The sequence below is a fragment of the Danio aesculapii genome, chromosome 2 (assembly GCF_903798145.1).
Source record: "Danio aesculapii chromosome 2, fDanAes4.1, whole genome shotgun sequence".
In the NCBI taxonomy this organism is placed as follows: Eukaryota; Metazoa; Chordata; class Actinopteri; order Cypriniformes; family Danionidae; genus Danio; species Danio aesculapii.
In genome coordinates this window covers 37932882-38075655 of record NC_079436.1, presented here as the reverse complement: position 1 = coordinate 38075655, position 142774 = coordinate 37932882, and the positions used below count along the sequence as shown (strand labels likewise).

General features: G+C 36.8%; 11 protein-coding genes and 1 long non-coding RNA gene across 14 annotated transcripts; 8 read left to right on the top strand and 4 right to left on the bottom strand.

Annotated features, from left to right (window-relative positions):
• The first annotated feature begins 610 nt into the window (after window positions 1-610).
• slc7a8b (solute carrier family 7 member 8b) lies at window positions 611-19347 on the top strand. The gene is made up of 11 exons (XM_056479085.1): window positions 611-825; window positions 6983-7187; window positions 7255-7406; window positions 10240-10365; window positions 13433-13586; window positions 15888-16011; window positions 16187-16290; window positions 16378-16474; window positions 18514-18663; window positions 18839-19016; window positions 19144-19347. Exons 1-11 carry the CDS (start codon window positions 705-707, stop codon window positions 19236-19238), a joined length of 1506 nt encoding a protein of 501 aa, XP_056335060.1. The 5' UTR covers window positions 611-704; the 3' UTR covers window positions 19239-19347.
• A 4430-nt stretch (window positions 19348-23777) lies between these two features.
• Window positions 23778-45851, top strand: ap1g2 (adaptor related protein complex 1 subunit gamma 2). The gene is made up of 22 exons (XM_056479068.1): window positions 23778-23998; window positions 27162-27370; window positions 27527-27651; window positions 29835-29976; window positions 30101-30197; window positions 32218-32294; window positions 32379-32474; window positions 32574-32654; window positions 32740-32838; window positions 32918-32973; window positions 34178-34291; window positions 34392-34532; window positions 35778-35832; window positions 36829-36951; window positions 37091-37180; window positions 39768-39895; window positions 40004-40108; window positions 41705-41849; window positions 41923-42055; window positions 43258-43409; window positions 43725-43823; window positions 45189-45851. The coding sequence occupies exons 2-22, from the start codon at window positions 27170-27172 to the stop codon at window positions 45312-45314; spliced, it is 2385 nt and encodes a 794-aa protein (XP_056335043.1). The 5' UTR covers window positions 23778-23998; window positions 27162-27169; the 3' UTR covers window positions 45315-45851.
• nedd8l (NEDD8 ubiquitin like modifier, like) lies at window positions 45770-47164 on the bottom strand. Its single transcript, XM_056479075.1, has 4 exons — window positions 46991-47164; window positions 46630-46677; window positions 46462-46544; window positions 45770-46388 (listed from the first exon to the last, which is right to left on the bottom strand). Exons 1-4 carry the CDS (start codon window positions 47006-47008, stop codon window positions 46295-46297), a joined length of 243 nt encoding a protein of 80 aa, XP_056335050.1. The 5' UTR covers window positions 47009-47164; the 3' UTR covers window positions 45770-46294.
• A 249-nt stretch (window positions 47165-47413) lies between these two features.
• Window positions 47414-50148, top strand: zp3f.2 (zona pellucida glycoprotein 3f, tandem duplicate 2). 2 transcript variants are annotated; one of them, XM_056467550.1, is made up of 11 exons: window positions 47414-47532; window positions 47888-48072; window positions 48158-48261; window positions 48331-48422; window positions 48496-48676; window positions 48768-48873; window positions 49149-49237; window positions 49336-49427; window positions 49515-49621; window positions 49713-49751; window positions 49836-50148. In XM_056467550.1, the coding sequence occupies exons 1-9, from the start codon at window positions 47466-47468 to the stop codon at window positions 49577-49579; spliced, it is 981 nt and encodes a 326-aa protein (XP_056323525.1). In that variant the 5' UTR covers window positions 47414-47465; the 3' UTR covers window positions 49580-49621; window positions 49713-49751; window positions 49836-50148. The 2 variants fall into 2 exon arrangements, with proteins under 2 accessions (XP_056323525.1, XP_056323518.1); XM_056467543.1 differs by having other exon boundaries at window positions 49515-49751.
• Window positions 50149-50944: 796 nt separating this feature from the next.
• Window positions 50945-53032, top strand: zp3f.1 (zona pellucida glycoprotein 3f, tandem duplicate 1). The gene is made up of 10 exons (XM_056467531.1): window positions 50945-51029; window positions 51137-51315; window positions 51569-51654; window positions 51744-51835; window positions 51914-52094; window positions 52195-52300; window positions 52367-52455; window positions 52565-52656; window positions 52742-52823; window positions 52927-53032. Exons 1-9 carry the CDS (start codon window positions 50966-50968, stop codon window positions 52786-52788), a joined length of 936 nt encoding a protein of 311 aa, XP_056323506.1. The 5' UTR covers window positions 50945-50965; the 3' UTR covers window positions 52789-52823; window positions 52927-53032.
• Window positions 53033-53623: 591 nt separating this feature from the next.
• Window positions 53624-58658, top strand: LOC130238319 (RING finger protein 212B-like). The gene is made up of 12 exons (XM_056469297.1): window positions 53624-53723; window positions 53808-53860; window positions 54574-54648; window positions 54803-54909; window positions 54997-55057; window positions 55145-55173; window positions 55262-55305; window positions 57899-57923; window positions 58018-58066; window positions 58174-58234; window positions 58375-58405; window positions 58487-58658. The coding sequence occupies exons 1-12, from the start codon at window positions 53624-53626 to the stop codon at window positions 58560-58562; spliced, it is 711 nt and encodes a 236-aa protein (XP_056325272.1). The 3' UTR covers window positions 58563-58658.
• A 765-nt stretch (window positions 58659-59423) lies between these two features.
• homeza (homeobox and leucine zipper encoding a) lies at window positions 59424-64610 on the bottom strand. The gene is made up of 2 exons (XM_056479065.1): window positions 64418-64610; window positions 59424-62247 (listed from the first exon to the last, which is right to left on the bottom strand). Exon 2 carries the CDS (start codon window positions 62216-62218, stop codon window positions 60254-60256), a length of 1965 nt encoding a protein of 654 aa, XP_056335040.1. The 5' UTR covers window positions 62219-62247; window positions 64418-64610; the 3' UTR covers window positions 59424-60253.
• Window positions 64611-66182: 1572 nt separating this feature from the next.
• dhrs1 (dehydrogenase/reductase (SDR family) member 1) lies at window positions 66183-72481 on the bottom strand. Its single transcript, XM_056479047.1, has 9 exons — window positions 72359-72481; window positions 69591-69734; window positions 69355-69498; window positions 69038-69117; window positions 68101-68233; window positions 67806-67949; window positions 66927-66996; window positions 66718-66798; window positions 66183-66624 (listed from the first exon to the last, which is right to left on the bottom strand). The coding sequence occupies exons 2-9, from the start codon at window positions 69732-69734 to the stop codon at window positions 66488-66490; spliced, it is 933 nt and encodes a 310-aa protein (XP_056335022.1). The 5' UTR covers window positions 72359-72481; the 3' UTR covers window positions 66183-66487.
• A 5358-nt stretch (window positions 72482-77839) lies between these two features.
• On the top strand, window positions 77840-80343 carry LOC130246161 (uncharacterized). The gene is made up of 3 exons (XR_008839394.1): window positions 77840-77930; window positions 78130-78182; window positions 80304-80343. It is a non-coding gene; the product is annotated as an uncharacterized LOC130246161 (long non-coding RNA).
• Window positions 80344-80450: 107 nt separating this feature from the next.
• Window positions 80451-109023, top strand: LOC130246141 (paramyosin-like). The gene is made up of 43 exons (XM_056479036.1): window positions 80451-80456; window positions 80545-80619; window positions 80720-80791; window positions 82073-82156; window positions 82241-82327; window positions 82448-82504; window positions 82586-82651; window positions 84530-84616; window positions 84694-84783; window positions 84904-84990; window positions 85083-85160; window positions 85271-85360; window positions 85470-85532; window positions 85828-85890; window positions 85999-86058; window positions 86144-86218; window positions 86370-86456; window positions 86544-86621; window positions 86699-86761; window positions 96542-96631; window positions 96747-96836; window positions 96916-97005; window positions 97521-97610; window positions 97786-97875; window positions 98477-98539; window positions 98623-98682; window positions 98767-98826; window positions 98994-99062; window positions 101699-101785; window positions 101860-101940; window positions 102027-102092; window positions 102289-102378; window positions 102488-102559; window positions 102674-102763; window positions 102841-102930; window positions 103056-103145; window positions 104480-104626; window positions 104711-104800; window positions 105319-105408; window positions 106030-106176; window positions 106259-106330; window positions 106419-106442; window positions 108223-109023. Exons 2-43 carry the CDS (start codon window positions 80568-80570, stop codon window positions 108777-108779), a joined length of 3834 nt encoding a protein of 1277 aa, XP_056335011.1. The 5' UTR covers window positions 80451-80456; window positions 80545-80567; the 3' UTR covers window positions 108780-109023.
• Window positions 109024-110302: 1279 nt separating this feature from the next.
• Window positions 110303-112758, bottom strand: c2h14orf119 (chromosome 2 C14orf119 homolog). Of its 2 annotated transcripts, none has more exons than XM_056467521.1 (3): window positions 112475-112758; window positions 111473-111879; window positions 110303-110635 (listed from the first exon to the last, which is right to left on the bottom strand). In XM_056467521.1, the coding sequence occupies exons 2-3, from the start codon at window positions 111875-111877 to the stop codon at window positions 110462-110464; spliced, it is 579 nt and encodes a 192-aa protein (XP_056323496.1). In that variant the 5' UTR covers window positions 111878-111879; window positions 112475-112758; the 3' UTR covers window positions 110303-110461. The 2 variants fall into 2 exon arrangements, with proteins under 2 accessions (XP_056323496.1, XP_056323488.1); XM_056467513.1 differs by lacking the exon at window positions 112475-112758 and adding an exon at window positions 112160-112344.
• Window positions 112759-113581: 823 nt separating this feature from the next.
• acin1a (apoptotic chromatin condensation inducer 1a) lies at window positions 113582-138238 on the top strand. The gene is given in 31 exon segments (XM_056479022.1): window positions 113582-113753; window positions 114919-114984; window positions 115091-115202; window positions 115528-115586; window positions 120454-121279; window positions 121282-121317; window positions 121320-121457; window positions 121460-121521; window positions 121523-121786; window positions 121788-121853; window positions 121856-121948; window positions 121951-122085; window positions 122087-122225; window positions 122228-122511; window positions 122513-122616; window positions 122618-123797; window positions 125948-126013; window positions 126015-126035; window positions 126037-126099; window positions 126350-126432; window positions 130467-130527; window positions 132331-132376; window positions 132960-133108; window positions 133230-133370; window positions 133449-133632; window positions 135105-135250; window positions 135408-135515; window positions 135612-135719; window positions 135807-136122; window positions 136499-136599; window positions 137274-138238. Coding segments are annotated over 31 exon segments (5604 nt in total). The 5' UTR covers window positions 113582-113615; the 3' UTR covers window positions 137583-138238.
• Window positions 138239-142774: the final 4536 nt, after the last annotated feature.

Below are 142774 nucleotides of genomic sequence, written 5' to 3'. Positions count from 1 at the left end.
CTTCCCCGACCCTAAACCTAACCATCACAGTAATGTAAAAACAGATCTGGATCTGGAGTCTTATCTATTAGTATAGTTGATTAACCATGTGGATGGATGATAACAGCCTTCTGAGCCTACCAGTAGAAGGCCCCTACTGGCCCATATCTGTCAGCTGATAACCACTAATATTGCCCATTCAATTGAGTGATAACATTTGAAGCTGGTGCAATATTCGGGGCCACAAAATGAGATTTTTAAAAATCCATTCTTGTATAATCATTTACCATAGTAAATAATAAAGTCATAATTATGACAACACTTCAAAGCTTGCCAAAATATAGTTGACATAGTTAAAAGTATGATAGTTTTTAATGACATTGACATAACTTTTTCATCACCAATATTGCAATACTGATGAGTTAAGAGGACAAAAAAATAATTTCTTTACCTGATTTATGACTAAGACCATTCATTCATTTGGTCCAAAAATTGCTATTTCACATTGCAAGACTGTTGTGGTTCCAACAGGCTGCTGAATTATAAAAAATCTCTTAGCAGTTGCATAATATTGCCTTTGTTATTCTCTTCTACTAAACTAGACCAAACCAGCACAGTGTAGGCGGGTTGATCAGATTAGCACATTAAGTTTGGGGCAGGAGGATAAAGTTACAGCGACTCTAAACGTCAACACTTAACACAGAGTCACTGCTGTCTGTGAGAAAATGAGCAGCGGTGGCGCCCGACGGAGGACTGCATCAGTGCCGGACTCAGACCCCGACAGTGAACCAGTGGTTACCCTGAAGAAAGAGATCGGACTCCTCAGTGCATGTGGGATCGTTGTGGGTAAGTGTGCTTTACTTTTCCTCTTTTGATTCTTCTTGCACTTTAAGAGTGAACCTACGCAATAAACAAAAAAGTAGGCCTGAAATTTTGTGAGATTTAAAATGAGATAAAAAAAACATCAATTATATAAATTCTTTTCCTGTTTTTGATATTAGATTTATTTATGATATTTAATGTTGTATTTGTAAACTCCTTCCAGAGCGAATACAAAAGGGATTTCAAAGCACAGTCCAATAAGGATTATGAAATAAATAGTAAAGAGATTTATCAGTAGGAGCACAGTGTTAAGTAGTGAGTTAAACCTAAACTAGGTCACAACACGGCGTGTAATTTAGATTTGAATAAAAGAAGCTCGCTGACATGTCTGTGCCAGTTACCGCTCTGCTGGGTCGATGTGTGTTACCTGAGATTTAAGCTGCTAGGTGGAGTTTGGGTTACTGAAGGTCAGGTCACTTTCTACCTGTGCTGCTGCCCATTAACAGCTGCTGTTTGTGGCACGGGCAATGGCATGTGTGTGTCATCGTTTGTGTGAACATTTTAAGTCCTTAGGTTTTTCCGCAGGACCCATGTTGGCAACAGAACTTAAAATTCAGGTTTTGGATGAGCCATAAATTGGATAAATGTTAATGTCAACATTTAAGGGCAACTATTTCACCCCTTTTTCAAGATTTAAGAGAAGACCTTTGTGTCTCCAGAATGTGTTTGTAAAGTTTCAGCTCAAAACACCCATCAGATTATTTATTATACCTTTCAGAATATTGTAATTTTCAGATCGAAGCACATTGTCATTTTTCTTGCCTGTGCCTTTAATGCTAGTTCTCCCCGCCCTCCATTCCCAATTGCCCGTCAGAGCCACAGTGATCTCTTCCTATGGCTCTAATGTGTGTCTCCATCTCCTGCTGCGTCAGATAAACAACAGTGTGACAGACATGAAGGAAACAGATCTTATGTAACGTTTGTGAGAAATACTGCAGCAAGAACCTTCCCAATGATTATTTGATGTATTTGTTGTGGCGTTAATTCAAGCCTTTCTGCAATGATAATAAGAATCAGAATCAGAATCAGAAAGAGCTTTATTGCCAGGTATGTTCACACATACTAGGAATTTGTTTTCGTGACAGAGCTTCTACAGTGCAACAGGATAACAGAGACAGGACAAAAACAGATAATAAATATATTTAAAAAAATAGAAGTAAGTAGTGAGTGCAAATATACAAATTGACAAGTGTATGTACATGTTTATTACTATATACAACGTTATATGTGCAGCTGTTATGTGCAAATTGGCATGTAAAGTGTGTTGTTAAATAAGTGTATATGTGTATAAAAGTGTATGGCAAGTAGTGATGTTGGTTCCACAATTATTATCATCAAGTGTTCATGAGATGGATTGCCTGAGGGAAGAAACTGTTTCTGTGTCGGGCTGTTCTGGTGCACAGTGCTCTGTAGCGTCGACCAGAAGGTAAAAGTTCAAAGAGGCAGTGTGCTGGGTGTGAGGGGTCCAGAGTGATTTTGGCAGCCCTTCTGCTCGCTCTGGATAAGTACAATTCTTGGGGAGTAGGAAGGGTTGTACCAGTGATTCGCTCAGCAGTCCGAACTATTCGACGTAGTCTTTGGAGGTCGTATTTAGTAGCTGAGCTAAACCAGACAGTTATTGATGTGCAGATGACTGATTCAATGATGGAGGTGTAGAACTGTCTCAGCAGCTCCTTTGGGAGGTTAAACTTCCTCAGCTGACGAAGAAAGTACAGCCTCTGTTGAGCTTTTTTGACAATGGAGTCAATGTGAGTGTCTCACTTCAGGTCCTGAGAGATGGTGGTGCCCAGGAACCTGAATGACTCCACTGCTGCCACAATGCTGTCCATGATGCTCAGTGGGGGGAGAGCAGGGGGGTTTCTCCTGAAGTCCACTATCATCTCCACTGTTTTGAGCGTGTTGAGCTCCAGGTTGTTGTGGCTACACCAGACAGCCAACTCCTTAACCTCCTGTCTGTAAGCAGACTCGTCACCGTCCTGAATGAGGCCAATAAGTGTGGTGTCTTCTGCAAACTTCAAGAGCTTCACACTTCAAACTTTAAGTCACACACAAAGTCATTACAATGTTTACGCACACACACACAAACACACAGACAGCGCTCGCGTTTAACTTTGCACAGTATTTCCACAGCAAATGTGACAGGATACACGTTAATGTACACTGCTGTATCTATATCCATTATGTTAATGTGCAAAATAAACCTAATTTAATGTCGACAAATCGGGATTGAAGCGTCTTCTTTTATAATTGTACTGACACACTGCTGTGGTGATTAATTACAGCGATTTTACTGCCTTTACTTTATTACAAACATGCACTGTTTTAAAAATGTTTTAAACTTGTAAAACTAATTCTTGTGGTGCAGATGATCACAGAGAGCTGAACAGATCTTTTAATTCCAGTTGCTTTGCGTGTGTCCTGTCTTGTTGATATGATTTTACACGTCAATGTTCATAAACAATTTTATTAATAGCATTAGAGGTCATGATCTGGCTGTTTTGTTTTATTCTATTGTCTGAGGTCCACTTGTGATTTTTACTTTCAAAAATATCCAAATTAATAAGTAATAACCTATTTTTCTACCCAGCACTGTACTATAAAATATCTATAAATTATTTTGTGATTCATGTTTTAATATTTATTATTTCATTTATGCTTTTGAATTGCATTACATGACCTTGATCTTTCTTTCAACAACTTTATCCTTAAAAAAATGACTTTTATAAACATTTTTAATTGTTTAATTTGATATATTGGCTGTGTACGAAATTGCCTATTACTCAGTAGGCACTGCATTTGAATTTAAATGTACTACTTGGCCTTTAGAAAACTACAAGCAACTCCAAAATGCTTGTTTGTTTACTGACATTTACAACAGATGATCTAGATCAGTGGTTCCCAAAGTGGGGGTTGGGACCCCCCAGAGGATTGCGGGACAACTAAGGGGGGTGGCATGATGATTTCCAAAAATCGAATAAATTTTTTAAACCATTAGAATTACCATATTTTTATCCAAAACCTACTGAATATAAAAAGACTGGTTTATGGTTTAAAGCCTGTCAATTTTTTTTTTTTTTTTGTATTAGATTGCGACCTTTGGGGTGATTACATTACATTAAGACACAGCAACAGCGTCAGATGCAGCAGATTGATTTTACGGCACCGGATTAAACTTTGTGCCACCTTTACAGCACTCACGTCCATTTTTTAAAAAATTATACAAAGAATAGACTTGGGCCTATTGGTTTGTGTGCATATTTGCATGCAAGTTTTCTATACTTATAACTGCCTTACAAGCTATTGGAGATCGTGAGTCACTGGCATTGTTATTTTGAAGGTTGCGGGCTAAAAAGTTTGGGAACCCCTGATCTAGATGACCTAGGTTTTACAATTCCAAAATAATTTTAATAGCTGTTTTTAGTTTTATTATAATCATAAATGCACTATTTTACATTTTTCAAAGTTTTTTGTGTCTGCGTGGTTTGTTTGTCAGTTGTGAGGTAAAAAGTCAGCATTGGGACCATTAAAATGCACGATTTTTAGTTAACTTTCTCCTCATTTTGACTTATCTCACAACTACGATTTATTATTTCATAATTCTGACAATATATCCTTTTTTGTTATTTTTGTGACTTTTGCATCAGAAATTGTGATTATTTTCAATGATCATAAAATGTTGAATTTTTATCTGATCATTTAGAATTTTCAGGTCAAAGTATTTATTTTTTAAGTGGCAGAAATTCTTACAAAAACAGATTGTCTGCAGGATCTTAAAAAGTCTTAAAATTACTTCAATTTCCAAAACAAAATATTAGACCTTAAAAAGCATAACACTTACTCAAACTTTTTTCTTGTAGGTGTTCAATTATTTTAAGCAGATCTAATTTTCCTATGTCTATGTGAAGCTACACAGTTGAGCCAATCATCAAGTCCATCTTAATATTATTTACCAATATACTTTAATTATCTTTCTTACAGTAACATTTGTTAAATGTTCCATATATTGGAAAACCATATGTGGTAGTACACTGACTTGGGCTAACTGTCTTTCATACAATTTATTTCATTACAGTTTTTAAAGCTTGTCAATTTAATTTTTTAACAAATGTTATGATGAAAAGAATGTGTATGTATGCAGCTAGGGTTTGCTTGTTTTGACACATTATGCAAAATATGTGGCTAAGAAATAACTAATTTGATTTGATTAGATTTTTTTTGATGGGGCAAGTACTTTTTTTTTCTGCTGGCCCATTAGAAGAAAAAAACTGTTTGTTTAGCCCTGAATGAGTCTGACTTTTTATTCATAATTGTCTTTGAAATGTTTTTAAAAAATATTTTCCAGAAATCTTTGGCTTTTTTGGATTAAATAATCCCCCATGTTATTAAAAGTAAACAAAAAGAAACTAAGTAAAAGGACTCAGGAAGGCACTTCAGTAAAACAGAAACAGTCTGCTTTTGAGAGCTTCTGTTGTTCAAGTGGCAAAACAGCTTAATTCATTCTTCCCTCATCTTTTTACTCCAAATCTCCAGGGATTTCAATCTTTTTTTGTTTCCAAACAAAGAAACTTTTCAAGGCTCAACAGGTGCTAATAATGAGCATTCTTTATATTTTACCAGACTGGTTGAAACCAGCCCTCATGGCCACAAAGCACTGAAGAAAACCTTATACAAGAGAAGTACACTGACTGAGGCATGAGCAAAGTTTATTCAAACGTTTGGGTTTAGTGAGATTTTTCTTTTTGCGGTTCAATGAAATTTCTTATGAAATTTTCAAAAACTTACTGACCCTGAAATTTTGAATGGTGGCATTAATTGTATGCTACAGTACATGATTAAAAGGTATGTGGACATCTAAAAATCCACATGCTTGTTCAATGTTCATAAACAGTTTTATTAATAGCATTAGAGGTCATGATCTGGCTGTTTTGTTTTATTCTATTGTCTGAGGTCCACTTGTGATTTTTACTTTCAAAAATGTCCAAATTAATAAGTAATAACCTATTTTTCTACCCAGCACTGTACTATAAAATATCTATAAATTATTTTGTGATTCATGTTTTAATATTTATTATTTCATTTATGCTTTTGAATTGCATTACATGACCTTGATCTTTCTTTCAACATCTTTATCCTAAAAAAAAAAGACTTTTGTAAACATTTTTAATTGTTTAATGTGATATATTGGCTGCGTATGAAATTGCCTATTACTCAGTAGGCACTGCATTTCAATTTAAATGTACTACTTGGCCTTTAGAAAACTACATTCTATGCAGTATGAATGTGAGAAGTGTGAGTAGCGAGTAGTGTGAATGGAACTCGGACGTACTACATCCGCCGTTTTTGTCATCATCATGTGACCATGTCGCTCCACACCCATTTATGAATTCTCTTGCGGTGCTTCATGGGATAGCATAGCGTCCACCGGATGTGCATTTTAGAATTTCACTGGAAGTAGTAGGTCATCCGGGTACTTCTCACATACTGTTTTTCGAATTCTATGAGTTCGGACAGAATGGGAGTGTATGGGTGTTTCCCAGTGATGGGTTGCAGATGGAAGGGCATTCGTTGCATAAAACATATGCTGGATAAGTTGGCGGTTCATTCCACTGTGGCGACCTCTGATTAATAAAGGGAGTAAACTGAAAAGAAAACGAATGAATGAATGAGTGAATGAACTCGGACATACTACTAGGCTCGCATACTGTTTTTAGCGTACTATTTAGAATAGAAGTATGCAATTTCGGACACAGCCAGAGTGTTTCATTTATTCAGTCAGGAAGGCTCTTAAAGCTTGTATCTGTGAATAAAATGCGACTTCCGGTGGACAGTAACAGACTCCAAAATGAGACGCAGTTTCGGAGTTCTACATGATGTGTTTAGTAATTAGCAAAAATTATAAATATTACGAAAGTAAACATTAGGTGAGCATGTTACATTGTAACCCTGTGTCCTAACAACAGGCTATGGGACAAGATTTGCAGTGATAAGCAATTTGGCTGTTTGCACCTGACGAAACATGACAAAAATTTACATACAGCCATTCAGAAGCACAGAATAGTGTACTCACTGCACTCCAATAAAATGGTAAGGTTTATAATCTAAATTTGTTGTATATTCTCAGGTAACATCATTGGGTCTGGGATATTTGTCAGTCCAAAGGGTGTTTTGGAAAACTCTGGTTCTGTGGGTCTGGCTCTCATAGTGTGGATCCTCACAGGCGTCATCACTGCCATCGGTGCTCTGTGCTATGCTGAACTAGGAGTCACAATCCCAAAGTCAGGTGGAGATTATTCCTACGTTAATGACATCTTTGGAGGGCTTGCTGGGTAAGACTGACTCATTTCTTTAGATGTAATGTGATGTAAGGTCTTACAGGATTTGTCTTCTGAACAGGTTTCTGAGGCTGTGGATTGCAGTGTTGGTCATCTATCCAACTAACCAGGCTGTGATTGCCCTCACGTTTGCCAATTACGCATTGCAGCCCCTCTTCCCGTCCTGCTTTCCTCCGGAGAGAGCTCTGGGTTTACTGGCCGCTGTCTGTCTGTGTGAGTACAAGCCAACAGACAGTTTTGTTGCTCAATTATGCACTCCGTTCTTCTTTCCCCTCATTTGCAACACCCCTGATGGTACATGAAACAACTTTTATCTGAGAGCATCTGTCCATATATCTGTCTTTCTGTCTATCAATCATCTATCTATCTATATGAAAAAGAAGTTTATTTAAGCATAAATAAAAAAAATACTTAAACATATTATTACATATTCTAAGTATTCTTGGCTTGTAGTTGATTTTACTCCTGATTGAGTGGCATATTTTTTTCACATAATATTATATACTCCCCCAGTTTCAGAGATGAGGTTTAAGAGTCTTACAATAAACTGCATGTTTGAGTGGTCTTAACAAAAAAAAAGTTTGTCACCTATCTAAAAATATATCAGTGTCATTGTTGTGTTTCAAGATGTACATCAGTATTTCTTCTATCATGTGTTTCTCAAATATGTATAAAAGCTGTTTAGCCTAAATTAAACACATTATGAATTACAGATGATAAGTATTCTTGCAGCAGTCACATTATTTGTCAGTGTTTTCAGTTACAAATTTGCTACATATATATATATATATATATATATATATATATATATATATATATATATATATATATATATATATATATATATATATATATATAGCCACTTTATTAATTACACCTGTAAAACTGCTTGTTAACACAAATTTCTAATCAGCCAATCACATGGCAGAAACTCAATGCTTTTGGAATGTAGATATGGTTCATGAGTATTTCAGTAACTGCTGATCTACCGGGAATTTCATGCACAACCAAAATCCAGTGAGCGGCAGTTCTGTGGGTGTAAATGCCTTGTTGATGCCAGATGTCAGAGGAGAATGGCCAGACTGGTTCAAGCTGATAGAAAGGCAACATTAACTCAAATAACCACTCGTTACAACCAAGGTATGCAGAAGAGCATCTCTGAACACACAACACGTCAAACCTTGAGGCAGATGGGCTACAGCAGCAGAACAATGAAAGGCATCAACAACATGAAAGCATTGATTCATCCTGCCTTGTATCAATGGTTTAAGCTGGTGGTGGTGGTGTAATGTTGTGGGGGATGTTTTCTTGGCACACTTTGGGCCTATTAGTACCAATTGAGAATCGGGTCATTGCCACAGCCTGCCTGAGTATTGTTGCTGACCATGTCCATCCCTTTCTGACCACAGTGTACCCGTCTTTAATCATCTCAGACTGGTTTCTTGAACATGACAATGAGTTCACTGTACTCAATTGGCCTCCATAGTCCCCAGATCTGAATCCAATAGAGCACCATTGGGATGTGGTGGAATGGGAGATTGGCATCTTGGATGTGCAGCTGACAAATCTGCAGCAACTGCATGAGGCTATCATGTCAATATGAACCAAAATCTCTGAGGAATATTTCCAGTACCTTGTTGAATCTATGCCACAAATGATTAGGCAGTCCAACCCGGTACTGGTAAGGTGTACCTTATAAAGTGGCCGGTGAATATACATCATAAGTCAGAATTATTAGCCCCCCTGAATTATTAGCGCCCCTGTTTATTTTTCCCCCAATTTTAAGGGTGAGAAGATTTTTTCAACATATTTCTAAACATAATAGTTTTAATAACTCATTTATTTTATCTTTGCCATGATGACAGTCAATAATATTTAACTAGATATTTCTTAAGACACTTTCATACAACTTAAAATTTCCTTGCTCTGTTAAACATCATTTGGGAAATATTTAAAAAATCAAAGAGGAGCTTATAATTCTGACTTCAATTGTATATATATATATATTTGAGTCCCAGTACTGCCAGGAATTTTTGGTTGTGTGTGTGTTTGTGTGTTCACAACTGTGTGGGCACTTGTATTGGTTAAATGCAAAGCCCAAATCCTAAGCAAGGGACACAGATCTTGGCCAAATGTCTTAACATTCTTCTTTCCCAAATGGATTATTATTAAAAGTACTACCAGAACTACTAATGTACACATAAGTTTACTTGCAGTACAAATGAAAAACCTAATTGTGGATCACTTGTGCACTTAAGGTGTACTACTGTTCCACTTATAGTACTCTTATATATACTTAAAAGTTGGCCGGTTTAGTCCCAAGCAGTATTCAAGTAGTGCATTTACAAGTACACTACTAGTACATGGAATACTTGTTATATGAAGTATATATAATATGTACTTCAACATTACTTAAGTATACTTCTTAAAATTAACTTCATTTTCATAAGGTAAATTTAATCTACATTGAATTAGAGACATTATGAGACAGATTAACATATTTTAAATAGATTTTAGGATTCTATTTTTAACTCAGTGTTTCTTAATATTCAAGAAATAATTATAGTTACATTAATTATAAAGCGTTTACAATTTTATCGCAAATCTTGGCTTTCCCAGAAGAACACTTTGAAACACAAAGGTGGTTTTCCTAACCTGTTCTTGTGCAGGAACTGCTTACCTCTAGATACATCAATACATAATTGCGTTCAATGAGCTGAAGCATGTCAGCTTTGTGACTCATGATGGGAGGGTTTTCAAAGAGCTTGTTCACACCAGTCTAAATCACATGGGGTTTTTCTTCTGCAAGAGGTCAAGCTGCATATTGTGCCGACTTAAAGAGCTCTGTATTCAAAGCCATGGAGTAATGTAGTCTGGCCATTTTAATCATTGCCGAGGCTTAAACCTGTTGCCTGTTATTGCTTTGCTTTAATCTAAAGCTGTTGTTTTCATGTTTGTGAAAGTTGCAACAACATATTAGTAGCAACGTTTGATTAATGTTATAAATATGAGTTTGTATGTTTATAACTGGTTGTTTTCTTTATAGTGCTGTTAACTTGGATTAACTGCTCCAGTGTACGCTGGGCAACGCGTGTTCAGGATGTTTTCACCACAGGCAAGCTCCTCGCCCTCGGTCTCATCATCATTATGGGCATTGTGCAAATCTGCAAAGGTAAATTATAAGAGTTCATGTCATAATGCATCCAAAAATGTATTAACATAAACATATTTGGCTCATATATTTCACTAATATAATTATCTATAAATTAACAAGTTCGTGATGTTGCCTCTTTAAATTTTGCATGTTTTATTCTGGTTGCAAATAGTGTAATATCTCATTTCAGCATAGGGTTTTTTTTCAGTTGTTGTTTTCCAATTTTTATTATATATGTTTTAGAAGCTGCCATAAAGAATAAAGCAGTTTTCTTTTTCTTTCAGATTAGCCTCACTATAAATCAGCAAACAGTCTAGTAGAGTTTTTCTTTAAAATTGATGATTATAACACACATTTATTATTCCAATGGTTTCGGTTTTGACATTTCCAGGACATTTACCTCAATTATTTCTGCGTTATCAGCAAACATATTGCGGGAATTTTAATATGTTCATGTACTGCATATACTGACATTTTACAGAGAGAGATATGTGCAATTTTTAAAATGTAAAATTGTGCAAAAAAGACACTTATGAGAAACCATTAATATTTCCCCAATGTGTGTGTGTGTGTGTGTGTGTGTGTGTGTGTGTGTGTGTGTGTGTGTGTGTGTGTGTGTGTGCGTGCGTGCGTGCGTGCGTGCGTGCGTGCGTGCGTGTGTGTTGACACCAAGAATTTGTATAAAACAATCAGTACAAACAGTCATTGTGAAATGTTATTTCAACATATTTATTTTCTGTTATATGTATACATTATATAATGTCATGGATTTCTGTGATGGCGAAGCAGTCACAAACTATTCAGTATGACAAGAGCTTGCAGAAATTATTTTAATATGAGGATTTAGTGCTTTTATTTGTATGTAAAGAAAATATTACAAAAGATCTGCAAAAATTTTAATGCTTTTAATTCTCATCTTAAAGGCATTTAATTTTCATCTATTTAAAAAAGCTGAGCCCTAACACATAGATGGATCAAAGATGTATTTTATTTAGCTTGAAAAAAATCTAATTTCCTCTCAAAGGTTCAAAAAGTAAATTTTTTGAAACATGGTCTCCCTTTCTTACATAATGTATGTTGATAATTTACAATTCTTAGACCAGAGAGATATTTAATGCCATAGGGAGAATCTCAGAGGATTCCTTTTTTCTTTCCTCTCACTGTAACCTTGTAATGGCTTTTTACATTAACCACAATTGACTTGCTTGTAATAAAGGTATACAGACCCTTCCTGCTATTATACATTGAATGGTTTGCTTTTCATGTACACTTACCAGCCACTTTATTAGGTACACCTTACTAGGACTGGGTTGGACCCTCTTTTGCCTTCAAAACTGCCTTGATCCTTCTAAGTAGATTGAGCATAGTACTTTAAATATTCCTCAGAGATTTTGGTCCATATTGACATGATAGCATCATGCAGTTGCTGCAGATTTGTCAGCTGCACATCCATGATGCCAATCTCCCATTCCACCACATCCCAAAGGTGCTCTATTGGATTCAGATCTGGTGACTATGGAGGCCAATTGAGTACAGTGAACTCATTGTCATGTTCACGAAACCAGTCTAAGTTGATTTGCGCTTTATGACATGGCATGTTATCCTGCTGGAAGTAGCCATCAAATGGTCAGCAACAATACTCAGGTAGGCTGTGGCGTTGACACTGTGCTCAATTGGTACTAATGGGCCCAAAGTGTGCCAAGAAAATATACCCCACACCATTACACCACCACCACCAGTCTGAACTGTTGATACAAGACAAATTCTGACCCTACCGTCTGAATGTTGCAATAGAAATTGAGACTCATCAGACCAGGCAACGTTTTTCCAATCTTCTGTTGTCCAATTTTGTGAGCCTGTGTGAATTGTAACCTCAGTTTCCTATTCTTAGCTGAGTAAGCTAGCAGGTGGGGCACCCGGTGTGGTCTTCTGCTGCTGTAGCCCATCTGCCTCAAATTCAACATGTTTTGTATGCAGAGATGCTATTCTGCATACCTCAGTTGTAACGAGTGGTTAGTTGATTTACTGTTGCCTTTCTATCGGTTTGAACTGCAGCAGATCGTCTCATTCATGATTGACTTGCTGCAATGAGATTGGCTGATTAGAAATTTGCATTAACAAGCAGTTGGACAGGTGTGCCTAATAAAGTGGCCGGTGAGTGTATATCGTATCTTTTTGTATTTCCTTTTTATATTTTAATTTATTTACTTGTTTTATTTTTTTACTACTATAATAGTGTTGTGTATGCACCCTATACATACACTTGCTGTGCATTTGTATGACACTTGAGGACTTTAACCCTGATGTTTGTAGACTGCCATGTGCCTCTTCTGTCAAAGCCACAAAGGGGAAATAAGTGTTGAGGATGTTTGTTTTGTTTCTGTTGTTGTTGACTGTTAGTTGTTCTGTTTTGTGCAAAATTATTTTTAAAAAAATCTTATAAATAAAGTCTAAAAAAACTATGTATATGTATCAAAAATTATGTTTCACTTTAACATTCAGTGCCCTAAAAAACTATTTTACTTTTTACCCACTGTCATAAACGTAGTATCAAAATGACTAAATTATGTTCTAAATTATGATTTAAAACAAGAAAACAATGAAATCAGTGTGTGGCTTGTTTAACCCGCTCAAGTATTCAATGTGAACATAAAGAGCTTGTATATAAAACAGCAGGCACTGAGCTAAGAGTATTACATAGGCATACTTTTCATATTTGACCCATTTTAGCACTATAAACAAAAGAGCACAAATCCATTAAGCTCAGACAAGCTCACATATGAATTCGACTGTCAAACTGGGCTGTTTATAATCAGTTTTTTTTTCTCCAAGCGTTTCATATCCAAAGAACAAAAAGTAACACTGAATATCTACTCAAATAAAAGCCTCAAAGAAAGAATTATTGATTTTGATCATGGAAACTGTACTTTGGGTAAATAAGCATGCTGTACGCATAATGTGCTTAGCTGCAGTAACTGTAAAACACACAAAAAGAAAAGGATTGTGCTGTAGTTCATATGGCTTTATTCTCTACATATTCATTCAGGCATAGTACATAAAAAGCATCTCTTTTCTGTGTCTTCAGGTCATTTTTATTGGTTGGAGCCGGAGCATGCATTTCACCCTCTCCAACCGTATGACATGGGCCGCATTGCACTTGCTGTCCTGCAGGGCTCCTTTGCTTATGCAGGCTGGAACTTCCTTAATTATGTAACAGAGGAGCTGATCGACCCCTACAGGTACACTGTCATTTGTCAGGGTTAATGTGCAGTCATCTGGTCCCTATTATTGCCAAATAATAAATCCTAACAGCGAGAGGGGGCTTTGTCTTAATTAATATAGAAACTGCAGATTTTTTTTCTGAGAGATGTTATCTTATAGAATAAGTAATAAAAATGTATTTAGTTTTTTAGTAGCTGTTTTTATGTGAGGTGAATGTAACTGTTTTAACATATTAAACAGACAATATTTCATTCATTAGTTTTCCTTCGGCTTATTCCCTTTTTTATCAGGGGTCGTCACAGTAGAATGAACCGCCAACTATTCCAGCATATGTTTTATGCAGTGGATGCCCTTCCAGCCACAACTCAGTATTTAGAAACACCCATACACACTCACATTTACACATGCACTCACACACTACGGGCAATATAATTTATTCAATTCCCTTATAGCACATGTCTTTGGACTGTGGGGGAAACCGGAGCACCTGGAGGAAACCCAAATGAACACAGGGAGAACATGCAACTCCACACAGAAATGCCGGGACTCGAACCAGCGACCCTCTTGCTGTGAGGCGATAGTGCTAACCACTGAGCCACAGTGCCACCCAGACAATATTTATAGAAAATAATTCATTATTTTTTATAACCATAAAATGTATGTAAATATAACGTACACATAAACTATAAACACACACATTAACTGGCTGCTTGTTTCTATTGGCTAAATGTAAGTAAATTTGATTCCAGTGTAAGAACAGAAGAAGGAAAATCCCATATTATATTTGAAATGGGAAAGAACTGAAAATGAATGGAAAGTGGCTTTTGAATATTTCAGCAAACCTTTCTACTGCTCAAATGAAGTAAACTAATGTCCGTCTAGAGAATCTTTTCTACAAAAAATCTTTTTAGAGCTAAAAAAACAACTGTTGTTATCCGGGAATAACATACCTTAGAATGTTATGATCGACCAGTCAGAATGAAGTATTCCAGATAGCCATTTAATAACATTAAAGACAAAATGTGGTGCTCCGGTTTCCCCCACAAGTTCAAAGATATGCGGTATAGGTGAATTGATTAAACTAAGTTGGCCGTATGTGTGTTTATGAGTGTGTATATTTGTTTCCAAGTGATGGGTTGCAGCAGGAAGGGCATTGTCTGTGTAAAGTATATGCTGGATAAATTGGCGGTTCATTCCGCTGTGGCGACCCCTAATTAATAATGGGACTAAGCCGAAAAGAAAATGAATGAATGAATGAATGAATAAAGACAAAATGTGTACCAGGTGAGCTAACGAGCAAGTTTACTATACCTGAAAATCCATAGACAATGAGATGGATATGAGATGGAAACATTAACTTGTTTTAGTCTGATGTGATAACACAGTGTTGATTATGTCTTAATCTGCCCTGTAATCAAAATGTAATTAATTAAGACTATTTAAGATTCATCCAAAATAAAAGTTTGTTTAGACATAATATATGTGTGTGTGTTATATATATTTATTATGTATATGTGATACACACACATACATAAAAACAAAACTATTCCAAACTTTTTTATTACATACATATTTAAAATGATGTGATTTCATATACATATACATATATATATATATATATATATATACATACATATTTTATATCTAGATATAGATAAACATTTTGTCAAATATATGCAGGCATGTGTGTATTATATATACAAATTAAATATATACAGTACACACATATTTTATGTCACAACAAACTTTTATTTTGGATGCGATTATTTGCCAGGGGCGGACTTAACCTATAAACAAGGTAAGGGCCTCCCGCTTAGGGCCCTAGGAAATCTGAGGGCCCCCATATAAATACCTAGAACTTATAAATGATAAATAATATTGTTTTCTATGGTATTTTGTATGGTGAGGATCTAAAAATTTTATTTGAATGCAATTGCTACATCTGCGCAAATGTGTCCCCCACCCTTAATCATGGACCAGTCCAGCAATCAAATTAGTAAAGATTTAGTTTTAAAAACGAAATAGTTAATTTATTATTTTTAGGTGTGAATTAATTTTAAGAAAAAAATTATTTCAAAAGTTTTACAAGATGTCCCAAGATGCTTTACATGTTGTTATTATTTTGCATTAAGTAGAAAAATAGTAAGAGTAAGTGGTGTAAGAAAAAAACAGCAAAATAAACAAAAATAAATTGACAAAAGTACAAAAGGTGCCTTTTAGAACTTTTGGGTCCTAGGTTGGAATTGCTTAGGGCCCCCAAATCAATAAATCCGCCCCTGCTAATCACTATCAAACTGATGTTTTAATTTTCTTTACAGGAACCTTCCTCGTGCGATCTTCATCTCAATCCCTCTGGTCACGTTCGTCTATGTATCTGCAAATATTGCATACGTTACAGCAATGACCCCTCAGGAGTTACTGGCCTCCAATGCTGTAGCTGTGGTGAGTTTCTCTGCTCACATTAAGAAACTTAATGAGTTCTTCCTTCAGGAAATTAAACAGACAGGTCATCAGTAGATCTGACATTATCCCTTATGCTCAGCGGTATAAACGTACCCGGTTTTCACCTTTCCCTTTGACCCCAGTCTTTTCTTTATTCTCTTTTCATCTCCATCAGACATTTGGTGAAAAGCTGCTTGGCGTAATGTCATGGCTCATGCCCATCTCTGTGGCTCTGTCCACCTTCGGAGGGGTGAATGGATCCCTTTTCACATCATCTAGGTCAGTCTTAATGATGGCGTGTTAGTTGCTCTTCCAGTTTAGCATTTTCAGCATCATTATCAGGTTGATTAACGGTCTGTTTCTCAGGTTATTTTTTGCAGGTGCGAGGGAGGGTCATCTTCCCCGTCTGCTGGCAATGATTCATGTGAACCGCTGTACACCCATCCCAGCTTTGCTCATCACCGTGAGCTCTTTGGTTCTTAAAGGTTTTATGAAGCAGAAGTTAAAATAGTCTTGTTTTCCCTATTGTAACATATAGGCCTGTGGGTATAGTTAATTTTTCACTTTCCGTTCCATCTCATGCACAGTCGTGTCCTCACAGATTTTACAACATACTCCACCACGGATGGATGAGTTAACACATGTGCTCTTCTGTATAAACATTCATCTTTTACATTCGCTGTTCTATGCACGCCATCTGTGTAGACTCAAAAAAATGTTTTTTGGTTCCCAGAGCTTCCTGATGCTGATGATTATGTAGCGCTTACCATGTGTGAAAATTGTTGCGAGATATAGGATGTATACTTTTATGGAAGGCAACTGGGGCCAAAATTATTTAAACCAAATGTATCAAGTTTGATTGTGACAACATACATGTTTTGACCAGCCTGATCTCACGAGGGAACGTAAATATTTAACATTTTGTTTAGTGGGTAATTCGTACAGTTCAGTACGATTTTAAAAAGGAGGCGTGGCACCAAACCCCACCCCTGAACCCAACCATCATTGGGGGATGAGCAATTCGTACTAAATTGTATGAATGAGATTGTACGAATTCATATGAAATAGCCACTAAATCAAAAGTTACGAATTGCCGTGAGATTGTGTTGGTTTTGACCCTGTTAATGCATCCACAAATACAACAGCCAGTGAAAATGCTGTGCTGAAAATAGGGCTGGATTAGTCAAAGTAGATTTTTGTTCTAATTTTTTTAGTAAAGCTGATGCTAGTAAACCTCCAGCATGTGCAGTCAGATGGTGAAGTATTTACTACACAGAGTCGTAGTGATACTGATAAGCTACACAAAATTGGTTATAAAATTTAATTTGATTTAAACAGTTGATAGTCGCTCTCGTTGTCCTTTCTGACTTGAGATGCCACTGATGCCATGTACGCCATAACTTCAAATATGATTAAGCAGTGCTCTCAAAATTTGAAAAGTGTGTGTGTTTCTCTAATTGGATCAAATATACAAATACAGAAATTTCGCTGGCTGTTGTGCTTGTTTACATATTGATTTTTGTACTGACACAATTGAATTCAGGTTCAAGCCAACTGGCCCGGCCGAGGCATTTCTGTGTGGAGTGCATTTTCTCCCCGTGTTCGCGTGGGTTTCCTCCGGGTGCTCTGGTTTCCCCCACAAGTCCAAAGACATGCGCTATAGGTGAATTGGGTAAGCTAAATTGTCCATAGTGTATAAGTGTGAATGAGTGTGTATGGATGTTTTCCAGTGATTGGTTGCAGCTGGAAGAGCATTTGCTGCGTAAAACATATGCTGAATAAGTTGGCGGTTCATTCCGCTGTGGCGACCCCAGATTAATAAAGGGACTAAGCCAAAAATGAATGAATGAATCGAATTCACACATTTCAATTAAAGACTTTTGGCCCAGATGACCTTCCATACTTACTAGAACTTCTGTGAAGCTTCTTTGACACAATATACATTGTAAAAGTCCTATAGAAATAAAAATTAATTGAATTGAATAAATATGAAACATGTCATATACAAACAACAGACAGCATATTTATTAACATATTTGCATCTACATACAGTATGCAAAGATATCAAATGGCAAAAAGTTGCTGCCCTAGCATAGACAAACTACTAGTCTATTAGAGTATTATTAAAAATGGCCATCTTTTCATGGTTTAAGCCATGATATCAAACTAAAATGACTCCTTCAACTAGAAAAAAAGTAGGACAGGCTTAATTTTGTCCATCAGGAATTGCTTGTGTCACTGTTGTTTCTGTTGTATCATGTGAGTGACATATTGTCTCGCTTTGATGCCAGTAAACACGATCACAAAACTCATAGTATGAGAGTAGTTGTTCTGATTAAAAGCTACAAAAACACATAAATAATAAGAATATTAATTATGTCCTTGGATAAATAGTGTTATTAAACCCTGCTGTATGAAATGCCAAAAGCTTTGTTTTTATAGATGAACTGTAAAATTCTGGTACGTGCTTGTGTTCTAATCAGATACTTGTTTATTTTGTAGTGTATATCTGCTCTGCTGATGTTGTGTGTCAGTGACATATACACCCTCATCAACTATGTTGGCTTCATCAACTACCTGTTTTATGGGGTCACTGTTGCCGGGCAGATTGTGCTTCGCATCAGAGAACCAGACATATATCGGCCAATCAAAGTAAGACTCAATCCTATTGACTATTTGGTAGCTATGACTTGGCATCAAACCCTGAGAACTGTCAGATCCCAGCAGTTGCTATGAACAGCAATTATGCATAATTATAGATTTTTGGGTTTGGTGTTGCACATTTTGTAGTTCTCTACCGAAAAAATCAACAAGTTTCACTCCACAGGTGAGCTTGGCATGGCCGGCGGTTTTCCTGATTTTCTGGGCCTTCCTGCTGATCTTCTCTCTGTACTCGGAGCCTGTGGTGTGTTGTATTGGTCTGGCCATCATGCTATCTGGGGTTCCTGTGTATCTGTTTGGTGTCTATTGGGAAAATAAGCCCAAGAGCTTCAGTTCTTTTGTTGGTATGAAGAAATATCATTTGATAATGTTGAAAATGATTTACAAATGTCAGTCACATTCGCTTAAGATAATCAGACTGTAAATGAGGGCCACTAAAAACACTCCATCTGCCGTTGTATGTACACACAGCCAGACTGACACACTTGGGGCAGAAGTTGTGCCTGGTGGTTTACCCTGGCGAGGACAGAGAAGATGGAAATGAAGACAAAGAGGAAGATGGATAGGATTACAGCAGGAAGTAAATTTTATGGTTATATTGATGGGTATTCATACACCAACTTAAGTAATATAATTCTTCATAGGTTTTGAAACTGCAAACATGCTTACAGTGCAGAGACTAATTTATTCATTTTATTTATTTATATTAAATATATATATATATATATATATATATATATATATATATATATATATATATATATAGTTAATTATTTATATTTATATTATTAAATAATATATATAAAAGTTTCTTTCATTTGTATGACTGGCCTTAATAAATATCTTTAGTGCAATACTGCCACCTATTGGCAAGATTATTCAATGCTTTATAACTATTGTTACTGTCTGTGAAAGTGAACTTTGTATTTTTTTATACTGAGCATGTATTCTTGATCAGTCTCTGGTTTTTATTTCTTAAATTTAATTCTCTAATTTAAACTGGATGAATAATTGTGAATATAAACCTTTTTTTGCATCGTTTGTAAATGTTCTTTATTCACATTTTAATATAGTTCACTAAAAATGCCCCCCCTTTCTCCTGTTGAGCACGAAATAAGATATTTAGAAGAATGTTGGTGGCCAATGTAAATTTACTGAAATATTGTGTTGTTGGTCTTAAATCTTTTTTAAACAGGTCTTAATTTTCCTTTGTTCATGTATAGCTACCAAATTCAGCCAAAACCCATACAATCACCAACAATCCATCTCAATAAAACTTTTTTTTATTTAAAAAGGTAATTTTTAACTCTATTTATCGTAATGGTTTAAATATTTTACTTACAATAACATTTGTTTAAAAGTTGTATGTATTTACTGCTGAGGACACTGACCTGGACAGATTGTTGTGCATAGATTTAGTTTACTATAGTTTTTAAAACGTTTGTGCATTTTTTTAAAAATATTTTAAAGAAAGTTTATGTAGGAAAAAAGTGTATGGATACATTTAGAGCTTGCTTGTTTTTACACAATATTTAAAATATTTAGCTAAGAAATAAAATCTAAAATATTTTTATTTTTTATTATAAATGTTATTGTATCATTAAATGTATTAAATTATAATACTTTTTTGATAGGGCAAAATAAAAATCTTTTTCATATGGACCATTTGAAAAATTCCTTAGCCTTTAGCCCTTTATGGGTCTAAAATTTCATTCATTAGAGTCTTAAAAATGTCTTTAAAAGTCTTAAATTTAACTCTGTGAAACCTGCAAAAACCCTGTTTTCTGGGTAAAAAAATCCCTATTGAACACAGTATATTTAATTTTAGGAAACATTTATAATAATTTGGAACAGTAAAGATGTCAGGCTAAATAATTAAAATAATCATTGACCTCTGCTTTCTTTATTAGTCTTAAAAACACAAACTTTACATACACCTTAGAAATAGTATAACAGAAAATTTAGCGGTTTACAACCATGACTTTTCCAAACTGCGGTAAATCTTGAAACCGATCATTGTCCCATCCTTGCTATATACACCAACGCTAACATCAACTCTCTGCTTAACCAGCATTCTTCAGAATATCTTCTTTTGTGCTTGACAGAAAAAAGAAACTATTACAGAGCAGGTGCATTGTGAATACATTTTTGTGTGTGAACTATTCCCTGAAGACTTTCTGAAAACATTAACAGCAAAGAAAAGAAAAAGAAGTCTCAAGTGCATGCTATTTACCAGCATGGAATCGATCCAGCATGGAAAATGTTGGTAATTTAGAAGTAAATGGGAAGAATAGCCTGCTGTGTTATATAACCCACATCCTACACCCTGCTTTCATGTTGGACAAGAACAACAAAACGCACTGAGATTTCTGGCCTTGACAGAATAGTGAAGGTAGGGTAAACCAGGGCCGTTTGTTGTTGTTTGAAGAGCTTTGATTGACACTTTTCAGCTCATAAGCTTCTATCAAGGTTAAAATATAAGAGAAGACCACTTAACATCAAATGAATCAAAGTTAAACATTAAAAAGAATTGTGGGAGTTAGACTGTGTGACATCTAGATATGTTACATAATACATTATACGCTGTGCTGCTATTATACAGAGCCCTCTGTTTAAAACGACTTTATTAGTATACAGTCATGTCCATTCTTAGGAAAACAAATGAGTTTTATCCTCCAATCGCCTAATGCTGATGTTAACACAATGCTGTCTAAGAGCTCAGAAGGCAAAGTTCAGTTACTGAACAAATATAAGTGTCAGCTCTGTCCCTATAGGAGCAGGGATGGATTACTAAACTGGCCAATGGGGCCCCTGGGCTTAAAGATTGCACCATCCATTTTTTGGAAAACCCAACAACAATGGAAACAAATGCTTAAACGTATGCTTAAATAAAATGAAAGAATTGATAAAAGTGGCACTGATTTACACTTTAACTGTTGAAATGTATAAAGTTTAATTCAGTTGATTAAATGTCTTTAATAGATCCTCCTTCAAATATAAAACTCTTTAATAGTGTAAATCAGATTTTAGATGCTATAAGTTACCTGAAATTACAAGTCAAATGAGATTGTTCTTTTTAAATCAAATGTAATTATTTGCATTATTTTATTTATATACATTTTTGAGGATTGTAAAGAATAGCAGTGCACTAGTCCTTTTAGAGGGGTTCTATGGTGGCAATTTATTTTATTTATGTGATGTATTAAATATGTGTATATTTGTTGATGTATTAAATACAGTATGTGTATCTGCTTCAGTGTTGATTTTTGTAGTGTTGCTGATATTTGACTTGCAGAGGAGCAAAAACAATTCATCAAAAAATGCTAGTCTTAAACCCTATGTAAACCCACTATTATTATTTTTATGGGGGGGGCTTAGTGCAGACATCTGATGCTGAATGAGAATATAAATATTTGTTTTCCTCTTATTTCTTACTTTCGATACTGTGAATGCTCAGCTAAGGGAAGAATGTGACAGAAAAAATGGGAGGGGGTCTTTGAAGAAACTGGCCCCGGGGCTTTTTGAAGTCATAATTTGGCCCTGGCCTAAGACATAGAAAGAATTACTGTATTATTATTTTATAAATACTGATTTTATTTGAATAGTTTTAGTCATATTTTTGCAATAGCATTTTACATAATTCAGATGGTTTAGACATCAGTTACTCACTTGCAGTTTAGCACCTATCTATGAGAGGTACATTTAATGTATTGAAGTTATTAATGCTTACTGATAATTACACAACCAATCAAAGGTCAAATCTTAAAAAATAAGATTGTTAATGCTCATGAACTGTTATGCTCAATAAGATAACCGTGTTCAAACTTCATTTTTCAAGTATATGCGATTTCATTAACTTGACTTCTTAAAGTATGCTTTTATTCAGGATAAAAATAAGAAAGTAGAGTATGAAGAGTAATAAAGAGTATTTCTACTCTTAAATAAATGCTTTCTTTTGAAATAATAAAAAACAAAAACATTGCTTTAAACTTGTTATTAAAATTATTAAATGTCATTAAAATGTTACATGAGTATCTGATTTCTGAAGAATCATGTGACACTAAATACTGGAGTAATGGATGATGAAAATTCAGCTTTGCCGTCAGAAATAAGGGGTAAACTTCTTTAAATTATAATATAGCCATATATGAACATGTAAATAAAATAATAGCTAATATATTTGTAGATATATTATGTACATATGTTGTAATTCTAAAAATTTATATGTAAAGAGCCATTTTTGCTATATTTTGAAACACGTTGCGTTTATGTACATATAAGACATATTATGTACATATATTTTTAATATGCGAAACATTTAAAATTTCTTGATTATTTGATTACTACACTTTTAATCCATATTGGATTGTTAGGAACTTATTTTGGACAACTTTAAAAGTGATGATTTTTCCAAATATTTTTTTAACATATATTTCTTTTGTATCTCGGCTTGAATTTGCCCAATCCTAACAACCATACATCATTGGAGAGCTTATTTATTCAGCTTTCATGTGATGTATAAATCTCATTTAAAAGAAATTACAGTTATGACACACATATCAGATTTCAATGTCATTATACCCCTGATATATTTAAGCTATTTTGAACTTGGTACACAATATTGCAGTATTTTAGTAGTTTTGGTGAACAGTAAACTGACAACATACTTTTGCATGGTAGTGATGAAACTTATTCGATCCTCTTTTCTGGCTGCATGCTTTCATAACATGTCTGTGACAACAAACATGGAAGCGATTGCATGAACTGCTTTTGTAAGTTGTTTTGGAAAAAAAAATAGCCTGCAGATTCATAAATATACATTAAATGTAAACTACGAAGTAAACCTCACGAATACGTATACTCTAATATAGTTTACTGAAACACTATTGAATTATTTACTAGCCTACTGATAAAAGCAGTAATAACATAAAAATTGATAGCTAGGCTAGTTGTTTTATGTAATGAACGGTTAAACTGAATCGCATTCTTTGCCACATTCATCGAATATTTTCACTTTTGACAACAAACGAAGCATCAGTAAATAGTGCGAGGGTCCTTTAAATACACACACACACACTGCACACAAGTATTTTTCCAGCTCCAGAGCTGCTGGACAGGAATGAATGGCACACCCGGATAGCGGAAGTTGCGCTGTACTATGAGGCTTATGCACACATTGGTAGATGCTCTTACAGCCTAAAGTTACTCGTACAGTGAAGCACATCGTCTAAAACATCGTAAGGTCAAAACAGAAGAGGAGGAGCGGATGAATTAGGCTCTGAGCAGCCGACGGGCTTCGGCGAGAGGAATTACTGCGCGGCCAAAGGTAAGACGATGAGCCCGGGATCCGATGCTCCAAACATCCACGGACACAAACACGGGTTGACAACACTCAAGATGAGCACAAACTTGACTTTTGCTATCGAAAAGTAGCATAAGTAACACTTAATTTAGTCCCAGCTAGATTCATTTCACCACAAAGCGGAATATTTGTTTATCTCATGCAAACAACAGGAGCGACATGTTACGGTAGCGATATTAACTGGTCGCAGTTTTTGGATGATTCGACTCTTATACTTCACTGTTGACGTTTTTTGTTAGCATTTTAGTGCACCTGTTTTTGATACACACGCAGCGATCGTGTTTAAAGATGGTCGACTATAACCGAACACATGGACTGCGCCGTAAATAATATATGAAGATGGTTGTGTTAGATGTCAAAACGATAATGAGATGTGGGAGTGCGTTTTATAGGAGCGTGAAGGCCGCGGTGCGCATGCGGGAATGAATGTAGCGAGTGTGGGAAGATCTGAAGTGAAAGCAGGTGTATGTTTGAATCCCACCGACAAAAAAAAAAGAGGCAAAGGTGACAATAATTTAACAACTATTTGGGCCCTTAGGACTGTTTTAATGGAATGGTGCAGTCAAATTAGACATTTCTTGGAAATAAAAGGAGATTTACAGTTTTCTTGCATCTTTCAACTGTAAGTTTAGCTGTAGATAAATGAAGGGAGCGTTTCAAACATATTTTAAAGGTAATTTGTGTGTATTTATTGAAAAATGATCAATTCGAGCATTTACTTGGAAAATATTTCAGGTTTTCAGACATTAAATATTTAATATTCGATATTTAAGGTCTATAAGCGTCTAATATTTAAATCTAACCTATTCGTTTTTTGCAAATAAATGCTGCAATTGAAATTTTGAAGACATGTTATCAGTGTTTATAACAGAACTCAAATGAACAATTTACTGAAAACAAGTATCTATTGACAAATTTAGAGAACTGATAGTAAGTTTTTTCTCATTGTATATGAGTATCCATTAAAACTAATCAAAACGTTAACAATATTCAAAATGACACCTATAGAATTATAAATTGAAATTTCTGACATTTATTATGTTGTAAAAATCTGATTTTTAACATTTATATAAAAAAATCATAAAAATGCACAGTATCCACAAAAATAAAAACCAGCAACTTAATATCTCAACAGCACTAGTGCTTTATACACACACACGGCACACACACACACACACACATATATATATATATATATATATATATATATATATATATATATATATATATATATATATATATATATATATATATATATATATATATAAACTAGTTATTTTTACGTTTTAAAAGTCTTTTTATTTTTTTTAAATGTTACTTTTTTTATACTTTCATCAAATACATGCACCCTTGGTCACAGACTTTTTTCAACTGCAAAAAAGTCTTACGGTTTTAAAAATCTACAAGCTAGTAGTTTTGCCCAAAAGAATTTTATATAATTTCCTACTGAACCACCAACCTCCCTAGTCCATAAATTCTTTTATGAAAGGTGGAATTTTATTCATTCATTCATTCATTCATTCGCCAAAGGGTTGCCAAAGCAGAATTAATTGCTAACTTATCCAGCATATGTTTATACCACATCTTTGGACTTGAGGGGGAAACTGGAGCACCTGGAGGAAACCCACATGAACACGGGGAGAACATGCAAACTCCACACACAAATGGCAACTGACCCAGCCGAAACTCGAACCAGGGACCTTCTTGTTGTGGGGCGATTGTGCTACCCACTGCGCCACCGTGCCACTCGGTGGAATTTCAATATATATATAATACATTTTCTCAGTTAGAATGTGATGTCTCATTAGAGCATCTCAAACTGGCATGGGAAGAAGATCTTGGAGCAGAAATTGAAAACTGGTCGGTGCCAATAGCCTAGTGGTTAAGTGCGCTGACATATAGCACCATGGTGCTCACCGCGACTCAAGTTCGATTCCCGGCTCGAGGTCCCCTGCCGCCCCTTTCCCGCTCTTTGCTCCCATGTCCTGTCAATTCTCTGCAATATTCTATCCATTAAAGGTTAAAAACCCCTATAAAATAATTATTTTAAAAAAAGAAATTGAAAACTGGCAATAGGAGGAAGCACAAGAACAAGTTCTTTCTAGGCATGATTTAATACAATTTAAGATCTTGCACCGACTCGTCTACATTAAAGCTCTTCAAGATGTTCCCCTCTGTAGGCCCACTGTGTGATAGATGTAGCAAACTCCGGCATCGCATGTTTTGGAGTTGTCCTAAAGTTGTCAATTGTTGTATTTTGGTTTTTCAGTTATTATCAGAAATGGTGGGAAAACAAATACACCCCGGGCCTATTTTAGCTGTATTAGGTGTCAGTCATGATGCAGAACTGTCTAAAAATCAAAGTACAGTAATTAGATTTATAACCCTTTTGTCGTGCAGATTGGTTTTACTGAATTGGAAACGAAAAGATCCGCTGCTCCACATTGATAAAAAATGTCATATCCTGCCTGCAACTTGAGAAGCTCAGACTTTCCTATACTTAGGAATTTCTATGTAATATGCAATCCGTTTATTAAGTATTTTAACAAGTATGGATTGAACCCAAGTAGAAACACCTCAAACCCCCCTCTCTTTTCTCTGGATTTTTGGTTTTCTTTTACATATAACATTAACATGACATTACAACTTCCTGTTTTAAAGAAAAAAATGTATACATGTGTAAAAGTTATCATTTGTACTGATGTAAAGAGAAGAGGATGTAAAGAGAATGTTAAAAAAAGTTTTACGGTATGTCGTTGTCTGATTATAAAATTGTTATTAACCCAAAATCTTGCTGAGTACATGTATACATTTTGCTCTATTGTTTAGTAGGTGGAAGATCTAGGGTGACTTCCATCAAAACTCTGAGCCATGTTTTGTTTCATTTAATAAGGAATAAAAGAGTTTAATTTATTTTCCTAAAATTACCCAAATTTTCTGTTTGAAATGAAAGCATGTTAGACACAGAGAGTTGCAGTTAATAATAAAAATACAACTTTATATTTATAGTTGAATCAAGTAATAATAATCTTCCAGAGTTTATTGTCCTTGTTTTGTGCTGTGAATGCTCTGGGTCTTCTTTCAGTTTCTATGAAAAGCCTCTCTCTCTCGAAATCTCTGATTACAGATCCAGTCATGACTCCGTCAGTGCGTTTACAGGAAATGATCCGGGTCATCCGAAGTGCCCGGACGCAAGGTGAAGAAAGGGGCATCATCCAAAAAGAGTGTGCAGAAATCCGGGCACAGTTTCGCCAGACTGACAATGGGGAGCGTTCGCACAGTCTGGCAAAACTGCTGTATGTGCACATGCTGGGCTACCCTGCACACTTCGGCCAGGTAACTCCATGTTTTTGTGCCATTGCTGGATTGATGAAAAATTTGGTCTTGTGTCTACTTAAGGATCTTTCCACAATATCTGCCTCTTATTACATTATATTATGTTTTCACCTACAATATGTTTCTTGTTAAAAAATGTAGTACTTTCCTCTGCAGATGGAGTGTGTACGTCTGATTGCGAGCCCCAGGTACAGCGAGAAGAGGATTGGTTACCTGGGAGCCATGATGCTCCTGGATGAGAAGCAAGACGCCAGCTTACTGATTACCAACTCAATCAAGAAGTAAAAAAAAAAACTTGTATATGTTGCTTTTTTTGTGTTTGACACAATCAAAATGTTAGCAACTCCATAACAACACCCCAGAAACCATCCAGGCCATTTCTGGAAAACTCATTGCAACCCAATAACAGCACCCTAACCTTAACCCTATTGCACTGAGAACACTTGTTATAATAAGCACACTCAGAGCACCACAGCAACCACATGACAAAATATAAGCAACCACAAGATTACCCTACTAACCCCATAATAATCAGCCTGAACACCGTAGCAACCTCATGTTAACAATCCATAACGCTTTGTTAACCACATACCAACATCCTAAGGAACCCTTAGCGATGACCCTGAATAGCTTAGCATAGCAATCTCAGAAAATATCTTAGGAACCACTTAGCAACATCCTAGCATCCACCCATAACACCCTAGCAACCTCCTATCAACTACCCAGAATACCGTAGAAACCACTTTCAATACTCTACCACATCAATTACTCTAGCAACTACATTTTGAATACCTTATCAAGTGTTTTGGAGCATCCTACATGATTCCAAGCAAACACAGATTACTCTAATAACTCTAAATTGCTTAGTAATCTTCTGGCATACCATAGAAACAGCCTACAGGATTCGCACCGGTCATGGAATTCTTGGAATTTTAAAAGGTTTATTGAAAGTCTGGGAATATTATGCTTTTTTTATATCCAGGTTACAGAATGTGTGGGGTAGGGCTGCACGATTTTGACTAAATTGATTCTGTAGATGTAATATAAAGGTTAATATGAGGAGGCTATTAGTATTGTTATATGATAAAACAAAAATAATAAAATCCGGCCTATGTGTAGGTTTACTGTTGGTTAATATGCTAAAAATTTTGTGCTTAGACTTGAAATGGTGGATTTGAACTTTAAAAATGTCCTGGTTGTTAATTCAAAGTAAATTGATCACATCAGAATATAATTATTCATATTTCTGAAGTTGAATTATTATGTTTGAGATGTATGCTTGTCATTTGTCACTGACAACATTATTAGACCATTTTATTTCATTGGTAAAATGAAACATTTGTCATCAGATTGCCTCTTGTATTATATTCAACATTATATAGGGTAGAGTAGTTCAACTGATCCAGTAAACATTTATTTTCATGCACAACACTGTGTTCACTATGAAAGAAATAACATATCAAATGCTTGTCATAATCCTACAACAACAAGTCTAAATTGCGATATGATCATTTAAATGATGTGGGTGCTTTCACTTTTCATGGCTCCCTTCACTTTGAGTTCAGTTTGCAACAAAGTGAACATTAATTGCAACTTTATTACCTGTTATTCACAGCCTATGCAGGTTCTGCTTGCTAAAGTAGACATCATTGGTGGGCACAAGCGTGTCCTCTCGTAATTTCATGGCCGCGAATATGTCATTACATAAAGATAGAAATGACTTTTTTGGGTGAACTATACCTTATAAATACAGTATGTGACCCTTTTAACACCATTTGGTGAGTAACGTATATAAAACAATGTAAAGACTTGTGCGTCCGCCTTTATGCTTCTCTACTGACCGTGAAAATATAATTGGCTGAATTATAGAAAAGCTGAATTAAGATTGTGTGTTGAATCTTGATCTCAATCTTTGTATGATTAATCGTGCAGCCCTAGTCAGGGGGTTTTGTTGTGTAGTGTAGCCCATATTAGGTAGCATAAATGGTCACTGACCAAATTGGAAATATAGCTAATTAGGTTGTAAGCTAAATACTGTTAAGTTTTGTTTATTTATTTATTTATTTATTTATTTATTTATTTCCCTCTGCAACCAGTACTTAGTCACTTAAATCTTGGATTGATGTAAAAGAATCATTATTTAATGTATTAATCAATGTTATATTAATGTTATAATAGAATGTAAAATATGACCAACCCTCTTGAATTAAATAAGTAAATTCAGTCTATCTTCCAGTCCACCGTTTGGCTTTGGGTTTAGCTCAGTTTCCTAAACAGCTGTGACATGATAACACATAATTAAAGATATGTTTTCTTTTTTGTCTGCTCAGAGCTCATAGATAATGGAAATTCAATATAATATTCACTATATTTGACTTAATATAAGCAGTTTTAATATGTATTTATTTATAGTTTTATTGTTATTGACAATATAATAACATCCATCACTCTGCCGGTGTTGCAGTGACCTTTCCCACAGCAGTCAGTATGTCCAGTCTCTGGCTCTCTGCACTCTGGCCTGCATGGGTTCATCAGAGATGTGTCGAGACCTGGCGCCAGAGATCGAGCGGCTCCTCAGGGCCTCTACTTCTTACATCAAGAAAAAGGTCAGTTCATGACATTTGGTGTTAGTCAACATGTTTAAGTGCAGCTGAAGTCATGTCAGCATCCACACTAACACAATCTTGCTAAATGATGTTTTGTTTCTTTGCTGTGTTGGAAATTATTTAGGCTACGCTGTGTGCCGTCCACATAATAAGAAAGGTCCCAGAGCTTGCAGAGCTGTTTACTCCTTCAGCAAGGTCTCTGCTGTCTGAGAAGAACCATGGTGAGTTTGATAAACTGTTCAAGATTATATTATGTACAAATCTTTTTTTGAATGTTACAAGCTAAAAAATTACAGTAACACTTTATTTTGATGGTCCGTTTGAGTATTAGTCGACTGTCTGCTTAATATCTGTTGATACTGCTCCTTCAACAGACATTTAACTGACTATAAGAAACTTTGTAAGTACGTCAACTTACATTAACCCTAACTCCAACTCTAACCCCAACCTAACAGTCTACTTATAATCTAATGAGAATTAATTAGCATGTAGATGCAATATCACTTAAATTCAACAAACAGACCATCAAAATAAAGTGTGACCAAAATTATGACTCGGTATGAATGTGTAACAAGCAAATACAGCTTGTGCAAAAGTCAAACTGAAACTTTTTTAAGGACTGTTAATTCTAAATCCCAAGATCAATCTTTTAATCCATTTGAGTGAATAAAACTTTGGTATAGACATAGTGAGCTTGAAAAACTCTTCAAGTTATGTACAAATTATGTACAAAGCCCTTTTTGTCTATTTCAAACTAAAAAGTATGTCTCAGTATGAACAAACAAATACGGCTTGAGCAAAAGTTAGATTTTTTTTTAAGATTTAATTCTTCATTTTATTTTAAGGACAACTGGTTTAGTCCAAAAAAGCTAACTACTTTTTGCATTTGGGTTGGTTCACGTTCTCACCACAAAATAACTACTCCAGGGTTTGTTTGAATGGTCCTTCTTTGGTCCGAAAGGCAATAGAAAAGGAAACAAACTCTGATACATTTTAACCAAACTAAATGAGGAAAGCATCCTAAATCGCAAGATCAATCTTTCAGTCTTTTTATGTGTGAATAAAACTTTTGTAGAGACCATATTTAGCATACTTTCCATCCAAAATCACAAGAAGCTTTTGTTGGTATCTCTCAAATTCTGACCAATTTATCGATTTAATTTGGAAATTCAAACAATAAGGGCTGTTTTGATGCACTATAGTTTAGTTTACTTATAGTATAATTTAGTTCCATCCCTGCTTCAACACACTTACCTGTAGGTTTCAAACAAGCCTGAAGGACCCGATTAGTTTGATCAGGTGTGTTTAATTAGGGTTAGAGTTAAATTGTGCAGAGCTGTGGCTCTCCAGGAACTGGATTAGACACTTGTGCACTATGGTGTAAAGTATGCTGTATAGCAAAAGCAGTGCAGCTGTACAAGTGAACTTGATCATTTCTTCCTTTTTACTACTAATTATAGCACCAAATGAACATGAATGAAAATCTTGCTTTTCTTAAACCATCAGATGGTGTCCACTGCTTAATACTTTGCTAAAGAAATATACTCTGGAGAAGAGAATTATTTACACTATATTAGCTTTTGTGTTCATTGAGTTTTTAACTGTTTAAAAACGATTGTCCTGTAAATGTTTTATTTTCAACAGTAAATTTGAGTTGAAACTACATTGTGTTATATACATATTTATAATAATTATTTTATTTGATAATTTATTTAATTCTTTAAATTATTTAATATAAAAATGATTTAATATAAATAATAAAAATGTGGCTCTCAAAGTCACTTAGATCACCTTTCTTCCCCATTCTGACACTCGATTTGAACTGCAGCAGATTGTCTTGACCATGTCTACATGCCTAAATGCATTGAGTTGCTGCTGAGATTCACTGATTAGAAATTTGCGTTAACAAGCAGTTGGGCAGGTGTACCTAATAAAGTGGCCGGTGAGTGTATTTTACAGCTTTAACTGAGATAGATTTTGTTATTTTGAAGAAAATTGTTATTTATACCTGAATTTTTTTCAAAAGGCAGTAGCAAAGTTTGTTAGTAAGTGATTAATAAAAAAGAAGGAATTTTATCTTTCAGTTTTCCTTCTGCTGTACCCAAAAAATACCAAACAGACAAAAAAAAATAAAAATATTCATCACACCCTTTCTCCTCAAGTGTGATTTTTTTTAATTTTGAAGGATCTTAATATTAATGTTTAAGTATTTTATAACTGCCTAATTGATTGTGTGCGCAGGGGTTCTGCACGGGGCTGTAGTTCTCATCACCGAATTGTGCGAGCGAAATGCTGACACTCTCGATAAGTTCCGCAAGGTAAGTTAATTTAATCGAAAACATTTACTTTAGCTGTTCACACTCATACAGACGACTTATGGCTTTTCCTTCTCTTTCTGCAAGGCTGTTCCTGAGCTGGTTCAGATTATGAAAGGTCTTGTGACGTCCAGTTACTCTCCAGAACACAATGTTGCTGGTATCAGTGACCCCTTTCTGCAGGTCTGTCATCTACAGTCAAGCTCAATATCACTCTTTATTATGTTTAAACATACTGTATGTATATTAAGACATTAAGACTGGTCTCTTTCTGTCCCTCAGGTGCGCATTCTTAGATTGCTAAGGATTCTGGGTCACAACAATGACTCTGCTAGTGATGCCATGAATGACTTGTTGGCACAGGTGCAATTGAACAAACATTTGCTGTATGACGCCGTTATGCATATTGAAGGCACAGTTTATAATGTTTGATGTTGGTGATTGACAGGTGGCTACAAATACAGACAGCAGTAAGACTGCAGGCAGTGCTGTGCTGTATGAAACAGTTCTGACTATCATGGACATCAATTCAGAGAGTGGGCTTAGGGTGTGTCACAATTTTATATATAACATAATATACAGTTTTATTTCAAGGCATTAAATGGATGTAATTCATGTGTTTTAAGGTACTAGCAGTAAATATTCTGGGCAGGTTTCTACTAAATAATGACAGGAATATTCGGTAAGTTTATTTTTTTCATTGTGCTTGCAAATCTTATTCATTTATTCCATTGTATTGTTTTTTTAATCACATATGCATTTGTTTGCTGTGATCTGATTTTAATCAGAATGTGCTATGCAGAGGATGTCAGGGTTAGCCAGTTTTTCCTGTTTGAGTAGCCTACACCACTCTAAATATGATCAGTACAATTATTTTTAAAGATCTTAATCAATCTGTCGAGGTTTTTGTAGGGACATTTTTATTCTTTTAATTTTTGAGCTATAAAGACTGATTTTGATATGGCTTTTCTCAAATCTTGCGACATTATTTGATTCAATCCTTGTGTTTTGATGTAAAAATTACAAAATTCTTGTAAAATGTATTTTTTAATCTTAACAAATAACTGGACTCCCAAAATCTTTGAGAGCTGGATTAGTGCTTAATTACTAATTACTAAAAAATATAAATTTTTAAGCAAACATTAAATTCACTAAAAGTATATGGTGAATCAAATGCTGCATCTTAATGTTGCATCAAAAAGTCCTGTCAAAAATGATGAGCAGCATCACTTCTCAACATAAATGATAATCAGAAAAGTTTCTTGAGCAAAAATCGGTGTATCAGCATGATTTCTGAAGTCTCAGATAGCGCTGAACACTGCAACAATGATGCTGAAAATCCAGCTATGCCTTCACTGGGCTAAACTGCATTTGAAATATATTTTAGAAATGAAAGCAATTATTATGAAATAGATGTCATGAACTGGATAAATGGTGGTTAAATAATGGACTTCAAAATGTTTTGACACCCTCAAGGATAGTCTGTAGCATTTTCTTTTGTTATTTATTGATCATCTGTTTTATTTGGTGGTTGAAGCTTGAAAACTATGACAGAAGATCCTGTTTAAATACTGTCTGAGGAAAAGAAGCTTTGTTTGTCAAGCCAACATAATAATATTTCACAGTATTGCTGTATTTGAGCAAATAATTTCAGTTTTTATTTACCACAAGAGATTTCTTTAAAAAAACTTTTAACTCTTACAGAGGCCAAATATCAGGGTAAATAAATATTATCTCAAATTAGATTTAGTCTGTGGCCTTTTGGAATAACTGAATAACTGCAGATAATTCTTTTTAAACACAGAATTATTTTGATTTTTTTCTGTAATTTTAGTATGAAACTTGCAGCGATACACTCAATCTCTGTCTCCTCTTTTCCATTACAGCTACATATCAATGACGTCACTCCAGAAGATAGTGCAGACAGACCACAATGCAGTGCAGCGCCACAGAGGCACCATTGTTGACTGCCTGAAAGATCAGGACACCTCAGTCAAACGGTACTGGATGGGATAGTAAAATGAAAATGCACTGAAAATACAGACGTATACAAATAGAGGTATAATTGAAGCAATACGTTCTGCTCTTTTTCATATATAGTCGTGCACTGGAACTGTCACTTGCCCTCGTGTCACCTGTGAACATTCGCTCAATGATGAAGGAGCTCCTCATTTTTCTTTCATCCTGTCCTGTAGAGCTTCGATCACAAACTGCTTCCGGCATCTTCAACGCTGCTGAAAGGTATCATTGGTTCTTTGCATTTCATATTTGATTTAATTGCATTATATGTGCGTGGGGCTCAGCCTTGTTAGGTTGTGTTTGGGCTGGGGGAGGCATTCCAGAAAGCAGGTTATGTGACACACCAGGATAGGTTTAGGGAAATGTAAGCCTCAAAAAAACAGAGGTAACTTTTAGAGTATGCAAGTAGCCGTATCAATTTACACTCTGAACATATTAGTATTATTTATTCATGAATTAGTATTTATGATCATATTATTAATGGTTTAGTTCCCCTCTGAGCTTTATATGTGTGTGTTTGTTAATATATTTCATAAATTCTCAATTAAATGCTGTGCAAAAGTAATGTTTATTTGTACTGCGTTTTTTTATTTAGTTAAATTATTAAAATTTTTGGTAACAGGACATCTTTCTTTAAATGTGTTGCTTGTGTAATTTCAACAACAACAAAAAATACACAAAAATGGGAAAAAATGGATTTATATAATAATAACTTTTTTTTAAAAAGTTTTTTAGTTTACCTTAATTAATATAATAAGGATTCACGATATCGGGTTTTTAAATGTATATTTTCAAGCTTCTTTTGACTGATGTTGATATCTTTCTTCTGTATGTGTGTTTTTGACAAGCTTGAGTAGCTTCTAACCATGAAATAAAATAAAAAATATTTGTTAATTTCATAACAAAATTGCACTGCATGTTACTTTTTACAGCTGTGTGAACAAACATTATTATTATTATAAACTTACTTTAGTTATACCCTTATCAAGCAGAAGGTAGGAAGTAAGTTAAACCAGCTTTCTGGGATACCCCCTGATCTCAATTTTTTTATCATAACGAAACATTGGCAAATGTTATGATAAATAATAGATTGATAGAATGATAGATTTAAATATAGATGAGAGATTTATATATATTTTACACATACTTATGACCATATACTTATATATTGACACACATATAAATTATTATTCATGTTACATTCAAATATTGGTTCATTGGTACATGTATGTATATAGTACTGTACGTGTACAAGTATGGTGGATACATATAACCTAACAACAAATATACATTCCTCTCCAAACTCTGATCTCAAAAGTAACTTAAAAGCCGTATCCAAAAAAATAACGTGGCATGTGGAGGAATCCTGATATACTGCCAATTGTTGTGTTGTTGTTGGTTTTAGTGTTAGCTTGTCTACTTGTGTCACAGGCACTGAGCAGCACTTTGTCTTTGTGTCTCCGTTAGGTATTCCCCTTCTAAGCGCTGGCACATTGATACCATCCTGCATGTGCTCACCACGGTAAATAACCACATCTGCACAACCGAACCAGTTACATAACTCCAAAAATATAACACAAATTCATTCCAATTCTGAATTAACCATATTTTACGATTATGAATGTTACAATTCTCATACATTTCAACACAGTATTGTTTTCTTCTGTGAAGCACAACAGGAGTTTATAGGCATAATATTTGATAACTTATCTACTTTTACTACTTTTCTTCTGTTTGAAAGTAAATGAGCATTGTTAAAGGGATATTTTATCCAGAAATTTAGATTCTGTCATTTACTCACCCTTCACTTGTTTTTTGATTTTGCTTCTTCTGTTGAAGACAAAATAAGATATTGGAAAAATGCTGAATATCTGCAACCTTTGATTTCCATAGCGCTTGTTATTCTTACTGTGAAAGTCAATAGTTACAGGGTTTAAGCTTTCTTCAAAATATCTGTTTTTGTGTTTAACATAAAGGTTCGGAACCAATTGAGGAAAAGTAAATACTGAGTAAAGTTTAGATTTTTGGGTGAACTATCCCTTTAAGGCCATGATGTACTGATTTGCAGAGCTCATGTAAATATTCACATTGAAATTTTCTTGAATCCAGAACTTTTTAGGACTTTTTGTTTCACATTTGCAAGGTTAAATCAATCAACAAACAGACAATTGCATTATTTAAACTGAATGTTTGCCTTCCAATACCAGCGTATGTCTCAAAAGTCTGACTTGTTTTGCAATTGCAAATTTGGTCTTCTCTTCTGAGAGTAACAAACACAACAATTCACAACATAACAGTTTCAATTGTTTTCTGATTCCACAGCAAAAATGAGCTTCCATACATGAAAGCTCTAAAATCATTTAAAAACCTTTTCAATAGCTTATTAGAAAAAATGTTGAAAAGAAAACAATACAGTGTTAGAATGACATTAGGGTGAATCAGTGATTGCTGTTTTTATTATTGGTTGAAATATCCTTTCATCCGTATCAGGTTTTAAACATAGTACTGTCTCTTTCAGGCTGGAGGTGATGTAAGAGATGAAACTGTGCCCAATTTAATCCAACTCATCACTACCGCGTCTGAACTCCACTGTTACACCGTTCACAAGCTCTACAGAGCACTTGTAAAAGATATTTCACAGGTAAACATATTCATTTCATTTACATGTTATGCATATTTTGTTGAATAAACTTTACCTGTGTGTACAGTCCTATTCTGTGTTTGGATTCATATTGAATCTTTGTAAGTGCTTGTGTGTAATAGATATTTCTTCTATATAGCAATCCTTGGTCCAAGTTGCATGCTGGTGTATAGGAGAGTATGGAGATCTGCTTCTGAAGGGCGAGTGTGAAGAGATCGAGCCAGTGCAGGTAAACCGATATAAACATCATCTGAGAAGCTGAGCCTGACAAAATGATTATACTTAAGTTGACTTGTCAGTTTGGAAAGTATGAAGTTTTGTGCTGTTTACCCTGTATTTTAAACAAAATTATTAGCCTTGCTGTGAAATTTAAAGGTTTTTTCAAATATTTCTTAAGGGCTGTTTAATGGAGAGAAGAACAGATTTTTAAATATAATGGTTTTAGCAACTCGTTTCTAATAACTAATTTCTTTTGTCTTTGTCATGATGACAGTTCATAAGGTTTTACTAGTTAATTAGCAAGTTAAATGCTAATCTGAGGTGATTATTTTAACTAGGCAAGTCCTAGCACAACTGTGGTTTGTTCTGTGGCCAATTGAAAATGTATTTATTTATTTATCTATTTTTTTTTGAGTGGGATGCTGAGCTCTTGTCTGATTTAATGATATATGCTACGCTAAGCTAAGCTAAAAGTACCAGACCCGAAGATCGACTAAAAGCATTTAAACATGGTAAAACTCAACTCTTTATCTTTAGGGGACTTTTTAGGGAACATTTTTTACCTTAAATAAACAATGTATTCCAGCTCGTACCAGCGACCTTCTTGCTGTGAGGCGATCATGCTACCCACTGCTTCGCCCCTGTATTCCAGCCCATCTAAGGGAAATAGGATTTAACCCTTTGTAATGTAACCCTTTTAAACCTTTTTTAAGGTCAACATTATTCACCCATTTAAGATTTAGTTTTCAATTGGCTACTGAACCAACCACTGTTGTCCAATTAATTTAACTTGCCAGATTAACCTTATTAACCAAGTTAAGCCTTTAAAGTACACTTTAAGGTAAATAACGCTTTGAAACAAGTGGTGAACAAATGGCAAGTTCCTCCTTCAGAGATGAGACCATTTATCAATGTTTACATTTTAAATAAGTGGCAAGAGGAGTGGGATACATTGGAAAATAATAAAATGTATGAAATACAACCTGAAATCTAAAACAAAGTTTTAAGACATTTTAAGACTAGATTTGATCAAGTGATTTTTACCAGATGTCATATTGGACACCTATTGAATTAACCCATGCCTTTTTACTTAAAGATAAAGATCCCACTCAATGTTTTTACTGCACAACTCCCCTTACTGTAAAACACACTTTACTGGACTGTCCTGCTTTTAATGATTCCTGGAGGCTTTTTTATTTAATGAACTTTTTATTTAATTTTATTTAATGAACTTTCTCAAAGGGCCATGAAACCCCCCTCTTTCGGGTCAAGTCTCCCTCAGAATTTTTTCAAAAATGCTTCATAATGGGCATGGAGTGCTGCGAGCAGAGGGAGGAGACCCATGATTTTATAGTTTATAAAGTTAAAATGCAAAGAAATAAACAGTAATTTAATGTCCTGCTACATTTGTGATTCATAATTTTATATGCACATAACCACAATTTGTTATATCATTATAAAGATGATCCTGTTTATATAAACACTATAAATGAGGAGGACTTCTCTCCTTCTGAATCTCTGGGTTTGAATGCAGACACAGTGGATAGCAGTGCAGCAGTTCTCTTGCCTTATCTATTTCAACCAATGTGTCTTAATAATAACAAACTCAACTGATAAAAGGGAAAGTGCGCCATTCTCCAGTTCTCGTACAGCTCTCTCGAAACAAAATGCTTGTTGCAAACCAACAGCTTTGCTGTATCAGCCCTGATAGGGAAAAACATGCAACAAACCCCGTGAATCATAGAAAACAAACACATACAACTCGTGCCGTGCACGGACGCGGTCTCACCCAGTCTTTGGGTCTCACAGCTTGGCGGGTCTGTCTGTCTTCAGAAAGCACGTGCTCTCAGGAATAATTAAGAAGCAGGGTCTCCTCATAGGATAAGAAAACTCCCCTATGAATAATAATGAGAAACCGACACATCATCACTCCACTAGCAGATTCGCGCTACATCCCCGATTTTGATCCCGCCCCAAAGTAATTTTAAACCCGGAAGATGAAATTAGCTGACAAAAGCTCAAAATTATTCTGTTTTTCCCCACAATTAAAGCTAACAGGTGCTAAAGTTGTCTTAACTGATGCTCAACACACAAATCTGTTAAAATCTCAAAAAAGTACTCAAGGGTTTCTTGAACCTTTAAGGCCATTTTTAACAAAGTGACACCAGGATAAATGTTAGAATTTTTATCAGGTATTAACACTAAAAATCCTATTTATGTATTCATTTTTTTTTTATTGTATATTTATTATTGAAATGTTCTTGCCATGAAAATATTCCTTGGTTGCTGACATGACATTAAATAAAAATACATTACAGTACATCAATTAACATTTAAAAATATATAATTAGAAATTAAATATAAATATGATTAGTAATACTAACTCCTTGCTTTATTAAACATCACTTATATTTATCAGATATATTTGAGAGAGAAATAATGTTTCACTGGAGAGCTAATAATTTTGTCTTCGTCTGTATATTTCAGATTAACATCAGTACTGAAATCTTATAGCGCCCCTGTACCATCATCATCATCACAGTATTTGTTATGTAACGAGTGACTAAATTGAGTTTTGGGGCCTTTTCTGTCGCTAGGTTACAGAGGATGACGTTCTGGATGCCTTGGAAACCGTTCTACAGTCTCACATGTCGGCTCCGGCAACCAGAGGCTTCGCACTCACTGCGACCATGAAGCTGAGCACTCGCATCACCGACAATGTCGAGTATGGCTCATAACTGCTATGAATTCCTCACAGAAGCATACTGTAAATTCTTGACGTTCATTTATTTATTTTTTGTTTTGTCTTACATGTTTTTTCTTCTGTTTTTAGCCGAATCAGAAGTATTGTCAGTATTTACGGCAGCTGCATTGACCTGGAGCTTCAACAGAGAGCAGTGGAATATAATGCACTTTTCAAGAAATATGACCACATGAGGTACAACCATGTGCTTTAAAGGGAGAATGTTCTGCCAAAAATGAAAGTTCTGTTATCAGTATACACCTTCCACTTGTTTCAAACCTTTCTTTCTTCAGTTGAATGTGTTTTGAAAAATAGACATCAACATACAGAATGCACTACCTGACAGGTCTTGTCATCGATCCCAGTTGTAAGAGCAACAAATACCAACTTTTCTATTCTTCAAATGAATCATCTGTTGATCTGCATCCTAATCATCACAAATATTGCAGAAGACCTATTGAAACTCGGGTGGACCCAAGATCAGTCAAGAAATCAGTCAAGTTTGGTGAATGAAAAATCATAGTTTGAGGTTACATTCAGTATAGTGGCATGCGAGAGATCTTCAGAGTGGAGGGCAACATCAACAGCCTGAGGTATCAAGACATTTGTGCTGCCCATTACATTACAAACCAAAGGAGAGGGCAAATTCTTCAGCAGGAGAGCACTCCTTCTTATTCTTCAGCCTCCACATCAAAGGTCCTGAAAGCAAAGAAGGCCAAGGTGCTACAGGATTGGCCAGCCCAGTCACCAGACATGAGTATTATTGAGCATGTCTAAGATAAGATGGAGGGAGGAGGCATTGAAGGTGAATTCAAAGAATCTTGATGAACTCTGGGAGTCCTGCAATAATGCTTTCTTTGCCATTCCAGATGACTTAATAAGTTATTTGAGTCATTGCAGAGATGTATGGATGCAGTTCTCATACAAAAAAATTATTATTTTTCCATTGCACCATGACTTTATATTCTATACTGTACATTATTTCCGTTAAGTGACAAGACTTTTGTCTAAGTAAAGGAAAGACTAATTAAATAATTAAAAATCAAGGCATGATCATATTTTATTTTGGTAAAATAAGTGTAATCTAGAGGCATTTGCCTTTCATATAAGTCTTTTTCTTATACCAAATGATCAACTAGAAGTCAAGTTATTATTATCAAGACTTTTGTCAGTTCAAAATAACTTATTTTGTGTTCAACATAAAAATAGACTAATTTAAATATTTAATATCAAATTCAGATTTTCTATTTCCATAGACCTATTTAAATAAACCATTGTTAAATAATGATCTGGTGTATGCCTTTAATTAAACAGCTTAAAGTGCAATTTAAAGGCTTAATTTGGTTAACTAGGGAAGTTACGATAATTAAGCAAGTCATTGTATAACAGTGGATTATTCTTTAGACATTTTTTATAAAAATTGCTAAATGGGACTTATAATATTGACCTTAAAATGTTTTTTAAAAATTCAAAAACTGCTTTTGTTCTAGCCGAAATAAAAGAAATAAGACTTTCTCTAGAAGAAAACATATAGGAAATACTGTGAAAAAGTCCTCCATTGAACATAATTTGGGAATTATTTGAAAAAGAAGAAAATTCACAGGAGTGCTTATCATTTTGACTTCAACTGTAAAGAAAAAAAGGCTCAAACAAGTTTAAAACAAGTGGACGGCAAGAAAATGAACACATTAATAGCCTATTATTTTCACTGAACACCCTGAGAACATGCTAGAATTGAGCAGATGATCATCAAGCCAATCATCAGTGAGCAATTAAAGTTATTGTTCTCAGAGCTGCGGTGTTGGAGAGAATGCCTTTGATGGAGAAAAACTCACCAGGCCACACTAATGGAGACTCATCAGGAGAGATTAAAGAGCCTGAGCCAGCCAAAACCAAACCTGTTGAGCCCGTTTTGCTCTTAGAACCAGCAAACCAGGTAATTATTATAGGATAGCTTACACTAAATCAGAAATGAATAGAAATGTACATCATTTACACTTCTGTTTAAGGTGTGTGATCTTCTGGATCTCTTGGGTGGGACGGACACACCAGTTCAGCCCAGCTCTGCCCCGACCAGCACTGCAACAACTACCTCTAGTGCCGATCTTCTGGATCTGCTGGGAGGGCTGGAGCCCACGCCAGGTGATAACACACTCCTGAACAACTAACCATTTCTACACCCATTTCACATATTTCCAAAGTAACTTCTGATTAGTTTGGGGTCTGCTTGTTTTTGTCGTTTTTTTAGAAATGAGACAATAAATGAATGGTTCTCAGCAAGGAGGCGGTGGCCCAGTAGTGGGTGTTTGGAAGATCGTTGAAATGGCCTTAATAACTCAAAATCATTTCAATTCAATTCAATTCAATTCACATTTATTTGTATAACGCTTTTACAATGTAGATTGTGTCAAAGCAGCTTCACATAAAAGGTCATAGTAAATTGGAACAGTGTAGTTCAGTTTTCAGAGTTTAAGTTCAGTTCAGTTTAGCTCAGTTCAGTGTGGTTTAATAATCACTACTGAGAGTCCAAACACTGAAGAGAAAATCCAACGATGCGGAGCTCTACAGATTCCAAACCATGCAAGCCAGTGGCGACAGCTGAGAGGGGAAAAAAAAACTTCACTAAGATTTCAAATAAGATAAAACAAGCATTAAGATAAGCTGAAAGTAATAAATATAATGCCAAAAATGTTGACAACCACTGCATTAAATAATGTTACAAAGTTTCTATTTATAGTTAGTTGTTTTAGGCATTGTTAATCAAATATTAATTCAAAGTTTTGAGTTTTGTAGGTATCACTGCAGCCCGAAGACCTCCAAGTGGGAGGGACTTACCCCACAAGTAGGCTGAGTTTAGGTGGTGTAAATGGAGTAGACATTAATAAAAAAACATCAGGTAACTGTGAGGTTGGGTTTATGGTTGGGGTAGGTGTAGACATTCATAAAGCACAAAATTGGACTCGTGTACAAGACATTAAATAAATAAAAACTTCAGATTTGTACAGCCTACTTCGAGCTCAAGTTCCACCCACTTGGAACTGACTCTGTTTATACCCTTCTCACCAAATCAGCAAATTAGGGTAATTTCTACAGGATCATATGACACTGAAGACTGGAATAATGGCTGGTGGAGATTCATCTTTACCCTCACAGGAATAAATGACTTATAAAAAAAAAAAAACAACAACAATATTTTAAATTACAATAATATTTCACAACTGTCCTGTATTTTTATTAAATAAATCCAAACCCAAACCTCTGACAAGTTCTGAAAGTTGTACAAATCTGCCAGTAGGGAAGGTATCTCAGTTTTGTTGGTGTGTGTTATGTTTTTTTGCATATAGTACCTGCTGTGACGGTGTATGAGAAGAACGGAGTGAGCCTGAAGATCCAGTGTGACAGTCAGACAGAAACAGACATCACAGTCACCCTTATTGCCTCAAACTCCACTCAGAATGACATCAGCAACTTCACTCTTCAAGCAGCAGTACCTAAGGTCTGTACCTGCTCCATTTACAAACTTATCATTGTCAGCAGCCATATGAACAAGTTATAAACAGCATGCAGCGGTATTTTTTCATATAAACCACTGAACTCCTGCACTGTAAAAATAACATAGACAACTGTTCAATCTGGTAGCTGTTTTTTTTACATAAATGTTATTTTGTTATAAATAAATGTTATTTATTGCTTTTATTTGACATTTGTTTCTTGGTGAATTTTTTTTCTCTTTATTTCCATACTATTATGAACAGAATAAATGACATTTTTCAGAATCTGTTGTTATAATCCTATTATTTTCCCTGTCTAGAGTGTTCAGCTGCAAATGAAGGCTCCGAGTGGTAATGTGATTGCAGCACAAGGCCTTGGTCAAGTCACACAGACTGTTTTTCTCAACAACCCTAACAAGGCAAGTCCTTCCAGCTGTAGTTCTGTGTTTGTTTTTTTAGTAAAGGGACACTATATGCAAAAATGAAAATTACTATTATCTACTCAGGTCATTCCAAATCCCCAAGACCTTCATTCATTTTTAGAAAACAAATGTAGATATTTTTGGATGAAATTTGAGTTTCCTCATCCTCTATAGACACCAGAAAGGTACCAAAACATTGTCAAAACAGTCCATGTGTGTTCAAAGGTCCAATATTAATATTCTGAATCTTTAAAAATACGTCTGTGTGCACATAAAAAACAACTTTATTCAACAGTTTCTTCTCTTCAGTGTCAGTATATATATATATATATATATATATATATATATATATATATATATATATATATATATATATATATATATATATATCAATCATATCTGGAACTGTTTTAACAGCAGCTCGTTGATACTGTCAGTTACAAATAAACTTGAGTGTTTTTAAAGTATATACACGTTACTCCATTTCATTAAGAGTGTTTGTGAGATGTTTTTCAATATATATTACTTTAAAATGGTGGTTATTTTCTATTGTGATTTCCACTGGTTTACATTATGCGCTCCTGCATTTGTCCACAAACATGGCTGACCGCAATTCGCCGTGATGTAAGATGCGTCCCAAATTGCATACGTATGCACTATTCCACGCCATTTTGTAGTATAAATAGTGTACGTAGTGCATTCCCACTGAAAACTCTAAAAAAGATAAGTGCACTTTAATTACCCGGATGCTGCATTTATTCAACCGGTAAAAAGAAGTGTGTTATGTTGGACATTTCACGCACTCAACAGTCACTGCTTTGCTTATGCAGCGGAAGGGGCAAAGCTATCATAAATTTGTTATTTTTGTTTTACATGCACACTAATATATTTGTGTAGTGTGGTAATATTCCGATTCAACCACTTATGGCAGAGCTGCCCAAACTCAGTCCTGGAGGACCGGTGTCCTGCATATTTTAGTTCCAACCCCAATTAAACACAGCTGAACCAGCTAATCAGGCTCTTTCTAGGTATACTAGAAAGCTTCAGACAGGTGTGTTGAAGGAACACTAAACTATGCAGGACACCAGCCCTCCAGGACTGAGTTTGGACACCCCTTACTTAGGGTATATGGTCTGTTCTGAGGATGTTTTCAGAACCACTCCTGTCTATGGAGGATGAGGAAGCTCTCAGATTTCATTTAAAGTTATTTTAATTTCTATTCTGAAGAGGAACAAAGGTTTTGGAATGACATGAGGCTGAGTAATCAATAACATCATTTCCTTTTTTACGCGAGTTATTTTAATTTCTATTCTGAACCCTTTAAACTCCTCTTCACTTCATAATACTGTTTTTCCCCAACAGGTCAGCCTTAAAATGCGGGTTCGAGTTTCTTACTCCGATCAGGGCACAATGCTTCAGGACACAGTACAAATTGACTCCTTTCCTAGTCCGTCCTGGAACAGTCAGCCATCAGTCGGAGTCTTGTGACAGATCTATGTGAATCCAGACGTTAAACGGTCACCTGTGGAAATGGGCAGCTGCCTGTCAACCTCTCTGAACAGATTTGATACAACAGATTTTATGAAGTGTTACCTTGGTTTGAATTGTCTAGAACAAAGTGTGGTTCATTTGCTGTTATTATTACCACACAAGAGTGAACAAATTAATGTACACTATCATTAGATGAGGTCTTTTATGCATCGTCACTAAATAACTATATGAGAAGCCCCATAAATGATATCGTCTGGGAATGAAAACATCCTGAGCTCCAGTTGCCTTACTGTTAGTATCAAGCCTTTCCTCAGCATCTTTGTTTTGTCAATTATGAATTCTCCTCAGTCTCAGGACATTCCTGCACCACAATTGTATACTTTTATTGACGGTGAATGTGAACTTGCCATTTCACATACTTAAAAATGTCCCGTTCATACTTCTCAACCTCATTGTGTGTGTGTGAAATGACAAATATCCATCGTTTATTCCTCTTTCATCAAAACATAATACAATAAAACAGATATGGCATAACGTGTTGTTTTGGGAAGATAATACACATCTGTGTCTCTTTTAGACATGCAAGAACTGAATAAGGAGCTGTGTTAAAATTACTGTTTAAAATAGCAAGAAATAATAAAAATCAAACTTCTATAAGCGTTTCCTAAACCATGAACAAAAGGGGTAATTCCAGTGCACAACTTTATACTGCAGAATGAAAAATCAGAATTAAACCACAACATAAACTCACATTAAGGTTGTGAACAGTGTTCAGAAAGCATCTGCATGATGTTCTCTCAATCCCGAGCAGTTGTGATGACAATAGTATGGTTTATGCAAAGCCAAGTGTCCACTGGAGGCATTGAGCACCAGAGCCTTGTGGCGATTCTGCTGTTTGTTCCGAGGGACATGATAACACACATTTCTACTATTTACAAGCTTAACAGATTAGATTTAGAGGAAAGAAACTGGCAGGACTAACGCAGGGTTTCTCCTCCTCTGAGAGCTAGAACTAAATGCAGGACAGATCCTCCCTGGATTTTGTAGTCAGCAGCTGTTTTCTCATCATTCCTGAAATAAAGCAGAGATAATTTCAGAATTACACCCAATATTTGACTTCAAAATGACACTGCTGCAACCTTACATCTGTTTTCCGCTGTAAATGAGTCTCTGCTGTTGTGGTGGGATGCCCTCCTTTTCCTCCACCCTCTCTTTGATTCTCTCCACCTTGATTGGAAAAAGATTTCTGTGGTTTTCCTCCAAATTTACTTTCAAAATTACAGAAATGTCATTATAATCATAATATCCATACCTTGTCTGTAGGCTCAATGTCAATCTCTATTTCTTTGCCTGTGAGTGTCTAAAACGTGATAGAGAAAAAATACATATTATTTATTCATCTTAATAGCTTACATATTAAGTAAACATGCAGGTAAAACTCGGTTATATTCAGCAAGAATCAAATACGCAACAATTCATGCTCGCACATGCAAATTATCCATGGTTTCTCTGTTCATTTGAAATAAACTGTGGTTATTGCGAGGGGCCGAAAATGTTTAATACGCTTATACTATAATAACACCACGGTTAAATATTGTTTCTGGAAATAACTAATCACGAAACCGACATTTTAGAGACAGATCACGTTAAATGCTAAGATAAATATCGCTTACCTTAACTTTAATCAACATGTTGAGGTATGTATTTTAACGCATACGATGTGAACAGAAACTAGATATTGTTCTAATATTTTACCAGTAGTAATTGTTTAAATCGAATGCAAATGTACCGATTAAAACCCTTCTGGTGAAAGGAGAAAAACTGCCCGCTTTCCCGTGTAGCTAGAATTAACTCCGGGTGGTTTAGAACAACTCTATCTATGGTTCCGCATTTGGTCTTCTCGTTTAAATAAATAAAAGGCAAATTAAATGTTGTCAAATCATTCCGATAATTGTATATTGCTAAATTGTATAACTTATGATAATGCAGAAATGTAAACCAAAAAAAGGTTTAGTTAGTGAGTAAACGCTGTCATTTTTAATTTCCTAGTTGCCAGGTGTTATAAATTACTGATGAGGCGAAGCAGAGCTCAGCTTCTTTTACAGAGAGCGTTTGGTTGGCACCTCGCTAGGTCTGCGCTACCCGACCATGAATTATCTGTGGCTTTTTGTTTTTGCAGTTGCCACAGCATTTGAGTCTGACGAAAGTAATGATGGTAATGTTTATTATTGCTCTAGATATATTATTAAGATAAAAGATTTATGAATCATATTGTTGGAGAAGTTGTTTGTTTTGTAACTGGCTGACTTGCCACCATATTTTATAGTCTAGTCCCCTGCTAAAAAAAACAGCATTGAAATTAGCACACTAGCTTCAAAATATACCTTACCAGCCAATGCTGTTTTCTTCAGCAGGGCTAGCTTGCTTAATTTCTAGTCCAAGGTGGTTGACTAGCTAATTACTTGCTTTGAAACTAAACGCAGACGCCAAAGTTGTTCAGTTTTCTTTAGCTTGAATTCTTACTTTACCTCTAAAAACAATTAAGTTACACCTCTATCATTTTCTTCTAGATATACAAATTAATTGCGAGGACCACTCTGTTCACATCAAGTGGAAAGTGGAGAAAATGATGACTGCAAATCCTGCTCGTCTTTTCTTGGGTAGCTGCTTTCCTTCAGTGTTCTCTAACATGACGCAAGATGGAGCATATGCAGAATTTCACTATCCACTTAGTGCATGTGGCTTTAGAAGGACCGTAAGTTTGTTTCATGGATTTTTGTTTTTGATCACTCAATCCTGAAAACATGTTAATAAACTTTTTATTTTTCTCTTTAATTTAGTCAACATGGAAATCCTTAGTGTATGAGAACAAAATAACTTACAGGCCACTGCCTAAACCTTACCCTCCAGCTTTCACCTATCCAGTTAGATGTGTTTATGACAGGTAAGGTCAAAACATTGTGGCAAAATCCTTCTCATTGGTGAAGTACAATAACCTGTATTCGATCTTTAGTCCAAAAGGTTGGACTCCTGCCTTCCAGAGTCTTTCTACTGGTGAAATACAAGGTTATGGACAGCTGGCCTTTCAAATGGCAATCCTCAATCGTAAGTATGGAGGAAAACCTTTGTCTGTTGACTGATTGATCTCCTAATGATATAGGGTTAACCTTCACTCCAGATGATTTCAGCGGTCCGGCAGAATCCACAGTCTTTCCTTTGGGATCTTTTGTACCCATATGGGCTGCTGTTAACCAGCAAGGCCATCAGCCACTGGTACTGTTTCTGGAGGAATGTGTAGCATCTGCAACACCTGAAATGAACGCCGATACTCTTATACACCCGCTCATCACCAATAAAGGGTGTGTATGTTTGTAATTAATTGAAATAGACAGTATATATTTGCAGATAAGTGAACGTAATTTCATAGTTGACAACATGAACCCATCACAGGTGTCTTGTAGATGGGAAGAAGAGTTTCTCCAGGTTTTTACCGAGGTTTCAATCCTCCTCGATTGTGCTTCACCTTCAAGCTTTCAGATTTGCTGTGGGACAAGAGGTGAGGGAGTCTCTTTATGGGAACCTGTCAAGTTATTAAACATCTGAATTTGTCAATAGTATCTGGATGCAGCCTTTATGATGCAAGCTGAGACTGCATCATTCAGCGACGCAATGTCAGACACAATGCACTCAAATGGAGCGAGTGACGTCACTGTGAGGGGGGTGGGGTTAGGTGATCCCATTAAAAAGCGTTGGATGCAGCCCAGATTGCACTGCACCAGGTCTGCATCCAGACCCATCTCCAATTTGTTGCTGCCTGTTCTTTTCCTGCAGGTCTACATCCATTGCAAGTTAATTGCATGGGATCCTGATGACCTCAATGAAACAAAGAAGGCGTGTAATTATAATAAAGCCACTGGAGAGTAAGTAAATATCTGATCATATTAAATGCCTATTAATATCTAATCAATCCTTTTAATGTTTTATTGGAAAACATCCTGTATTTTTGCTTTATTCATAGGTGGGAACTTTTAGATGATCCATTTCAGAATTCTCTTTGCCAGTGCTGTGAATCAACATGCGGTGGTCGTGAAAAGAGGGATGCAGATTTCGGTAAATCAAAGCATATTAGTTCCAAACTAAAGATGCAGTAAACGTCTCGATGTGGGTTTGTTAACATTCAGTGTGTTTGGATTGCAGCACCTCAAGGACTGGTGTTAAAATCTGTGTTAGGACCTTTGACTTTTACTGAAGGGTCCCTGTGATTTCTGCCCCAACTGTCTGTCTGTCTCTTCTCTCAGAAAAAGGTTTATGATTTTAAGAATTGTCAAATTGTTCACTGGTCTAGTTGTACGTGTGTATGTTAGTGGTGGTGGTTTTGTTTTTCTTCATCTGTAGGCTGAGGTTCTGTCTGGTGATGCTGTACATATTTGACAAGTCAGTGGTGTTTATTTTGTACATAGGATAGTTGAGATTAAGAAATGGCTAGTGAACTGCATTAACGCTTTGTCTTTTCATTAGGTGCTGGATTCTTCGTCTGGAGTCATGAGGAGCAGCCATCATCAGATTTTTTTTCTTGACTGCTCCATCTTTTATACATGGTCTATTAAAAACTGTGACATGTGACTGTTATTGGACACTTTGTCTTTCTGACTTTGTATCAAAATGATAATTTTGTCTGTAAATGTGTCATAAAATGTCTCAATTTAAAAATGGTAAATCCTAAGAAAGGTCTGATGTTGTAGCATATAGTGTGTAATAGCATATGGTGAGGAAAAGGTTTGTGAATTGTCTGAAAAGTTTGAGTTGTGCAAAATAAAGATATAAAAACACATTTTCATGTAGCTTATATTTTTGCAACCTTTTGTAATGCTGTCTTACAGCAATTACATTTTGAACCATAGACTAGTACACCATTATTAAAGAAAGGTTATTGAAATGTAAGTTAGTTGATTGTAATTAAACTTTTGTTTAGCAGGAGTATAAAACTAACCCACTAGATTGGTAGCAAATAGACCATTTAAATGTGATGTCATTAGCCAATGAACATTTCCTGATTGTTGTCAAACTACTTCATAACTGTAACCGGAGGCAATTCAATCATAACGTCAGGTTAAAACAACTTCTATAACATTATCAGTTAGTTGACCTTTTTTATTCTTGGATGCTGTGAAAATTAAAAATATAAAACATGAAAATAGGTTAGAACCATTGCTATTGTTTACGTCCCTCAAAATGGTCTATACCAGGAGTGTCCAAACTCAGTCCTGGAGGACTAATGTCCTGCAAATTTTAGCTCCAACTTCAACACACCTGCAGGGACGTTCTAGAAAGCTTAGTAAGAGCTTGATTAGCTAGCCCAGGTGTGTCTGATTGGGGTTGGAGCTAAACTTTGCAGGACACCGGCCCTCCAGGACTGAGTTTGGACACCCCTGGTCTACACAAAATCCCTCTCATTTACATACATTTGAAGATGACACTTGAGTTGTGAACAACCAACACTGTGTCATCATTAGAGATGAATCATTAGCAGCTGATGTTAATTAAGCTTACACAATCAATGGTCATCACATGTGACTCCTTAAATTAGGTTAGCTAGCATTCAAAATACATAAGTATTTCCTGGAAGTAGGTGTGAGTACATTGTCAGAATGCAGTCCTTTTTGATACTTGTAGTCTTTCTTAGTCTGGCTTTTTCCTTAGTGGCACGAGCAGGTAATTTAAACCGTGTATGAGAATGCAATGTCCATGTTGGACAATTATTTTTTTTGTATGCTACCCATACCGGTTCTAAGCTAAAATCCAATTTCACCCCCCTTCAGCAATCACTCTGAACTGCGGCGAAAACTCTGTTTCTGTGCAATGGAGTGAAGTGGTTTCTCAAATAGATCCATTTCTTCTCCGGTTGGGGAGCTGCCCTCCATCTCGAGCATCTGTGAACGCTCAAGGGTCTGAGGCAGTGTTTCATGCTGAATTTGGGGCCTGTGATATTAGGAGGCTGGTGAGTTCATTAAAAATGCCACTTATTTCATTGATTAACTATTAGTTAATGAGTAAAGTGGTACTTGCAGTTTTAAATACTTAAGTTTTAATTAATTTCTTGTCTTATTTGACATTCATTTAGAAGAAACATGTATAGCAAAACTGAAGATTATGGTTTCTTTGGAGTACTAAATGTCTGCTTGTGCATGGGTGGAACCCATAGTTGAAAAGCTCATTCTCAAGAAATATTGTTCACATTCTCTTCCACTTAGGTGACAATGGGTGGGATTGTATTTGAGACTGAGATCACTTCTGTGGCTGAAACCATTTCTTATCCAGTGGCATGTGTATTTGAAAGGTGGTTGCTTTCTACATTTTAGAATGTAGCTTAGAATCAAGATGCCCCACTGTCTTCTGATTGCTGTATATCAATTTTCTTCCCCTCAGGCCGAAGGAGTGGGCTCCTCCTTTGTATGATCCTCTGGTGTTTCAAACATATGGCCAGGGGGGTTTGGCCTTTCACTTGACCCTTATGAATGGTGGGTATAAATTTAGTGAAACATTGAATTTAATCTCTCGACCATTTTAATATCTTTCTAATGCTTTTCTCTTTGTAGGTGACTTTAGTGGTTTGGCTACTTCCACAACATTTTCTTTAGGTTCGACAATCCCAATTTCTGCCTCTGTTGAACAAATGGGCCATCAGCCTTTAATACTGTTCTTGGATGAATGTTGGGCCACTACAACACCAACATTGAGTCCAGAATCTCTCATTCACCCACTAATTACAAATAGCGGGTATGTTTTTGTCTGGAGCTTGTTTTCTTGTGGAACCAACTTAATCATGGGTGAATTTAATTATTGGCTTTTATTTTTTTTTATTTTTTTTTTTCTCAAGGTGTCTGGTAGACAGCAAAAATACTAACTCCAGATTTCTGCCAAGAAACCAGTTGTCAGAGATCAGATTAAATCTTCAAGCTTTCAAATTTGCCACCGGGCAAGATGTAAGTTGATTTTCAACTTTACTCTGTTACACTTCCCTTGTTACAAAATGTATGCATCGTCCTCAGGTCTACCTGCACTGCAGACTTGTGGCATGGGACCCTCAAGCTCTGGACAGTAGCAAGAAAGCATGTCAATATGACCGTGCCAGCTCACAGTATGAGCATTTAATTGCTTGACGCTCCTGAATTCATACAATTTGATCTTAACCTAAATGCAAATTGGTTAACTTTTGTAATACAAATGGGCTCAATCTCTTTTTGCAGATGGGTGTTGTTGGATGATCCTTCCCAGAGTTCTCTCTGCAGCTGCTGTGACACTAGTTGTCAAGGAAGAAAGAAAAGGGAAATTGCAGCAGGTGTGTTGTGTTCTAAATGGTATAAAGATGAAGAGTTGGTTACTGAGTTTTAGTACTGAATGTAATCTGGATTTGTGATCTACAGGTTCATCAGCATTAACTATGCTTGGGCCTCTGGTTATTACAAACTGATTACGGTGTCAAATACCTTTTTTAGGCATGTCCAGGTCTGCTCTTTTTTTTCGTTTCAAATATATTATTATTATTATTATTATTATTATTATTATTTATTTTTTTAATATTTGTTAATTTTAATGTTGAATATTTCAGATTGTTCTCCAAGCCACTGGAACTGCTCTGGACATCCTAAGGGTGGAGCTCTATCTGTTCCTGATGAACTGTTCTGTTTATTAAAATTAATAAATGGTTAAGTGGATTCTGGTCTTTATTCATTTATTTTTAAAACCATAAATATGCATGTAGACTTCTGTAAACCCTGACACTTGGTCAATGAGGTCGCCAGAATTTTATATGAATGTTTCTTGCATATTAATGAAATGCATGTACACTATAAATTAACCTCGAGTCAATTGAACTTTTGTTAGACTTGAAACTGCTTGTGACTTAGTTACACTACAGTATTTTTATTTGTTTGGTATGACAATCCATTCCAACAAATTCCAGTGGTTAAGTTTTGAAAACATTTTGTGTAGCCATGGTTTGTTCATTAGGCAGTTCCAGTCGACGTGTACAAAATGTATAGTGTACCTGACCACTAGATGGCGTCATGTTGTCTGTAGAACTGTTTAACGGTTTCTTTTGGCGCCATCTGTTGGATTAATTGTGACTTAGACTAACCGAGAATCCACTAGCTACTGGTGAATTGATACCGCAAACGTCAAGTTAATATTGTTAAACTTATGCGTTCTTAAACTAAAGAGAAAATTGCTAGCTTTGCGCTTTACCGCACGGTAAACATTCAAATCACGTTCATACGTTAACATTTGTGGTCTTTCACCGTGGTGAAATGAACTGGTTTCACTGTAACCACTGTTTTGTGAGGGAAGGAAAAAAGTTCGCTGTGTCCACCTGTGGCCATATATTTTGTGAGAACTGCGTGAATTCAAGTAAGTCGTGAATTAGACATGAACTGGTCGTATTTTAATTATTAGAGAAGGTAGGGTGGTTCATTAAGGTCTGTTTTCCTAAAGGTCAGTGCAGAGTTTGTCATGCCAGCTGTAACTACCTACACATATCTGAGCAGGTGAGTTGAAATCAGGCGGAGAAACAAGATCTCAGCAACATTTCACGAAGTCAGCAGGACTTGTACCACAGGGGACCTTGGTGTGTCTGGTCTGCCCTGGGAACCACACTTTTACCCACCCCCAATCTTCAAAGCCCACCCTGAGGGTCTCATGGTCCACGCTGGACGTGGGCTGAGTGGTCGTTTCAAGTGATAAATACAGTTTTGTTCAAACAGTTTGGCTTACACATTTCACGATAAACAGAATTTCAGGCTGAGTTTGATTTGTGTGTAGTGCATGGAAAAAAACAATAAAGACTTATCAGAAACATACAGGCATGTCAACATTTTCATAGTCTGTCGGTATTAACAAAAATTGAGCATGTTAATATAGCATGCAGAAAATATCAATATTGTGCAGACTGTACTTTTAAGTATGAAAGAAATGAGTCAACTAGTTAATCTGATAGACATAGGCAGGCTTACGTGCTAACAGATTTGCATTTGTTACTAAGTAGTAATGAAAGATTGCAGTAAATATCATGGCTAGCTCGTTTAATTGTCAAATGAGGGTAGATAGTCTGAAATATTACAAAGCTTAAATGTTTTTTTTTTATAATCATTATTTGTCACTCTGGTTACTTACGTTATTATTAGTTTGAGAACATGTGTATCTTAAATATATCATCCTTTTTATTATACAGTCACCCACATATTACTTTCATTTTTTGTAGATGAAGCCTCAGGAAAAGATGTTTTTCAAAGATCCAGTGAAGCTTGTTCAGACTCGACTGGAACATATTGCACAGGTCTTGCGCATTTCATCTACCCCAGTTTAAATTTTAACTAGCTGCATTTAAAAAGGCCAAAGATATCTAAACATTGTCTTGTTAACCCTGGAACTTGAACTTGAATTTATCATGTCACAATGACTTCAAGGCCTAAGAAAAACATGTGTTTCAGATTGCAATTTTCCAGAAAAGGCAGAAGGAGCGCGTCATCGCCTTCTTAAGAAGCAGGTCTGTGGAACTGGAGCGAAAGCTGAAAGAAGTCCGTGACCAGTGCTACAGGTGGTCTTTGTGTGGCTTAGAGCTCAAGTATATATTCAGTAATACTTGGTAAAATAGGACCGCTTAGTTACTTGTGTTTTATTTAAGGCAAGTGTCTGAGCTAAAACAGGAGAACGAAGAACTAAAGAAGCCGCTCTCTCAAAGGAGGGTGAGAGTTTCTTGTTGCGAGTCCACCTCACTTGCTTTATAACTTTCGTTCTCTCTCATGTGTGCTGTCATTTTTTTCCACACACAGACATCTCCTGGGAGTCTTTCCATTAACGGGTAAATTCAGATAATTATGTTTAGGTGCTATAATATAAAACATTATAAGGTAATATATGAAATGTAAATATATTATTCCCATTTATAGAGGAACTCCAAGGATGATTCTTCCTGTGGCTGTCACATCACCAGGTAGCACGTTTCATGGGGGCATTCTAAAACGCTCAACATGAAAAAAGCTTAACGTGGCTTATTGTACCTAAACATCAACCAGAGAAACCCAAATGTCTGTCAAACTGTACTTGTAATTAACCCTAACTACTGTAAAAAGATTGAGTCCCAATTTTATAAAGTGGAAAACATCACGTTAAGCGTTTTCTCCCCCATTGAAGTCTAATAGAAGGAAAAAGCTTAATGTACCTAAACAACGAGTGGGGAAAATCACATTTCTATCAAATTTTACTTGTAATTAGTGTTAACTACTAGCAAAATCGAATGAGCACTGTTTCCACAACTTAAGTGAACAATATTGTGTTAAGCATTGTTTTTCCAAAACAAGAATCGCATCCTTGTGACAGCAGGGTTAATCTATCATAAATAAAATTAGATTTTATGAAAAGCCTTTTTAACATTTGGTTTCCCCTGGTTGTTGTTAAGTTATGTTAAGCCTTTTCTTATTATGGACTTCAATGGGGGGAGAAATAGTTGTGTATATAGTAAATAATATTTAGTGTTAATCACAAGAAAAGTTTGACAGAAATTTGGGTTTCCCTGGTCTAGGTTAAAGTACGTTAGGCTGTTTCCTTATAATGGATTTCTATGGGGAGAATGCTTAAAGTGATATTGTTCAATTGATATACTAAAATAAAAGTTTTTTCTTTTAACAGCAGAAAAATTGGATTGTCTCCAGATGTTAATTTAAACCACATTAAGCTAATGTGACGTTGTTCATTTCATCTACAGAACCAGAGCTTGATCTTTTATAGTAGTTAGGGTTAATTTCATTTCATCAATTTAATTTTCTTTTCGGCTTAGTCCCTTTATTAATCTGGGGTCACCACAGCGGAATGAACCACCAACTTATCCGGCATATGTTTTACGCAGTGGATGTCCTTCCAGTTGCAACCCAGCACTGGGAAATATCTATACACACTCATACACCACGGACAATTTAGCCTACCCAATTCACCTGTAGCACATGTCTATGGACTGTGGGGGAAACCCGAGTACTCGGAGGAAACCCACGCGAACACAGGGAGACCATGCAAACTCCACACAGGAACGCAGCGCAAATCCAGCGATCTTCTTGCTGTGAGGCGAACGTGCTACCCACTGCACCACCGTGCATCCCTAGTTGGTAGAGTAAAATTTGATAAATTTTTAGTAAATTTTTTGTAAAATCACAAGTAAAATTTGATAGATTTTTTGTAAATTTTTTGTTAAATCACAAGTAAAATTTGATAGATTTTTTGGTGTGCCCCACTTGTTAAGGTACATTAAGCCATGTTAAGCGTTTTCCTTTTATAATGGACTTCAATGGGGAGAAACGCATAACAAGATCATTTTCACACACTAAAAGTAAAGCTCATTCTTTTGACATCAGAAAGTGTTTGTCACAAGTAAAATTTGATAGAAATTTGATTTGCCCCGCTTGTTTAGGTACTTTAAGCTTTTTTTCTTATAATAGTCTTCAATGGGGGAGAAAATTTTTACGTGATGTTTTCACTGTATCTTTGGAATTGGGACTCGTTCTTTTTACAGCAGTTAGGGTTAATTACAATTGGGGTTAAGTACAGTTTGACAGAAATTTGAGTTTCTCTGGTTGATGTTTAGGTGCAATAAGCCACGTTAAGCTTTTTTCATGTTAAGCGTTTTAGAATGTTTCATGGCTTGAGTCCGCAACATTGGGTGCCTCTCAGTCAGATCACTGGTTCAGTAGTCAGGGCACAGATCAGGGATTCGGCCTTTTTGTGGGCTTGTCTCAATCGCAGAATTATTCCAGTGCACTGAAACATTCAGTACCTTAAAATTTCCACAATGCATCATAAAAACCAGGAAGCATTGAAATTCACAATATTCCCTCAATGGTAGTTCTGAAGCGTGAAATATAAATCACATGAACCAGCACCACACTTTTAATATACATTAATAGACATTTTTAATATAAGCCAAATTCACACACACACATACACACACACATATATATATATATATATATATATATATATATATATATATATATATATATATATATATATATATATATATATATATATAAATAATAAAAATATAATTATTTTTAGGGGTGTTTCAGCTTTATTTGGATTATAGCCAGTAAAGTGTGGGTAGCCTCATGCCAGAAATCAAATTTGTGTTGTTGTGAGCAGCGTAGCATCGTGCTATGTGGCAACAAACTTAACCACTAGGCTTTTGGCACTGACTGCAATATTCATGTTTAACCTTAAACAAACATATATAGACAAATACAGAACAATATAAAAAATGGTTGTTTAACATTAATTGATTAATGAATGAAATGTAGCAGGTATATGAAACAATTTACCTGTAGTGAACTTTTAATTATGTTTTAAAAATATGTAGAATATGAGATCTGTTGTTTCTAAACTTTAGAGGAGAGGACAGTAGAGGACTCACTTATGCCACTGTCAGTATGAACAACATACTTATTTATGACCTCAGGACTTAGGGAGCTGATTGAGATGCACCCCTTGCCCTCTAAAAGCAAACACTGTAATGTAAATATTTTGTTCTCACATTTCCACAGTCACACCTCATTCTAGAGCTGTCAGGTAGGTTGGATTCTATCATCTCAGGCATTTTTATATGGTAGATTTGCCATCCGCTTGTAACAATGATGAAATTAATTTCTAATTGTCACGCAAGTTCGGGTGACACACTGGAGAGGTTTAGACATTCCAGACCTGGCATGACAGTGAGTTCGCTTCTCTGCTATATTTTTGTATATAGTTTGTTTAGTTAAATGTGACCAGTTATCAAGACAAATGTATATAACCCTGTTTTACATCTCATTTGTTCTAGACACCAACAGGGTCATCCATCTCCATTTCAACCGTGAGCTCAGTACAAGACCGCAGTTTCAGTAAGTGACGTAATCATACCATTACTAATCATATCTCTCAGATATCATTATGTGAGTTCGTAAAGTAAAAAGAGTGTCACTCAAGGTGGACAATATTGTTCAGACTTATTGTGTGTTTATGTTCTCTTTTTATCTTAAAGGGACACCCAGCTCAGTTAACACTCCCACAAGGTAACCACTTATGCATTTACCAAGACTAAACATTTTAATGCCCTATCAACCAATTGCAAATTTGCTTCTCATTATTTGTAGATCCCAACATACAACTCCAAACAACTTTCATTTCCAGCTTCTGGCTAGACCCTACCTCCAGTCCCCAAGACCATAACTAGTAGTTTTATGTATTATCATTATAATCTTCAAGTTATTGGAAAGCCATTTATCAGTTGTACATCACATAAAATCCATTGCAGTGGGTAAAATATTTGGCTTCATTCTATCTGAAAATATAATCTTAAGTGTTTTACTTGTTTTTGATTTAGCATATTGCAAGGATTAAAATGACACATATGGATAAAATATAACTTGCTTTTATTTTACATTGTAATTGAAATTTAACAATGAGAAAAAACAATAAATGTGTTAATCAGAAATGTCAGTTTTTGCAAGCTGGCTCAGTTAGAACAAAGAGATGAACAATAAACAAATCAGTCTAATAAATTATATTTTTAAATATAATAATTGTATAATTATAGATATTAGTTTAGTCCCTTTTTATAGTAGGATTTGGTCACAATACTGTATTATATAAACTTACAGTTTGTTATACCAGAAGAAACATAGAACATATAATCAATATGCTTGTGTCTGTGTTGTAAAAAAAAATGCTAATTTTAGAAATTGTAATCTAATTTAATTCTTAGCTTAATACCCTAAATCAGGGGTGTCCAAACTCTTTCCTGGAGTGCCGGTGTCCTGCAAAGTTTAGTTTCAACCCCATCAGACACCTGGCCTAGCTCATCAAGCCCTCACTAGGCTTTCTAAAAACATCCATGCAGGTGTGTTGAGGCAAATTGAAGCTAAAATCTGCAGGACACTGGCCCTTCTGGACCTAGTTTGAACACCCCTGCCCTAAGTGATTTAGAGTTGGAGTCATATCATACCGCATTTTCCTAATGGAATGTGGCTTATTTGGCACATTTAATTTTGTATAGTGTTAAGAGGTTAACTGGACAAATGCAATAGTGGGTCAAACATAATTTGTCATTTTATTCCAATGCACTGTTTCGATTGCCTGAAACACAAATTTACAGACAATAAGGCACAAGATTTCACAAAAACCATGGCTTTTGTTGTCTTTTCACTGGATACAAAGCAGATCTGTAGTGGATGTCTTCAAATTGAAATGCTTTTTCATTATGAAGTAGCAAAATCAGAGAAATTGATCCACATAACTCTTAAGTGCGGAATGATAAAGAAAGGTAATGGGGCAGGTTATATATATATATCGTAAATTTAGGTTAATTATTTTGAGAGGGTATCAATATACAGTGCCATATAAATCTTCTAAGATTTAAACTAAAAAAATAGACAAAAAAAAAAAAAACAATCTTGCATCGCTACTGGTCCAAACAATTACACTACAGTACCTAATAGATAACCAAGCCAAAGTTCCTGAAAAAAAGAGAAAAAATCTGAGTATCATATCAGTTCTAAGCAGCAGCAATTAAGGCTCTAAACAGTAATACCAACAACACAATCAAAAGAATTGGAGGAACAGCCAGTGTACATATGACTCCCATAGAATCACAATACTTAGTAGTTAATGTGGTTGAATAGTTTAAAATGACCAAAAGTACATTTTGAATTATCAATAATCGCCTGTTGGACAAGTTAACAAAAGTAACAAAATATTTAATGGGTATTAAAGAAAATACTTCACATGCTATTTTTTAACAAAGGACAGAGGATATTGAATGAAGATAATTTATACTGTGTCTTCAAAACAACCTTGCCTTATTACAGGACGCACAGCAGATTAACAGACATGAGCACAAATAGTTTTCTTTTTTATATTAATCAATCAACAACAGTGAGCTCTGTGTCCAGTGTTGTACTGTCTTTAGATGCAAACCAGTCTCGCACCTGTTGGTAACTCATTTTTGACTTTCGGCAGAGATTGTCAAGGTCTTTCTCTTGCAGTGGTCCTGTCTGTCGAAAATACAGCTCCAATGGACTGACGTCTACAGAATCTGTTGCAGACTTTTGTGTTTTTGGTGTGCTGTTCCCTTGTGACTTACGTTTCCTGCTGCCTTCACTTCCTGGTGTTCCACTGGCATCGGCAGCTCCACTTTGTAACAATGCTATCTCAGCAAGCACTTGCTCACGTACGTCAGCATGCACCCAACGTACATGGCCATTTTTTACTGCGTAACGAGTGTCCCCAAACCACTGGATAACATCAGCACGAGGCAAAGATGTTAGTTCCACTACCTCTGTGTATTCGGCACTTTTTGGCCATGGGCAGTGCTGGAAGTACTCCTTCAGGATGGTCAGTTGCTCCTTTGTTTTCCTTGGTCGTCCAGCCACTGTTAATACTGAAGAAGGAGATGAGTTGTCTGGGGGGTTTAAGGAGGTATTCAAAGAGTTTGCTTTGCGTGCTGATTTTGATGACCTAGCTGTTTGTTTCTTGGATGGTGTAATGGATGGAGAAGAGGAGGAGGAAGTGGGTGCTACTGGCTCTGGTGTTACCACACAACGTCCCTCACTTTCCTGTTCACTTGCAACTTCATCATTGTTCTGTGTCTCGCTTTCTTCTGAACATTTCTCCTCATCCACTCTTATTGTTCCTTCTTCAAATGACTCAAGTGTGTTAGACAGGAAAAGCTGGAAAAACTGGGAGTTCTTTGGCCGATTCCTTCGCGATGCTTTGACACAAGTCTTTTCCTTGCCTTTGTTGTCAGCGTGCTGTGTAGTTTGCTTTTTAGTGGTAAGAGAAAGTGGTTGAGCCTCCTGAGACTGTGGTGATAGGCAGCAGTTGGGATCATCTTTTTCTCCTTGAGTAGCAGGGAGGGACATTTGCAACCCCCTACCATTTCGTAGCTGGTAGCGACTGTCACTAAACCATTTTCGGATCTCATTACGAGTTAGGCTTGTCTCATCTTGTAAGCGCTGAAGCTCAGTCTCATCAGGCCAGTTCTCCTGTAGAAAACTCTTACGCAGAGCAGTTAACTGGGCTTTGGACTTTTTGTAGCGGCTATGCCGTGGCTGCTCAGATACAACTGGAGACTCTGTAGCTGTAGGGGGGGTAGCTGCTTGAGGTGTCTCAGGTATTTCTACTGGTTGTCGGTAGTAGTATGAATCTTGAGGTGGAGGGAGTGACGAACGGAAACGTGAAGGGGCAGGAGAGAGCTTTGCTGGTTCTGTACTTTCAGTTTTAGGTCTTTTGCGAGGCATTTGTGGACTTTGTGCTAGATCTTCTACATGATCTTCTACCTCTTTAAAATCCTTTCCATCATTTTTCCTCTTTGTACTGCTCTCTTTATGTTCACTCTCAGTCTTTTGCTCTGGCCTGGCCAGCTTGAGCCGTGTCTCTTCAATGTCCTCTGAAGCCCAGCTGATTCCATACTTGATGCGTTGTACCATGAACCATACTTTGATTTTATCAAGCGGAAGAGAGCAGACACGTGCAAGGGTGCTGACCTCTTGAGATGTTGGGTAGGGAAAGATGTTAAAGGCCTGAACAAGTTCAGGAATGCTATCCAGCTCACGTGTTTGATCAGACTGTGTCCACACTAGCTTCAGTCCTTCAGACACCAAAGGAAGACATACTACGGAGTTATTGTTAGTGCTAAAGCTTGCTGCAGTGCTGCCATTGCTCTCTCTTGGTTTGTGATTGGAGGCACTTGCATGTTCTTTTCTATCAGAATTGTGGTGGTATGGTGATTTTTGCTGCCTTGGACTGGTGAAGGTTCCATCTTGCCTTTTTGCTGCTACCCCTCTTGGAGAGATAATTTTCAGGTCATGGACACTGTGCGTCGCCATCAGAGATGTCACACCTCTATTGCCACAGACTGAAAAAATTACAAAGAAAACAACACAGAAGTTAAAATCAAGCAACTGAAAGATTTGTTTGAAGATGCGTGTTAAACTGTGAACGCTAATCAGTTCAGCAAATTAAACAATTGGAAAATAAAATCTTTCAAGGCCCAAGCTGTGAAAAAAAATGCATTTGTCCTCATTAGCAGCATCATGATTATGGCATGTACATCATGCCATTTAAAAGAAATTGGCGTTTGGACAGTTGTTTTTTAGTAACCGTTAAAATCCTGTTCGTTGTTTGTAAGCTGGATTTGCGAGGGGTGAAGAGGTTGGAATGCTGGGGGTTGGTGGACTGTTGCTGGCTGATGGGTGCTATGATGGTGCTGTGGGGAGGGGGTAAACGGGTGGGGTTCCGTCCAGTCTTTGAATGGTCAAATCTACAACAGAATTTGTTCTGCTCACTTTCAAGATTCTTGAAACGCAAGTGCTGAACATCTGACAATATTGATGCCTATCCAGGAACTCACAATAACTCATGCATGACTTTCAAGAAATGCTGTTCATCAAACTCCCTGAAAGTCATTAAACTGGGACTTTACGGTCAACGCTATAGTCCAGCCATTGACTTTCCTCTCTAAAGTTGAAAGAAGGACAGATGTCACCCCTTCCCCCTGCCCGTTCTCTTCCACACATTAGCCTTTTATTAAAGCCTGTCGTATACTCTACACCAATGCACACCCAACCCCCACTTTGGTGGACTTGGGCAAAAAAGAGATGGGGGCCCTGCCCTTCACAACTCCCTTGCCCCTTTCCAGAGCACGTAATGGTCCACTTCCCCCGTTTGCTTAACTCACTAGAACCATGTAGAGTTCGTTTAACCTTCCAACAGATGGCCAAGAGATAGTAAGCGTCTCAGTTAAATAAAGGCAACAAAAGTTAGTGCAATTTGTCAAGCTCATTTGTTTGCCGGTTTTGCAGTTTGTCTACCGAACACATTACAATCTTCAATGCAGACGTACATCATCTCATACTGAGCATGTGTTTATGTTTTTTTTACTTTAAAATCTAATTGTAATGAAATTTCTTGTACTTACTATAACACCTTAACTCCTTATAGTTATCAATTTGTAAATCAACGACAGTATCTTGAATTTTAGCTTGTCCAAGCAGCATCCTATGACTTCATTGAGTCTAAAACGGAGCTGAACTGTGAACCACAGAAACAAACTTTGCCAATAGTCTACGCAAGCATAGTCTTAGGCAATCCAGCTTGGAAAGGCTTTGCCAATATTAGGCAATTTACCACTACAAGCAACGAGCAGGCCAGTCATCTTCAAAACAAGTTAGAGGTGAACTTGACAGGACAAATTTCCGACCGCCTGTGGTGAGCTCATTTATCAGATGATGACTTGGAACAACTTGGAATGACTCGACTATGCGTAAAGTCCCCTAAAGATAGGGAAGCTTCTGTCACCATGTTGTTTACTAGTCCTATCATTTATATTTTAGTGGTTAATTAACAAGTTAATTATCTAGGGAAAATATTGTGTTACTTTTATTATTCATGACTTCTGTTATACAAGTCATTTTTAATTATTCATCATTAATTGTCATTTAATTTGACATAAACCTAGTTTCATTCCTATACACACTTAGAAATCTATAAATCCAGTTTACTCCCTAAAAAACTTGGTTAGACTAGTTTAAAATTACGTCAGTGCCCGATGTTTGTACGTGGCCTCTATTATAATCAGCTTATGTAGGGAACTTTTGACGCAGGTCGTAAGATGTGAGATGAGGTCATTACAGTGCGTGGTTATCCAACAAATAGTAAGCAGGTGTAAGAGCCATTATAAGCGAATGAATGAATAATAAACACGGGGATTATGCCAAAACAATTCTTGTAAACGAGCCCTTTTGTGGCGCAGGATCCGCTCACGCTTCAGTAACGCACATAAACAAACTCCCGTCGTCCCACTTCAACCGCGCGTTCCCGTTGAATCTCGTTAAATTTACACACGTTCCTCATTCAAACAAACGGTTCAAATAACGTGAACACGATGCGAAGCACGACAATATAGTCTGACCCCTCGCGTGGTTTCAGTACCAAAATAACAAGCTTCGAGAGCATTTAACCCGTTTTGGCTCCTCTTTAAAAACTTCACGAGTGTAAACTACAGCAGTTCGCGTGAAACAACTCACCGCTTGAATTTCTCTCAGGGTTGTTTGTGGAGACGCCACTTCAGCTGGTCTGTATTGTCCGTTGTCGCTTTTGTTCTGGAAATCCCAAAGTGTTTTTCGCCTGTCCGGTCAGACCGAGGCTAGACGGAGAGGATCAGGAAACTCTCGGACCAGCCCCCTCTTTCTCGTGTAATGACGGTGCCGTGGACGTGCAGGTCCAATCCGGGAAGGAGAGGGATGGGAGGAGGAGCACAGCTGAAACTTGGCCCCGTGAATGCACTTCCCATCTAGGATGTGATTACCATAAGAATTGTGCCACATGATAAGTTTTAGGAGTCTCCAGGTAAGGGTGATTGAATATCATTATTCTTTGAATAGACGTGTAAGAGATAGTTTGATGAGTAACTTTATGAACATTTGAGTTCAGGAAAGGTATTTCTTCCACAAATGTAAAACAGCAACAACAAAAACGTTAAACCCAAAATGAATATTTGACGTTAAGTTACTCTTCCTCAGGCAATACTGCGGTGACTTTTGTCATTGGTTCGGTTGAATAGTTAAAGGGATAGTTCACCAAGGAAATAAGAATTTCCTTATAGATTACTAACACTTGTGGCTCTTTTAAGAATTTCTTTCCTCTGTTGAACATTTGTTCGTTTTCTTTTCGGCTTAGTACCTTTATTAATCTGGGGTCGCTACAGTGGAATGAACCGCCAACTTATCCAGCATATGTTTTACACAGCGGATGCACTTCCAGCCGCAACTTAACAATGGGAAACACCCATACACTCTTGCATTCACACACATACACTACGGCCAATTTAGCTTTTCAATTCACCATTAGCGCATGTCTTTAGACTTTGGGGAAACCAGAGCACCCGAAGAAAACCCACGCGAACATGGGGAGAACATGCAAACACCACACAGAAATGCCAACTGACCCAGCCAGGGCTCGAACCAGCGACCTTCTTGCTGTGAGGTGATCGTACCACCCATTGTGCCACTGTGGCGCTCTGTTGAACATAAAACAGTATATTCTAAAAAATGTTGGAAACCAGCAGCCATTGGCATCCATATGAGCAAAACATTTTATAAATACTTGGTGGTACAATGGCTACAGCTTTCCATCATTCTTTAAATATCTTCCTTTGTGCTTAACAGAAGAAAGAAACTCAAAGAGTTTTGAAACAAGTGGAGTGTGACCAAATGATCATAGGATTTTCATTTTTGGGTGAACTATCCCTTTAATAAGCTTTTTAAATTAAACCGTGGGCCTTTAGTGATTCATAAAATATCAGTCAACAGCTACCGACACTGAGTGTCAAAATATAGAAGCAAAACAAACTTATAGTAATACACATACCTTCTGAATATTAGATTGAGGACTTATAAAGTGACAATGAAGAGGGAACCATACGTGTTGTTCACCTTAATGGTACGTAGTTGTGGATTTATTACAACCTATACAGAGCTAAAATCTTCTTTAGTGTTCTACTAAAGAAAAAGTAATCTTCATTCTATGAGTGATTCAATTGCTTTTCATTTTGGATGAACTATACCTATAACTGTAGATAAAAGTCCTGGTCATTCGGACTGAGTTTATTTTGGCTGTTTTATACTGCATTTTATATGACCAGGAAAAAGACACAAGTGTCCAGGACAACCTCTAAGCTGTTTTTCCCATGGTTATGATCAGCTGAATAGTCTTTATGCAATTTATTACATGTCTGTTTACAATTGCACATGAAAGATTGATTTGAATGACAAACACAAAACAAAAAACTAATTAAATATTGAGAGTTTATTGCAATAACTTGTTTAGCAAGTACACATTTAGTACTTCATTCTATTGTAAGTTAAATGGAGTAAATATTAAAATGCATGATACTTTTTTCATTTCGGAAAACAGCGAGTTGTGATAGCAGTGCGCTGAAAAAATGGGAAATAAATGGCATTTTAACCAGTACTAATCCCTTTGTAAAGTTGAACATTATATCATATTTAAAAACAACTTAATTTGAATGAAGCAAAGAGAAGATTAAACAAAAAGGAAAAAAAAAAAAAAACAGGCACTCTCTGCACTGATACATGTTAGAAATCGCCACTGCCAAGACTCAGTAAGGACCGAGGCACTCTGATAAATGAAGGAGTAAAAATGGATAGCCAGGACACATAGGGTATCTGGGAAATGGCAAACTTCAGAGAGGTGTAATCCACAATACTGCGACCTGAACAGAGAAAGAGCTCATTTAATACAGTGTACAGTTTTATTTTGGATCACTTTTATCTACATTATGTATCTTTTGTCATAAGAATCATACCATCAACATCCTTCAATCCATAGCGCCGGGCCAGTTCACAGGTCATCAACACTTGTCCAGTCATTGACATCAGACCTTTATCTGTTTGTCACAAAAAAGGTAACACATTCATAAGCAGTTCACATTTCATCTATTAGATTATTAAGGTAATTTCATGACCGTTAACTTTGTTCTCATTAAATATTACAAAAACAGCAATAATATCCAACCTTTTGCCAGCTCAACTATGCATCGTCCACTAAGCTCAGTCGTCTCACCATTAGTGAAAACATCCTTGAACTGAGAAAGACAGATTGTATAGAAATATAAAATGAGTGGCTTGTTTACACCTTATACTAAAATGCCTTAGGCATGGTGTTGTTAAAGGTCACTCCCAGTTTGCACTTATTGAATAGACTTGAACAGTCAAATACCACCCTGTTGTGGTATCAATTTATTCCAGATTAACTGAAAAAGTATACATTTAGCAGGAGTGAGTTTCCCAATTAAAGGGATGGTTCGTCCAAACATTTTAATTTAAAAATTGAGTTTTAAAAACTCAAAGGTGTCAAAAGACTTGTTCAGAGTTTGTTTCAGACTGGTTTGGAACAAGTCAAGGGTCCATAAATCACGGCAGAATCTTTAATTTTTTATGAAGTATTCCTTTAAGTATCCGCAGCACTGTAGTAAAGGTTTTGAGAAATAAAGAGAGAACACAGCAAAGAAAATCTGTGTATAACACTGTTCAGTGTAAACTACCATGCACAGGTAAAACATTTGTATTTTTTTTTACCAAATGCTGTTTACACAGTACAGAAAATATGCAGTTTTCATTGATAAATCTACTTTCACAGTAATTGTTACAGTGACATTTCAGATACAACAACTTTGTCAGCTGCATCTCGTTTCCTGTCTTTAAACCAATTTTACATATATGTGGGTGATACAAAAATGGCAAAGTAAACTCTGTAGTTTTGCAGACGGCATATTTTGTATCACCTGGTGGACATTTGCTAAATTCCTGGTCCATTTTAATTTACATTCTACCAGCACTGTAACAATTAAAAGCTGGTTGAAAGTCTGTGAAAGTGTGATTAATGACTGCTTACTTTGGAATCAAAACCTGGAGGTCCTTCATCTTGAGACATATACTGTTTAATTGTCTCAGTTTGAACTGCTCCTGGCCAGAGGCTTACAGAAGCAACGCCTCTCTTTTTCAGTTCGATTCCCATGTCTGCTGCCATTCTGTCACACTAAAGGAAAAAAGAAAATCTAAGCAAAATGTTTACAAAAAAGAAATGTAAAAGAGGAGTGGTGACAGTTGTGTTCAACTGAAATAATGTGACTTCATATTTGATAACCGTAAAGCACTGCAAACATAGATTATGTAATGCTGTGACTCACTGCAGCTTTGCCGACACCATAAGGCACATTAAAGATATAGCGCAGACCACCCATGGATGATATGACCACAATCAAACCCTTGCCCTGAGCCACCATCAGCCTAGCAGCATAAACTGAACAGAAGTAGTGACCCCTGTAAAAACACAGTGACAAGAATCTATGACGTCCCTACTGTGAAAATAAATAAATTGGCAACTAAATAAAAATTGTATGTAGTACAGTATTTAAGTTGTCTTAAGCTACAGTCCCACTGCACTTTTCGCACTATAGACTTCTATTAGTATGCATGCGGCAGACCAGAAACGCAAGCTTATGCGAAAAGTTTTGCATGTCGCTGCGTTGCGAAGTTCAAGCTTTCTAAACTGTGATCAGCGTAATCGCACAGAAATTTTAAATATGGAGCAATCGCTCCTTTTTTAAAGTCTTATTACCCCTTTTCACAGCGCTGTACGACTACATTTTGCTTGTTCAAAAACTCAAGCAACTAAAGTCACATTCAAGTTTGTTGTCAGAAAGATGTTTTTGATTACTATTAATGTTAAACTTGTATTACTACCACAGAAAATATTCATTTAAAATAGTAATAAATTGTAATATTTCACAATAATAATTCACAGTATTTCTATCAAATAAATACAGCCCTTCTGAGTTTAAGAGACATTAAAAAACTTTTTAATAATTTTACAACCAGTAGTGATTTTGAGCTTGTGAATGACTGGAAAATGCAAGAAATTATGACACAAATCTGTTGTTTTCCATCTAAGCCACTTCCAATTAAACAATTATGTGAACAGCCAAACAAAACAAAGCAACTGGATCTGCGTAATAAATCAGAATTGAATGCTAATGCTTGCAGTGTGAACGCAATCTTAAGTAATTGACAAAATCTTTTCGAACTTATTCAGAATTATTCATTCATATTCTTCCACTACTGCACCTGAGTCCAGTGTTGTTGATGGTGTCCCAAATACCTGGATCCACCTCCCAGAACTTCTTGCTAATGTTGTCCAAAATAGCCTAGCACAGATATAAAAACATCAAGCATTCAGCTACGAAAGTTCTTAAAATCCAAAACAATGCAACATTAGATCGATTGTTATCTGGAACTGATCTGCACACCCTCATTGTTGTCGTTTAGTTTGAAGAACTTTTATTTTTACTTATTTGAATATGTGAATGTGCCTTGCGATTGCTGATTGTTCCCTGTTTTGCAGTGTACAATTTGCAATGATAGTACTATAATCGTAAACTGACCTGTACACCAGCATAGGCGTTGTTCACCAAGATGTCAAGCCTGCCATTTTGCTCGCGCTCAACACGTTCGAACAGCTCCTTGATGTCCTCCTCTTTAGATGAGTCACAAACCACTGGGAGACACCGGCCACCTCGCTCTGCCACCTGTCGTCATTAAAATAAAAGAACAATGAAAGCAATATCATAAACAATGAAAAAAAAAAAACAATGGTACAAGCAGTAGCCAGTTTCCAAACCTCAGCTGCTGTCTGCTTCAGAGTTTTCTCCTGTCGACCAGTAATGTATACAGTGGCACCAGCTTCAGATAACTGAAGCGCAATACCTCTTCCAATTCCTCTGGAAGCACCAGTCACCACACAAATCCATCCTGATAGCGCCATCTGGCAAACACAGACCGATAACAGTAATGGCTATGTCCAATTTATGAAGTGGTTCTTGTAAATTACAGCTTTGAACTGGCCCACAGAACGATTTAAATTGATTAATTCGAAAATGAATCACTCACTGACCCAATAGATTGAAAACAGTTACCAGATATGGATCCTGTCCTAAAAGTCACACTTTGTGCATTTGCTGTCTGGTAAATTTTATTTACAGTCTAATATTATGCTGTTTTAAACTTCAGAGGCCATTTGCTTGACCAATTTGCAATCATCTAACATGTGAAATTAAAAATTGAGGACTAGAATGAAGTTTTACACAATAATGTTTAGCCTATCACAGCTGGGTCAAGGGTTGTATTTTGTTCAAATATCATATTCTATTGAATGATATCAATTAGGGCTGCACAATATATCTTTTTAGTATCAATATTGCAATGTGCACATCCACAATAGTCACATCGCAGGATCTGCAATGTTACGATTATAGTTAACCAGGATAAACCATTTAGGACACATGAGAATTGTGTAGTTAATGCAGTTAAACCAAAATGGAGTGAAATTTTCATTTGCATGTGTATATAAGGCCTCACAGCGTTCAAAGTGTTCAGGCACAAGACATTTTACCATTTGTACTTTTAATAAAAAAATTACTTTGAGTTATTTATACAGTGAAGACTCTTGCTGTGAGGTGACATTGCTACCAACAGCGCCACTGCGCCGCCCTCCAATTGATGTAAATGAATACATTATTTCTGAATAGCAGTTTAAGTCATCTGGTAAAATTGTTTATATATTGCAATATTTATTGCAAAAAAACAAAATATCGCAATGTCAGATTTTTCCAATATCGTGCAGCCCTACTATCAATGCAGATGCTATCGAATAATAGAATATTACAAAATTTTTAGCCAAGAGATATAAAGGCAAAAAAACACAAGTTTATCTTATAAAACATGATACAGATTCTCTATCCTTATTAATTAACTATGGTTTTATTATAATAGAAGTGTAGTAAACCCTTTTTTTTGGCAGACTGACTACTAACCAGAGTTTTCCACAAATACCATAGTTAAACTAGGATTAGTCTAGGTAAGAAAACCATAGTTCATTCTGTAGTTATTATGTTTTGTTGAATTGTTTGCTTTTTTATTTGTGTAGCAATTATTTTATTCTATTTATTTTTGTCCCTTGTAGCAATTATTTTTATTTATTTATTTATTTATTTATTTATTTATTATTTACTCTTTATTGAATAATGTCAAGAAATACAATGCAAGTCAAGTACAACAAACGTAAAGAAACTTTAAAAGGCTAGGGGGAGATATAAACAATATCACAGGAATACATTAAAAGATATACGGGCTTGGACAGTTCAGCTTCACTTCTCCCTGTAGCAATTATGCGTAAACAGATTTCGTAATGTGCTATTTCTTCTTTTTTTTTTTATTGAATGCTTTAAAAAAACATTAACAACAAATCAACCTCTATCAAACAACAACAATCCAAGGTTTTCAGTCATTTAGTCCACGACAAGTGCCAAGTCATATATCAAAATTCTTGTTTGTATTGCTTTTAAGCTTGTTAATCCTTCAATACACTGAAAATACATTTTCATTTCAATTTTACACTTACAAAACTTGCTTTTCTGAATATGAAATTTGCCCCCAAAAAAATAAGGTTTATGAAATAAGTATTACTTTTCACTTTCATGGAAACCAAAGATAACATTCTTATATGTAAATTCTAAATCTGCCTTCACATAATCTTTTATAAAATCAAGAATATCACACCAAAATGTCAATGAAGGAGGGCAATTCCAAAATAAATGTACAGAAGTTTAAGGATTCACCTAAGCAAAAAGAACAGTTGGTGTTAATATAATTTATCACTTTTAAGATTACACTTGTCTGGATAGCATCTATAAATCAAGGTAATTTCTTTAATCAGCTACTTTAACTTCTTTCATCATGGTTTAAATGTAACTTCTCTTATTTTGTTTGTTTAAAAAAAATTGTGGGATAATGACCAAACTTTCATCCATGAAATATTCATTTTTTCCCTTGACTTTATTGAAAGGTTTTGTAATATGCTCATTCAGACGTCATAAACGCGTAATGACGTAATTACGTGATGGCATAACGACGGAATCATTTTGTGGTCGGTTCTTTTAAACTAACTGTTCATATGAACCGATTCGTGGAAATGATTCAGCTAGCAAGTAACTGGCAACCAGAGAGAAATGAAAGTCCGTCACCCTGTGGTCTCATGCATTAATTACAACCGATAAACTGATGCGTCGTCACAGTTATTAACCAAAGCGTCGAACAGCTCAAATACAGTAAATACCTTGTGTTACTTGTCTGACAGCTTCGACATGTCTTGTATAATGGGATAGTTAGAAACACACTTCGCCATTACTACCGTTCATTTACTCAAACGCAATACGCACTTTAAGATGAACGCTGCATGTAGTTATACCCTCGTGGAATTGTATTTAAATAACTTTTGCCTACATCTGAAATGTCTATTACACAGTCACAGGTATGGCACCAATATCATAAACCCTATTTGGCTATAACGACCCATTTATTTACATGCATTTATGTAAACGGGATACGCACCTGATGGACACTGCAGTTAAACGTCGGTTGATGTGTATTTCAGGAACTTTCGCCTAGATCTGAAATCTCCGAAAGAGGCAAATGAGGTGAAATGCTAACTTAAATAACACGCAGATAAGACATCCCTGTTTATGGCCATCCCTTTCCCGTAATACTTCTAATAGCTTGCGTATGGAAAATCCAGGACCTTGTTAAAACATTTCAAACATTTGTTGTGCTGTAAAGCATTAAGTATGCTATACGACTTGTACAGCATCCTAAACTGTTCCCTTTAAATGTGTACACTAACCATTCAGATAAACGTGACTATAATAATAGAAACCATAGCAAGCTATAATGGTTTCAACAATAAAAACATTATAAACCCTCAAATTAAAAAACAAAACTATTAAAACAAGCCATTATTGTTTTCAGTGTGTTTTGGTAGGCAATCCTTTATGATTTGTTTATTGACCCAACATATGCATCAACCATCTTAACCATTGAAACCAGTTAAATTCTGTTTATCATTATTAATATTTAGTCATTTTGATTTTCTCGTTTGAATTATTCTTTTTCAAAAGGATTTTTCCACTTTTATTGACAGATGAAGAGAGAAGAGCTGCATCCAATATCCTGTTCTGTATCCTGAATGTAATCCTTTTTTTTTGGAAACTTTTTGTAATATAGTAGTTATCCAGGTACCTTTCACCTTCTCTTTTTCAGATACTAAGGGTCTGTTTCAGTACCACAGTTGCAATTATTGCACCTGGCCCCTTGTAAGCAGTTACATTCAGTGATGGAAGGAGTACTGAAAAATCATCCTCAAGTAAAAGTACCATTGCTCGCCCAAAAATGTAATGCGAGTAGAGTAAAAGTATCTGTTGTAAATATTACTGAAATGATGAGTAAAAATTAGCTCTTTTAAAAGTACTCAAGATTAATGATTATTGAGTATTACGCTGTTAAATGTCGATGCGTTTACATGTAATTTGTGCAGGGATGTGTAAACATAAATTCTGAAGTGCATTTAGTTATTGTTTAATGCTATAGTATACAGTAAGCATCAGTTATCTGACTGTGAAATGCAGTCTTTGGCTCAATGAATGTAAATTTTAAGGACTTTTTTGGACACTTTAAATGCTTCCAAATGGTTTGCTGCATTCATAAAGTGCCCATGTCTTGAGGTAGTTCAGTATGATGCTATTTGCCTATTAGGTGCAATTTTAATAGACGAAAAATTGAAATTAAAAAAATAAAGTAGTGACTGCAGGTTAAAAGAAAGTAGTAGAGTAAAAGTACCGATACTGCACTAAAAATGTACTCAATGTAAAGTAATAATACACATTTTAGTAACGCATACAATGTTTTGTCTGTTTTGTGTACATTTTATAAACTACTCAGTTACTGTAATTTCAGTATTTGTAATCACTGCTTACATTTAAATATTTTCTGTATTTGGCTTTTGATTAAGTTGCAGAAAAAACCGAGACACTGGCCCTACAACAAAACAACTTCCCAATTATTGCTAATTACTATACTTTTTTACTTGAATTTATTATTATGGTGCACCAGAGGTTCTTGCAGCAATGACTTTTTTGTGCACTCTACTATTCTTCTTCATTCTACTTTAATGCCACACTGCAGAGTTAGATGTTACCACTATTACAAAATTTAAAAACCAAAGTCCAAAGCATCATTTTATCACTGTTATTTTTATTCACATAGCCATTTTCCAGTCACTTTATTTTAGGTGTTTTAAGGTGCACAGTACTCACCATTTGATATGAATCTACCAAAGGTTAGTGTTGTAATAATAATAAATAAATAGTTAATACTTGTTATTAATAATAATTAATGAATAATGAACATTATTCTGTCAAACCCCTCAATGCAGATGTGAAAAGTTTATCAGATCAATTCAATTCAATTCAATTCAATTCAATTCAATTTAGATCACACTCAACAAGACTTAAAGGTGTCATTAAATAAAAATAAAAAAAAAAGCAATATAATAGCTGAATAATAAGATTTTGGACATGGAAATGACATACTATGAGACTTAAATACCATTGTTTTCTCTTTCTCCCATAAATCCCACTAAAAAACAGAATAATCAGAATAATACACAGACTCTGACGTTACTCACAGGATCATGAATATATACTATCCAGCAGTGTTTGATTGGCCACAACATTTCCTAGTGAGCTCACAACAATTATAATATTTCCCCTTATTTTCTAAGTTTAACAAAAATTATTACATTTCATATGTATGTGGGATTCTTATTTTGAAAACTGGTCAGGCATTAGCTCTGGGGTAATGCAGTGAAACAGCATCTTATCTGTTTTACAGCTTGTCTGAACGCAAAATTCTGGATAGACAGATGATACATTTATTCAGCACCATGTTGTTTAACTGTATCTTTTGTTAGGTTAATGTGTATATTTTGAATTTTTTTGTGTATGATTTTTATGAGGCAACCAACACATAATTGCAAAAAGATTAATTTTAATTTTTTTTTTATTAAATCTTAATTTTAAAGATTAATATGTAATATATTATATATTATAGTGTTTGAGTATTAAAGACATGATTTGCGGGAGCCAAAGAAATACAAAGAGAGCTCATTATTATTCACAGCTCTTAACTTAATAAAGTAAAAACTTTATTGTTTGAATTAGATTAGATTAAACTTTATTGTCATTACACATTACACAAGTACAAGGCAATGAAAAGCAGTTTAGGTCTAACCGGGAGTGCAATAGCTGCAAGTGCAGAAAAACTATGGGTGATATTTACAGATAGATGTACTATGAACATTATATACAGGTTATATTGACTATGAACAGAGATTTACAATAGATGAATATATGTACAGGTTGCTATTAATAATCAGAGGTATGCAGCTAGATATGAACATAATTAAAATAAATAAATAAATAAATATATATATATGTGTGTGTGTGTGTGTGTATATGTACCATGGATATGTGCAATTCAAGATGAATTAATGCAATGTAGTGCAATGAATATGTGTAATTTTAATCAAATATTAAATAATAAATAATGCAGTGTTTATGGGTAGTGTTAGTTATGAGGAGAGTGTGGGGGTGTATGAGGGGAGGCAAAAGAGTCAGTGGGGGGCAGAGTTCAAAAAGTGGACCGCTTTTGGGACAAAGCTGTTCCTCAGTCTGCTGAGATCCTGCTGAGGATGAGAGAAGTCTTTAAGAATACTCTGTGCTTGACTCAGACAGTGTTTCTTCTGAATGTCCTCAATGGCTATTAGTGGGGTCCCTGTGATTGTGTTAGGCAGTTTTTTACAACCCGCTGCAGTGCCTTACGCTCAACAACGGAGCAGCTTCTATACCAGACTGTGATGCAGTTGGTGAGGATGCTCACTATTTATGCAGCGGTAGACGTTCAACAAGCCGGCTGAAGACAGCTGGTTCTTCTTGAGTTCCCTTAAGAAAAAGATGCGCTGGTGAGCCTTCTTGACCAGGTTGGAGGTGTTGGTGGTCCAGGACAGGTTCTTTGAGATGTGGGTCCCCAGAAAGGATGAGACAGGCTCAACGGCCATCCCACTGATGTAAACACTTATGCAATGGTATTATTTAATTTATTTTCCACTTGTTGTTGCCAATTTGTTATAAAGCTCGCATTGCAACATTAATAATATGAATTATTTAGAATCCATTTATGATAATAAAACTGAGTAGAGTTTATACTTAAACAATATAATATGACTCTTAGTGTTATCAGCCAACATCAACGATTTCTTCCAACTCTTGATGCATTTGCATTACAAATAAAAGTGACCATGTCATTGACATTTGCCACATACAAAAACCACTATGTTATCACCAAGCTCCGGGCTGGGTGTGCCTCATAAACATATTTTCCTCTTGTGCAATGTATAATTTTTTTCTGCTGTAAAAGATCACTGTCAGTGTACTACAGTGAGGTGACAGTTGTAAATCGAAGGTACAGTGTAAAAGAGTGATTAGCAGTATATCTTCTGAAGTCCAAACTTTGTCTCATACATCATACACTGTAAAACCAAAAATGCTGGGTTCCACACAATACCTTCATGTTGTCCCCACACCAATCGATTAAGTTAACTTGATTATTTTTTTTACAAATTTAAGTGGATTGAACATAAAAAGCCAAAAAAGGAATTGGGTTGTTTCAACTTATTTTAAATAAGTAGTTTGAACAAGCAGCTAAAGTCATTTTACTTCTGTACATACAGTAAAAATTCCGTGAGATTCTTCCAAAGATATCTCAATCCAAATACAAAAAAACAACAACAACAAAAAAATAAAAGAAAAAAAAAACAGTTTTTCACAAATGGCAAAAAATAAATAAATTTAGGAAAATAATTACGTGCGCTTTAAATGCACAGAGCCAGATTACTAACCAGGTTAGATGGGAGTTGAATGTTTTGTGAGCAATCTACTCACAATGTACAAATTAAAAAACACATACATACATATACACTACTGGTCAAAAGTTTGGGGTCAGGTTTTTTTTTTTTTTCATGTTTTTTTTTTTTTTTATAAAATAAGGTTGTTCATCAAGACGGCATTTATTAAATGTAAAAAAAATTATTGTTAAATACTTTTTTATTATATATTTATTTATTATTTATTGTATGTAGTTTCAAATAAAATGATGACTCCAGTCATTATTGCTTTTATTGCTATTACCATTAATAATAATAATATTGTTATTATTAATAATAATAATAATAATAATTAAAGTGATTTCTGAAGGATCATGTTATTCTGAAGACCAGAGTAATGAAGCTGAAAATTCATCTTTAAAATCACTGGAATAAATTATTAAATTAAATTATAAGCTACTTTTAAATAGTTATTTTATAGTGCAAAAACATTTCACAATTTTACAATTTGTACTGTATTTTTGATGAAATAAATGCAGCTTTGGTGAGCAGGAGAAGCTTATATTAAAACATTAAATATCCTACTGATCCCAAACTTTTGACCAGTGTATATGTTCTCTAAGATCTCTTGCAAATACACATGCAATAAAGTCAGCCTAAAAAATCACTGTATCCACACCTTCAGTCATTTCTGACGTTATAAAAGATTTTATATAAATTCCTAACAATAATTTAAATATATATATACTGTTTATTAAGCAACAAGAGCAAGATGAAATTAAACAGCTTAACATTTCTGGCCAGCATTTTAATTCTGCTGTTTTATTTACAAATGAATATGATTTTCATAAGCTACAGTGCAAATGTCAAAGGCTAAAAACATTTCTATCAGTTGTCCCACATCTCGTCACTCTAGCTTTGGTCATTCTTCTGTCCAGTCTTTTTTATTTCGATCATATAAGGAGTTAATGAGAAGAGCTTTGCTAGTTAAGTGTGTTCTTCTGCTAACAGAGGTGAAAGTTGGGTAATAACGGGCCGATTTGCTTGTCATATATAAAGCACACAAGCATGTCATGAGCTCCAGTGTTACTGTGAGGTTTGTTTCACACACAGTAATGGGGAGGAAAGAGAAACTCCTGATTTGTTTCTTCTTAATGTCAGTTTATCTGCTGACACCTGGAAAATGTGGTAAGATTAGCTTCTTTTTAATGAGAGGAGTGATGGATTTATGTTTTATTTAGATTTATGTATAACAAATCTACAGAAACATTTTTTTTCTGTATATATCATTTTTGCATTTGTACATTATTATTTTTTTAATAAAAGTGTGTATATTTGACATGCTGAGCCAACATTGTCTCTCAAGGACAAATACACTTTTTTAAAGGTCCTGTAAATGCAGCTGCAGACTGGAGCGATGGACAAGATCCAGCATTTATGGTAGGTTTATTTTTATTTATTTTTTTACATACAGTGCTCGGCATATGAGTACAGCCCATTTTGAAACTGAATATTTTGATTCATTTCTCAGTGAATATGGGTAAAATATTGGTGCATTTGAACAAAACAGATTTATTTAACAGATATGTATATTAAAATCATATTTTAGTCACAGAACATATTTAGAAATTGAAAGATAATACAATTAAATTCAAGCAAAATATTGCAAAAAATACAAACTACAACATTTTAACAAAATTGTATATATATTTTGTTTTTACAAAAAAATTACATTTTACTATTTTTTGTATTTAATATTTTTCTATAACATAAATTTGGGTGTACTAGTTTTTGAACCATTATCATAAGTTTTTGGCAGATTTGGCTTCAGTACTGACTAATCTAATGTATATGCACAAATATAATATTGTAAAGCTTCCTATAGAAAATATTCATTTAAATGAGAGATTTGTGCGGGGTGTACTTATATATGCAGAGCACTGCATGACTACCTGCAGTATGATTTCTAATGTAGTTAGTTATTTAGTCTATACTGCAACATTACTGTTTGGTGCAATTTTTAAATGTCTTAACCTAACCTATATGTTTGTTCCAAAATTCAGTAAAAATAACAGTAATAATGTGAAATATTTTCACAATTTAATAGCATTTTTCTATTTGAATATTTTTTTTATGTTAATTATTCCTGTGATGGCCATTACTTCAGTCTTCAGTGGTGCTTGACTATTTAGAAATCATACAAATTTGGTGTTAAAATACTCAATTGTATTATTCATAAACGTTGAAAATGTTATTCTAGTATTCTTGGAAAAACAACAGCATTCGTCCATCTTTTGTAATAATACAAATCGTCACCTTGGAATTATAAGGTTCTAATGATTTTGAGATATTGAGCTTCAAAGATTTTGCATTCCATATAGCCAACAATATATGTGTAACAGTTCTCGTTCATACATTAACATGACAGAAAGCCTAAATGTACTCTAAATGTAAATGATCAAAATTCAATTAAATTTAAAAATTGAGGTAAACAAAACAGGGCAAATGCAGATACGCATCTCATTCTAAAAAGTCATTTTCTGTCTGGAATTATAAGGTTCTATCTGGCTGATCATTAATTGAAACAATACTTTTCAAGAAATTCAATCAGTCTGCTTATTCATTTAATTAAAAAAAAATAAAAAATGGTATTGTAACGATATTCTGATGTTTGAGAAACTTACATTTTTGCTTTCTATAACATTCATTTAATGTTTTTGGATGAATATATTTTTTCTTGTTCAAATTAATTAAGGCTGTGCCAAATATTTTGTTCAGTGGAGATGGTCATTTTATGTAATTAATATGGTCATATTTATTGAATTATTTGCTTTATTTGAATTATTGAATTATATTTATTGAATTATATGCACCATGAATTATTTAAGTATTTGCCCTTAATATCAAATTTAAAGACATTAAAATAAAACAGACAATGATCAAATGAGTTGTTTGACAAAGTTTAATAAACATTGAAAAATGTTTCACTGACTATATATACACAAATAAAAAAAATCACATTTAATATATTATTAGTTTTTTAATAATTGTTTGTTTTTCAACAATTTAAAATTGAACAATTCATCTCAAAAAATGTCAAAAAATGCTTCTAAATGATCACATTCACACACACATCTTTTCAGTTTCAGGTTTCTTCTCAATTTTGTGTGGTGTGGCATTATTTAGTCGACTCTGATTTTGTGTTTCTTTCTGGTCTTTCCCGCTGTCAATGGAGCAATCTGGTGAAGTGACAAAGAAAACTGATTCTGATTGGTCCTCGTGCATGCATTCGAAATGCTGATTGGCTCACAGAAAGAACTTTATAGAGCCAAGCTAGAGTTTGACTTTGTAGATAAAACCTTTTTTGTTTTTTAAATAAAAAGTCTTAAAATTTATAAAAACATCCCATAACGTAAATAAGTTGTCATTTAATAAGAATATGTGAATAACTTAATTTTGACAAAAAATGTCAGATAGAACCTTATAATTTTAAGGTGACCAAATGTCAAATATATTTTTATTTACATTTTAGGTTAAAATGAATTATTTTTTGCATTTTAGGCAAGGGATTCCACAAAAGACAAAAGAGCCACAGAGGTACATTTATGATTTTTAGGTTATCTTTTAGTGATTTTGCGTTTTAATTAATAATACTATTTAAAATTGACTGTTCATTTTTATACCATTTACATGATCTTTCTAAGGACTGTTCTGGTATGTGAATTATGTTTATTATAATATTTGTTTTAGATTTTTTTTTATTTCAACTTATATCTGCAGTAGATCATTTGTTCTTTTTTAGGCCTCCAGAAAGATCTTGATGAGATGAAGGTTAAATGTATGGATTTTTACAAAGAAGCAAAAGATAATATTATCAGTGAGTCCACAAATCTTCAATCTACACACATCTCAGAGTATAAAATCTTACCGTTACGATAGTTTTTGTCATAATTATAAAATGGTGGAAATGTTTGCAGGTCTTAAAATCCAGTTGGATGAGCTTTATGATGAAGTCAGCTCCTCAAATAGTCCAGGATCCACCAAGGATGGTATGTGATTATCGACAGCTGTATTATAAATAATTCTATAATTTCAGCAAATGAAATAATTTTTGGTGACAAATCATATTTTGACACATATTTTGTGGAAATACTTTGAAACTCTTCAAAAAACACTCTGGGCTAATTTACTATTTGCTAACGTCTGCTAAAATCAAAATAATCAGCTCTCAGAACATAGTAAGCATAGTAAGTATATTTATACACGTGCTCTATAATCTGCTGTTTTACTTCACAGAACTCCATTAAAAAGCCAGAATTTTTTAGCACAGGCCTATCTAAATGGTTGATGCTGCCAACTGATGAGCAACAGTAAAAATTTTACATTTTACCTCTTCCCAACAGGGAAAACCACCAACAATCAAGAATGCATGATTATATAGTGTCAAGGCTTTGAGATAAAAAATGTCATTATAATGGAAGTCAATGGGGAAAAAACAGCCACTAACATATCAAAAGGGTAGACACTTTGAACAGACTTGTCAACACTTGTGTATTGTTCAAATTGACTACCCTTTCGTTATGTTCGGGGCTGTTTTTGCCCCATTAACTTCCACTATAATGACATTTTTTCATTGCAAAGCCATGACACTCATGCTTTCTTGGTTGTTAGTGATTTTCCTTGTTGTGAGGAGGTAAAAGGTCATCAGTTTGCACCAATAAACCTTTAAATAGGCCTGTGCAAAAAAGGTTTTTGTTTTTTTTATGGCGTTCTATGGAGTTAAACAGCTAATTATATTGCACGTACATAAATACACTTATTATGTTCTTGGAGATGAGGTGCTTATTTTGATTTTCTCAGACATATCAAGGTAAAATGTCTCTAGCACTATAATTAAAAAATGTCATAATGAAAGTCAGTAGGGCAAAAACAGCCAACAACATAATGAAAAGTTGGCAAATTTGAACAGTAAACAAGGGTTAAATGTGCTATAGCATTCATTTTTGAATTGACATGACCCAAATTTGGTGGAATATTGCACTACAAAGAGCAATACTGGTAGGAACTTGTGTATAACTTGGTAAATGACCACAGAAAAATCCACTTCATGAGGGGGAGTTCTTTGCCTTCACGTTGTAGAGTCAATGCCACAGTGCCAATGTGTTGATTATCCCTTACTTGTTGAACACCAATCGATCAAACAGCATAAATAATTTTAACAGATCATAGGATATAATTGATTTTGTAACATGTTGTAAAGGATTATTGAAATAAAACCACACTTTTCACCTCTGTTTCACGACTTTCACCTCTGTGTTCCACCCTTTCAGTCTTAAAGATTCTTCAGAAATTCGTCGAACTGCAAGAGATTGAAGTGATAATGAAAACTGGAAAAGACGACACAAATATTGAAGGTGTGTTAAAACAATATTGTTTTATCACTCAATTGAAATTCTCAACATATTCACACTGTTAATTGTAAAAAAAAAAATTAACAGGACTGGTAAAGCGTGAAATGGAAGCAGAGAAAGACTTAGCAGAGATGACGAGAGCATTTTCAAGTGTTGAACTGTTGAATCACACAGGTAGAGTTACACCAGTTTGACTGCAGCAATATCATACTGACACTGCATTTTCAACCATTGCTCAATTCTCAAACAGAGGAACTTGAACTACATGTTTGTTCATTTCTTTGTGTTATCTAGTTTCAAAGAGAAGTGCTGACACCTTTAAGAGTGAAGCAATATCGATTGCTCTTAATGGTGTGTAGAATGAAAATGTGAGCAAGTGTTACCTTACAATAAGTTTTGAAAATGCATGTAATATTAGTTTGTTATCTACAGAATTCAAGAAATACTTAGAAGACAGACTCAGAAAACCAGGGGAACGAGGTGGCATTGCAGACCAGGGTGAGTTGAATAATATCAGTGCATTAGAAATAACTTTATGTAGATGGAATGGAATTATCTGTATAATGCGGAATGTCAGGAACTTTAGGAAATGATGGATAAGTAAAAGAATAGTAGTGCTCTACACTTAATCTACGAACATTAAACAGTAAAAGTTTAACTGTTTAACTACTCCACCAAGAAAAACTCAACTCCTAATGTCGCAAGTTAACACACTCAGTGTATTTTTTTTCAACACATCCCATAATTTCTAAAATATCAGCCTCTACCAAATGGTTGATATGTCGGTTTTTGGTAAAAGTACCGAAATTAATAAATTTACTATGAAAAATCTGAAAATATGAAGTGAAAGACCAAATAATTAAAATAATCAAAATAAAACATTTTTGAACACTAAATCACCTTTATTTTGCCTTTAAGTATGCCATAAAATATTTCATATTCTCATTTAACATGTTTCCTTGTTTATATATATATATATATATATATATATATATATATATATATATATATATATATATATATATATATATATATATATATATATATATATATATATATATATATATATATAATAAAACCAAAATCAAGTGAAGTAGTGCAACAGGATTATGTTTGTTTGATTTTATTTTTATTTTTTTTTAAACCAACAATGCTGTGTGTGTAAATCATTATTTAAAACAGTCATTCTAAAAATGAATTTAACAGTAATTATTTAAAACAGTCAGAACATGGTCAACCATTTGGTAGAGCGTTCAGTCAAAGGGTTAAGCAATGGGGCGGCATGGTGGCTCAGTGGTTAGCACTGTTGCCTCACAGCAAGAAGGTCACTGTTTCGAGTCCAGGCTGGGCCTGTTGGCATTTCTGTGTGGAGTATGCATGTTGTCCCCATGTTTGTGTGGGTTTCCTCCAGGTGCTCCGGTTCCCCCACAGTCCAAAGACATGCGCTATAACTGAATTGGGTAAACAAAATTGGCCATATTGTATAAGTGTGTGCGTTTCCCAGCACTGGGTTGCAGCTGAAGGAGTCAGATAAATAAGGGACTAAGCCGAAGGAAAATGAATAAATGAGTCTACATGCCTATCTGAATGAATGCTATGTAAATGTACATGTACAAGTAAATATAAAAAGCTTAATTATAAGAAACTGTTAGGAAACTATATTACTTTTATAGTTCTCTAAGTAAGAAATATAATAATAATACCTTTATTTTAAAGAAACAAATACATGATATAATATCTTCCATGTTTTAACTAATAATGTTAAACATGTTTCATAGGGTGGTTAAAAATATTTTTGTTTATTTTGTTAATAAACCTTTGTTAAGTGAAATAAGTCAGTTAATTGGACATACAAAAAATGAATTCAACCATTAAAATTGAATCCAGAAAAATCACAAATTGAGAAAGTGTATTTAGAAATATTATAAGTACTGAAGTATTATAAACTAATTTCGAGAGGCTGGTCTCTCATCCATAATCAGCGATAGTCCAATCAGATTGATCCAAGCTACAATAAATAGACCAATTTCACCCTACTTATTGTATTTTAGTTTTGAAGAATCCCCCTTGCACCCCATCTCCTCGTTTTCCTCCTTTACCAGAGGGAGCTCTCAAGACCTACCTGATCTCGGACCCCCTTTATGCTAAATGACCAGGCGGGAACCCTTGCCGCAATTATCTCTGAGCTCAGGGTTCTCTCCCAGGACAGCATGCCAAACCTGCAAATAGCATCAAGCAATATCTAAGTGTGAACTCTTGAAAATAAAATAAAACTGATTTCCTAGACGCATGTTTTACTAATGATTAAATGCAAAAAAAAATTAAATATTGATTATTTTCCACAATAAATGAAGATACAGTTTGTTCTGTTTTTAGTGCTGCAGATTGTAAAATTGCAGATTGAAGCAATGGACCTACAGACACGTCTTGCTAGTAAATATAAGACACAAGCGCAGATTGATGGTGAGTGTTCATTATTTAATGTTGAGTTGTAGGATGATCTGGATTGTTTTGTATTCATCTCCTTGAATGTTTTACAGTAATTACAAACAAGCTAGAATACAAAAAAGGCCTTGTATCCGATCTGAAAGAGGAGAGAGAAGAAATGACAGGAAACATACAAAATATTGGTACGTTGTTCAGTGTTTGCTTTTAGCTTCTACCATGTTTTTTGTAACTCTAGAATAAAGGTTTAGCATCTGTGATGCATGTTATGGTACCGCTAAACTTTTGTTGTCTTACCTTCACAGACACAATCATTAAATCTCTGGATAAAGAAATACTGGGCCTGAATGCTGAATTATCAGCTCTTAAGCAAACACTTGTTCAGCTTGATGGTACTGGAATCAGACTAGCGTTTATTTACGAATAATTCAGAATTTTGTATTCAGATATGCAAATTATTCTGCCAATGATTTGTATCTTGTAGGACTGACGAAAGAATTTGATAACAAAAGAACTGAAGTAATGGACAAAATTGGCACATTGAAGGGAAAGGATGAGTTAGGTAAGTTTCTTTCATTTTAATGTACTTGATTTAATTTTCTTGGATAGAATATCATAGTTTGTATCATTGTTTTTGACTCATCAGTACTGTTAAAATGATTTTGATTTTAGTTTCTAGAATTCTTACGCTCCAGTTTGGATTTATGGAGGCACTGATTAATGCACAAGGACAAATTAAAGCAGATGAATTTAAGATCAATGGTAAGAATTAATTCATTTTTATTTGCAGATGTTATCTTTTCATTTATTTTATTTATTTTTATTTTATTTCTCAATTAAGCATCTTTAATTAGTTGAATGTTTGCCTCAGATGTCCAGAAAGAGCTTGAAAAGGAACAGGAAAGGACACTTTATTTTCAATCTGACAATGAAAGTAAGATCTATAGTCTCTCTATTTTACTTCCAATACAAACAAATGCAACATGAATGTTTCTATGGGATTGAAACAGCTTATTGATGGGAAAAAAAACACTTTTCTATAAATGTTACTATAAAATTACATGTGCATTTTGGCAAATGTGTTGTATGACAGAGAAAAATTCTAAGCTGTTTGTCAAATAAGCCAACAATAAGTACTGTCTACGTTATGTAATAGCAATCAATGCTAGGTCTGTCATTTATTCCAAACCAACTTATTCATGAGTTATCTGTTATGTTTTTACACCAAGATTTACGTGGAAAGCTGAATGCCCAGACAGAACAATGCAATGACGTGATGGATATGTATCAGAGTGAGACATATCACTCTACTTATCATCAATAATATTGACACCATATAAAAGATTTTTCCTTGAAAGGAATAAGAGTAATATTCTTTTGATTATTGTTATCTTTTTCAGAAACAGAAGCTGAACTGGAAACTGCAGTAAAGGAAATAACAGATTCAACCTCAAAGAAAGGCATGTTGAGTTTAAAACTAACTAAATATATTCATTCACAGATGGATTTGTTTACCTTAAAATTGTTTAATTTAATATTCCACAGCTGTCCAGATTATTTTGCTGGGCTATGAAATAGATCAAATAACAAAAGACATAAAAACATCTCCATCTAATGACGGTATGTTTTTCTGAAAATCTTTTGTACATTAAAATAAGTCCTTAGTATGAAAATGCAAAAATGTATTGTCCTGTACTGATTTTAATAGTGATGGTATTTAGCAGGTGTACATAACTATAGTATTTGTTGTACTTTTATACACTTATAACAGACTTAAAGCGAAGACGGGATGAAAAACTCAAAGAAATGAATGCGTTAAAGAAGGAACTTGAGAAAAGTGAACCTAACTCTGGGAAAAGTATGTCTGCTTTCTCTTTCTTTTTAATACCTGCCATAAGTGTTAATGTTTATTTACTCACATTTAAGTATGACGATTTTTTATCAGTTCTTAGAGTTATAACGCAGATGGAGGAAATCTGGAAACTGCAGAGCGAAGATCCAGATAACTTACAAAAAATCAGCAGTGAGTAGTTAATGCAGTAGGTTTACAAATGGAGACAATAAAAATTAGGTTTCAGTTCAAATTCTGTTTGGTTTCAGGTCTGCAGAAGAATCTCCTGAATTTAATTGCAGAATTAGATGATAAAATGCCTTCAAAACCAAGTGAGTGGAGAATTGGGGTCCATTTTTGTTTGTTACTGTATGTTTACATTCGTATACCTGTAGTGAGGTAAATAATTACACTTTCAAATGAGCAATATATTAATTTAAAGAGGTGAATTTTTAACAGAGACTCCTTCTGACTGGATCATTTGAATCGGTGTGTTGTTAACTCTACACTCACTGTAAAAGGATCATTTAAATCTTACAGTTTAAACTGAAGATTCACTCTGACTGAATCAATTGAATCAGTAACTGGAGACTCCTTCTGACAGGTGAATTTAAATCAGTTAATTGTTAAGTGAAGATTCATTCTGAATTAAATCAGAGAATCCTTAATTTAAGACTCACTCTGAGCATATAATGTGATCCTGTGAGTTGGTTACTTAAAACTTGCTCTGACTGGGTCATTTAAATCAGTACAATTTTAAATGAAGATTCACTCTTAACAGGATCAGTTGAATCAAGCAGTAACTGGAGACTCGCTTTGACTGTATAAATTAAATCAGTAAATTAGTAACTGAAGATTCATTATGACTGGATCTATTGAATCAGTGAATCAGTAACTGGAGACTCACTGATCGTATAATTTGATTCTATGAGTTATTTACTGAAAACTTGGTCTGACTTGGTTATTTGAATCAGTAAATTATTAACTGAAGATTCACCCTGACTGGATCAGTTGAATCAGCCAATCAGTAACTGAAGATGATCACTGAACGGATCATTTAAATCAGTACATCATTAACTGAAAATTCACTCTGACTCGATCAATTTATTCAGTAAGCCATTACCTTAAGACTTACTTTGAGCATATCATTTGATTCTGTGAGTTGTCTACTGAAAACTTGCTCTGACTGGATCATTTGAATCAGTAACTGGAATCTTTTAACTGAAGGCTCACTTTGACTGGATCAATTGAACCAGTGAATCTTTACCTTAAGACTCACTCTGAGTGTATCATCTGATTGTGTGAGTTGTTTACTGAATACTTGCTCTGACTGGATCATTTGAATCAGTCACTGGAGTCTTTCTCTGGCAGATCATTTAATGTCATTAGATGGAGATTCACTTGGACTGGATAATTTGAATCACTGAATTGTTAGCTACAGACTAGTGGTGTAAATTTGACATCTGGTTCCCCTTCGGATGGGGAACTCCAATGCTATGTGGAAACTTCCACTATGGGGATTTCGTCAGAATCCAATCATCTGAAAGAGTATAAAAACGGGCCAATGAAATGCCAATGAGTTGGCAGCGTCAGCGTGCACAGCTGGCGTCAATGACAATCAGTCATGCTATAAAGACGCAGCCAGTGCCATGCTCGACATCCTTTCGCTTTCAGAGCCTTTCACGAAGCTTCTGAGAGAGTCTTTGAGGGTATCTCCAACCTGTGTCTACAGAGAGAGATCGAGAAGCAGCTTCTCCCGGTCCAGAGCGCGTATACGCAGTGGCAGATGGTCGAGCTGGGTATTTCTCCCTTGCCTGGCGTCCTTTGGGTCCGGTCCTCCAAGAGCGGTTTGTATATAGGAAAAAAGCTTTCCTAAAAGAGCAACACGGTCGTGCAGCGCGTCTTTTTCAAGACGTCACTCCGACCGTGCGTTTCTGGATGCGGTGGTTTCCTATCCCCGGATGATGGGCACGAGCACAGCGTTTCATGTCTGGGGGTCCAGCATGTTAATGCGGTGCTCGCGGGCAGTGCATGCCATCACTGATGTCATGTCTGTTGCGCAGTTAAGATCGCGGCTCGCTCTTGCAAAAGAGCCACCCACCCCAGTTGTCCCCCGCACTGCGGTTGGCACTCGGGCAGATCTGAGGGTTTCAGTGAGAGTAAATCCGCCGCCCCCGGGCCGTGGACCTCTCGCTCCTCCACGCGCTCCATCCAAGCTTCAGGTGAAGAGAAGCGCTCCGTCCTTGGATGGTCGCTCTCTCACCTGATGACACCGGGGGTCAGATGTCCATCGCTGCATCGGAGGATGGGCTGTCATTGTCTGATGAGGATGCGAGCCCGCTCGCTCCCTCCCTCCGGGGTGGAGAGCGCGGCGTTAGCATCTAAAAAGCAGACGTGATGGCCGTGCTTTCTCGGGCTGCTTCGGCCGTGGGTCTGGTGATGGTTTATCCCCCAGCCCCGCGGCCGGACCGACTAGATGGGTGTATGTGGAGGATATAAGGAGGCAAGACCTTCAAAGCCTCCCGTCCCCTTCTTCCCGGAAGTGCACAGTAAACTCACGCTGTCCTGAGGGCACTTTTTTCTGCCCGATCAGCGTGCGCTTCCATCCTCACCATCCTTGGAGGTTGGGCTGTCAAGGTCTGACGAGGATTCGAACCCGCTCGCTCCCTCCGGGACTTTGAGCGCGGCGTCGAATCCAGAAGCAGACTTTGCGGCTGTGCTTCCCCAGGCTGCTTCGGCCGTGGCTCTGGAGATGGTTTATCCCCCAGCTCCGCGGCCGGACCGATTAGAGGGGTGTGATGTGGAGGATGAGGCGAGACCTTCTAAGCCTCCCCATCCCCTTCTTCCTGGATGGGCACAGTAGGCTCACGCAGTGTGCTGCGTGCGCCTTCCCCCTCACCATGCACGCTATGGCCACCTACCAGCGCTACCAAGCGCAGGCGCTGGCCCGGCTGCGCGAGGATGGTTCTGACCCAGGACTGAGCATGCGCTCCGCACCGCAACCGACTATGCTCTTACAAAAAAAAAAAAAAAAAAGTCGGCTGTGTGTGCCCTGGGAAGGACGATGATCACATCCGTGATCCAGGAATGCCACCTCAGGCTAAACCTGGTGATGTGCGTGACGTTGACAAAGTTCGCTTTCTTAACTCACCCATATCCCAGGCTGGCCTGTTCGGCGACACTGGCGGTGAATTCGCCCAGGAATTCACGCCAGTGATAGAGCAGTCGGAGGCGATGGGCGAGGTCTCTATCGGCGGGATTGTATGACCGCTCCCCCCCGCCGAGCCATCCACATCCACTGCTTTTTCGCCGAGGACGCCCGCCCGCAGCTTTGCTTCGCCGCCCCCGCCTGCGCCTCCGGCCACGCGGCTGCGCCGAGCATCGCGCCGGCAACCAGCGTCCCCCGCCCAGGGCGCCGCTAAGTTCGGTAAAACGGACCGCGAAGCGTCCCTGAGGCGGGCCATCTGGGGAGGAGGGAATTTGCTCTTTCCCCGCTGGAGGGCGGGGCACGTTATTTAAAGGCGTAAAAAAAAAAAAAAAAAAAAAAAACGCCATCAAAATCCTCAGTGAAAGAGCACTTTTCCCCTCCTCCGGATGTGACAGCCCGAACACTGCCAGTCTGGGACGCTATGCCTTCCAGCTCGCAGGATCGGTGCATTTCGCCAATGGCTCATGGAGCACGAGAGAACGGTCTCCTTTCTCTCCACTCCCAGCCCCTCTCCTGGAGTTTGAGTGCGAGACGAGAACATCTCCTCTCCTGCTCTCCTGTGGGACCCCAGCGCTCCCCGGATGAGCCCACTCACTCCACGCTGCCCCCGCCGCTGGCACGTCAGCGATCGTGCGGGTGGGACCATTTGCGGGGGCTCTGCCTGCCTGGTTAGCGCGGGCCAGCCCATCGCAATGGCTCATCCATACGACCAGACTCGGCTATGCGATTCAGTTCGCTAAACGGCCTCCCAGGTTCACGGGCGACCAGGGTCAGTCCTGCGTCCGCCCCTGTCTTGCGAGAGGAGATTGCTGTCCTCCTGGCGAAGGATGCAATCGAGCCGGCCCTCCAGCCGAGATGGAGCGCGGGTTTTACAGCCCGCACTTCATCGTGCCCCAAAAAAAAAAAAAAAAAAAAAAAAAAAAAAGCGGTGGGCTATGGCTAATCCTATATCTGCACATTTTGAACCGCTGCCTTCACAGGCTGCGCTTCGGAATGCTTACGCAGATGCGCATCACGCGATGCGTTCGTCCTCAGGATTGGTTTGCAGCAATAGATCTGAAGGACGCGTATTTTCATATCTCCACACTTCCACGCCACCGGCAGTTTCTGCGGTTTGCGTTTGAAGGTCGAGCGTGGCAATACACGGTCCTCCCCTTCGGGCTCTCTCTGTCTCCGCGAGTTTTCACCAAGCTCGCGGGGGGTGCCCTCGCGCCCCTTCGGCTCGCCGGCATCCGCACGCTCAATTATTTCGATGACTGGCTGATTTTTAGCCCACTCTCGGGAGCAATTGATTATGCACAGAGACAAGGTGCTCCGGCACCTCCGCCCGTTGGGGTTTCAGGTCAACCGAGAAAAGAGCAAGCTCGCCCCCGTGCAGAGCATCTCCTTTCTCGGGTTGGAGCTGGACTCGATCACTATGGAGGCGCGCCTCTCACGAGAGCGCGCCGAGGTAATGCTGAACTGTCTGAGAGAGTTCGACAGGAAAAAAAGTGGTCCCCCTGAAATTATTTCAGAGGCTCCTGGGGCATATGGCATCCGTAGCCGCGGCCACGCCGCTCGGATTGCTCCATATGAGACCACTACAGCATTGGCTTCACGATCGGGTCCCCAGACGCGCATGGCACGCGGGCCCACACCGAGTGACTGTCACTGCGCTGTGTCACCGCACCCGCACCCCCTGGAAAGGACCCCTCCTTCCTACGGGCCAGTGTGCCCCTAGGTCAGGCGTCCAGGCAGGCTGTCGTTTCGGCAGATGCCTCCAGTATGGGTGGGGGGGGCCGTGTGTAGCGGGCATGCTGCTGCGGACCTGTGGAGGGGAACCCAGCTGCATTGGCATATCAACTGCCTAGAGCTGTTGGCAGTGTTTCTCGCTCTGCGCCGCTTTTTACCGGTGCTGAGGGGGCAACACGTGCTGGTCAGGACGGACAGCATGGCCGCGGTAGCGTATTCCATCCGGATGGGGGGTATACGCTCCCGCTGCATGTCTCAGCTCGCTCGCCGTCTGCTCCTCTGGAGTCATACGCGGCTGAAGTCGCTGCTTGCTATTCACACCCCGGATGGGCTCAACCGTGCGGCCAACAGGCTCTCACGGCAGCTCCTTCCCCGGGAGAATGGCGACTCCACCCCGAGTCATGCGTAAGTATGCACTCCCCCCAGTGAGCCTACTCGCGCAGTTTCTGTGCAAGGTCAGGGAGGACGAGGGGCAGGTCTTGCTAGTTGCGCCCCTGGCCCAACCGGACCTGGATATCAGAACTCTCCCTCCTCGCGACGCCCCCCCTGGCGAGTCCCTTTGAGAGAGGACCTACTCTCTCAGGGACAGGGCACCATCTGGCACCCTCGCTTAGTTCTGTGGAACCTCCACGTGGGGTCCATAAGACGCGACGAGGAAGACTTAGGTAACCTACCGGTGGCGGTGGTTAATACCATCACTCAGGCTAGTGCACCCTCTACGAGGCATGCCTACGCCCTGGAGTGGAGTCTATTCACTGAGTGGTGCGCTTCTCGCCGAGAAGACCCCCGATCTTGCCAGATCAGTGTTGTGCTTTCTTTCCTTCAGGACAGGTGGAGCGAAGGCTGTCGCGCTCCACACTGAGGGTTTACGTGGCCACCATCTCCGCTCATCAGGATGCGTGGATGGCGGCACCGTGGGGAGGCATAACCTCATCATCCAGTTCCTCAGAGGTGCGAGGCGGATGTTTCCCCCGCCCCCCTCTCATACCCTCTTGAGATCTCGCGGTAGTGCTACGAGCCTACGTGGGGATCCCTTCGAACCACTCGACTCAGTATCCTTGAGATTTCTGTCCTTGAAGACAGCTCTGCTGGTCGTGTTGGCATCGGTTAAGAGGGTTAGGTACCTGGAGGCATTTTCGGTCAGTGACTCGTGCCTAGAATTCGGGCCGGCCTACTCTCACGTTGTCCTGAGACCCCGGCCCGGCTATGTGCCCAAGGTTCCTACCACGCCGTTTAACAATCAGGTAGTGAGCCTGCAAGCGCTGCCCGCGGAGGAGGCAGACCCAGCCCTTTCATTGTTGTGTCCTGTTCGCGCTTTGCGAATATATGTGGACCACACTCAGAGCCTTAGATCCTCTGACCAGCTCTTTGTCCATTACAGTGGTCGGCAGATGGGAAGTGCCGTATCTAAACAGAGGTTGGCCCACTGGGTAGTGGATGCCATCTCCCTCGCCTTTGGGCCAGGGTGAGCCGTGTCCCCCGGGGGTGAGAGCGCACTCCATTACGGAGCATCGCATCCTCCTGGGCGTTAGCACGCGGCGCCTCTCTGACAGACATTTGTAGAGCTACGGGTTGGGTGACACCCAATACATTTGCAAGGTTACAATCTGCGAGTGGAGCCGGTTTCCTCAAGGGTATTAGGCAACCCTTGGTGATTGAGGAAACGATTCGGTTGAGGTGTCGAAACACGCTTGCTGCGCCACTCTCCCTAACCCGGAGATACGTGCGCTTTTTCAGCTTTGTCAGTTTAGTTCCCCATTTCTTTGGCGAACCCTGCAGAGTTCCTCCGAGGCCCCCAGCACCTGACTCAGCGGAGGAGTCAGGTGTTGGCCCGTTACGTTGTCGGCATGCCCGCTGGTCAGCCCGCGTTCTGGGTATAGGTGCCTGCTATGTGTGATCCCCGCTGGCGATCCCATACGTTCACACAGCCACGGTATAGTCCCCCCCTTCTAGGGCAGGCTCGTGTCTTCCCTCCCCGCTAACCATCCTTATGCTAGGACCCCCCCATCTCTGGGCTGGTCCATAGATTGTCACCAGGTCTCCCCTCTGGGTAGCAGGTGAGCTCCGCAGCGTCCTCCCTATCGGGACTGAACGCTTTCCCAACGTACTGTCGTATCAAAACCTTTTTACAGGGTTATTGCGACTCCCCGAAAAATATAACCGTTTCTGAACAGGTAAGTGAGGGCCAGGGGACACGTTGGAAGACTGTGTCTCGGGGTGTTGTAGGTGCGCTTGCTCTACTGCGTGGCACACCCTTCGCCAGGGGCGCAGTAAGGTTCTTTCGTTGTGGCGTTTTCCATAGATTTCCCCATAGTGGAAGTTTCCACATAGCATTGGAGTTCCCCATCCGAAGGGGAACGCTACGGTTACTAAAGTAACCCTTCGTTCCCCGAGGGGGGGAACGGAAATGCTATGTTCCTTCGCCACAACGATTGTCCCTTAGCTGTTGAGCGTGAAAGTCTCTTCAGCTAGAAAAGGATGTCGAGCATGGCACTGGCTGCGTCTTTATAGCATGACTGATTGTCATTGACGCCAGCTGTGCACGCTGACGCTGCCAACTCATTGGCATTTCATTGGCCCGTTTTTATACTCTTTCAGATGATTGGATTCTGACGAAATCCCCATAGTGGAAGTTTCCACATAGCATTTCCGTTCCCCCCCTCGGGGAACGAAGGGTTACTTTAGTAACCGTAGCGTTATGCGATATGATATGGATACTCTTAGCCAGTAATACAAATATTTGCTGATACTCCGCTACAGTGGAATGAACCACCTGTTTTATGTTCAACTATCTTAAATTTGCAAAAGCAATTAAGTTAACTTAATTTGTGCTGGGAATATAATAATAATAATACATTTTATTTATAACGCGCTTTTCTAAAACCCAAAGCGCTTACAAAAAAGTAAAAACAACAAAGCACAGTAAAACAATAAGTAATACAAATAACACAGTAAGAATAAAAGAGACATCACAAATTAAAAAAGTCCGAAAAAGATGAGTTTTAAGTAGCTTCCTAAAACAGTCCAATGAACCAGCATTCCTAATGTTTGTGGGAAGAGCATTCCACAGTTTGGGTGTACGGAAAGAGAATGCACTACCTCCTATGGTGCTGAGTTTGCAGCGAGGCTGAAACAACGTAGGACCTGAGGCAAAGCGTAGACAGCGAGAGGCAGAGGAAATGGACATCCAGTCACAAATGTAACCTGGAGCAGAACCATGAACCGCTTTATATGTTAAAATCAATGTCTTAAAATCAATACGAGACTTGACAGGCAGCCAGTGAAGCTGTTGGAGTACAGGAGTGATGTGAGACCGAGATGATGTATGTGTCAACAAACACGCGCTGCATAATTTTGGATGTATTGTAAAATCTTGAGAGAATTAGCTGGTAACCCTCCGAACAGAGAATTGAAAAAATCCAAGCGAGACGTGATAAAGGCATGGACAAGTCTTTCAGCGTCAGGCCTTGAGAGGAAAGGGTGTAAGCGGGCTATATTTCGAAGATGATAAAAGACCATTTTAGTTAAATGTTTAAAATGAGGCTTCAGATTAAGCTGAGAGTCAAGGAGAACACCTAGATTATGCACCTGCGGAGATGGTGATAAGACTGACCCATCAACTGTTAACTCCAGTTCACTACACCTCTTGATGTTAGAGGGAGTGCCAACCAAAAAATCTCTGTTTTTGAACTATTTAGTTTAAGATAATTATGTTGCATCCAAGCTTTAATTTCAGTTAAGCAAGCGTTAAGCCATGACATTGATGCCGATGAATTAGGAGAAGTGTTAATATAGATCTGTGTGTCATCGGCATAACAATGAGATCTAATCCCAAATTTTTGCAGGATTTGACCAAGAGGCAACATATAAATACTAAAGAGAAGTGGACCAAGTACTGACCCTTAGGGGACATCATGATGTAAAAGAACAGTACGTGATCTGTGACCCCCCACATAGATAAACTGTGAAAGTCCAGAAAGATAGGATTTAAACCAATTTAGCATGATCCCATCCACACCAACCAAATTATGAAGTCTGTCCAACAGTATGCTATGAGAAATTGTATCAAAAGCTGCGTTTAAGTCTAAAAGCACTAAAATACCACAAACCCCTGAATCAGCAATCAGGAGAAGGTGATTAACGACCTTAACTAACGCAGTTTCCGTGCTATGTCCTGATCTAAAACCCAACTGAAATGCATCAAACAGAGCGTATGCTTGCAGGTGTTCTTGCAGTTGCCCCATGACCACCCGCTCAAGAACCTTCGCCAGAAAGGTAGATTAGAAATCGGCAGATAATTAGTCAGATCAGAGGAGTCACTGCCAGGCTTTTTTAAAATCGATATAACAGCAGCAGTTTTCAAATGAGTTTCAATAAAACCAGTGCTAAGTAAAGCATTCACAATTGTGGTAATGTGGGGCACGAACACTGAGAGACAGTTCTTCGGAACAGAAGTTGGGAAAGGATCAAGAACACAGGATGAAGAGTTCAGTGACTTAACAGTTTTCGCAATAAAATCATAATCAGCTATGTTAAAAGTCGAGAAGCCAGAAGCAGGAAGAACTGAAGGTGATGGCTCAACATATGTGGAATCAGAATCACCGGCAATGGAAGAGAAAACATTGTCAATCTTTGTTGTAAAGAAATTTAAAATGAAGGAGTGAATGAATATGAAGTAGTTGTGTGGAACTCAACTGAAAGAGTTGTGTGTCTGCATTTTTTACAGTGCAATAAAAAAAATTAGAAAGAGTTTAAAGAAATCAAGTAACACTTGACAAATAAATAATAAGGGTTATAATAAATAAATAAAAAAGATTCTTAGATGTGTCTTAAACTGGCTGACGAAGGACGCATGTATACAGAAGGGTATAGTGATGAAGAATACCAGAATGCATGTTTTAGCAGAAATATATTGATAGAAAATGTGGAGAGTGTCAAAATAAAAATATGTCTTAATGTAGGAAGAAGAAATCTATCCTGCTTTAAGGAACTCAAGCACCTAAAGCAGCAGACAACAAAATGAAATCACACAAAACAGAATGTTAGAATTTATTGATGTAGACGCAAGTATATTAATCATCACAAATATCATTCTTAGTTTGAACAGACCTTTATGCTATTTAAAATTATTCAATCCATATTCGGATTTGCCTTATTTTTTTGTCTGTCACAGTGCTGCAAATCTTGGCTCTTCAGGCTGATGTGTCCTGGATAAGGGAAATGCTGCAAACGGTGAAAACACAAGCTCAGATTCAGAAAGCTGGTTGGCATTTATACCTTTCAATACTTTTAAAGAGCTTTAAATAATACACAAATTAAAAAAAATAATAAAACTGCTTAGCTTGGATAATTGCTACATGCATATTGACTTTTGACAGAGCTCCAGAGGGAACTGGACAAGAAGGAGCAATTGCTGAATGAAAAGAACAAAGAATTAGCTACTGCAACCGGAGACGTCAGCAAACTAAGTGAGTTAAACCTTCAGTTTTAGGAGCTGAAACAAAGAGAAGAGACTTTCACGTTGTTATTGAAATTCTTGATTTGCAGAAAGAGACATTGCTCAACTCAAGAATGAAGTTTCATCGTTGAAAACACAAATAAGCACAGCTGAAGGGACCGCCAAGAAGAAGATTAAAGGTTTCATACACATACAGTTGAAGGCAAAATTATTAGCCCTCCTGTGAAATTGTTATTCTTTTTCAAATATTTCACAAGTTATGATTACCAGAGCATTCACACAGCATTCTTCTGGAGAAAGTCTTATTTCTTTTAGTTTGGCTAAATTAAATAAAATATTTTAGGGTCAATATTATTAGCTCCTATTTAATGATTTTTTTCCTGATTGGCTACACAGACAAAACACTTTTCCAATGACTCACTTGTCTAATAAAACTTGCCTAGTTAACACAATTAATCTAGTTAAGCCTTTAAATTGTACATTAAGCTGCAAAAGAAATGTCAGCATAAGGGAATTTGTTGAAAAATAATAATAATTCTAAAACTAATAATTTTCCCTTATTTTCATCACAGTCTCATTAATTCAACAACAATCTATTACCTAATTTTATAGTCAATTAGTAAATTGTAATACCTTTATATTTTATTTATAATAACTTATAAAAACGATAATAATTTTTATTTCTCCGTCACAGACCTTGAAGAACAACTAAAACAGAGTAACCAGGAATTGGATGATACCAGTACATCACTGAAAGAGAAGAATGCCTTACTAGCACGACAAGGTAAGTGAACCAAATCATACAGAGTGATTCATCCAATCAGAAAACAGTGCATGATTTTATAATTGATAAGGAGTAAATGGTCAAACATTCATCTGTGCACTTTTTGTCTGCCAGTGTCTGATCTAAACTTCAGATCATTGCTGTATAATGTGTAACCTGATCATTTCCCCTTTAGTTACTAAGATCAACAATCTCATAGACGAAGTGAGGACCTTGAAAAAGCAAGCACAAGAAAAAGAATCACAACTAAATGCCAGAATAACTGGTGAGTTTCATTCAGTTCATCCATCATCAGTCACAATACACTGGTAGAAATATGTGTTAATTAACACTTGGCAGTATCTTCGTGATTCAGTTTTTATTTATGCTTTTGAATTATGTGATTTCCTATCTGTCAAATTTTGATGTTCAACATGTAACTCTGTAGTTAAGCAAAGTGACTTTCAATAACTATTTTAGTACTTTAAATAATATATTGTAAAAGAAAATAATATACATGGAAATAACATAAGAAGTTCAGACAGCTCAATACCCGGTTTTTATATTGTAATTTACATAACCCAGATAATATAATGATTCAAACTACTAAAAATGTCAATAAAAGTCACTTTGTTAAACTTTTTTCAACATTAAAGTTGTCCAAGTAAAAATCAAAGCCGCATAGTGAAATTCAAACGCTTACTTATGATTTACTATGATCTTCTATGTGAAGCTGCTTTGACACAATCTACATTGTAAAAGCGCTATACAAATAAAGGTGAATTGAAGGTGATTCAATACAGGCAACTATTAATTGTTAACTATTAAACGTTATTTTTAATTATAATAAAAGTTAACATCCAACAACTTGCTGCTGTTCTTTTTAGATCTTGAAAGGAAACTAATTAAAAAGGAGGAAGAAAATGAAGAAATTGCCAAGGAGAATGAAAGTAAGCTAACACATTACACAAACACCTTCTGGAATACTCTATACTCTATAAAACACCATCTTTCTTATTTTATCTCTCGCTAGAGCTGAAAAAAAATTGTGTGAGCACTTCTGAATGCCCTGAACTCCAGAAGAAATATGAAGGTATGTTATCTCTCAATCTGCTGCAAGAATATTTTTCTCTCATAACATTTGGATAGAACAAAACATTCACTGCTTGTGTTGCAGAAATGCAGGCGGAGTATAACGCAACCATTTCTAAACTGAACAGTGATATTCTTCAGAAGGGTGAGTGAAGCATTGGTTTTCAGTGATAAAATGCACACAAAACATTATAATTAATGCAACAAAATACACACAAAATGTAACATATCATGTTAAAACTTGTCCAAGTATACTTAACCCTTATAGTATATTGTCACTTTGATCTTACTGTGCAATGTTGGTGTTTTTAGCTTTTTATATTAAAGCCCTAATCGATGAAGTGGAGAACCTGGATAGGCAGATTGCACAAGGATTCCCAGGTAATGAAGGTGTCTGTTGAGGTGTCTATTGAGTCTAGTATCATAGATGTATACACTAGATATCGCATACTGACCCTGAGTATGCGTCAATGGCATCGCCACATTTGTACAGGGCTCCCAGGACAAATGTCATTCAACTGCACTAGTCAAGACTTAAGTCAATGTGAAGATGCTGGATATTTGTGTTGCATACGGGTGTAGTAATGAGCAAACAAAGAAAACAAAGCATAAAGGCAAAACATTTCATAAGTAAGATTTTATTTTATTGTTTCAATTTTGTATGAACTTTTGTGCTAAACAAGTGTTGATGATAATACAGTCACTTACTGCACTGACCATATGGCAAAGTGGCACCAACTGCACTAAATTCTAGGCTTAATGCTAGTGTTGTTGAATAAAATCAGCAAACAATGTAAATGAAATATGACAACAAGACGCTGTGGTGCTAGAAACTTGTATTATTGTGATGTAAATTATAATTTTCGTAATTTAAAAAGATATTTGCATACTGACCACTGGGGAAACTCCCGATCATAGATATATGTGTGTATATGTTTACATATCTATGGCTACGGATGGCCAGTCCTCAACTTCACCTTGGTGCTACATTCATTTCAAAGGAGCGCTACCTTGTACTAAAACGGCGGCTTTATTGATGCATTCCTTCCAGTAGACAACAACAGCTAATGTAAATATCTATGGTGTAGTATCACATGAACTTACTCTACATTTAGACATCCAAATTAAAATCAGATTCAAGCAGGACGTATATAAAAAGTTGAAAGGGGAACTTATTTAAAGAAAAAAAGATATGACTTGTAATGCTATTTTTATTTTCCAATTGCTGTTTAAAGGAGAGAAGATTTTTCAACACATTTTTAAAAATAATTTAATAACTTATTTTTAATAATAACTCTATTCTAATAATAAATCTTTTATTATAAAGTGCAGTTTAAAGGCTTAACTAGATTAAAAAGGTTAACTAAGCAAGTTTAGTTGATTAGGCAAATCACTGGACAACCGTGTTTTTTGTTCTGAAGCCATTAAAAAATGCAGCCAAAAAATCAGCTTTCTTTGTTTATGTTAAGTGATTTTACTTTAAAGACTAGAAAAAGGACTTTTTCTTTGCCATAAAAGTGATATTACTGAACACACACAGGAGCTTGATAAAAATACAAATTTTAGAGGAAAGTTTCGGACGGCATTTAGAGGTTTTTGCATCTAAACTCTTCAAATATTTTTATAAGATTTAAAAAAAATTTGTTAATTAATAAAAATTGTTTTTTTACTTATTTTATTCCAGCCTTATTCCAGCCTAAACAAAAAAATATATATATATATATATATTTCACCAGAAGAAAAAATTTATAGGAAATACTGTGGGGAAAAAACCTTTCTCTGTTAAACATCAAAATGTTCAATTACTATGTATTAGTTATAATTAAAATGTTCAATAATAGAAATATAATTTTTCTAATTGTTTTCTCTTCAACGTTATGTACAGTTAAAGTCAGAATTATTAGACCCCCTATGATTTTTTTTCTTTCTTTTTTTTTTATATTTCCCAAATGATGTTTAACAGAGCAAAGTAATTTTCACAGTATGTCTGATAATACTTTTTCTTCTGGAGAGCGTCTTATTTGTTTTATTTAAGCTAGAATAAAAGCAGTTTTTTATTAACCATAAATTTTTTATGAACCATTAAGGTCAAAATTATTAGCCTCTTATTATTTCCGACTGTCTACAGAACAAACCATCATTATACAATAACTTGCCTAATTAACCTAACCTGCCTAGTTAACCTAATTAACCTAGTTAAGCCTTTAAATGTCACTTTAAGCTGTATAGAAGTGTCTTGAAGAATATCTAGTCAAATATTATTTACTGTCATCATGACAAAGATAAAATAATTCGGTTATTAGAGATGAATTATTAACACTATTATGTTTAGAAATGTGTTGAAAAAAATCTTCTCTCCGTTAAACAGTAATTGGGGAAAAAAATAAACGGGGGGCTAATAATTCTGACTTCAATTGTATGTATGTATATATATATATATATATATATATATATATATATATATATATATATATATATATATATATATATATATATATATATATATATATGGGTTTTCAAATGAATTAAAATTAAATATATTTTTCCAAATTAATTGTTATGCTTATTTTTTCATATACAAAAAACTATTTTTGCATTTGTGAAGCATTTTTGACAGATTTTATAGTATACAGTATCACACAAAAATGTATTTAAAGTGGAAAAAATGTTCTTTAGCCCTTTAACAGGGATCATAACCACCTGGTTGACCTATAGGTTATCATTATTATATTAATTACTTATTACTATTTATCAGAGTTTTGTCAGCATTTAGTACAAGATGTGGGCCAAAAAAAAAATGTTTTCAAGCAGTAGACCTTAAAGGGTTAAAGCATTAAAGTCTTCCTGACATTAAGAAAAAGAAAAAATGTTCAAAAATGCTCTTCAAAGAAATGTTGAACAAAATGTTTCTTCTGTGGAATCACTGCAAAAAAAACTCCTTTTAAAACCTTTACATCTTATAGTTCAGAATAACCAAAACTCAATCTTTCACCTTAATGTGTTTTAATTTCTGTCAGGATTGAGAGAAGAACTGGAAGAAAAAGAAATGGAATTGGAGGAGGCAAAGCGGGAATTAAGAGCTCAAGGATCCACATCTGCCAAAAGTGAGTTCAGTTTAACTGCAACCTTTCTTCATCTGAAGAGAGACCGCCGCACACTAACACTTGGTTTTTTACAGCTCTGGATGTACTTCAGTTACTAAGTGAGATCTGGAAACTCCAAGAAAACCCAACTGAAGACAATTCCAAAAAGATTCAGAGTGAGTTTCAACTAATCAGTATGAGTACTCTCATTCATTTCTTCTCTTTGAACACATCGGTTATTAATGTTGCTCTCTTCATTAAGGACTGGAAGCTAAATTAAATGTTCTGCTCAGTGAGTTGCAAAACTCTGAGAATGGGCTTGGACTGGGTGAGTTTAATTTCCTTTTAAAGTAATAAACCTGTGGTCGTTCTTTTAATCTGTTTAACGATAGCATTCCTGTTGCTTTGAGTTAAATAGTAACACCAAATCACTGGTTTGATTAGCAGGAAATATATGAACTGAAATATAATATTAATACAAGTCACTCTCCCAAATGAAAAAATGAAAATGTTTTCTTCTACAGCCCTGAATATAATGTCTCTAAAGGAATCGATGTCTAGACTAAAGCAAGGACAAACACAAATGCAAGAGAAATACACACGGGAAATCAATGGTGCTTCAACTTTAATCTATCAATATTGCATCAAAAGATTGCTGATTATTCCTTTTAGTGAAAGAAGAAGCAAAGACTCATTAAAAGTTGTTTTGTTGATGTTTTTTAGGTCTGAAGAAACAAATAGACGACAAAGAAAAAGAGATTTTGATGTTGAAGGCCAACTGCGGTCAGGATCTGAGTAAGTACACAAGAAAAGGTGGATGTATTGTATTATTATTGTATTTCAGGAATGAGTAACTGTCCATATTTTATTATATTGTTATTTACATGCCGCTTCTGTATTTATTAACAGAGGACAAGATACAGAAATTAGAGAAGGAGGTTGAAGAAAGCAAACAAAAGCTGAAAAAACTACAGCAAGAATCAGACGATCAGATCGCATGTATGTTTCCAGCTGAAACTGTACTATAAATAATATATGAAAGACATTTTTTTCATATAAAATAAATATTTTTGCAGCACTGGAGAAACAAATTAACAGAAAGAATCAGCAGCTTGCCAACACTGAAGACAAACTGGAGAAGACAAATGCTGAAAACGCCGCATTGAGTAAGAAAACTATCCATTGTTGCTAGAAAAACTGCACATGCAAAAATGAAACAACCTTACATTCATGTTTGATTCCATATTGCATTGTTGTCATTCCAATAATTATTGCTTCTCTTTCGTTTTAGTCAAAAAGCTGAACAGTCTGAATGATGAAATAGATAAAATCACAGATGAGAAAAACAACGCACTAAAGAAAGCAGAAAACGAAATCGCCGGTAAGACCACACAAAACACCAAAAACATGGGATTCGTTTTATTATGAGCTTTTGACTGCAGAAATTATGAGATGTTGACAGTTTGGTGTGTCGTACAAATTATATAGCAAACAAAAATACATGCAAAGTTAAAGTGAATATTATTAGTTAATAAATATTAAAGTAAAAGTGTCTAAATTTTATAAAAATCCCAGATCAAACAAAGAGTGCTTGATGGGTAATTAATGTGTCAGTGCTCTTTGGGTAAGGGATGCATAAAGATAAACAGCAAAATTCTAAGTTCCACACACTCGGAAAAAAAGTGAAAAATTATTTTAAAAGCCTTTATTAACATGGCTATTCCATTAAAATGGGGTGACACGGTGGCGCAGTGGGTAGCGTTGTCGCCTCACAGTAAGAAGGTCGCTAGTTTGAGCCCCGGCTGGGTCAGTTGAAGTTTGCATGTTCTCCCCGTGTTCGTGTGGGTTTCCTCTGTGTGCTCCAGTATCCCCCACAAACACGTGGTGTAGGTGAATTGGGTAAGCTAAATTGTCCGTAGTGTATGTGTGTATGTCCTGGTCCTCCAGGTTGGGGGTTGAGCTAACAACCCACCTCATAAAAACTAGATGTTACGAAACACCAACATGGTGCCATTGGTGCGGCTAAATATCAACGTCAATATAAATGGCCCTGGGAGTAAGTATTCCATTAAAACTGCACATACGTGTTTCAGCAAACACTTGCCTTCATCAGAGTGACAGAGTTTAAGTGTGTCTGGAGTTGTTTAAACACTTTGGTCAAATGACTCCATGGAATATCTAAGCAGTACAAAAGTAATATATTGAACACATAATCAGCTCAATAGTCTTAATTCATTATTCTTTCATTATTGAATTAATGAATATTGAGTTGATTTTGTGTTCAAGATTTTATTTTTGTTTTATTTTTAATACTTATACATAACAGATTATACTTTAAAATCTATAAAAGAACAAGTGATCATACTTAACATTATATTTAAAATTATTGAAAAAACAGGTCAATACCAAGGGTTTTAAGGACAGTGGCAACTGTTAAAGATTTAAAATGACAATTAATTTCTATTTTGGGGCTGCACTGTGATCTTTAAATATATCATTTTAATATGCTGTATTTTTTTTTGTTATAAATAGGCCTGATGAATATATATAAATGGCATTTTAGAAGGTTTCTTCTGTAAATCATATGGAAAATACTAAAATATATGCGAAGGCTATTGTGGTTTTCACATAATTGATTAGATTGTTTCATGTTTTTAATGCAATTTTAATGTTATTTTTCATGTAATTTTTCTGCCTGCACTTTTTTTCTTTTAGCTTTAAATGACAAATTGCAAATGAAGGATGATGCACTTGCTAAAAAAGATGTGCTGCTGAAGGAGAAGGATGAATATATTAATGTAGTGAAAGATCAACGTGACAGTTTGAAAGAGGAGCTTGGAAGAGTGAAAGAGAAAAGCAAAGGTCAGTGAAATTATTTAAATGTGGAATATTTGGCTCATCGGTTCATTCATCATGTTAATAAATATGAACTCTTTTGTTTTTCAGAACTAGAGACCGATCTTAAAATAAAGGACCAGCAACTTGCAACCACCAAAGAAAAACTGAAGAAAGCAGATGCTGAAAATGAGCGCTTGGGTAAGAATAACATCTAGTCATGAATAATTACAGAATTGTCAATAGAAAATTGAAGGAAATCAACTATTTACCTATTATATTTTCACAATTTGGGTGACACAATGGCTCAGGGTTAGCACTGTCACCTCACAGCAAGAAGGTCGCTCATTCCTGTCCCAGCTGAGCCAGTTGGCATTTCTGTGTGGAGTTTTCATGTTCTCCCCATGTTCGCGTGTGTTTTCTCAGGGTGCTCCGGTTTCCCCCACAGTCCAAAGACATGCGCTATAGGTGAATTGAATAGAGTAAATTGGCCGTAGTGTATGAGTGTGAACGTGAGGGTTTATGGGTGTTTTCCAGTACTGGGTTGCAGCTGGAAGGGCATCCGCTGCTTAAAACAAATGCTAGATAAGTTGCTTGTTCATTCTGCTGTGTTGAGCCCTGATGACTAAAGCTGACGGAAAATGAACGAATTAATTGTCACAATTTATCACATGCAATATGCTGTATTGTAATTCAGTCTTTTTGTTTGTTTGTTTTAGTTCAGAAGCAGAAGCAACATGATGATGAACTTAAGAAAATCACAGAGGAGAAAAATAATTTGCAAAATAAATTGCAAGATGAAATCAAGGGTGTGGTAATATTTGCACATTTCTGGCTCCATGTTATCAAGTTCACATGCTCAGTATCTTCGTTTTTACATACAGTTGAAGGCAAAATTATATGACCTCCTGTGAAATTTGAAGTATTTTTGTGATATTTAACAGAGCAAGGAAATTTTCACAGAATTTCTTCACTTTTTTTTTTATTCTGAAGATAGTCTTTTATAATTAAAAACATTTGTTTCAATATTATTAGCCTCCTTAACAATTCAATTTTGTAAGATCAGCTACAGAACAAACCGTTTGTCCAATGACTTTCCTAATTAACCTAGTTAAGCCTGTTAATTGCACGTTAAGCTGAGTACTGGTATCTAGCAAAATAACTAGTAAAATGTCATGTGACTATGGCAAAGAGAAAATAAATCTGTAGAAATTACTTATTAAAACTATTATGTTCTCTCTGTTAAACATCATGCTAAATTTCACAGGAGGGTTAATAATTTTGCCTATAACTACATCCTTTTACATTGCCCAATCAGCAGATTTGAATGTGTTCTGCTGCTTAATATTTCATAATTGTATCTATTATTGAGCATTCAAACCTGTTCATTTGTGTAGAGTGAACATAAATATTTTAATCCCTTTTATCAGACTTAATAAAGACAGTTGAAACGCAAAATATAGACCTTGCTAAGAAGAACCAGAAACTCCAGGAGAAGGAGAAAGAAGTTACTAAACTACAGAAGGAAAATGATGATATAAAGACAGAGCTCAAAGAAGAGAAAAAGAAATACAAGGGTGAGTATAATGTAGGGAAAACAACATAAAAGCTGTTGATAAATGTGGAAAGAAACATGACAGTTTTCATATTTTGTTTTAGATGTGGTCAATGAGAAAGAAAAACTTGAAGAAGAACTTGATGAGACAAAAAAGAAATTGGAAGAAGCTGAGGGTAAGATATATAATTATGAGGAAAAAAATTTGTTATTACTTCTCAAAGTTAACAATGTACTATTATGTTACTGTTTTAATTCATATAGAAAAAAAAGAACGCCCTCAGAAAGGTAAGTTGTCAGTCTGGTTATAATATTCAGAATAAACAAACAAACAATTAGCTACTATCTATAGATCAGTCTCAGAAATAAAATATTTAGAAAATCGAATTCATACATCCACAACACAGTTCACATTCACAAAATCCAATTCGTAAATTCAAAACATGATATAAAAAAATGTAAATCCAATTCAAAATTTAAAACTTTGTTCAAAAATACACAAATCATATTCGTAAATTTTAAACACAATTCGTAAACACACAAATTATATTTGTAAATTCAAACCATGATTCAAATATACACAAATCCAATGCATAAATTCAAACCACAATTCAAATATATACAAATCCAATTAGTAAATTCAAACCACAATTCAAAAATACGCAAATTCAATTCATAAATTCAATTCACGATTCAAAATACGCAAATCCAAATTGTAAATTCAAACCACGATTCAAAAATATGCATATCCAATTCGAAAATTCAAACCACAATTCAAAAATATGCAAATCCAATTCGTAAATTCAAAGCATGATATAAAAAAATGCAAATCCATTTCAAAATTTAAAACTTTGTTCAAAAATACACAAATCATATTCATAAATTTTAAACAAAATTCGTAAACACACAAATTATATTTGTAAATTCAAACCATGATTCAAATATACACAAATCCAATGCATAAATTCAAACCACAATTCAAATATATGCAAATCCAATTTAAAAATTCAAACCACAATTCAAAAATACGCAAATCCAATTAGTAAATTCAAACCACAATTCAACAATATGCAAATCCAATTCATAATTTCAATTCACGATTCAAAATACGCAAATCCAAATTGTAAATTCAAACCACGATTCAAAAATATGCATATCCAATTCGAAAATTCAAACCACAATTCAAAAATACGCAAATCCAATTCGTAAATTCAAAACATGATTCAAAAATACACAAATTCAATGCATAAATTTAAACCACGATTCAAAAATATGCAAATCTAGTTCAAAAATTCAAACCACAGTTCAAAAATACGCAAATCCAATTTGTAAATTCAAACCACGATGCAAAAATATGCAAATCCAATTCGAAAATTCAAACCAAATTCAAAAATATACAAATCCAATTTGTAAATTCAAACCAGGATTCAAAAATATGCATATCCAATTCGAAAATTCAAACCACAATTCAAAATATGCAAATCCAATTCGTGAATTCAAACCATGATTCAAAAATGCGCATATCCAATTAGAAAATGCAAACCACAATTCAAAAATACACAAATCCAATTCGAAAATTCAAACCATGATTAAAAAATATGCAAATCCAATTCGTAAATTCAAAACACGATTCAAAATACGCAAATCCAATTCGTAACTTCAAACCACGATTCAAAAAACGCAAATCCAATTCGTAAGTTCAAAAATACACATCATATTTTTAAATTCAAAACACAATTCGTAAACGCACAGATCATATTTGTAAATTTAAAACACGATTAAAAAATACGTAAATCAAATTCATAAATTGAAAACACGATTCAAAAACATGCAAATCCAATTCGCAAATTCAAAACACAATTCAAAAATACACAAATCAATTACTTGTGAATTGACGAACTGTCTGTTGTATTTATGAATTGTTTTGATTTTATGAATTGAATTTTGTAAATGTGTATTGTACTGTGCATGTATGAATTTTATTTTTTAAATGTATTATTTTTTGAGACTGATTTGGCTCCATACTATCTGCACTAAACTAACAAAATAACAATGTGTGCCCCATCAGAATGGCCGAGTTTTGACGCAAACACTGCCCACCGCAGACTCATTCTGTCGCAGGATAAGAAAGAAGCACGAACCTCCTTACTGCCTCAATCTGTAAGCGAAACCCCTGCGCGCTACGACACGGCTATTGCAGCTCTCGCTACATTTGGCTACAACACCGGAAAGCATTACTGGGAAATAGGGGTAGCTGGACGAAGTTGTTATGTTGTTGGAGTGGCCAGAGAGTCCGTTCAGAGGAAAGGCATCCTGAGATACAGCCCTTCAGCCGGCTATTGGGTTATTCTGAAGAAAAGAGATGGTACGCTCGTAGCTATTGATGACAGGGAGGTTCGGCTTAACATTCCCAAAACACCTTCTGTTATTGGAGTCCAGGTGGACTTTAAAAATAACGAGATAGCTTTATATAATGCAGAATATAAGTCTATCATCTATAAGTTCACTGGCAATGACCTGAAAGGAAAAGTCTATCCGTATATTGAAACCTGCAGCGATTCAAGTATTAATGAGCCTCCATTGATCTTAAGGGAACCTCAGTCCACCGAATGGCTCTTGGAATGATCTCCATATACTTGGAGTCTGGTTATAATAGAAATAAAATGCTCTCGCTTTGAAATTGCAGTTTGTTACTGCTCTAAACTGCATGCTTGCATTTTAATTTTAAATAAACTTTCATTTAAATAAAATGGTTACATTTGGAAAAACAATTCATGTTCCTCACTGTGGGTATTAAGCTGACCTCATATTAATCCAAACATGTATGAGATTTATTTGTGTGGAACATAAAAACAAATGTTTTGCAAAATTTGTCAGTGTTTTTGATTCTTCTTGCTTGAGGTTCATTGGTCAAATTTGAATGCTGTACACATCAAATTTGGCTCATTTTATAAGGCAGTAAAGTCTCTTCAGTAGATCTGTATTGATCTTAATTCAGATTTATTTTATTGTTTTATGAATGTTTTGGGTCAACAGACTTTCATAAGAGGAACAGATTTTTCTCATATTTTCTTTCAAGAGATAGTAGACCCAAAGTGACAATTCTGTCATCGCTTACTCACACTTCACTTGTTCCATGTTTTTTGTTTTGTTCTGTTGAACACAAATGAGGATAGTTTGAAGAATGTTGGAAACTGGTAAACATTAGCTATGTTTCTATCCACCTATTTTTATGCACATTTTGGATATGCGCATAAAACACGGTTGATGCTGAGATGCGAATAAATTTTAAGGATGCGTAGAAATTATAAGAAATTATGCACAAACTATGAAACAATTTTACCAAAAAAAATTCCAGTATGCGCATAAAAAAAAATGTCATGTGATTTTGTTATGATAAAAATGTGTGTGAATGGACAAACCAGCAGGCTGAGCACACTGTAAAACATCTGAAATGTTTTGGTCATTCTAAAACGCCTTAACCGTTTCAGTCTAACTGTTATTATATTATTGATGACCTCCAGAACTGTCTTGAGCTCTGCGTCTCACGCCTTCAAACGCCACAGCGTGTTCATTGCGTGTTGGCGTCATCTTCTGAGATGCAAGTCTCACGCAAATTCACGCAGCTTCTCCTACTGCAGCAAATTCCGTTTTTACTGTTGATATTAGGCGCCAGTTAATCAGGAAGTGACGATTTTGTTTTTGTCTTTATTCGCACGTCTTTTATGCGATAATCCAGTTTTGCACATAAATTTAATTCACATCATTGGATGGAAACATAGCCAATTATAGATATAGTGCTATGGAATAAAAATACTATGGAAGTCAATAGTTACAGGAACCATTATTCAAAATATTGGTATCACTTTATTTTGATGGTCCCTTTAATGCATTTTGTTGAAGTTAAGTTACAGTGCATCTACATGCCAACTAATTCTCATTAGATTATAGGCAGACTGTTAGGTTGGGGTGAGGGTGGGAAATGAAGACCGTATTTTTGTTTTTTTGGGTGAACTATCCCTTTGAAATGATCCTTGTATGTTTTCCAAAGATTAATGAAATTCTTATGTGAGGGTAGGCAGATGACGACAATTTTCTTTTTTTTTTGTTATTGGTGAACATTAAAATAAAGTGTTCAAGGAGAAACGTACATGGTGAAAAAAGGTTTTATTTTAGAAAAAACATTTTACATTATATCTGAAATAGTCACTATGCTGTTCTGAAAGCCTTTAGCAGTCCATAAGAGACTTGATTTCATGTTCAAGAGTGAAAAAGGCAAAGAACCAAAAATTGTTTTATGAAAACTTTTAATCTCTGCCTGCCGTTCCAGCAACTTGGTTATAGAAGAACGCAACGAAAGTCGGGTCCTTTTCCTCCAAGCAGTTCAAAAAGGCATTTCTCTCCTCTTCACTCCATGAATCAAACCACTGAGTCCACAGTCTTAACTGGCATTCAAAAATGTTGGGAGGGCGATCGTTCACCTGAAACATTAACAAAAAATGACAAGAAATAAGTTTAGGGTGGCAAAGTGAGGCAAAATTCTTTTAAAGATACAAAAGTGTTATGCAAGAGGGGGAGTAAATTATGAAGATTTTCATTTTGAGGAAAGCTAAACCTTAAAATGTTCAGTCACACCAAAATTCCCCTCGTCATTTTTTAAACTTTCATTTGCCTTCAGAGCACAAATTACAATATTTTAGATCAAATCTGACAGCTCCCTCATCCTCCATAGACGTTCAAAGTCCAGAAAAATAACTAAAAACATGCTCAAAACAGACCACATGCCTTCAGTAGTTCAATCAGAAGAATAATGATGACTTGATTCAACAGTTTCTTTTCCTTAGTGTCAGTATAGGCCATGCATTGTCCTTTTTGTTTGTGTGTGTTGTGCCTCTGACAGAAGCCTCAGATTCACCTGAACTTACTTTCACACAGGCACAGGCATCGGGTATACGTCACTGCACAGTGCTCATGAAGGAATGCTAACTGAGGAGAAGTTTGTTGAATCAAGTCATTATTTTTGTTTCTTGTGTGCACAAAAGTTTTCTCATTGCTTAATCTTAGGATTGAACCACTGCAACATATGGTCTGTTTTGAGGATATTTGTGGTACCTTTCTGGACTTTTGTGACGAGTCTGGACCATTGCTGTCTATGGAGAATGAGACACCTCTCAAATTTCATCTATGTTCTGAAGATGAACAAAACTCTCAGTTGTTTAGATCAACATGATGGTGGGTGGCTGAACCTTTAAGTGCAGAAAAATCAACCACCAAAGACAAAGCTATTAGGTTTGACATAGATACCTAAAGTAAAGCACCTGTAGTGTATTGAGCTGGTCTAATAAACTAGACACCTTTCCAGGTACAGCCTTTGAGATCAGATCTTCCAGAAAGCGTTGCTTCTGAGCAACATTCCATCCCAAAAACCAGCTGAGCACACATCTTTGCTCCTGAAGCGTCACAAAAGACAGCGGCACAGGGTCTTGCCTAGAGCCCATGCTGAGAGATGTGCAGGACAGAGCTTCCAGACGCTGGGGGACAATTCCTCCTGAGGCAGAGGGAAAGTCTGAGATGGAGACCGAAGGAAGGGTAGACCAACCTTGTCCATCAGACATTCCTAACTGGGTAATGGTGTGCATAGAGACCTGTGTATGGGACACATCTTCCACTGTGGGTGCATCTGGCTGGCCCGAGCCTCGCAAAGCATGGTGGAACCAAGCCATTTCTGCATAATAACATAAAAAGGAGGATATCAACAGTTTAACATTGGTGCTACTGAACAAATCTAAAAGAAACAGATTGCCTTGATGCTGTTGTGCGATTTGTATACATTAAGAAGTAAACTGTAAAATTTAAACCACGTAGGCCTACATCTTAATTCGATTTGTTAAAATATAACATTTACAATGACTGTAGGTTATACATGTAGTCACTTCCTTGTCAAGACGCACTGAACTCGCTAACCAAAACAAACGAGTAACGAGTCACTTGAATCAAAATGTTACCCTTTTCTTAGTCGAATTTCTCACATTACGTCGAAAAAAAATCAAGCTGTAGCTTTCAACGTCGTTAACCAGATAGTAAACACTGTCGACGAGCAGCACAGAAGCTCAAGCGGAGCCGCTGCCGCTATCATCATCTGCCATGGAGCTCCCTGCTGCGCTAACGAATCATTATGGATCGGATCTTTTCAGTTTACAAAGCCAGGCTGACATCTCGCTGGCGAATCGAACTGAAGCAGTCGCTCATAAAATTAACGGCATTTTAAAGTGTATATAGTTGACCCCCCCAAAATTAGCATTTTATATTAATGTACTCACCCTCTGGAAACCCAATGTAGTATTAGTGACTTTTATTTCCCCAAGAAGAGCAGATTTTTTTTGTTTGTTGCTGAAACCCTGTTCCCTGGGATGGTTCATAAAAATAAAGTTGACTGGCACTTCGGGAGCCACTAATCATAAACAGACAAAACGGAATGAATACTAGTGGTTCGGTCAAGACTCTGACCCTGTCAGTATAGCTAGTGAAGCATGATGTTGACGATGACAGTTCAAAACGTTTCAAAAATAACCATTTACAGCCAAAGATAAAAGCGATCGCTAAACTGCTTTGAGTTGATTTTGTTTGAATGAATCATTTAAAACGAGCAGTTCAAAAGAACCGAATCAATGAATTGAATCTGCGCCATTAGGGAACGCAATGTCAAACCCAAAATCTGGTTTATTGAAGAAGAAAAAATATTAATTCATTAATATATTCGGAGTAATAAAGAAGACCAAATTTAGAATACTTCCTAATGCTGATTATTATTTACAGATAAACACCAAAACGTAGTAGATTAATATGCATTAAAGCCCCACCCCCAACATTGGAGGAATAAATTCACACATTTACAGTAGAATAAGCTGATTTTTCTGATAATATTAAATAATATAAACGCAGAACTAAAGGGATAGTTCATCCAAAATTTAATTTCAGTTATTATTTACTCAACCCTTGTACAAACCTCTTTGAATTTATTTCCTCTTTTGAGTACATTTTTGAAGAATAAACACTTATTTTGTGTTCAAGACAAATCAAACTCATAAGGTCTTGACTGGAACTACTTGAAGGCGATTAAATAGAACGATGCTAAATTTTGGGGTCAACTATTAATAATATTGAAAATTGGTGGACAAACCAACAGCTGACTACCAGAGAAAATCCTCTTTGCTTGCTTTATGTCTGAAAATCAATTAACAATGTGGGATCTAATCGTGCCCAAGAATGCATGTATACTGCCTGTTTAATTGGTAAAACAGCAAACAAACAACTTTGATGTTGTCTGTGTATTTTACAGTCTATGGTTGTCTGTGAGTGCGCTTCAACTCCGCCTCTTCCGGAAACGCACGTTGCGCGCTGACGTCAGTGAGGAAGGCGTTGCGGTCCGCGCGAGCTACAGAACGAGTGAAGGGAATCAAGATGGCGGACCTCGAAGATGTTACGCTGGACGGGAGGCCGCTGCATTCGCTCCGGGTAGCGGACTTGAAAGCTGCATTGGAAGAGCGAGGGCTTCCGAAGAGCGGACAGAAAAATGCCCTCATCAAGAGACTCAAAGGGGTGAGTGTGAGTTGCTGGTTTCTCGGCTTCGCGGAGTACGAAGACCGTGATTGGGAGGCCGAGCGTCGGTGGTCTCTCGCTAGCTGCTAGCGCGCACTAGCTGGGGTGCTCATCCAGTTTGTAGAGTGTCATCATGTCCCCCGTTGATACCTGTTTGTGCGTTTGTGTGTGACGTGCAAAAGCGCTGTTTATTTGCCGTACATTAGAGTTTTAAGAGAGCGCAGACGTCGCAGCGGGGTCTGGCGATGCGCTTCTGTTTACAAGTCTCTGGATGGCTGTGAACTGCGAGCTTTTTAAGTTGTCGGCGGGCTCGCGCTTTGTTAGTGCATAAGGTGTTAGGGGGTGGGGGTTATGAAACGGGGACGCGCTTGCCAAAAAGTCTGTTGTTTTTTAAATATTATGTTTTCGAAAGACCAAACACGTCTTACCGCTTCAATGGCATGTGCTTTTCTGAAATAAACAGTGAAGTCGCAGAGCAGTTGCTTTGCGTCGGTGGGAGGATTTGATTGATTGATGTGTCGCGCGCCGCAGCTGCTTTGAAGTTTAATCTGAAGTTACTGTTACTGACCAGATGTAAACAAATGTCTGTTTGTCACCTTCGCGAATGGATTCTTCATCACATTTCGTGCAATTGCTTATTTGGGGATATGAAGGAGTCAGAAAGATGAAATAAATCCATATGAGTGATATGATTTTGGATTCACGATGACTGTCTCAGATCGTTAACTCTGATTAATGCAATCCCCATAACATCAACAAATGACTGCTCATTCATGTGTTCATGATGTAAAGGAGACTTTTCTCTCAAAAATGTAAATTGTCATTATTTACTGCACTTGTTTCAAGCTTGTATTCGTTTATTCTGTTGAACACAGACGTTTTTTAAGGATCACATATAACCAAAACGTTGTTTCTTCCCATTGGTTCACATATTATTTTTATACAATGGAAGTCAAAATAGTTTTTTTTTGCTTTCCAAAATTATAAATAATATAAATTATACGATACATTATATTATATATAATATAAAGGTGAAGATAAAATGCTCAAAGCTTTAGAACCACCTGAGGCTGAGTAAAATGTAAGTTCTAAGTGCACAAGTAGCAGTATTAAATATTAGTACAGATATTGAATTGTGTTTCTGTGATTTTTGCATGTGCAACAGGCTCTCATGCTGGAGAACCTTCAGAAAACCTCTACTCCGCACATTGGCCTGCAGCCTAACTCCCGGGTGAGCTGATCTGTGATGTATTGTTGAAATAAATTTGTTCTTGTTTGGATGGCCTAACTGCACTACAACACTCATGCCATTTTGCATTGCTTGTGTGTTTGTTTAGATCGGGGAGGAAATGAGTCAGAATAGCTTCATTAAGCAGTACCTGGCCAAACAGCAAGAGCTTCTGAGACAGCGTTTGGAAAAAGAGGCACGAGAGGCAGCTGAAACTGATGGTGAGTGAATGATAATGAAATTAGATGGCACAAATTGTACCCGTATGTTTAGTTTTAGGCTGAATGTGTGTAAAGATGTTGTTAACCAATACAAACCCTTTATCATTGTATAGTTGTAAAGTGAACTGTGGAAATACTAAGTACACTCAAATGCTAATTTTGAATTTATTATATATATATATATATATATATATATATATATATATATATATATATATATATATATATATATATTATATTATATTATAGAGAGAGAGATCTGTCTGAGATTTGACTGTGAATGGATATTATCAACACTGATTTTGATTTTATTTTTTATTTCAAGGAACAGACCGTGACGACCACTCAGAGTCCAATGATAATATCCATGCTGCCTCTAACCAGGTTAGATTAATTATCAATCCTTATTTTGCATTGTGACCTTATGTTATTTTGTATTGGCCTGTTTCCACTGGGTGGTACGCTTTTATGGCCGTTTCCATTGTCAAAAGGTACCAAAAAGCGAACCGTACCGTACCACTTTTTGGGTAGCCTTTCGAACAACAAAAGGGTACCAAAAGGTGGAGCAAGACGCAAAGCTGAACGCTATTGGTTTACAGAGATACATCAGTAGTGCGTGCACAAGCAGGAGAATGAAAACAAAGGAAGTGGATTTTTAAATACACAGCCGAGACATTACACCATAATAAAATGTATATATTATAACGAGCCATGGTCGACCCGAGCTTAAACAAACCTTGTCGTCGTCTTTATGAAGAGCCACAAAGCCAAGAAGAAAAACAGAGCTACCCTGTGCTCCGTCGTTGTTTACAAGGCTGTCTAAAGCACGAGCGGTTGATTATTGAAGTGCTTCTGACATCTGATCCTTTCAGAAACGAACAAATGCTTTTCAGCATTTCTGATTCTTTCAGCAACCTAACGTTAAAACATGAACAAACTGCCCTGCTTAATTTTGATCATCGCCTTTTGGACTATAATGAACTCAGAATGATGGTATTACCTTCTACTGACTTTGGGCTATGTTGCATGTTGTTTTTGAACCTAAATGAGGACTAAATGTATGCTGTGTGCAGGTTTTCTGTAATTGGTAACATATCTGAGATTGTAAGGGTCTGTACGTGTTCATATTTGTTGCATTTATTTAATTACGATAGGCTATTTTGCATTCACATCATTGATCTGCAATTAAAATCAAATCATGTTTGTAGAAAGGTTAGTAATGAACATTTATACACAAGTATTTATGTGTATAAAGCATCTGTTTTGTGAGAAATGCTTCTCATATGATATGCGAACGACCTGTACAGCTTTACTTTTGACATTTCCTTGAGCAAAAATGACATCGACTGAAACTTTGACGTACACCACGCCCACCAAGTACCATTAGCTGCGTTTCCACTATCGCGCCTAAAGCGAGCGAGCCAGGGCGAGCCAAAGCCAGTCGCGTTTCCACTATCACTTCCGGGGCGTAATCGGGCCAAAGCGGGGCTTCCTTGGGGCCAGCGTCCGGCCTTTTTCGGCCCGCCGAATACCTTGGGCCAAGGAGGGCCAACTGGGGCTTCGGGGCGGGGTTACGTACAAAGGCGGAGTTTTCCTGTCAGGTAAAGAGGAGACAAGATGCTTTCTTCCCTTACATTCCAAAATCTGTGTTCGAAGTAAATGCCGCCGAACTCGAATGTCCTTATCCAGGGATCGCTGTCTGGCCTTACACCAACAGACCACAAACAGTAAAAAAGCAATCGCTTCGGTGTTCTCCATCTTCCAGCTCTCGTAGTGATGCCAGGTTGTGTTTGTGGTTATAATTTGAGTTTTTTGTTCCCGCTGAAGTGGGCGGGTTGTGTGGCGGGTTGTGTGACGTTTGATTCGGGGGACGTTCTGGGGGCGGTGTTTGCGTGACGCGCTGCAAGCAACTAGCCCGACAGTGGAAACGCGACATGATTTCGGGCCTCATTTCTCAACCTCCCGGGCTATTGGCCCGGCCTGGCCCGATTAAAGCCCTGGCTCGCACTGGCCCGATAGTGGAAATGCGGCTATTGGTACCCCTTGTGGCATTTGAAATGCAAGCCTGATAAAGGTGACACATACTGTATTGTACCACTCAGTGGAAACGGGCCATATGATTAGTTCCACTTTTGGCTTTGGTACTGTCAAATGTAAATGCAAAAATATATTATTGTGAAGTATCCTATTGAAAATATAAATTTTATAGATTTGTGAGGGGTGTACTTATTTGTGCTGAGCGCTGTGTAGATGTTTGTAGATGCGTGTGTGTCGCTAGGGCTGAATGATAAATTGGCATAAAATCACATTTGCGAAAGTAAACCTCCTCCAGAAGGCCAGAGGGTGCTCTCTCTTGCGAGTCACACAGAGCAACAAAATATGACCCAAGGTAATGCAGGAATTCCAAGTCTATGGGAAATACTTATAGAATGTATAAATTGAAGATTAAACTCTTACTATTTGATCCAATGGTTTAAAATACTCATGGCCACGACAAAATGTGGTTTATGTGTGTTCTTTTTTATAATTTTTCTGATAATAATGTACCAATGCAGCGCCTCTGTCATTGCCTGTTAGAATGCTATTATGAAATATGCTGCCTGCTTTATTCTGTGCAAAAAGACATCATTTCAAAGAAGAACTTATTTCAAACACTCGACTGAAGCTATGAAGTGAGTTTTGACTAAAAACATCATTATATGTGATATTTGCACATGCTTTCATAGGGTGTCTGCAGGGGCTTAAAGTATTAAAAGTTGTTAAAGCAATTATGAGAAAATTAAGGCCCTTAAAAGGTATTAAAAAGTCTTAATCCAATTTTTAAAAGGTTTTAAATTTTGTTCTAGCATTGTGCAAAGTGTTTGACTCCAAAAAAAGTATAAATATATTCATTTTCCTCGATTGGTTCGGGCCGGGTGCGTTCGGCCAAGCACTTCTGTCCGGGTGATGTCAAGTAATTTGCAACAAACGCAGGAAGGTGATGTGACGCTCTCCACATCATATGTAGGGAAACCATAGAGCAGGGCTATTCAATTGGCGAGGCAATTTGTTCGGTCCCTCCAAATAGTGTGAACAAGACAAAATCTAAAATAAATTTAGTTTAGTCAAAAAAACGGCTGCTACAGTTATGAAGTGACGTGTGTCTGTTCAGTACAGCACGAGCTGCAGTTGAAGGCAGTGTAAAGCGTGAGTCACCTTACATTAAGCGAGTGGCGCGAACAGCCGAAAACATTTGGATACTTAAGCTTAAAGGCTTCTCAACGCTGCGTTTCTGTTGCACAGAACAAAACTGCTGCAACTAAACACAGTTATGCCACCTGTGCGCTAGTTTAAAGTTCCGAGCTTATAGCTACACCAAGGCTAATACGCACGCACACTGGATTAACTATAGCAGCAGGCCGTTCACATATCGCGTCTTTTCCGCACACAAGTTCTTTATTTTCAATATTACAATATATGCCGAAATGCGTGCGCAAGCGGAGCGATGCGCTCGCACCTTTCAGACACACTGAGTAGAAAACATTTCACGCCATAGCGGTGAGAGTTGTGCGTGGCTTTCAGTACAATGTAAACAAAAGATATGTTAGACTAATTATTATAAAAATGATTATGTATGAACACAGATGATAATGACAGTTCATTTAAATACTTAGCTAATATAAAGCTTAAATTTACATTAGATGTGATAACCGTGAAACCATGATTATTCTTCAGACTAAATAATCGTTCAACCAAAATCTATAACTGTTGCATCCATAATTATGCAGTCCAAAACATAACATATGAATGTGTCTGAATGTAGAAGAAGCCTACTTAAGCAATGCACTGCTTTTGTTGTGCTTTGAAATACAGCATTTGAATGTTTGTAAAAAATAAAAAACCCACATTGTACAAGGCAGCGATGTTATGTAGTTTCAAAATTCAATATATAATACCATTTTAATGTAGAAAAAAATACAATGTGGGTGTCTTAAGGAGCAAAAATAGAACGGATAAGCTCTATATGCTGTTGTGTCATCACTCATATTGCAAGTCATATCTCTCTGGCTCCTCGTTTGGAATGCTTTTCATAAACTGGCCCTCCTGACAAACTAATTGAATAGCCCTGCCATAGAGCAAAGCAGATGCCAAAATGGGATAATGCAAGTTTGCATACTCCTGGTTGGAGAAAGACGAGTTTAAACGGTGACTGAAACCTGTCGCTGAAAACAACCATCTAATTTATTCTTTCAAGGTTTGTTTCTTCCAAGCTTATCTAAGTTCTGTTGCACGGTTATGCTCCATTCATTTATTTAACTACAACTGTTTATTAGCAAATGTTTATTAAGTTAAAGGTTTGATACTGATTAGAACTTGAAGCGGCGATAAGGCCTTAATATTCTGAGGAGGTCTTTTAAAAAGTCTTAAAAAGGTATTGAAATTTCCTTTAGGATTCCTGCATATACCCTGTTTCAGGTTTAATATTTAAAACATTAACTACATTAAATGACCATAGTTCTGAGAAGCTACACAAACTGCTGTTAATATTGTGTAATGACCATTTGCAATTTGACTATCGCATGCAATGTTTTGCTTGGCTCAGCAGAGAACTATAGCTGCTATGGTAAGTGCTGCTCCAGCTGAACACACGTGCTGGAGATTAACCGCTGATTACAGTTGGGATGGTCATATTAACTGTTTCACCATTAACAGAAAGGATGCATTTTAAACCGATTAATGGTATCAGTTAAATAGTTAAAAATTAATATTTTATCTTACTTTTTTCGGTTTTCTGCATAAATATGCAACACATAGGCCTATTTGTTAACTCGTGCGGTGTTAATACATGGAACCACACATGCCTACATGATGAAAAGCGAAAAGAATGCTAGCCTCTTGCTTGTCACAGTTTGACACGTACAAGAGGATGCCAAACCAGCACTGATGGTGATTGCCTCTCCTGGATCCGCATCATAAACTCCTTCATTTATTTGCACAAGTTGAGAAAAGCTTCAAAAGCAAAACTTTCTGAATGAGTGTGTGCTGCAGCCAACATGGTAAACGGTGACATTGCTGACTGATGAATTGATTTAAATAAATATCAATACTTGGCACCAAAGTATCAGTAATTTATAGTGACCAGCAATATTGCGATTAAAATCGTCATATCGATATTTTGTCCCACCCCTAGTATGTATTTGTGTATGTTTATATATTTCTCTGGTTCTCTATTTAGTTATAACTTGTCTTTAATCTCATATATTTCCACTAGGATGTTGCTTCCTCCTTAGTCGATCAGAACCAGGGAAGTGCAGCAGTTGCCGGAGGATTTGCGGTCACAGAGAGCGAAAGTGAAAAAGAAATGCCTGGACAGCCGTCCCTGTCTGCAGCTGCCCATTCCCGTCCAAGAGCTTCATCTGTGCGACTTCGTGGTGAAAGAGAGCCGACATCAAGTCATGTACCAGCAGAAAGTGATGATGACAGTGAAGCTGGGGATGATGAGGAGGAGGAGGAGTGGAACGCCAGGCCTCAACGGAGTCGCCGAGCACAGCCACCAAAAAGTCAACCGGTGAGGACAAGATCCAGTGGCTCGCAGCAGCAGCAGCAGCCACCCCCCCAACACATACCTTTACTGTCACAGCAGCTCAGACATCCAACTCCTCCCCCATCCCCTCCTCCTGAACTTTCTTTCCCACTCCCAGACACCCCTAAACAGAGTCCCCCTAGTCCTGGAGAGTCCCCATCTAGGCAGCGCATATCTAGCTCTTCAAGTTCTGGTAGTTCCAGTAGTGACAGTCGTAGCAGTAGTCCTGAACCAGCAAGTGACACCACAGAACGCAGACCAGGTCCTTTAACCTTACTGGCACGCAAGATGGCCTCTGAGAGAGCTTACTCTGGAGCAGGAAAGCGTGATAGGGAAGCAGTGGATTTACAAAGAAGCCACCAAGAGGGAGTTGTGTCCGCAATTACACACACAGCTAATGCAGCGTCAGTTCTCTCACACCCTAGTTCAGTCATCTCCAACCAAGGTGTTAGTGTCGTTAGGGCCGCTGTGATGGAAGCGAGTGATGGCATTAAGCAGGATGAAGGTCTTTTATGGAGCGGGAACAAGAGAGGCTGAAAGCCCTAGAGAAAGAAAGGAGGAAGGGAGAGGCATTGGAAAAGAGCGAGCACAAGCTTTGGAACGGGAAGAAAAAACGAGAAGAAGCTTTGAAACACGAGAAGGAGATGGCTTACAGAGAGAAAGGGAAGAGATGGAGAGACTGGAGAGGGAACAAGCTTAGAAAGAGAGAGAGCATTAGAGCAAGAACGACTCGAACGAGAGAGCAAAAAAAAAGAGGAAACTAGAAAGAGAGAGGCTGGAGAAGGAAAGACAAGAACGAGAAACAAGCCTTAGAGAGGGAGAGGCTCAGCAAGAAAGACTTGAGAAAGAAAGACAAGAACGAGAAGAAGCCCTAGAGAGGGAGAGATTGGAGAGAGAGCGGCTTGAGAAGGAAAGACTAGAACGAGAAGAAGCTCTAGAGAAGGAGAGACTGGAAAAGGAGAGGTTAGAGAAGGAAAGGCGAGAAAAAGAAGCTGCTTTAGAGAGGGAGAGATTGGAGAGGAGAGCGCCTTGAGAAGGAAAGACAAGAAAAGGAAGCTCTAGAGAGGGAGAAATTGGAGAAGGAGCGGTCTTGAGAAGGGAAAGACAAGAAAAGGAAGCTCTAGAGAGGGAGAAATTGGAGAAAGAGCGTCTTGAGAAGGAAAGACGGGAAAAAGAAGCTCTAGAGAGGAGAGATTGGAGAAAGAGCGCATTGAGAAGGAAAGACAAGAAAAAGAAGCTCTAGAGAGGGAGAGATTGGAGAAAGAGCGCCTTGAGAAGGAAAGACAAGAAAAGGAAGCTCTAGAGAGGGAGAAATTGGAGAAAAGAGCGTCTTGAGAAGGAAAAAAGAGAAAAAGAAGAAGCTCTTGAGAGAGAGAGGTTGGAGAAAGAGCACCTTGAGAAGAAAAGACAAGAGAAAGAAGCTCTAGAGAGGGAGAGATTGGAGAAGGAGCGTCTTGAGAAGGAAAAAGAGAAAAAGAAGAAGCTCTTGAGAAGGAGAGATTGGAAAAAGAGCGCATTGAGAAGGAAAGACTAGAAAAAGAAGCTCTGGAGAGGGAGAGATTGGAGAAAGAGCGCCTTGAGAAAGAAAGACAAGAAAAAGAGCTCTAGAGAGGGAGAGATTGGAGAGGAGAGCGTCTTGAAAAAGAAAGAAAAGAACAAGAAGCTCTAGAGAGGGAGAGATTGGAAAAGGAGAAGCTTGAGAAGGAAAGACAAGAAAAAGAAGCTCTAGAGAGGGAGAGATTGGAGGAAAGAGCGCCTTGAGAAGGAAAGAAAAGAACAAGAAGCTCTAGAGAGAGAAAAATTGGAAAAGGAGAAGCTTGAGAAGGAGAGCGAGAACAAGCTCTAGAGAAGGAAGATTGGAGAAGGAGCGTCTTGAGAAGAAAAGAAAAGAACAAGAAGCTCTAGAGAGAGAGAAATTGGAGAAGGAGCGTCTTGAAAAGGAAAAAAGAGAAAAAGAAGCTATAGAAAGGGAGAGATTGGAGAAAGAGCGTCTTGAAAAGGAAAGGACAGAACGAGAACAAGCCATAGAAAGGGAAAGGCAGGAGAAAGAAGAGCGAGAAAGAGAGGAAACTTTAGAAAAGGAGCGAGAAGAGCAGGAAAGGCTAGAGAAAGAGAGGGCTTTGGAAAAAGAAAGAGAAGCTGCTCTGGAACGTGAAAAACAGGAGCAAGAAAGACTTGAGAAAGAGAAAGCTTTGGAAGAAGAACGACTACAAAAAGAGCAAGCTCTTGAACATGAGAGAGAGGCTCAGAGAAAAAAAGAAGAGGAGCGAAAACGAGCATTGGAAAAACAGAAAGAGGAGCAGGAGAGAGCTTTAAAAGAAGAAGAGGAGGAGAGGGAAAAACTTTTGAAGAGTTCACATGAAAAGCCAGATGAGAGCAAGACTGGAGAACTTCAAAGCATCAGCAAAGATAATCAGTCGTCAGAGCCTGTCCCACAAAAGTCGCCCACACTTGCAACACCGCCGTCCCATCAATCTTCCTCCAAAAAGTCCCGCTTTCTTAGAGATGCTCCCGTGATGGCTCCTCTCCCGTCCTCTGCAGCTTCTGTGCTAAAGAGACCTCGTACTTTCTCAGACAGCCCGCAGCCACGTGCCCCCTCAATTCCAACAGATTCTAAATCTAGAGAACCAGTGCAAGAAGATGCTGATCAGGCACCTCAAACATTAATCTTGACTTCAGGGCCCCATGACCCTGAAAGCAAGACTCCTGAGGTGGCTGTCAAACAAAGTGTACCACAAGAAAATATTAAGTCTTCAGAGGACAGCGAAGCAAGCAAAGACACAAAACATAAGACGCTCACAGGAGTTGAGCATGAGAAGAAATCTTTAACGCCAGAAGAAGAAAAGAAAAGAGGACGGGGAAGGGAAAAGAAGGTGGAGAAAAGAGAAAGAAAGTCATCATCCTCCAGTGATTCCTCCTCATCCGACTCAGATTCTGGATCCTCATCCTCACGCTCCTCCAGTTCTTCGTCATCCTCATCGTCATCCTCATCAGAGGAGGAAAAAAGCTGTTCCACGTCAGGTGGTAGGAGGGTGAGTTGTTCAAAGGTGCTTCATCTTGTCAGTCTTGCTCTTTCTTTATTTTCAACACTGGAGATACTGCTGATGATAATCAAAATGCATCTTTTAGCAATGATTTGTGGTAGAAAAAGTAGCAGAAGAGCATTAGAGACCTGAAATAGAGTTGCATGAACTTACTATTTGGCTGAACTAATAGGCATTTTTCCATTTTATGATTCCATCTTATTATCCTTGTCAGTTGTAATGTCTTGTTTTCCATGTTTGTTTTGCGTGTTTAAACTTCCAATACTGAGTGGATTGCAAACTACTGCACTACAACAGTGGCTAAAACATTTAAAGGAATTTGTCAGCTTCTGTTGACACCACACAAATGTCCACTTACAATGAAAGCCTATGGGGCCAGTATGGGGTGCTTTAAACCATAGGCTTGCATTGTAAGCAGGACAATTTCAGTGTTTTTATTTATTTTTTTAAAGTAAATTAATTAGGTTTCCTGTAATAATTGAGCTTTCACTTAGGGCTGGGCGATATTGCAAAAAAATTGTCAGATCTCATGTTTCATATCATTCGATGTCAATAAATATAAAATGTTTTTTTACAATATATTAAGGAATATTAGGATTTTTTAGTTAACCACTTCATTTTAATTTACCAGCATTACTAAGGCAAATAGATTTAATAGTCAAAAACAAAAATATTTGAACAAAATCTCATCTCTTTATAAAGAGATGTTATATATAAGTGTTGAAGAGACTCTTAAACTTGATGGATAAAAAATTACAAAGTGCGAGCGATGGTAAAGTGCAAATGCGGAACAATCAAAGCAAACTTTAAGGTGTCAATAATAATGATGCAGTAAACCTCAAACTCTGTAAACAAAGCAAATTATGATAATCAAATCTGAGCTTTTAAGTAAAAGAACCAACCATCAATATTCAAATACATATTGCAACATTACAAAATGTGAAGTTGAATTGCTTTATTACCCTCTATGCTAAAAATCTTTCAGATGTGAAGCTAGTGGCTGGGATGCACAAGAAAAGAAACCAAAATGCCACTTTGGTGACATTCTTTCTCCTCACTGCTGCTAGCCACTGCAGTCAGTTTTCACATGTGTTGTTATTCTGACCTGAAGTTACAAGTGCATGTGCATGGTAGGCATTTGCCAGTATAAGATTCTGACGGTATGATAACCTTGGATAAAATTATCATAGTATTGTGATTATTAACTGCTCTAAAATATATTCTTTTTAAAACATATGGGTAAGAAAAGCTAATATTTCTCCCCTTTGAAGACCATATATTTTTATTTTTGAAATGTTGAAAATATTTTGGAGCAGTAAACATGTCAGGATAAATATTGAAAATGAATCATTGACTTCTGCTGTCTTCATTAGTTTAAAAAACACAGATTTCTTTACCATTTAAAATGGCATCTTTGGATATCTTTTCTGCTGGAGATACTGTTGTCCTAAAAAAAAAAAAAATGAAATGAAAAAATCCTTTGCTACAAATCATTGCTGCAGCTCTGATACAATATTATGAAGAAAAGTAAAAAGAATTGCAGTGTTTGGTGCGCTGTGTTTGACTGGCAGTAGACTGTAATTAGTCTACTGTCATTACAAAACTGTGTATATTCCACTCAAAGTGTGAAGCTGATTGGTTATTCTACTGCATGACTCGTGGTGCACTCGTGGCATTCGGAAATGTTCAGATGTTTTCAACTAGGTTCGCTGGGAAAATGCATGTGGTTTACATGCGCGCCGCTTGCACAACATGTGCGCATCACTCCCATATGCGCATCGTGCAAGTCGCGCCTGAACTGGAAATGACAAAACTGACAGCCTATTGGCATTCCTTCCAAGGCGCACGCTCAGCTGCCACATTTTAATAAACTAGCGGTTCATACCGAATCTTTTTTTATCGATATTGACAATGGTGTTTGGTCAATACATATCGATTTTATCGCCTAGTCCTACTTTCCACTTGGTACATTGGTACACTTGGTGTGAGAGTCCAATGCATTCTCTACTTCACTATATAACAAATAAAATTCCAGAGAAAAACACAATTTTAGAAAATGATGGTACTTTAATTCAAAATGTGAATGTGTTAATTATTCTCAAAATGCATCTATAAATGCTTACATTTCATTTCCTCAGTCTGAAGAGGTCAAAAGGGATTCTTCATCTCAGCCCACAGAAAAAGTTTGTCAGACTGTGGCTGAAAAAGCCTCCTGCACCTCAGCGCAAAAAAACGAGTCTTTACAGAGGAAGAGGAGAAAGATGTGAACAATGAAGTCATCCAAAACAAGGTCAGTAAGCAGCCAGCTTCTGATAAAATTAACTTCATTCTTTCACACTGGCATTTAGTTCAAAATATGTTGTGATTTGTCATGAATTAAAGGAGAAAGTTGGGAATTAAGTGAGTGGAAAACCAGACCAGTGCATTTGGAGGAAAAGAGAACCATCAGAAACTCTGACCACATCAAGTGTGTCAAGCTTTCTTATATTGTCATCTTCTCGTTTCAATAATATGTGTCTTTTCTTTTCTATACACTTTAGAAACCCTGTCTTGAACTACAGGATGAGAAGGAGACAAAGGAGGATATTGAGGAAGATGCTGACACTAACAAAGACACTACCGGGTCTGTCTGTATTCTACTTTGATTATACTTGCAGTCCACCTGAAATGAGCTGTTGAATGTACATGCTGCTATAAGAATGGTATCAAAGTACAGATGTTTGTTCAGTATGAGGAGGGTTTAATCTGAAAGCACATGATGTACAGTTTTAAAGGACTGTGATTCCGGAATTAAGCGAGTACACCAGCAATATACAATAACCAAGCATCAATTTTATGAATACTTAAGGTTATTGCACACTGAATGAAAAATTTTGGTCATAATTTTCGCATGTGAAAAATTTAATTTGACGTTGTGTCAGTCACGTCACACAATACCTCAGAAACTTTTGCCTGTCATAAAAAAATTCAAGCCGGGTTTTTTTCTGCATTTTGCATCCGTTTTGAGAGGTGTTTTTTATATATACAACACAACCATATCAAAGTTACCAATGAGTGAATACATTGTCATATTTGTTTAGTCCATATATTATCATTTGACATGAAGGGCTTGCATACATGCGAAAATCTAAATACAGAATGCCGTCATTGAGCTACAGATAACTTCAACAAACACAGTGCATAAAATAAGACAGATTGTGGCAGACAGTTGAGAACCCCTATGCTGGATTCAGTGACTGGCGCACTTCTGCCCTCCTGCTGTTTGGTGTGTGTGTGTGTGTCCATTTGACATACTACCCGTAGACGTGATAATAGCTCTTTGATAATGAGCTGAACTCTCCTTCCTCTCTATGCAGTATTGGATGAACACAATATGTAGTTTATTCCTCTTTCTCTACTTTGGAGAAGAGAGGAGAACGATGTATCGCTGCTTGAATTGACTCTGAAATGTTTTGTGTTTTTTCGTAGTGGATTATTAATACACATCAGACTTTCGGGTATGAATATGAAAAAAACACAAATGAAAATGTTGGACTTCAGTGTGCAAAGACCTTAACACAGTAAAGTTGAAGCATCAAAGAGCACAGTGTTGCTGCTGTATTTATACAAACTTTATTTAAATGTAGTAATATTTGCTCTATTGAAAGAGAAAAAAAAATATTTTAAAAACAGCATCCTCTCTGTGAGATAATGCACAATTTAAAAGCTGAATTTTTTCCATTTTTCTTCGGGTGCTTCCGGTTTCTCCTACAGTCCAAAGATATGCAGTATAGGTGAATTGAATAAACTAAACTGGCTGTAGTGTGTGTGTGAATGAGTATGGGTGTTACCTGGTACTGGGTTGCAGCTGGAAGGGCATCCGCTGTGTAAAACATATGCTGGATAAGTTGGTAGTTCATTCTGCTGTGGCGACCCCTGATGAATAAAGGAACTAAGCTAAAGGGAAATCAATTTTTGCCATTCCAGATGTGCATGTTGCCAGATATTGGTTATAAGAAGTTTAGCAATCACCTTTAACATTATCTGATTTTAGAGTGATGGCTAACCTAAAAAATTTTAATTTCCTCACCATTAACTCACACTCAAGTGGTTCTAAACATTTATGAATTTCTTTCTTGTTCTAACACAAAACCAGATATTCTGAAGAATGTTGGAAATGACATCCATGATAGGATAAAATTATAAAAGTCAATGGATGTTTTTTCCAGCATTGTTCAGTAGACAGCCCTTTGTGTTTAACAGAAGAAAGAAACACAAAGCGGTTTGGAATAAGTGGAGGGTGAGTAAATGGGGTATATGCACACAGACTTTTAATTTCAGCCAGCCAGCCTCAGTGCTTCTGATGAACTGTCTTTCCATTATAAAATTGGCACGTTTAAGGTCGGATTTCTTTAAAAATCTGTAATCTTCACAGCCTGATAGATATACAATATAAAGAGGGTCTCAGACCAGACAAGAAGCACTGCATTAAATTCCATTTCCCCCTGCCATGTCTTTAAAATGACAGTTTATTTCACCCCCAGTATTTTCAATGGAGTTTCTGCGCTCTGCTGCTGATCCTGACGGTGCTAGCAGTTACACGGTCTTTTGTCTCGTTTTATGCTTGAACAACTAAATGATGCAGAAGTCTATTTAAACTGATTGTATTGTAATTACATTACAACATTAATGCTGTAAAAGCAACCTTATGAAGTTGAAAATAGTCACATTAAGCTTTCACCAGAAGTTTATCACCTGAAAAACACTAGCTGTGCATGTAGCCTATTGTCTGATGGCAATTGGTGAGTGTGTTGTCCTTTTAACTCGTGTCCATATTGGGGTGGATGGTTTTTCAAAGGTATCGTTTAACTACGAGAAAGGGAAACAAAACTTATCCAATTTTGTCTAACCAAGTTTAAGATGTGTCGCAATAAAACTGTACAATTAAAGAAAACGGGTAAATCAGTGAATTAGTTTTGAACAGCTTGTTGTAATGACATGCATGTAGTGCTTGATGTAACGAATGAAACTTTACTATGCGACATAATACGTCACACAGCTTAAAACACAATGTTTTGAGCCGTTATCTGTGCTCTAGTAATGTTAACTTAGTAGCGCCGCTTTCTTGTTTGTTTCTATCCCATTTTAAGAGCGAGTTATGGCGTGTATTACGGACAGGCAATCAGTGCGGCTGCCTCTCAGCCGGTGATAATGGGGTCCTGCTGCAGTGAGTCTCGCGCACCTCCCTTTCTCTTATCTAAACATGGCTGTACTGCGTGTTTGACCAATAACATGGAGCTCAAGGTGTCCCGTTAGCTTTATACGAGCAGTGTTTAGTGAATTTGCGAAGTCCCGTCCGTTTGTAGTCATTAGAGAGGCACTGGCAGTAGGGCGATCTCGCTGTGCTGCTCGACGGGGAGGAAAAGCAGATGATGCTCATGCACTCGCATCCCACAATGCGGCGGAGCGTTTTCTCTCTCTTTATGTGCTAGTGCCATGTTACTATCGGGACACACTTTATTTGAATTTACTCGTGTTTTCGCTAGTGTTGTCTGTCGTTTGAACGATCTTTGAAGGAATGAAAAAGTGAAACGTTTGATCTTCGCCACGCGCTTCTCTCCACTCTGCGGGATGAGCTCTGCGTTTAGTCGACATGTAGCCTGGAGCTTTAATTTGGAGGTCAATGAGAAACTTCATTTGCAAGGTTATAGATATAACACTGAATTAGTGTTTTTCTGGAGCTGTTGTTTCTTGTAAAGCAGGTTTGTAATTGTTGCTGGTGTCTGTGAAGGTGATTTGGGGTCTGTTTTGATTTGTTTTTGGATTTGCTGCTTGTTACAAGTTGTTATAAATTTTTAGTTTCCCTATATCTATTAGATTAAGTGAATTTCTTTAATAATTCAAAGGTGTAATTTAAATTGATTGTGTACTCAAATTAAAACGATGCACTTCTTTATTCACTTATGTTTTTTTAACCTGAATTACAGCTTTATTCAAAATGACATGTTCATCAGAATATTAACAGTGATTTTTCAGGTCTAAAAGTTCCTCTCAACTAATTGATTTTGCCTTTTTTTGCCATGGTTTTAAATACAAATATATAAACATACTGGAATCAAAATAAATGTGTTGTTAATACAGACTGGACATATAAAATTTACCTTTGTGTATGTTTATCAGAAAACTTCATCAGAAGACTTGTCATTTTTTTAAGTCTGACAGATAATATATTGTTAAAAAAACAGAAGCTTTACTGTTGTGCAGTGTGATCAAAAGCTACCATGAAATAACATTTTTCCATATTCTAGTTAAACTTGAGTATAAAAAGTGACAGAAATTGGTTGCTGGTTGTATCATTTTCAAACTTGTTTTCAAATTCCTTCTAATACAACCCATTGTGTTCTTATTGGTGATTCACATTTAGGTAATGTATTAATGAATTATTTCCTGTCTTTTTTTTTTTTTACTTTAATTTATTTTAATTTATCCTTGTACAGTAGGACTTGACAAAAGTAACTAACCTCAGTCGCCATTCATTGCAAAGAAAGTGAATGGAGACAGAGTTTAAATTTTTTAAGTCTCTTTAAAATTCAAACATAATTGTACTGTGGCTGTAACTATTTAATTTTTTTACATTCCCTCCCCTCTTCTGTGCTTTTGGTTCCTGTTTTTTTTCAGTAGTGAGGTGAAGGAGGCTGTCATGTCAGAACCTGAGAAGGTTGCAGAGAGCGGCGAGGAGGTAAGAGCACAGAGGAGTGCTGGCCTCAGCCAACTCTACATTCGCCAGATATCCTCCACATAAAGAGGCAAACAACATTTAATAAAGGGCCTTCCCTCTTGTTTTTTTTTAATAGATTGTCACATGCACTTGCTGCCATTATCAATCATGTTCAATTGTAATAAAATCAGAAGCTAATTTAGCAGCTTAAAATGTTGTTTTCCCTCTTTTTGTGGACACAGATGATGTTGTGTGAACCTTTGCTGAAGCTGTCCTAGACAGAAGCAGCAGGGGCCTCTCTCTCTCTCTCACTTTGGCTGATGTTTAAAACCCCCTTGATTGCTTTGTTGTAAAGGTGCTCATGCCTCTTCCATTGCCCTTATTGGTACCAGCATACAGCTTCTACTGCTACTACATCTCCTGTTCAACTGTCTGCAAGCGCCATGGCTTTACCTGATAGGCCCTTGAGTCTGCTCTACAGTGCAACACACCGGGCACCAATGGCCATGTTTCCAAAGTGGCATTGGCTGGGAGCGCCCGTTGATTGGACTTATAATGAAAGGCTGAGTGATGTGGGTGTGATGTATCGCCGGGTGTCTCGTGAACCTCTGTCAGTTTGGCTCACGGTGGCAGCAAGAGTGGATACATAAGCAGATAAATGGACTACTTCTGGTTATGTTTCTGGACTGTTTTGATGGAAATGGTTCTCCAGTGATTGTGCCATTTGTTCGATTACATAATGGGACTAGTTACTGTCTTGTGAAGGAAAAAGAAAGATGTGCCTTATTTACCAAGGGAATTCGGACTCTTATAACAGCTGGATGTGCTGGATTTTACAGCTCTCTCATTTTTGTGGACTTTCCCAATCAAACAGAACTTTTAGTTCAAAAACTGTACTTCGTTTTGTGGCTGCTTGACTGAAACGGCTTCATTCATCCAGAACAGCCAGGAGCCATATGCGGTATCCCTCATATCTTGGATAACCTCACAAATAAACCGGATGTGATTGTGAAGTGACTCAGACTCGGTCTTATGAACAATTTCTCACCAGTGCTTTTAAAAGACTCATCCCACGTAACAGTTCCATGCCAATACGATGGACTTCAAAAAAAGACACTCCGAGCACCCACATTGTTCTACATAAGAGCTCTTCTACCAGCCTGCTGCTCTCAGATCTCAAACTTCCAGCCTTCTTTTCATTGGACTGTTGTTGCCTAGATACAGTACATGCAGACGTGCGATTGGGCCATTCCCAACCCAGTGAAGAACATGTGTCAATGGTACCGGGAAATTAAGTAGTCATTCTCCATTTTCTACTTAAAATGTTTTGCCTAGAATTTGCAAATATGTGCCCAGACTCCCTGGTAACCCTAAATGGAGCTATTGACTACAGAATAAAAGCTAGACATGTTTAGAAGGCCACTGCTGGGCTAGCATAAACCTGCTATGTTTATTATTGTTTTATCTGTTAAAGTAACTAAATCAAAGGGCCTTTCAGTCCCCAAGGGGCTGCTGATTGTGATAAATAACTGCAGCGTGGCCTTTAAGAAATTCTTTTTGTGTAGGAGAGGACAAGACCACATCTTCAGAGCAGAAATAGGACTTTGAAATTTCTGTCCACATGATGTACATGCACAGTGTGTATCTGACTGAAGAGGTGGTCTTTCCTGAAATAGATCTCTACCCAGTTCCATGTTGATGGCTCACGTCCCTGTTGTTCAGTCTTATCTTCCTCGTACATGAACACTATTTCCCTTTTTTCTCACTCCATGTATTCTATCTCACCTTTTTTTTCCTGGTTTGGGTATGTTTGTTTTCTTTCAGAGCACCATGGCAAAGACCTTCTCAGCCAGAAGGATTTCCATTAGCAGTGAGTATCTCTATGCTTTTTCTTAACTGCTTAATAAGAAGAATGTGCATGTCACTATATGTAATGCTCACCAAGGCATTTATATGCTCAGTGATATATTGATATTGCTTTAGAAATGTTTCCTGAAATAAACCAGTTTTGTGACTTTTCGAACAGTTTTAAACACGTTCAAACCTTTTTAAGACATTCAATAATCAGAATCAGTTTTATTGCCAAATGTGCTTCCGACACACAAGGAATTTGTTTTGGCTACAGAAGCTTCCAGTGTACATAAAGTGACAAGTGACCAACACAAAATAAATAAATATGAAAATTTTTTTTAAAAGACGATAAACATTAAACAGATAAGTTGATCTGAAGTGCTTTTGAAACATGATGACGCTTCTGATGTGTTGTTGAATGCTTAGGTATAAATTTCTTCCCAAGAAAAAAAGGCTTATAGACCTGAATCTCTTGGATGGCAGTGATTTTTTTTATTATATATTATTTATTTTAACGCACAATAAAAAGTGAGACATCTTAAAAGCTGAAGATACTTTAAAATAAGTTATGATGATGAGGGCCATATGCTGTCTTTCCTCAGGCAGCAAAGCGTCTCCTGGGGTGGTGAGTTCAGAGGGGGAAGCAGAGACCGCAAGCAGTGCTGGTGCTGGCAGGAAGAGGAGATGGGGCTCCAGTACAGCTGTCACTGCCAAGAAACCCTCCATCAGCATCACCACAGACTCTTTGAAGGTCAGAGAAATATGAAATAAAAATGAGATTTTAGGATGGAAAAAAATGTCCCTTCCAAAAGTCTGTTCCTGGATTTTTCATCTAACGAAGAGTACCATAATATATTCTTCACACTTTACAGTCTTTAATACCAGACATCAAGCCTAGTGTGGGTCAGGAGGCAGTGTTAGACCTGCATCCAGAGGAGATGCATCTTTCTGGGGAAGAGGAAGGAGGGGAAAGGGGTGACCAAGACCTGAAAATCAGGCGAACTGTAACACAGGTGCATGTTATTCCTATAAGTAAAGGCTTATGTGTTGTAGTAATGGTAATTAACCACTTGATTTCTCTCGTAAAACAGATTGTGCCCTCAGAGACTCAAGAGAATGGACAGAAAGAACCCAAAAGAAGTGATCATGAGGATGAGGAAGAAACGAGTGAAGGGCGAGACAGAATTAGCCAGGAGGAAAAAACTGAAGGCTCACTTCAGGTTTCCATGGAGACAGAGCCATCATCCCCTGGGCGAGATGTGGATATGAAGACAGGTGAGAATTACAGAATAACAATTCATGTGTTTTTTGTCTCTCCGCGCACTAGTGTGGATTTTATGCAAGTTGTGGATGGAAGAATCTAGGTTTTACTTCCTACTACTACCACTTTCTACTACTTTTAGTAGTATCCTTAGGATCTAATGGTTCTTGATCCACTTTCTTTCTCCTTTTTCTTTTTTATTTTAAATTATTTTATTGTAACTATACGCGTATTTGTATTTAAGCGTTCAGTACGAGACTTTTGGTTCGGTATGCATTACAAACCAAATGATTCGATTCAGACTAACATCTAAAAAGATAAGAGCAACCCTCAACATGGCATCCCAAATGACATGACAGACAGCATGCTGCCTTCCCCGCTGTCATGTTAAACCGTAGACCATCGCTTTTGAACTCAGAAAATCGCTTTATTAAAGCATGCGCTCATTAGCAATCTTGCTGCCTTCTGTGTCAGCCTGCTCGTGCTGGCTCCGCCCCTGTTGCCCCAGCAACCCGGGACCCCGACACAAAACAGCCAATCTCAATAAACTGTTTACATATCACCACACCCGCCCACACAGACCCCAAGCAGAAACCCCGGGAGTATAGCTCTATCACTGTTAAAGTAAAAGAAGAAAAAAAACAAGATCATACTTTTGATGTTATATATATAAAAGAAGAGGCATATTCTATATATATATTCTATATATATAGTAAAGAGGCAAAAAACACTTCATAGTCACAAAACCAAAACATGCAATTAAGTCTAGAGAGGGTATATAGCTTAAACCTCAGAGGGGTCACTGGATGGTCATCCTGAGATATTGATTTGTCAAATAAACTAAGAAATTGTACCCAAGTAGCCAAAAGTTTTCCTATGAAGCTAGTCCTTAATCTCTCCATCTGAATAACAGATCATATCAGAAATCCAGTTCTGGGATGAGAGTAAAGGTTATTTCCAATGATTAAGCAGTAGTCTTTTAGCTACCACCATGTCTTGCATTAAAGACTCTTGTATTGTTTGAGGGAGAGAAGATGTGTTTTGTGAGAAGTCAAGGATGGCAAGTTCGGCATCTGGTAGAAAAGGTCTGCGACAAGTCTTGGAGTACGATCCACTTTCTTTTTTTTATGTAATCAGTTCACCAACTTTGACAGTATTATTTGTGCAGTTTATAGATTACTTGAGTACTTTTTTTATTTTTTTTAATTAAAGATTAATGATAAGCATAAACTATACCTTCATAGAGCTTTTGGAAGGCAAAAATACAGAATGCATGTTTTATGCAATGAACCCACCATTATTAAGACTGCAGATGTACAAGTACCATTAGAATATTAAAAAAAAAAACCCTAAGTTTATTCTGGAATTTTCCGAATCATTAAATAAAATAACATTACAGAGTCTGTTCTTCCACCTAAAGCAGAGTCTGTTCTTATTGTTAATCATTTCTCAACCCATTTCTCCTTTTTTTGCTGCTTATTCTCAGTTTCTCCCAGTGACACTCGAATTCGCCGTTCCATTAGCCAGCAGAAGTCGGGTGTGAGCATCACGATTGATGATCCTGTCCGCACAGCCAAACAGCCCTCTCCTCCTCGCAGCAAGCTGTCTAATATCATCCATGTCTGCAACCTGGTATATATACACGAACTCTCACATACACACACAATGTTCCAGATATGCTTATTGCATAGGCATTTCAGCTGCACTTATAAAGACAACTCATTTACTGTCTTAAAATGGATTGTCTTAGTATGGTTGATCTCAAGACTTGATTTGTGATATTTCTAAGGTGAGGCCGTTCACCCTGGGTCAGTTAAAGGAGCTGTTGAACCGCACAGGAACTGTAGTGGAGGAAAGTTTCTGGATCGACAAGATTAAATCTCACTGTTATGTCACAGTAAGCTGCGTCGCTGCATTGCAATGGATCCTTTTTTCTGATTTTTAAATGCATTTATTTTTGCTCACCCACTCACTGTCTTTGCTTTTTCTTTAGTACTCAAGTGCAGAAGAGGCTATGGCCACTCGTACAGCACTGCATGGTGTAAAATGGCCCCAGAGCAACCCTAAATTCCTCAGTGTTGACTTCTGTACGCAAGATGAGGTTAGCATTTTATTTTATGTATGAGATTTAAATCTTTTCCACAGTCTTTTTATTTGTTTGGAAACTAATTCTCCGTCATCCCGTTAGTTGGACTTCCACAGGGGTTTGGGTCCAGCAGGAGAAAAGCCACCAGAAGATATCCGTGGGGCAGCAGCTGCTGGGCCTGGCCGTCCGATGCCAGTGCCACTCCTGCCAGAGCGGGACCAGTGGGCGGAACGTGAACGGGAAATGGAAAGGCGAGAGCGAGCACGTGCAGAAAGAGAGTGGGACCGAGATAAGGTCAGAGACTTTAGCAAACCTGGAGAGGAGCGAGAACCAGGAGCCAGAAGATCACGCTCACGAGACCGCGAAAGGCGGCGTAAAGAAAGGGGGAAGAGCAAAGAGAGGAAAGCTGATAAAAAGGGTGAGGAAAATTTTTATGTACGTGGAGTACTTTTGTGCATTGGAGTAAAGTTGTTTTTGGGATCATTGCAGTTATTTATTTTATTGATATACATAGCTTTTTTTATCAAATGTATTTGTAAGTTCGTTCTTAATACAGTTTTTTTATATATAATTTTATATATAATTTTTATATATAAATACAGTTTTTTATATATATAATTGTTGTATTGTTGTCTGTTGTAATATTACAAAAAAAAAAAAACGAAAAATTCAAATAGTCTTCAGCTGTTGACTTGTGTATTTTGTGTTTTTATTTTATTATTCCAGTGCTTATATAAACACAAAAACCTTTTATTTTTAAAATTTGATTTTATAAACTTCCTCTTCATTTTTAGAAAAAGGGCCCGAGGAGCCACCTGCTAAACTTCTGGATGACCTCTTCCGCAAAACCAAAGCGGCTCCATGCATATACTGGCTCCCCCTCACTGAGGAGCAGGTACAGTTCTTTTAGACATTTTAGTTACTTGGGGCCCAATCCCAATTCTTTTTTTTAAAAGACATAATGCAGCTATAAGCTCATAACTTTTCTGTGTATTTGCACTGTGGCCATATTCATCTATGTTAATGCATGAAAACAACATTAACATTATACCAGACACTGTTTAAAGGTCATTCCCAGCCACCAGAGTTTTCTGACAGGGTATTCAAGTGTCATTGAGTGACTGTGTATTTTGTGGGACTACTATACAGGAGTTATTATTATGGATTATAGATAGCAAAATTAAGTTTTATTTTAGCGTTTTTAAATGATAAAAACACGAACGCGGTTATGAATGTATTGAAACATGTTTGTTAGTTGTAAAAATTTGTAGTAATGACAAAAAATACAAATTTTTCTCCTGACTTCCGTGTGCAGCCATGTTGCCGTTGTAGATTGTATATTCTTGGAAATTTTCAAACCCCTTGGTTTTGAGTGTGGTCCTGAAAAATCAACATTTCAAGGGCTATCTAGTGCTTCCCATTAGCCCTACGCCTTCAAGCTAAAGAGAATTGGGACATAAACGCGCATAACGAGGTGTAGGGGAAGGGCCAAGGGGTAGAATTAGGGATTGGGCCTTTGTCTTGTTTGCTAAAGAGAATATTGATTTCCAATCACACTTTGCATTGCAGGCAGCACAGAGGGCAGCGGCTCGTGCAGAGCGCATGAGGGAACGAGAGAAGAGGATAAAGGAGATGGAAGAGGAGGAGGGTAAGAAACGTGAGGAGGAGCGGCGGGAGAGGATGAAACCCAGCGGAGCTGCTGGAGGAGAAGGTGAGAGAGGCCGAGACAGAGAACGAGAGCGAGACAGGGGTCGAGAAAGGGAACGCGAAGGGGACAAGCGGAAAGAGGGTTACCGTAGGCCTGGAGTAAACAGTGCAAGCGGCAGCAGAAGGTCACGGAGCCGTAGTGACCCTCCACCCAGAGATCGACGACGCTAAGGGACGTCTGGAACTGTCCAGTTTGTATCCCCTTTTCTTGTATGTGCTGTAACAGCTCTATGCCTACCCTCCTGAGGACCAACTCAGACTTCATACAAACACACATGCACACACACACACACACTCTGCGTAAAGACACACGGGTGCACACACTCACTCTCAATGGGACCACGGTGGTGCTGTGTCTCCATGTAGACTTGTCTCGTTGTCTCTTGACTGGGCTTTAAGACTTCTGGTATTCATTTCCCCTCCTCAGTGTTAATGAGCGTCCAGTATAAGTGGGTCGGATTGCAAGATGACATCCAGGTTTGGCAACGTCCTCCTCCTCCTCTAGTGTCATGTCAACAGGCATCTGAAGGAGCGAAGCTGCGTTTGGGATGCTCAAAGTCCTGATCACTACTTTGTTTTCCTCTTCTGTTTCCCTCACATTCCTTGTATCTCTTTTCGTTTTGTTCCCTGTCGTCTGCCTTCTATCACCCCTTAGCAGTTACCAGGTTGCCATGGAGAATGGGATGCATATTTAACCTTTTCACATTTGGTTTTTAATTTTTTTATTGTTTTAGCCTAAAAGCTGATATGTTTTCTTTTAAATTTTGTTTACTCCTGTAAGTGCTGAATGTAAAAATAATAAAAACGTTACATCTAAGAACTGAAAACACAGTTTTTCCTTCTATGGGGATAATTTTGACTACAATGAATTTTACAGGTGCGTCCTAAAGTTTAGGCAGCTGACTTGTTGCTTTACTTTCTTAGGCTGCATTTACACTGCATGATTAAAGTGACTCATTCCATTTTTTCCATGTGACACAGATTGGATATAGCTCATGTACGTGTAAGCAGGAAAAAATCTCATAGATTTAGATGATCTCAAATCAGATTCAGGCCTTGTTCATGAGTGGAAATGTCTGCAGTGTAAGCAGGTAGACTGGATTTACACCTGTCAATGCAAGTCGCATGCGTGTTAAAGACCATAGCGCATGACGTCAACTCTGATGCTTAATTTCAGAAGAATTCAGCAAAAAAAAGTCCTAAACCTTAAATCTCATACGCAAGGACTAAAAAAAAAAAAAAAAGCATATTGTCATATAGCACAAGTGTTTAAGGATGTTAATGAGAGAGCAAAACATCTGCCACGGAAGGGCGTTGAATTGGCGTGGACTGAGGGGACGTGTCCCCACCAATATGCACCAATTACTGAAATGTCCCTACCAATAATTTAATCGACTTCAAAATAAAGTAATGCTCCTTCAACTCTTAACCTTCACATGTACCAAGACAAGTTCACTATGAGTTCACTGAAATACACTGTAATGTTAACCAAGGCTGTGCAAATGATCAATTCAGTTTCGATTTTGGCTTCCATGATTATAAAAAACAATCAGGATAAAAGTTAAATTGCGTCACACCTCTCTAAATTTTGTTACATTCATACCTCAAAGCTGGACTGCAGTAAATCATGTAAACTGACTTTTGCAACATGGGACGTGATTTTTATTTTTAATATTAGGTGTTTATTTCATAGTATTAAGTACTTCATGTTTTTAATAGCGCAAAACAGAATTTGTGCTGTTCAATGCATGTGGTCTAGGGGATGTATGTCCCCACCAATGTCAAGAGCTAATCTATGCCCCTGCCACCACGTAAACGATATAAACTAATATAAAACTGTTCTGTACATCACGTGCATAAATCATGCCATGGGCATTACATTAAGATGGCCTAAATTAAAATGCATTAAAGATGGCAAAATAACTTTTTCTGTCATAAACCATAATAAAATCCAAAGAATAAAAAAATGAAACCCAGTGAAATCATTAAATATATGATTTAAGAGCTCTCTTTAATTATCTGCTGTCAGTCAGCGCCTGCTCTTTCTTCCTGGTCATTGCGCCTTTGCATTGTGCGGTGTAAATACAGACAATCGGATACAAGTCACTTTTAAAAAAAAAAATAATGTATGCCAGTCATCAAAAAATCTGATAGTCACAATCGGAATTGACTATCAAAATCTTATCAATATTATTTCGCAGACACCTCTCTGTAACTGATTTTGAACAGACTTCTAAAGCTTCAGAAAGTTTGATGATCTACAATAAAATGGGGTGTGGGCTGGATCAAAACAGAAAATAATACATCCTGCTGCACTTTGGGTTCACATTAAACATAAACCGAATGGCTGTTAGGACAGATTTTATTCCCACACGTACAAAAGAAACTGCTGCTTTTAAAATGTTAGTCAAAACCTCGTCAGGAATTCCTTCAACAGGCAAACAAACACAGCCCTACTTATTAAAAATGCAAGATTACTTGAGCATTCTGTTATTTTGGTCGCATCAATTGTCTTGTTTTTGGCTCATTACATGTCTTTGATTGGCATTGAATTCATTTGGAGTCAAATCAGACCAGAATTGTGCACAGAGATGCATCGTTTTCATAATCTCAGTCTGTTGGTTTGTATGAAAGTGTAGTAATATGGTAAAGAAGGTTTGAACACTGGTTTGGTGATAACAGTGCATATATTAAATTACTACAATACTAAATTAAGTGTGATAAGAGAAGTACTTATAAGCATACAGAATTGACCAACAGCTGCATCTATCAATTATTTTTTTAACTCAATCTTTGAATCAAATGAATGGATCCCATAGGTAGTGAACGAAATGTCTGGACAAGTATCACTCAGCTGAAAGCATCTCCCAGTAGAGGCAATGGTTTTCAGCTTTTGGAAGCAGCAGATGCATTTCTCACATTATAAAGAGTTTCTCAAATGGCACCCACCGAAGTCAGAGTCAGTTGAGGGATTTTCCACCTCTACTTTGAAATTGGTCTACCAACTTTACTCTCGTTTCTAAATAAAATTCTTCAAAGATTAATGTGTTTTGATTCATTTTCATTTTTTTTTTAATTGGTTGAATTTGTCCTGGTATTTTAAATCTTGTTAACAATATATATGCAGTTTCTCATATTTTGTTTTTATTTATCAAAACAATGTATTTCAGTCAAAAAATAACAGGAACCTGAGGTCTAGACAGGCTTAGCGCACTGGTTTGTTGGTTAACAAGGGAACACAAAATGATGTGTCTGTGGTAAACATGGTGTTGCTGACATGCCTGTATCATTTAAATCTAATTTACATGGCTTATGAGGGCAAGAGCTGTTAGGTTCTATTTTTTTTTTCTGTACAACAGTGTCTATTAGCATGATTACATTAGAATGCACTAACATTTTTTATACACAAGTTTAGATACCATTTCTAAATATATTCTTGGCCAAGATTAATCCATGTACAGATGATGAACATTTGTTGACATTATTTAAAAGTTGACATTAACCTAGATTTATACTGTAGATTGGTTAACACCCTTCCAAAGTTTAGAGCTGATAATGTCTCTTCTGCTTTACCAAGGCCACATTTGTTTGATCAAAACAAAGTATAACTGATAATATTGTCAAAAGTCAATATTGTAATTCAAAGTATATTTGATTGTGTTTTAAATGTTTACTCTGTGAACTCTTTGATTAACGTATTTATTATTGGCTAATTAATATTTGATTGCTTTTAGGCGATCTTTGAGATGTAGAAGCTGAGAGAACTTTAAAGTGTAAATATTTTGTAACGATGCTATTCTATATTGTTAGTTTTGATCAATTGAATACGTTCTTGCTGATTAAAATCAATGTCTAAAAGCAGTACTCACCCTAAACTGTTAAAGTGTAGAGTAAATCCTATTATTAACATACTCTAATTATTGTATCACATGGCAGAAATCTATTCATATACCACAAGGTGGCAGTGTTTCACAGAATATAGAAATACAAGTCTCTTAGGATGCCTGTTGAGACGACATGAAGGATAGAAAAGTAACTCCATCCATTTTTAACAAACAAAACCTTACATATGTTCTACATGTCTCAATAGGCTTGTTGTGTTTTCATGCGCAGCTTGTTATTGGCGAGAGGAGGAAGGTCATTGTTGCAGTTCCAGACTCATTATCTCTAAAGCCCACTGTTGGCAGGTTACGTAGTGCAGACAAGCAGGTAAATATAATGCCTCAGAAAATGTTCACACCCTGTCTGCATCTCACCTCCCACCTTTCTATTTTTACTGTGTTGTTTGCTGCTTCTTCACTCCATTGCTTTGCCTTATTTTATTCTCTCTCTCTGTGTGTGTGCGTGTGGCTGTTTCCCTCCATCCCCATGCTCAGGCTTTTGACGTTCTTCCTGTCGAGCTCAGCGTAGGTCCTCTGTAATTAGTGTCCTGGTGGCTGACTGGAGCATTTTTCCGGCCTGATGCAACACACTTTGCATGAACCTGGTCGACCGTCCCGTGCCCACACACAACCCAGCCCAGCACCACTTCTCTGACCCAAACTTCATTCTCGTAAGCTGTACACGTAACGCTTTCAGATGAGTTAAGTCTATTGCAGTTATTATTACTTAATGAAAAGTTACTTTTGCCCAGATAAATCATTCAGTTTATTTTGTAGGGAGTAAATTTCAAAGAAAATGTGCGTCAGTCAGATTGGAGACTCTGGAGTCAGTTGTTGCATCATTCTTCTTTAGAATCTGAGTCACTTTGGGCCAAAATAGAAGTTGTGTGTACGGTAATCCACAAACCACACAGCAGTTGGACCATGTAGGGGGCTATGGAATCAGAAATATGGCCGATTCTGAATTATTGACTCTCGACAGCATCTTGTGGCATATAGTCTGTTATATGGTAATTCGAGTTTATTTAGCTTGTTTCAGATTTGAAGAAAGCAAGCAGTAAAGTTATGTTTGCTTCAAAGGGATAATTCACCCAAAAATGAAAGATCTTCCGTCATTTGCTCCACATTAAAATTATCCAGCAGCTGAACAACTGCCTAAAAGAGTGGATGATGAGCATCATTATAGAGAAAAAAGAAGCTCTGCAATTTCTGTTTAATGCATGTTACCACAACAAGCAATTCAGTCATAATTATTACCTCTCATTCTGAGAAATGCCAAATTTTTTTATGATAGCCAGTAATCATTTATGATAAAAGAGGAATTAGCTTACCATTAGTAATGAGAAATATTTTGAAAATGCTGGTAGCTGGCTTCTTACCAAGAAAGTCCATAGGCATCAGATTACCTGAACCAGCTAATCAAGCTCCTAAGCAGTGGTGCCTGCAGCTGTACGGCTGTACGCATTGTGCGTACCTACCATG

Coding starts and splice junctions, on each gene's coding strand:
- nedd8l (XM_056479075.1), bottom strand. Junction 46,545..46,629: donor ACATTGAGCCTACAGACAAG/GTATGGATATTA, acceptor TTTCCAATCAAG/GTGGAGAGAATCAAAGAGAG. Junction 46,389..46,461: donor ATTTACAGCGGAAAACAGAT/GTAAGGTTGCAG, acceptor GCTTTATTTCAG/GAATGATGAGAAAACAGCTG.
- zp3f.1 (XM_056467531.1), top strand. CDS start 50,966: ATGCAGTCCTTTTTGATACTTGTAGTCTTTCTTAGTCTGGCTTTTTCC. Junction 51,836..51,913: donor TCACTTGACCCTTATGAATG/GTGGGTATAAAT, acceptor TTCTCTTTGTAG/GTGACTTTAGTGGTTTGGCT. Junction 52,095..52,194: donor CCACTAATTACAAATAGCGG/GTATGTTTTTGT, acceptor TTTTTTCTCAAG/GTGTCTGGTAGACAGCAAAA.
- c2h14orf119 (XM_056467521.1), bottom strand. CDS start 111,877: ATGGCTTGGTTCCACCATGCTTTGCGAGGCTCGGGCCAGCCAGATGCA. Junction 110,636..111,472: donor ACCAGCTCAATACACTACAG/GTGCTTTACTTT, acceptor TTAATGTTTCAG/GTGAACGATCGCCCTCCCAA.
- slc7a8b (XM_056479085.1), top strand. CDS start 705: ATGAGCAGCGGTGGCGCCCGACGGAGGACTGCATCAGTGCCGGACTCA. Junction 826..6,982: donor TGCATGTGGGATCGTTGTGG/GTAAGTGTGCTT, acceptor GTATATTCTCAG/GTAACATCATTGGGTCTGGG. Junction 7,188..7,254: donor ATCTTTGGAGGGCTTGCTGG/GTAAGACTGACT, acceptor TCTTCTGAACAG/GTTTCTGAGGCTGTGGATTG.
- ap1g2 (XM_056479068.1), top strand. CDS start 27,170: ATGACTCCGTCAGTGCGTTTACAGGAAATGATCCGGGTCATCCGAAGT. Junction 36,952..37,090: donor TTGTAAAAGATATTTCACAG/GTAAACATATTC, acceptor TCTTCTATATAG/CAATCCTTGGTCCAAGTTGC. Junction 42,056..43,257: donor AGGGCTGGAGCCCACGCCAG/GTGATAACACAC, acceptor TTTTGCATATAG/TACCTGCTGTGACGGTGTAT.
- zp3f.2 (XM_056467550.1), top strand. CDS start 47,466: ATGAATTATCTGTGGCTTTTTGTTTTTGCAGTTGCCACAGCATTTGAG. Junction 48,073..48,157: donor CATGTGGCTTTAGAAGGACC/GTAAGTTTGTTT, acceptor TCTTTAATTTAG/TCAACATGGAAATCCTTAGT. Junction 48,677..48,767: donor CCGCTCATCACCAATAAAGG/GTGTGTATGTTT, acceptor AACCCATCACAG/GTGTCTTGTAGATGGGAAGA.
- dhrs1 (XM_056479047.1), bottom strand. CDS start 69,734: ATGGCGCTATCAGGATGGATTTGTGTGGTGACTGGTGCTTCCAGAGGA. Junction 69,499..69,590: donor TGAAGCAGACAGCAGCTGAG/GTTTGGAAACTG, acceptor TAATGACGACAG/GTGGCAGAGCGAGGTGGCCG. Junction 66,625..66,717: donor TGGATTGAAGGATGTTGATG/GTATGATTCTTA, acceptor TTCTCTGTTCAG/GTCGCAGTATTGTGGATTAC.
- homeza (XM_056479065.1), bottom strand. CDS start 62,218: ATGGCGACGCACAGTGTCCATGACCTGAAAATTATCTCTCCAAGAGGG.
- LOC130238319 (XM_056469297.1), top strand. CDS start 53,624: ATGAACTGGTTTCACTGTAACCACTGTTTTGTGAGGGAAGGAAAAAAG. Junction 57,924..58,017: donor CCTCATTCTAGAGCTGTCAG/GTAGGTTGGATT, acceptor TTGTCACGCAAG/TTCGGGTGACACACTGGAGA. Junction 58,406..58,486: donor TCAGTTAACACTCCCACAAG/GTAACCACTTAT, acceptor CATTATTTGTAG/ATCCCAACATACAACTCCAA.
- LOC130246141 (XM_056479036.1), top strand. CDS start 80,568: ATGAAGGTTAAATGTATGGATTTTTACAAAGAAGCAAAAGATAATATT. Junction 85,161..85,270: donor GAAGGGAAAGGATGAGTTAG/GTAAGTTTCTTT, acceptor TTTTGATTTTAG/TTTCTAGAATTCTTACGCTC. Junction 97,006..97,520: donor CGCCAAGAAGAAGATTAAAG/GTTTCATACACA, acceptor TCTCCGTCACAG/ACCTTGAAGAACAACTAAAA.